This window comes from Pomacea canaliculata, linkage group LG8, assembly GCF_003073045.1.
Source record: "Pomacea canaliculata isolate SZHN2017 linkage group LG8, ASM307304v1, whole genome shotgun sequence".
NCBI classification, from domain to species: domain Eukaryota; kingdom Metazoa; phylum Mollusca; class Gastropoda; order Architaenioglossa; family Ampullariidae; genus Pomacea; species Pomacea canaliculata.
Genome location: NC_037597.1, coordinates 28,210,938 through 28,330,084, shown reverse-complemented (window position 1 = coordinate 28,330,084; position 119,147 = coordinate 28,210,938). Strand labels below are relative to the sequence as shown.

Genomic DNA, 119,147 nt, shown 5'->3' with positions numbered 1-119,147 from the left:
ACACTCTCTAACATACATAAAGTCACACACATTAACAGAAAGTCACACACCTTGACACAAAGTCACACACATTAACATAAAGTCACACACACTAACACAAAGTCACACACTAACACAAAGTCACACATCCCAGCTTACAGCACGAGCTGGTGAAGACAAGCCTCATCAATCCTGTTGACAGCTGATGTACTGAACACAACATCAACAACTTACATTTAACCAGCGACGTACTTAAACCACGTGACCAGTTCTAGCGACAGTTGATGTTTTCAAGATCACGTGACACAATTGGTGTTTGAAAGACGACGTGTCCAATCCCACTGACACTCAATGCACCAACATCGTCTTCACGCAGCAAAGATATTTCCGTGAGTTTAGACGATGACGATGACGAGATCCACGATGTCTTTCCTGGACATCCTCCTTCCTTCTCTGTACTTGTTACACGCACACACACACACGAACACACGAACACACACACACGCACGTGCACCGTAGGTAAGCAGACTGTCACGCGCGCACGGCTGAGCTGTGAATCCATGGATTTCCACTCCATCAGCTGGACATGGCGGGAGGCAGGGGGACTCCTGAGATGCTGTGCAGCATGCCGCTGCTGCTGTGGCGGGGTCTGGGTGGGGTCAGGGCGGGGTCAGGGGGAGGGGGCGGGTCAGATTCTTTATTGCCACAGCGGGAGAAGAGGGAGGAGATCGGGAGGGAGGGCCGAGGGAAGGGGAGGAAGGGGAGGTCTTGTCAATTACCAAGGGCTTAGGATTAATGGAAAAGGTTACAAACACCGAGACGCACACAAGAACATTGTCGCGACGGAGGTAGTCGCTCAATTATGCGCGTGCTCGCTCACACTGTCTCTCTCTCTTACACACACAAAGAGAGAAACCAGAGAGAGTGAGGAACAAAAAATGAGTGAGCGAAGAAAGAAAGCCGACCTTCTGTAGATATTCTCTCGGTGGCCCTTCGTCAACTTGCAGAAGGTTTTATTAGCAGACACACGTCACGTGTCGACCCCTGTCGTGCTTCAGCTTGACCTTTTGTAGGCTAGTTGTTGTTACACAAGATGGAGAGGTAGACGGTGTTGTTGTATGGGCACAAAGCGAGAGACAGTTGTATTATTGCCTGGAATTATTGTATAGTCCAGTGTTGTAAGACTGTAGCTTTGTCAGGTATTATAGTCAGTGTTGTAGTAGTGTGACATTGTCAGACATTATAGTGTAGTAGTGTGATATTGTAAGACATTATAGTGTAGTCAGTGTTGTAGTAGTGTGACATTGTCAGACATTATAGTATAGTAGTGTGATATCGTCAGACATTATAGTCTAGTCAGTATTATACTAGTGTAGTATAGTCAGATATTATAGTGTAGTAGTGTGATATCGTCAGACATTATATTGCAGTCAGTATTATACTAGTGTAGTATAGTCAGATATTATAGTATATTAGTGTGACATTGTCAGACATTATAGTGTAGTCAGTGTTGTACTAGTGTAGTATAGTCAGATATTACATGTATAGTGTAGTCAGTATTATACTAGTGTAGTATAGTCAGACATTATAGTGTAGTAGTGTGATATTGTAAGACATTATAGTGTAGTCAGTGTTGTAGTAGTGTGATATTGTCAGATATTATAGTATAGTAGTGTGACATTGTCAGACATTATAGTCTAGTCAGTATTATACTAGTGTAGTATAGTCAGATATTATAGTGTAGTAGTGTAATATTGTCAGACATTATAGTATAGTAGTGTGACATTGTCAGACATTATAGTGTAGTCAGTGTTGTAGTAGTGTGATATTGTCAGATATTATAGTATAGTAGTGTGACATTGTCAGACATTATAGTCTAGTCAGTGTTATACTAGTGTAGTATAGTCAGATATTATAGTGTAGTAGTGTAATATTGTCAGACATTATAGTATAGCCAGAATTATACTAGTGTAGTATAGTCAGACATTATAGTGTAGTAGTGTGACATTGTCAGACATTATATTGCAGTCAGTGTTGTAGTATAGTCAGACATTCTTAGTGAAACCGCTGTTCAAAAAGCCTGCCGTCGACATCAACGTATTGAACAACTACCATCCAGTCTCCAACCTGCACGACCAGGCCTGACGAGAGGGGGGGACAGGGGGTCTGGTGTCGCTATTTTGCCTGTCATAATTCACTTTATGTCACCCTTCACAGTATTTAAAAGTTGTACAATTAGCCCCCAGAACAAGTTTCATAGCTGTCAAAGAGTGAAGCGGAGGTTGGCTTAGAAGGGAAGTGTGCAAGGTCGCTGACGTCACGCTTCCGAAGGCTTCCGAAGTTCCGAAGGCTTCCGAAGCTGCTTCACTGTTCAAGAAAAAAAGATACGCGTCCCGGGGCCCGGACTGGCTCTCGGCGGCCCTGTGCACGACACCCTGTCGAAGACTGTCCTTCAAGGTACCCTGGAGGGTAGTGGACACCGGGTGGTCAGAGGAAGAACTGTCTGACGAAGGTCAAAGACTGGACTGGTCGTCGTGTACAGCACCTGCTGACTGTCGCCCACAGGTGAATACAAGAGATGGTGACCTGTCAGCTGCCCCGTCTACCCATATGATCCCCCCAACCACAGGCAGCGGTCAGGGGACGACTGACTGACTGGAGATCAACTTCAGTAGCCGCACGTTCATCAGGTCACGGCGTAGAATGGCAGGTGCTGTCCCACCCCGTTACCCGTGCTTCACCCACCCAGTGTTCGTCGCCACTGACGAGGACCATGCCATGGGTTGGGGGCACTCTGTGATGGGCTTTGACAGGATGTGGTGGTGGTGGTGGTGGTGGTGGTGGTGGTGGTGGTGGTGGTGGCACGCAGTGCTGTATACCATCCTGTGTCTTGAGGACAACAATCATGAAGACCTGGACACACTCTGATGATGGTGGAAGTAACTTTCGCATACTTTTCCGTCTGCTCTGAAAATTGTTTTTAATGACCGATCTCTGTTGAATAAGTAGCAATCATTCAGTGGGAGGCAGAAGGAAGGGAACGACCTGAGCTTGTGAAGCCCTCCTGGTCACTAGAGATGCAGAATAGTATGAGACGAGCACCGCCATTGATGTTGACACATCAGTCAAAGTAGGACCCACACAGTAGTCCCGCAGGAAACAGCAGGAAACAGAAGCCAACAAAAGAAGAAAAGGAAAGAAAACTTCCACGAATGGAGAGATCTCGCTTCTGGATTCCAGAGAAACGAGAGATGACGAGAGATGGCGCCATTTGGTCGTCAGATCCTTAGGGAGCCTCATGGTCAAGAAGACCAGGGGAACTTTGCTGGTTGACTGTCAAATAGACTGGTGTCATCAGCACACCACAGGACATGTCATTGAAAATAGTTATGTGTGACAATATTATGACAATGTCACAGTATGAAATGACATTACACATTATGACATGACATGACACAGTATGACATGACACATTATGACATGACATGACACATTATGACATGACAATACCACACAGTCATCGTTGTACACCTGCCAGCCACTCTGGCATGTTCCCGAGACAGAAGACTGACACCACGTGACACCAGCATCCTTGTCCCCCGTGAGAGTGTTTTGGTGATCATTACACATTCTCTCAGCTGAGGCGAGCAGGAACATCCGGGACAGTGCTGCCCTGGACCCCAGGGGTGCGTCCCCCCACCCATCCCTGCTGTTAAAGGGTTCAACCCCCACCTCACCCACCCCACCACCCCCCAAAGAGGCGATCGCATGTTAACCCCTGACACCGCCTGCTCTGCGGCGAAGTGTGGTGGTGGGCGGCGGGATGTGTGGCTGGCTGGCTCCCAGTCTCAAGAAAAGCTAAGCAACAGTTGTAGTGGCGGCCGAGGACAGCGAGGCCCAGCACCACTGTGTCTGGCAGTATGTGTGGCCGGCCCAGTGGAGCGCTTCTTCACCACCTCACAGGATAACACTCCGCCAGTAAAGGTAGGAAGACTGTTGTCACACTTCACTTCACAAACATCTGCCCTCCCTTCCTCCCTCCATCCATCCCTGTTTTAAAAAACCAGCTTCTGTTGTCTGTCTGTACAACAGAGGGAGGAGGGAGGCATTGTGTCAGGGTAGATGGATAACTGGAGGAAGGAATGTGAAGACGGATGTGTCTGTCCATCTCTCTTTCTGTCCCTTCCATCGTGTACTTTACTTCTGTCAAGAAATAAATAATGTTTGTGATTCTTGTTTCTTGAGGTGGTTGTGCTGCGGGCACAAACCTTTCTTTGCCCTCCCCTCTCTCTTCTCAGTGGGGCCTGCAGGGAGGGGTGAGCTTTAAACGAATGCCAGCTTCTGTATCTTCTGCTCGCAGCGCCTCCTGTCTTGAAATGACTCCGGGGACTTTCAGGAAATTGCAGCAGTAAGGGACAGTAAGGGACAGTAAGGGACAGGACCAAAGATCTCTCAATGAGGGAGCCGTGTGTAACGGAGACGGAGCCCCATCTCGTGCTCCACATTTTAGCAGAATTCATTGAAACTAAATTACATTTTAATAGGTTTTAGTTTCACCACAGAAAGCTTACAGTGGGACCTCTGGAGCATAGCAATGTTCACAAGTCATTAAAACTCAAGGCAGCCCTGGAACTGTTCCTTGATGTACCCCTTGAAAGGTCACAGTTATGGTCAGCTGTGTCACAGACCAGAGACTAGCACATTGGTATAGCAGACTAGCTACAGACTAGCTCATTAGTCTTTGTTACAGACTAGCAGACTAGCTACAGACTAGCACTTTGGTCTTTGTTACAGACCAGGAGACTAGCCTGTTACGGACTAGCACATTAGTCTCTGTTACACACTAGCAGACAAGTCTGTTACAATGTCCATGGCAGCCATCGACGAGTGTAACAAACTCAGATGTAATGATACCAACTCACTGTGGTGAACTGTGGTGTTGTACAAATGAGTCTGTGATGATTTGTGCGAAGCTGAGTTCTCCTAGTATATATACAAGGCGCACTCATCATGATGATGATTGTTGAAGAGGTCGGTGTCTTTGCTCAGGTTAGATTATTTATTTCTTTATTGACGGTCCTGCCTGCTGCCCAAACTTATAGAACCAAGAGACAGGCTGCCTTAGTGTCTTGGGGGAAGTAGGTAGCTGAACCTGCTTGAGCTCACCTTCTTCCACACAGACCCTTCAGACAGACCTTTCACATCGACCTTTCACACCGACCTTTCACACAGACCCTTCACACAGACCCTTCACACCGACCTTTCACACCGACCTTTCACACAGACCTTTCACACAGACCTTTCACACAGACCTTTCACACAGACCTTTCACACAGACCTTTCACACAGACCCTTCACACAGACCTTTCTCTTGTGAGCGCCTCCCGACTGTCTCCAAATGGCCGGCGCTCGTGTTCCTCGTGACACGCTTTTCTCACTTCGGTCATTTGTAGAAGAAACCGAGAAAGAGTTAGGGTGATGTCCTTCCCCTGACAGGTGAAAGTTCGCTTGCAGACAACATGACAGAGCATGACACCATGTTTAGTGAAGGAGAGATAAACGTACGGATAGCTCGCCCTCTTTCTCTCTCTCTCTCTCACAGAAGACAACGCGCACACAGAGTACATCCTCTTAGACACCATTGTCTACATTGCTCTGCAAAGTGGACTTTTAAACTTTGGAGGCCTAAGTATCGTCAACCGACATCAAATATTAAAATAAAGATACTTTGGCGCGAAGTCCAGGAACCAAGAAAAGTCCAAAGCTCACTATAGACATCAGGCGGACGTCTGCAACATGTAGTTTGGATGCAACAAACAGCTTTGGTGTAGCTGTACAGTGTTCTAACACACACACACACGCACACACACACACGCACACACACACGCACACACACACACGCGTGTGAGGACCACACAGGAGAGTTGTCGCCACCTATACTCGCAAAACTGCCACACACACTTGCAAGCACACACACATGACGCACCGCGTAGCCACTCACAACAAATCACACTAGCATCACAATCGTCAGCGCTGTTTAGACAGTGGAACACGCATGCACACACACGCACACACAGACGCATGCACCACACCTGCTTATAGGACGGACACTCGCCCGACAAGACTTTAACTGTGGAGGACGACACAGTCTTATTTGGGAGGGAATGAGGGCGACATGAGCTGTGCCCCTGTATTGTAACATGACTAGTGATGTAGACATTTACACTTCACACTGCAGTCTCTTGTTGAAGTCTGGACTTGACGACAGTTGTCAGATGGCGCTGCAGTGTCAGGAACACGCTAGACACGTGACCATCGCCGCCTTGAAGACGCGCAGCGGCAGCGTGTTTGACCTTTGCACCCTACAACAGACACGGGGGGAGGATGAGGGATGTCGCCATCAACATCTGCGATGCAAAGCACGTGCGGGCTGTTCCGTGAAAAACAATTATCGATCTCTGCTCCGCGCTCCAATCAGCGCCGCTCTGTGTTCACGTCACGTGACATGTTTGCATTACAGCCAGACTTTCTAAAGTGTACAAAAGCCTAGTCCTGCAAGAGATTTTGTAAAAAGCTGAATTGAATCTTTCTTGCTGTGGGTTGTGACAGCTGCACCAGCTCACCCAGTGATGACAGACAGCTTTCTTCCAGCTGCAGGCGGCCGTCTGGCCCCCGACGACAGTGCGCATGTCTTCAATGCTTTGCCATACACTGGGGGAGAATAACTGTCTTTCTTTTTGCCACAGGGTCGTCAGTGTGACTGCAGAGGGAGGTAACAGACCGGAAATGCTGACTTTACACTGTGTCATCGTTTTTATTTTGGTTGGCTGCTCCTGGCCATGTTGTGACCCCTTGGCTATCAGCCCTGACTCCTCTCAGTCTTCCATGGATCCCTCCTCCGGCTTCACGTCAAGAGTGACGGAAGTGACGACAGAGATGCGATCCGTTAATGTCAGCAAGATGGCGGACAGTGTAACAGAGAGACAAAGGGCTGGAGCCAGCAGTGGGACTCCGCCAGTTCCAGACAAGCCGTGTGCAAAGACTGCGTCCAGTGACAACTGCTCTTCTGCCAGGAGAGAAGTCCCCGATGGACTGGTGGAACCTACTGCCATAAGCATTGTTTCCGAGCAAATGAGCAGCGACAGTTTCCAAGACGAGAACGAAGATAACAACAGTGAAAAACATAGGTCCATGGGGACAAACGCCGCATCCATGACTACTGAATGGTTCCTTCCCAAGACCGCGGTCAGAGCAAGTTTGTCGTCGCAGTGGTCGTTGCTGACCTCAAAGCTTCTAGAAATGGACGCAGCAGCAGCAGCAGCAACAACAAAACAACAACAACAACAACAACAACAACAACAACACAAGGGAACGTCCCCGACAGTGAGAACCACATTCAGATCTGAAACACCAGCAGTCGGCGGCAAGAGAAAGGCAAAGGGGAGCAAACCACAAAGGCCCAAAGCAGCAGGGGAGGCGAGCGGTACGAGGACCAAACAACTGAGCGGAAAACAGATGGAGTACCTGGCCAGACACTTCACAGGCTTTGTTCAGAACGTCTGGCTGGCAAACCCCACTCCCAGAGCTCCAGGTGAGACAGAATGAGAGAAAAAAGGGGAAAGAATGCGAGAGAAAGAGAAAGAAGGATTAATGAACAGTGAAGGCAAGAGTGAGAGAAAAAGCAAAGGAGGGAATGTGAGAGTGAGCAGGAACAGAAAGGATGCGTGAAGGAATGAACAAATGATGTGCGTGCGTGTGGGCGTGCCTGTGAGTGCGTGTGTGTGAGTGTGTGTGTGAGACTGTGTATGTGAGAGAGTGTGTGTGAGAGAGTGTGTGCATATGAGAGAGAGAGTGTGAGAGTATGTGAGAGAGTGTGAGTGCGTGTGAGAGAGAGTGTGAGTGTGCTTTGTCTGTGAGAGGGAATGAGTAGATCAGTGGAAGAATGAAGTGTGTGTGACAGAAGGAGAGAGGAAGCGAGAGAAGAATATGTGTAAATAGTACATGTATGTGTATTTAGGTTTGTACACACAGTAGTCGTTATCTACACAGCCAGGGACAAACACACTGGCCACACCGCTTAAAGCACTTCTGCAATCGCTAAAAGTCTTTATTTTATTTCTTCATTCCTTCAAACTTGTGATAAAAGCTTTTGTATCTAGCGACAATTAAACTTCATCAAGGCTGACTGTGAGTTTGTGGAAGACTGGTTCCCGCTCTGCTTGTGCAGCTTTCAACTGGCGCCATTCCAGTCCCGCTCTGTGGACCCTCCTCCCCCGCCTCTCGTGTACAAAAACTAAATTAAATTTCCCCTGAACACTATTTCTCGCCCAGTTTACCATACCCCACCCCACCCACCCCGCTGGTGTAAGGAATGTCATTAACGGCAACATGGAGGCTGAGAGTTGTCCGAGCTCCGCATCCCCCCGTATCCCCTCCCCCGTCTCCTGCAGCCCTGCGGACAGCCGCGCCTTGTAGTCAGTCAGAGTGCAGTGGCATCCCTCCTGACGAGCACATGTCACAGTAGGTCTGCATGTCTGTATGTGTCGTGCTTGTGTCTGTGTGTCGGTGTCTGTGTGTCTGTGTCTGTTTTTCTGTGTGTCTGTGTGTCTGTGTGTCGTGTGTGCGTCTTCGTACTCGTAAGCAGAACGACAAGAAATGAACGGATAAATCAAAAGCCAGCAGAAAGCAGGATGACAAACCGGGAGGAAGGGTTCTGATTGGATTGTGGGGGTACAGGGGACCAGCACCCCACAGAACACTCGTAGGTAGTCAGGTGACTGAATCCTATGAAGCTCAAGGTAAGCAGTTCTGCGGACATGACAAATATCTTGATGGAAGGCCAAACTCTGATGGAGAATGACACCCGAACTGCAGACTGAGGTGGAGGAAGGAATAGTTGAGTTATTTATAGACAGAGAGTGAAGGAGAGAAGGATTACAAGTAAACAGCAGTTCAGCCTTATCTTTATTCAGGACTTTACATCATGTATACATGCCTGTGTCCGTGTCAGTAGTCCAGAGAGTTCAGTGAGTGGAGCTGACTGTTAAACTGACATGTCATGGCATGGCGTGACGTCACATCAGACAGAGGGGAGGTAAATGACACAAGAAGCATTGGACCCAGAGACAGAAGCTTGTGAGTAAACATCGTGACACACGGAGTCTGGACTCAGTCCATCAAGGTTCTGCGACTGAGGCGAGTAGGTGGTAGGAGCCATGACCGAGGCCGACACCTGCACATTGTGGAGCAAACCTCGACCACCAGGTGAGCATGAGTTCAAACGACAGACACTGAAGTCCGTCTCTCATCCACACGTGCAGTTGCCTGGTGCACGTGTGTGACGTGCGTTGTTTCCTAACAAACCAGCTGCTGGCCTCTGACCCCGAGGTTGTGACAGAACGCAGGAGGCTTGTGTCACCCACATTCTTACATCCCTGGGGCGGCTTGCATACCAATCTGGAAAATAAATTTTAAATCGCCGGTCTCACGAGCAAGTGGACTGCGCTGTGTGGTGTGAACATGGACTGCACTGTGTTGTGTGATGTGAACAGTGGACTGCACTGTGTGGTGTGAACAGTGGACTGCGCTGTGTGATGTGAACAGTGGACTGCGCTGTGTGATGTGAACAGTGGACTGCACTGTGTGTGTGTGAACAGTGGACTGCGCTGTGTGATGTGAACAGTGGACTGCACTGTGTGGTGTGAACAGTGGACTGCGCTGTGTGATGTGAACAGTGGATTGCACTGTGTGGTGTGAACACTCAGCTTTCCACTTAAGTCCGGCAACCTAAACTTATGTTCGTGACCGTGCATGCACAGCCTAACGGCAGTTTATTCAAGCAAAGCATGTGGGTCCGAGGCAAATGAACAACTGACGTGACACCCAGACACCCGGACACCCGGCCCTACCCTGTCCTAGAGAACAGGTTGAGGTTGAAGTCAGTCTCTCTCTCGACAAGCAGCATCAGTCTCTCCTCCATGGCAATAACAAACATTTGTCACTTCAACAAAAACAGTATCTGGTGCTGCGTTGCTGGGTCAATATTGTCTCGTTCTGACCACATGCTGGGCAATAAAGGAAAACAACAACAACAACAACTTTGGGGGGGGGGGCGCCACCTCATGCAAGCTGACGATTTATTGCATTTGGACATCGCTTCCGTCCCTGTTAACAGTTGATGAAGTTAGTTGGAATCGTCTGCTTGTCTGGCCTGCAGGCTTTCCTTCATCTGGCGGCCCACATCCCATCATCAAGTTCTCCTCCCCCTCGTCCATCAGTCCCACCCCCTTGATGTTTGTCTCCTCCTAGTTGGAGCGATGGGCTTACAAGGTTTTGCCCAGAGTCGCAAAGCTCACAACTCTTGCAGAGTTGTCTGCCCCCGCAGCCTCATGCTGTCCACTTGTTTAATATGGAGACCAGGAGACGGACGGCGAACTGCTGACCGTCTGGGAAATCGTTCCTAACTTATTTACCCGCCCTCTCTATCTGTTGCCATAGTTATCCGCTCCTGAAACGGATTGATTATCTCCCGTTGGGCGTCCAGTAGTGCCTTGGCGTCCGCGTCGTTCGACCACTTCCGGCACGCATGCGCGCGCGTTTAGCACCCGGTGAAGATCGGTGCTAACACTGTTTGGTGGCTGCCCCTCACTTCCCCGGCCCCTGCTGGTCGCTATCGGTGACCATGGTGACCAGCGAGCTCCAACGGGAATGGATTTAGGCGCCAGCGAGTCAAGGGTGGAGTGGTGAGCAGCTGACGGCAACATACCCAGACCTTCTTCACACCCTCCGTCCACCCTAACCCCAAGCAGGCCGCGACCTGGTATAGTAATGTCGACAAAGCAATCCATCATGTTTACACAGACAGGAAGCCAAAGTCACAGTCTGTTTACTGCCCTCTCCAAACTGCCAGTGTTACACGTGTCAAACATTTCTTTTGTCCTGTCTGTGTCCCCATCTCTGCAGCAGAAATAATCAGACGGGAACAGTGAACTTTGACTTTTGTAACGATGCCGTGGGTTCAGTGAGGAACACGTGGCATCATTCTTCACCACCTGATGAAGATGGAAAATGTCGACCTCATTCTTGCAGTGACACCAAGTGGCTTGTCATCACTGACATGCTGCGAGAAAACCGAGAGGTCAGTCAGCATCGGTGTGGGAGAATAAATGTCTCACAGCTTAGTGGCAAGGTGTGACATCTTAGTGGCAAGATATCACAGCTTAGTGGCAAGGTGTGACATCTTAGTGGCAAGATATCACAACTTAGTGGCAAGGTGTGACAACTTAGTGGCAAGACATCACAACTTAGTGGCAGGGTCTCATAGTGATGTAAGTCACCTTGTGTTCCAATGGCTGGCCGCAGTGAGCTGTGAGAATACAACGATGTTGTTGTGTTGCTGTGTGATTATCCAACCATAACAAAGCCTTCTTAAGATTTATATCGCGCATAACAACAAAGACCCTCGCTGCTCTGTGCCAAGGAATCTTGCAATAACACAAAAGATGAAGGCAGTCACTAGTGATGTCCCTTCCAAACAAATGAAACTGTGAACATCGCCGATGCTAAGAATCGTCAGTTCCATCAGACACAAGCTCCTCTCTTCTTGCAACAGCGAAGCAGCGCGTGGCCCAGTTTGGTCACGTGACCCGGCCCAACACTTTGTCTACAACCATTCTTCACAGGATCTGGGAAAGGTGCTGGACGTAGAGGGAGAGAGAAGAAGTACTGGGTAGCAACCTGTTAGTCGGGTGGCAAGGTGGTCGTCACGTGCAGCACCTGCTCGCAGCATCCAAGGTTCCCAGGGATCAGGGATGGTGCCAAGTAAGGACTTTATAAGGACCTTATAAGGACCTTTCATGCATTCATAAGGACCTAAGTGACAGTCATCAATGCTTAAGTTTTTCTCTTGTGTGGTCGGAAATATGTATTATTTATGAAATCTGTGGTCTTCTCTATGTTCTCAAATACATGTATTTCTAGTAATAAATAATCAAAGAGTTAATTTTGATGCCTGTCTGCCATATTTAGATTAGATAACTTAAAAAGTGTCCTTAGCGCGCTGATAACATACACCGTTAATGTTCCAAGTTTTCTAGAAATCTAAGTAATAATAATTGCAAAACCTGAAAGCCATTCTTTGGTGTAATACAAAAGTCAGTTCATGTCTCTCTCTCGCACACACTCTGACGGGAAGAGAGAGAGAAATAGAGCTATGCACAGTAGTACTAGAAGATCAAGGTTCAAGAAAGAGTAAGTTTCTAAAGACCTTTTGAAAAAAGAGTGTTTTTTGCGAATACGGAAGGGCAGCTAGTGTTGTACAGATGTGTAGACCAAACATTTTCTTGTGACTACAAGGAATACCAAGGCTTGGAGGATCAGATGAGGAATGAAAAGAGTGTGATCCTAATGCTAAACCAAAGATGGAATGAGTCGAAACTGTCAAGCATTACAGACCATTTATTTTTGTTAACCTTGAGATATTATTTAAGCATTCTCATTATACATACATGTAACACATACAAACATATACTTATACATAAACAGCACGATATACTAATACACATAAGATTAAGATTACAAAATGACAAAGCAATCCATCTACTATAAGCAAAAGTTTCATTGACGAAGTTCAATTCTTTGTCACCTCTACAGCTTTACCAATAGTAAACAATACAATTTCTTTACATAACCTAATTTCCTCTTAATAGTTCTGGTTTTTTTTAACATATTCCATTGCATACATGTACAGAATTGTGCAGGCTTATTTAAAACTGAAATAAACATTAATTCTGAATGTCACAATTCAACACCTTTTAATTTCTTCCTGTAATCTATCAATGTCTGACTGAATCTTTGTTATCTCCTTCTTCTTGTCTTTGGCTAACAAACGCATGTTGTTAGATCTTTCAATAAGTGAAAAACTTTTTTGCTCTTCAGCCTGGAGACTATGTCTGTCAGCCAGTTCCAGCAGGTGTCGTTCTTCGGCACTGGTGGTCTTTAGCCTTTTTGTGAGTATTACCAGCTCATCTCCTAATCTCTTTCTGTGGACCTGCTTTTCTTCTGTTTCCTTCTGCTGCTTCTGCTCAGAGAGGTAACGTTCATACCTGCCATAGGCACTAGAAGCGGATATTATCAGTGGTTTGGAGATCTCAACATTTTTCCACCCTCCCACACTGTGAATATGATCAAGAATTACTCTGCGTGCTTTTAGTGCAGTCTGGCTAAGATTGTCAGCTACTGTTTCTTTGTTGAATGAAAATCCTCTTTCCACTGTAGCTTGACCATGAGAGAGTAGGAGTAACTGTCTGACAACAGACCACAACACCTGAAACTCTGCTTTTCCAGCAAGGGCATCATAAAACCAACTATCCAGTCTTTGTGTCATAGGGTCAAAAGCCTTACTACCACACTCACCTGCAGAACTGTCAAAAAAATTACGAAACTCTGACAATACCTTGTCACAAGTCACATCATCAAACCTTTTCACACCTTGGCAATACAACAAAACCTTTTTCATTTTTTGTATTGATTTGTCTTTTTCCCCCATGGTCTTTGGGTTTAAGAAAGTTATGTTTTTCACTAGGGTGTACTTCAGTGGAGATTTATCCTGCAATTTTAGAACAACTGCTTTCAAAAAATCTCGGCATTCAGCTCTGACGGCCATGACAGTTCCATCAGTTACTGATGACTGTTTCTTAGCTACAGCCAGTAGTCTATCAACCCTGAAGCCAAGTTCTATCATGCTCAGATTGACATGTTAGAACTGTTGCATGTATCAACCTGCACAAGTTGGAGGGCAGTTTCACATTTATTAAGTACATTTGACTTGACAAATTTGTGCATCAGATTTTTCATAATCTCATGTAAGTCTAAACAAAGGAAAGGAAGAAGAGGCTGATCAGCTTGGTATTTTCTCAAAAAAGGTTCAAGTATACTGGCAATTAAACTAAAGAAAGCCAGACGACATGAAAGCAAAGGGGTAGATAAGACTCCAGGTTTTACAATATCAAAAGATTTGTTCTTTGGCAATGTTATTTTTTTCTCTATTGCAGCTTTGACAAATGTTTCCAAGTCTGGAAGCATAACAATTGCTTTTTCAGGAACAGAATTGTTTTCAAGCCATCGGTGAGCACAGAACTTGGCTGGAAAAGATGTGGAACCAGTTACTTTTATATAATCTTCTCTTCTGGCTGGGCTGTCTCTGAACAAGATATAAGCAGATGTAAGAAATGACTCAAGCTCCCATTGAGAAGCCTCGCATCCACGCCTAAATGCATTGTGCATAACATGGAGTCCACAGCTGCCCACATTTAACAAACCAACATTGTGATTGGTAATCATGTCGTTATTAATTTTCTCAAGAAGGTTCAGGTTTACAGAAGGTCCATCCATCGAAATTTGAAGTAAATTAGCTTGCTTGAAGTTTGATTCGCTAATTACCTTACTGAACTTTTGTTGAAGGTCTATGGACGCGGAATGACCCCAAAATTCCGAGGTCAGGTAATGAGTCGTTACAGCATTGTCACTCCAGTAACGAACATGGAAATCCAGCTGTTTAGTTTGAGTCTTATGGTTAGAAGATTCATCAAACAAAAGAACATACTCAGGCGACGAATTTACACAGTCCAGAAGCAATTTCGAAAAGTGAGGAGCAAGCCCAAATAAAGTTAGATAACTGGCTTTTGTTGGACCGCACTTAAATTCTGCAGCTACTTGGCTGTCTGGAAACATAAGTCGAAACAGTTCAGCAGACTTTTCAGCAGATCTGAAACTGTAGTGTGATTCCACAATCTTGAGAGTCCACAGGATCTCTGCCTTCAATCGTTCATTGCTCATCACAAAACCTATTCAAAGAAAACATTTGTTACCATTATGTTTGTAAACATTATGTTCTGTCTGAATAAAAGACAGGTTTCAAAAAGCAATAATTAATGACATGATAATATAAATAATAGTAAACTAAGTTAAAGTATAAAGATGGCAGCATAGTTGAAAATGAAAGTTTGATTTAGCTTTAATGTTAGATTGTTTGATTTTAAAAATCCAAAAAATAATGTATTTTCTGGTAAAATAGGATAATAAGCATACATTATGAATTATACTTTCTTTTTAATCTTTCCTGATCAGATGCCAAAAATTTTTAGTCATCAGATCAATTTTCTGCAGCAAAGCTGTAGTAAGATTCGTGATTGCATAAAACTCTATTTGTAGTTCGAATCGTGAGAAAATGAAAATCTCAACTTTTTAAATTAAATAATTCTTTGCTATTTACTGATCTTTAAGCTATTGGCTTTACCGTAAATTAGACGATAGGCTTAATAAAGTGTGGAAAAAACCGCAAAATGTTATGCACGCTTTAATTTAATGTGTTTTTCTAAGTACCCACATCGTTAACTAAATGAATCGCTAAAGATAAATAATTGTAACTTACTGGACACACTTGCAGAGCTGGTCGGTGCCGTCTGATTTTGAGCGGGCTGTGGATGTTCTCGATGACGAAAGTAATCAGTTACACAAAAGCGCGCATCTTTCAAAAATACTTTTAGTTGCCTTTGGTGTCTTTCGGTAACCATGTGCTTTTTCAGAACACTTTCGCCCATTGATGAAAGATTCAGAGATAGTTTGCAGGCAGCACATTGTGCCAAATGTTTATCGCTCGAGTCTTTTATTAACCAATCTTTATACTTGTCTTCCTTTAGCCACTTCTCCTGAAAAAGAGCACTTCCCCGGCATCTTTCAAATTGTTAAGCAAAGAAATGTGGTCGACACGACGAGAGTGAACTCGTGAAAGGCCGAAACGGACGTTCCCGCCACGAGCGAGACTGGGTAGTCATGTGATTAAAATAGCAATGCGGCGAAAAATCGTCGGTATTTTGTCGACTCCGAAAATAAATTTGTGGTAATATTTTATCGATATAAGGACTTGTAAGGGCCACAGAGAAAATGTAAGGACCTGTGTGCGAATTTGTAAGGACCGCATGGTAAATATAAGGACTTATAAGGCCTTACGGCGAAAATTCAATATGTAAGGACTTGTAAGGACCTTGTAAGGACCTGGGAACCCTGAGCATCTGAAGACAGGTGTAAACTGTGACCCTAGTCAGCCGCTGTATCTTACCTTGTCCTCCTCCCTGCCGACCGTAAAGGATCAGCTGGTATCAATCAAGGATTGAATGAAGGACTGAATGAAGGATTGAATGAGTTCAGTATCGCTGTTACTAGTGTTACACGTGCATTGTTTTCTGGCTGCTTCATTACTAATGGACAGATGCTGGGTGGCTCTCTGTACCCGACTACCCGCCATATCGGTACAATACCAACAGATCATAGAAACCTGTGGACGATACTATTTCAGTATTATAAAGTCCTGCCACTGTATTTTTCTATTTTCATAAGCCATCAACATTGCGTTTTTGTGAACTGCTTTAGTTCCGTGATTTCAAAGCTGCGCAGGCTGGTTTCAGTCTGTTCACGGTTGGTGTTTGTTTTTACAACACAAGGAACAGCAATCATAAGATGGCGGTGTGGTCGTTACAAGTTCTGTTACAGCTCGCAGTTATCCTTGATACGATGAGCTGTGCACATGTGTACATGTGTACATGTCTACTGTCTACATGTCTACATGTCTATGTCTATGTCTCTCTAGCCGGCTATGGACCATATAGTCAAGGTAGATAGCATTGTATCTTGCAGTCGTGGTGTCCTGCCAAGCTCAGTGAACTCGTCTCTCAGTGCAACTATTTTCTCTCTGTCCACACAAAAAGCCTGTGGACCATGGGTAATCTCGCTTTCTCACCCAGCAGCTTAATGTATGTTGTGGCCGCCATTTTATAGTCTTGCAGGGAACAGTCGATGTCGTAAACAAAAATCAATTCTTAATTTAGCAAGTGCAGATATGAGCTCCCCCGCCATCTTAGTCCAGAGAGGATCTGTAGCGCCATCTAGCGGCTGATGTGCACCAACCAACCACTCACTCACACTTGTTGTCTCCGCGTGCACCCCTCGGCGTGTGACAGCAGGGTACAAAGTGTATCCCCAGTGAGACATGTCCCACGTCCACACACTGTAAGTCACTCCACACTTCCTGTGAGTTTCACTCGTTAGACTTGTCCTGCACTTCACCTTTAGAAACACGTCAGCAGACAGCGACACCAGCATGGAGGCAACTAGTAGCTGAACTCTTGTCACACAGAACGAAGCACGTGCAGCACCAACAGACCGCAGCACAGCACGTGTAGCGGCAAGACGCGGGAAATAAAGACCTGGTGGGTACAATGAGGCTCCAACATCAGGCTGTCATCCCACCCCGTCATCCCGCCAACATCACCCTGTCATCCCGCCAACATCACCCTGTCATCCCGCCAACATCACCCTGTCATCCTACCCCGTCATCCCGCCATCTCGTGCCCGACAGACAGCTCTGTAAATATTTCTGGAAGCTTTTCTTTCTCTACCCCATCCCACCCAGAAATCCATAAGAACGAGTACCTCGGGATGGCTGCCTGTGGAATTGTCTCGTTAGGTGGCGCTGTTGTGTCACATGACATCCCCAGGTGACAAAAAACAAGCCAAGACTGGTGTGTGTGTCTGTCGGACTCAAATGAATCAAAAGTTTGGGAAATATAAGTCAACAGATAATTCTCCAGACTGGAAGGGTGAGGGTCATGTCAGTCATGCCGGTGTAGGGTGGAACTCATTTCCAGAGAAAAACCTGCAGCCAGGGAACCTCTCGGCTTCGTGATCAAGAACAAGCGACATCTCGGATAGACCACCACGGTCTTTCTAACTAAACGGACGGACGGACAGACAGACGGGCAAGACGGTCTACAACAAGAAACCTACAGAAGATTCCAGAAGTCCGGAGTGTTTGCCAATAAATCCGATTGTAATGATGGCGACGTCCGAGCCTTTCTCCCAGACTACCAGCAACACCGCTATGGCGCCTTATCTTCCCGTCATCTCCACAAATTGTCTGATTTAGCTTTTTATTCGCGCATGTGCAGCATCACATCTCAACTGCCAAACACTCATAACCGATTGCTTCCCCTTCCCCCAACCCCTCCTCGTGTTTCTTCTTGTTTCCATCGCTACGTCTACTTCTCTCCCCTTCCTTCTTTCTCCCTACCCATTTCTCTTCTCTTCATCCACATCTCTTCTTTTCCTCCTCCGCTGTTCGGCCCTCTCTTACACTCTAACGTTTTTCCTTTCCCACAAGATGGTGCACATAACATGGATGAAGATGTATGAGTGCGGCGACCTCACAAACAACATCGACGACTAACCCTCCTGTAACCTCCCCTGCGACTTCTACATCCCTGCGTGATCGCCCCTCCCCTCCCACACACTCCCCCCACCCCACTCACACACCCCACCACTACATTCCTGTCGCTTACCAGGACTTGTCAAAGTCTATTTGCAGCGTCCACAACAATGATAACCTGTGCTGGACACCGCCGCCGCTGTGATGAGTTGCAGTAGAGAAACTTGTCGAGCGACGTCAGACGGCCTTTGCTGACCTTTGACCTACTACAGCAGGAAGGTGGCGCAGAAGACAAAATAGTAGCAACAAGCAGCAGCTGATAACATAATGGGGAGCAACAGAGGACATGTCCGCGCCAAGAATGTGGTCGTAGATGATTGTTCCTCAATCACTTCTCTGTGTGAAGAAGGTCATACTTTGTCATGTTCTCGACAAGCACATCTCAGGACTTCTGTGATTTGTGGCTTTCTGAGTGGCTTGTCCAAGTTGAAAGTTCAGACATGCACGTGACTTTACAGTCGCAGACGTCGCCGGTGTCACAACAACAACGACACCGAAAGTCGATTTTTTTCTTGAGTACAAAGCCAGCTGCCATCGTGTTCGACGTCTGTGCAAGCAACCGTCATCCTCATCATCAACAGTCTGCCGAGCTCCTTAGTCAGCCGTCCGTCCACCAAGAAATCTTACAGGGCCGCATCCCGGCCTGAGAAACCGAAAATTTTACAGAAAAGCTGCGTTGACAGCAAGTCACGTTGTGGGGACAAAATCATTTTGGTTTGAACTGCAGCCTCATTCAAGGCGCCATGATGGAACACGTGACAACGAGACTTGGCCGTGAAATGGACGCCATGATGGAACACGTGACAACGAGACTTGGCCGTGAAATGGACGATTGCCTTTGGGACCACTCACTTCAGTGTGTTTGGGAGAAGTGTCAAGAGGTCGGTCAACAGCAAGACAGAGAGGTCGTCGTAGACAAACAACTGTCAAATCCATTCATCAACATGTTGTGACGTCGACGTTAGAAATGAGGAAAGAATAGATGCAGCTGTGCTCATCAAAATATAGTGGATACTCTCCCTTGCACAGAATGCCGTGGATTCTCCCTCCCATTTCGGAGGGGTTGTTGGGATCCGCGGTTGTTTTTATTTTCCCTGTGGCAGCTTTTCTTACATCAGGTGCGGTAACTCTGTAATGGGGCTGACAACTCTCGCGGACAACTCACAGAGGGGCAGGAGGGATGTTTGATGACAGTTTGATGACAGTTGGTGGACGTTAGTCACACATCTCATGCCGACACATCGCGCTAATGCAGGCTGGACATGCACGTGTGTTTGTGTCTGTAGCCACACTCTGTGTCTGTGTGTGCGCATGCGTGTACACTTGCTTACGTGTGAGAGTGAGTGCATGATCCTCCTCATCTAGAGCATGGCAGGGCTAATTTGGATGCCAAATAATTCATTTTAATTCATGTCAATGTGCATCGGCAAACATAACAGACATCTTGCCTCCGTCTCTGGAGGCGACAGGAGGGGGGTTCACTGCTCGTAACGCAGGTCATTGCACCCTCCTCCACTGATAGCTGTGCACCCCACCCATCCCCCCATTCCCCCAATCGCCAGTCCACCTCGCTACACCATCGTATAGACTGGTAATGCAAGTAAACTAACCTACAGCCTTGTAAACACTAATAATCCAAATGAGCTCAGAACTCACATCCATGAGTGTGTACCACGTGTCTAGGGGAGGTGCGACTTGTCTGCTCGTGTAACTGGAGCTCACTGGCTCACTGGCTCAGTAACTCAGCCATATTTAGCACTGAGTAATATCTGTCTGTATATATACATCACTAGTCTTGCTTTGTACCTGCCACAAACACGGACTGCCCAGCAAACTGTTGTGTTCGTGGACTAGTGAGCACTACTCACTGCACGTGTCCTGTCCGTGTCGTGTTTGTTGTGAGTGGTGCAGTCCTACATGTCACCAAAGGTCAGTCTATACACCAGTCTTTCCGTGTCTGTATGCTATGTAACAAGATGTAGAAAAATAAAATATAATTTATTATCACATGTTGGCATGTCTTGCAGGTCCCATAGATGATGGTCCTTTCGGGAGCATTCTTTGGCAGGTAAGCAGGTGTTCGCTCGTCTCAGGTAAGTTGTATTGGCAGCTGTTGATGCTCGGACAATTCATTGTAAGTCTAGCAGGTAACTTAGCTGATGTCATTTCGTGGAAAGTTACCTTGCCTTTGTTGGCTCTGAAGGAACTAGTTTGTCATGTTGTGTTTGCCTGATTGAAGTACCTGAGTGGCTTTACTTACTTTACTTACAGATCACAGACTTTCTGTTTGTCTGTCTGCACTCCTACAGAAAGCCCTCATTGTTTGTTACGGTGTTAGTCATCACTTTACAGCATGACATTAGTTGAGCATGGCCTGCGTGCTTGAGATGCCGGACCTCCGGGGTACAACCTCATTGTTCTGTGTGTGTCGGGTGGATGTGTTGGTAGGACTGAGTGTGTGTGTGTCGGGTGGACGTGTTGGTAGGACTGAGTGTGTGTCGGGTGGACGTGTTGGTAGGACTGAGTGTGTGTCGGGTGACGTGTTGGTAGGACTGAGTGTGTGTCGGGTGGACGTGTTGGTAGGACTGAGTGTGTGTCGGGTGGATGTGTTGGTAGGACTGTGTGTGTGTCGGGTGGACGTGTTGGTAGGACTGTGTGTGTGTGTCGGGTGGATGTGTTGGTAGGACTGAGTGTGTGTGTGTCGGGTGGATGTGTTGGTAGGACTGTGTGTGTGTGTCGGGTGGACGTGTTGGTAGGACTGAGTGTGTCTGTGGGTGGGTGTTGGGTGAGCGCGGTGGGAGGACTGCTTATATCCCGAAAACTATCAACTTTGATAGCCCTGTAGATTCGAAGCCCGTGTCGTTCAAACTTTCTCTCTCTCTTAAAAGCCAAGGCATAAAACCAAACGTCCTTCATTTCATGATTGGTTGCTTCCTTCGCTAAACAGTTCAAGTCTATCAACTTTCATGTGACAGTGTCCAGGTTAGTCGTGATTTTCTTTTCTTTTGATTTATTTCTTATAGTTTTTGAGGTGACCGATTGTGGTGGAGGTTCTCTTCGGCTCTTGTCTCTGTGCTGTCGGGTGGTGCAGCGTCCTTTAGGTCTGCTGTCACCGTCTTCTTTCCTACGGTTTGTTTATTGTTACTGCTGTAAACAACATCTTTCCTGGCGCTCGTCTTCACTTTGGTACTGTGGCCAAAGTCTTCCTTGGCATTAGTGTTCACGTTGGTGCCGCCGAATATAGTTCTCCTGGTGTCAGAGCCGCTGCTCTCTTGTCCTGAGAAATGAAGGGAGGAGGAGAGCAGCTGTTCCTCCTATCGGACGCCTGCAGCTTCCGATGGTTGGCGAGGCTACATATCCTTCCGCACTGCAAGAAACACAATATGCCCCAGCTTAACGGGTAATATAGTGCGGACATGCGCAGCAACTGCTAATGGTCTCATTATCGCCTCCCTCTCAGGCCCCGCTACTTCTACACAACAGTTTTAAAAAGGCTTGTTATCTGCCCTTGTCACTTGAGCTCTCCTTGCAATACCCGGCAATACCCGGCAATACCCATTCGCCACAACCGGCCCCAAGTGAACATTCTAAATTATTCAGCTCTCGGGGAATTTTTTTTTTCTGTCGTGCACTTGAGCCTCAGTCTTGAGAGGTCGAGGAAACAGTGGGTGGGGGTAGCACGGGGTGGCGGGGTAGGGGGCGATTTTCATTCCAGCAAACTCGGAGCAGATGAGCTTCCGCTGCAGACAAATTATATCGATGTTTAAACCGCCTGACAGCAGCTGCAAGTCTTCTGCTCCTGGAACTGGAATCAGATGAGGGGCCAGGACCTGTTGGTCTGAGCATCCTACACTAGTAGCAGCCACTTCACAGCCACTTCACAACCACTTCACACACACTTCTTGTGATACAACATCACAGGCTGATCCTCTCCTTGTGTGAACACGCCTCACTGTCACTCTTCTGCGCACAGTCAGCTGCCTCCTCCTTACAAAGCCCCCAACACGAGTTTTTGTGACAGACCACTGGCTGTGTGCTCTTCACCTTTGTGCCACGTTGTGTTGTATTGTGCTGTCAGTGACATACCCTGACATACACGGGTCTGACAGTGTCACGTAGACTGGTGTGTGCATTCTTGTGAGGCATTGAGACGTTAGGGTGTAATACCCGGGTATTATCAGGTACAACGACTCTAAGACAGGGTGTAATATCGGGGTATTATCACGTGCTAGACTGACACGTTAGGGTGTAATACCCGGGTATTATCAGGTACAACGACTCTAAGACAGGGTGTAATATCCGGGTATTATGACGTATAGACTCTGTGCCTCACACAGCATCGTCATGGAGACGGGTGCAATAGCCAACCGCACATCTACCCGCCTTGCTCACCACGTGTTACAGGACAAGAAGTATCTGCTCAGCGTCCTCATCCCCATCGCGGTGGGCTTTGCAGGCGCCATGCTCATCATCGTCATGGCCTACGTCTCGCGCGCATACCGGAAGCGGAAGGACAGAACCATCATCACCGGCGCACCGCGCTCCTTCCTCGAAGTAAGTTGGTCTTGTGTGCGTGTGCGTGTGTACGTACGTGTGTACGCACACTGTTATAATTATTTTCCGATGCAGCAAATGTGCGCAGCGTGCTGTCGGCGGCAGGACAGGGAGGGTGAGGACAGGGTGGGGTGTGTTTAAAGGTTTGGGTCGTCACGTTTCTCCTCCCATCATGTCCCATAATTCCTCGCGGCACGAGCTCCTCATCAATCGATGGACGCCGAGGACGAGTTTTTACAGCTCTGTTTGAGAGGGATGGAGGCTAGCTTGAGACAAGGGGGAGGGTGTGTGTGTGGTTGAGGGACAACAGTATAACACCGCTGACAGGTGGAAACTTCTGAGTCCTGCCTCTTGTGGCTTCTAGCTTCCAGGCAATTAGCAGATTGGCCGCAGCTTTGGTAGATGGGTGTCTCTGTCATCACCACCAGCGGACCTTTGCGGAGCTTCTCAGTTTGATCCACGCTGTATTCAGAAAAGAAAAAAATGGTTTAAAATGGAAATTATTGGTCCTTCTCTAAGTGGCCGTGTGGGTTTTGAACTAAAGTGGCTCACTGTCTCTACAGTACACATGCAGAGAAGCAACCCTGTTACCTCTTCCCCCGATCAATGAGGTTCTAACTGGCTGGCAATGAGACTTCTTTTGTCGGTGATCAGAGCGCGAGTTCGAACCCCATGTTCCAAAGCTGAGCTCACTTGCCACAGGGAAACAGCCACGAGCAAAGACTAACCGGAGAGAGAGAGAAAGAGAGAAAAGATGAAAAGCTACTCCCTAGGGGTGTGCATCTCACGAACGAGTGTCGGGTGGACAAGCCAGTGTGTGGGTCCCTATCGCCCCCTCACCAACACCTAAACTACAGACTTTTCTCCCGTAGTATTAAAATAGCTACAGTTAATGTGTTTGTTTGTTTGTTATTCACGGAAACCATGGCTACATGAATCTCTACATTAAATCAGGAGAAAATAAGGCTAGCACTCCATGAGTTTTAGTGTTTACCCATATGGCTACGAAATACTGTAATAATGCTGACCAAGGTCTCGAGATCCTCCTAGCGCAGCCATGTAGTGGCAATGTACGTCACGTAGGTCACGTAGGTGACATAGGTCAGGTAGGTGACGTAGGTCAGGTAGGTGACATAGGTCAGGTAGGTGACGTAGGTCATGTAGGTGACGTAGGTCAGGTAGGTCACATAGGTCATGTATGTGACGTAGGTCACGTAGGTCACGTAGGTGACGTAGGTCAGTCTTGACTGGTCGCTCCATCCAAGCATTGCTCTCACCCAGGAAGTCTTTCAACAGCTCGTTGGACGGAGGAGAGATGGTAATCGTCTACAACTGTTTCTCTTGCTGGGCTTCGTTGAAGGAGACATCACAACCACCGAGAGCAGTTTCTGTGTGGAGGGTTTCATGGCGATTCATTGTCTGAAGCTAATTCTTTAGTGATAGGATGTAGCTCTCAGGCTTCACACAGATGGACTACATGTTATTTGTGGACCGGGCTGACCGTCATCAACAACCGGAAGCGACTCCTCTAAGAGACAGATGGGGTACTCCGCTTTCTTTTTCTTGTGAACATTTTCCACTTGTATTACTACGTGCACCACTTATAAAGATGCCTGTCTCCTCGGTGTCAATGGTCACCTGCAAATCTTCACGCTTCTCGTTTCCATTGTCAGAATTGTTGTTCTCCTGTTTACATTGTCAGATGGAATTGTTGTTCTCTCCTGTTTACGCCACGTGATGACTGCTGAGGACAGCCTATGGTCCTCTAACCAGTTTCAAGAAAACGATCTTTGTCACAGTGTCAGCAGGTCTGTCCTCGCATGCACTACAGATCTTGTACATCGCATGCGCACATCCAGAAAATGAGCCGATCAAAGCCTGGGGAAGAATTTTGCGCGGATGCTTTTCTCAGCCACTTAGCCCCTTAACATTTGTGTAATGCAAATTTTAAGAAATTTATGAAAAAAAACACTACACATTAAAAAGAAATTCATGTTAAACTGGTGAAAAGTGCGATATGCTTTTTGTTAGTCTGATAAAATGTTTTTGTTGATGTCACCTTCGCAAACTCCAGAAAGTACAGAAGTCTGCTGCATGGCCGGTGCTTAGGGCCAGGACACGTGACCTCGCCACCCACTCCTTCGTTTTTACACTGGCTTCCCACCCGTTGTGACATCCAGTACAGACTGTCCGTGCTGAGCTGCTCTTTCCTTACATCCCAGCTAGACATCCATACTCCTCGTCTGATGATGGTCTCCTGACTCTTACTGTCACCACAACAACACGTGACCACAGGATGTTTAGTTATTGTGCAGCCAGACAATGGAACTCTCTACCTCTCCATACCCGTCACCTACCCGCTACTTGAATCCTTTACACGTGCACTGAACACACATCTCTTCTGTAAACATGACTGCTAACACCCTATCCCATAATACTCGTCCTTTGTCACACTCTCCTCCCTTTTCCTCTTTTTGCTACTTTCCTACTCGTCTTCCTGTACAGGATCACCATATTCTCAGTTCTTGTCACTCGGTGCCTCTGTGTGTTTTTTTATATTTGCTGTGTGTACTGTTGTTTATTTGTCCGTCCCTGTGCGGTGTCCACGCTGTCCGTGTCATTCCTGTTGTAAGCGCTACGAGTTCCGTAGGCGTGTGCGCATGCGCTATACAAATCTCAATTTGTTATCATCAGTATAAACCTGTTGTAAACTGCATCCTTTTCCCACTACAGAGTGCCGATGTTTTTGTTGTGAAGTGTAATGCTTACCCTGTTCCCTTACGCCACCAGGCAGCAACCTCAAAGGCAGACGACATGGCGCCTCTCCAGGAGTCCTCGGACGACGAGTTCTGACTTCCGACTAAGGGTCACGTGCCGGACGCCGCCCGTGACCTTCTGGTGATACAGTGCAGCCGCCTCCTTCCTAGACGTAGCAGCACCTCGTCTTTCTTCTCCTTCTCCACCATTTGAGTGCAGGGAGGCGGCGTGTAGTTGGCAGCACCGAGGGTGTGATGTGCGAGTGTATGTTGAGGTGACTACTGGTGACAGGACTTGGCCAAGCTCGCCCTACGTCAAGTTCTAACTTCATTTGAAAACCAAACAGGCTTGCTTGCTGTCACTGTACTAGAACTTTGAAACATTAACTAGCATTCCTGTCACTGGATTTGGTTGTTTATCTCTAGACTTGATAACCAGTCCAGCGCTGTAAGTCACTGACTAGTCTCGGCAGGGAGGGGATGGGAGGGGAAAGGAGAGGAAAGGACGGAGGGAATCGCTGGGGTGGTGTCACCAGACTTCTTCTGGTGTCGCGTGACAAACGGAAGGACACCCAAGCGACTGATGCCCGTCACCAAACCACTGGATCGGAAAACAGCAACCGCAGTGGCAATGGTGTAACCAAAACAGGATGCTCGTGCATCCTCCACTCATGGCTGTAACATCAACCCTTCACTCATGATGTGTTCTCGAGCCGCGGTCAGGGGAAGACGGTGCTGGACCCTCAGCCTCTCAAAGGGCGCACATACAGCTGTGCCAGAAGTTTATGACCAAAGGGGGGGGGGGGAAAGAGGTGGACCTTACCACCCAACTGTGGGCGAAAGGAAACGACCTCCGCCCCCGCTGCCTGCTTGTGGTCCCTCAGCAAGAGGATCCCACCACAGACGTGGCGCCATGTTTGGTACACGGGCTAACCCTGCCAGCCATTTATGTCCACGCCTTCCTGTCAGGACTACTTCTCTTTTATGTTCAAAAGTCATTGTAAATAATATGAGGCATACAATTAGTAAATAGTTCATTTTGTGTGCTTGCTGTAGAGCAGACATTTGTGTAGCTATCTGTGCAGTTGCAAAGTTGTTCAACATCAGTTACAAAGATTTCTGTTTACTTAAAAGTGGAAGTGGAACCGAAAGATATGTGCGTTTGATATGTCAAATCACAATTCTCTATACATCCACAGAATGTGATGGTCTGGCCAAACATTTCCCAAACTCTTGACGATTGGGTTTAAAGCTTTTGAAACTGCAGATGACCAGAGGTAACATTTTTGAATTCCCGATGGTGAGGTCCAACATTTCCACTCTCCTGATGCCAAAAGACTTCTCAGCAAACAGGTGGGAATCCATCTCCCACCCCCCGAATCTGCTTCTGATTTTTATATCAAGATAAAAAGCAAATACATTCTTCAGATATTAACTTCACTATCAACACACCCATCATGCTTTAAACTATATCTTTTTATTGTCATAATCAGTCATAACACAGACATTCTTCATATAATAGAAGTTTAACTGTGGTCATGTAAACATTGTATTCCTTGGTAAATAAACCATAGGAAACTTTTGTCAGATTTCTTTTGTGAAAATCGAATCTCCGGCCATCAGGATTGCCACGAACGTGTAGAGGTGGACTGCTGTCTGCCGAGACCAACGCTTAACCTCTTGTTAAGTCTCGGCGAGCCGTAACAATGAACGTGACTAAACCGGAAGCTTTGCAGTAACATGCCTCGTTTTAGTAGTTAATCTGAAATGTGACTAAACCGGAAGTTTTGTAGTCTCAAGCCTCGTTTTAGTACTTAACTGAAAAAAAAATCGTCTGCCAGCAGTCCAGTAATGCAGGTCCGTCGGATAACTGTGCAACTGTCTCACAAAACCTTAAGGAACCTTCTTCCAGTATGAAATGCTGTGGTCACCGATGGAAGACAGCTTGGTCTGACAGCCATTCCCTTGCTCTCACAATATTTTAACATCATATACCGCAGATACTTTTACATTTAATGTTTCTTCCTCACAATCTTATTTGGAAGGTCTTATAACCTTAATATTATTGTACAGGCAGGTGCTGGCTGGTCAGTTTGAGTCTCATCTGCATGCACTCATACACCAGTTATTGCAGCTAAACAATAAATAACAAACACCTGCCTTGTATTAGTTTGCCACATTTATTTCTCCACAAAAACTGACAAGTTTTTATTTTTGTGAACATATCCCCACTTGCATTAAAAAAACATGAGTGCTGGACTATTACTTTACACTTGCACCCACAACTTGCATCCATACGTACATGCATCCACACAACCTACATGCATGCAAAAACATCTCCATTCACATGTGCGCGCACACACACACATAGCAATGCTTATTTCACAATCGCATATCCACAAACATGTAATGAATTCAAACTTCATCAATAGATTAAAGAACACTATGAACAATGTTTTCTTGTGGTGTCACTACAACCATGTAAAAATCCATCCTAAAAGATTGGCATAGAGCCTTGCAATGACGTCCCAGTGTGGAGAAACCAAGGACCTCACCGCATATGGTCATCTTGAAAACCACACAACTGCTGAGTGCAGCAAGCCATATACCAGCGCACAGCAGACCTGCAAGAACCACCTCCAGCATGGCTAACACCTCAAACTGACTTGTCTAGCTTTGTCCACAACCATTTTCCTATCTTCAATGTTTTGCGTAAAAATGATATTAAGGCTGATTTTGTGATTGACAATTTTTGCCCTTTCTCTTTGAATCGCATGACAATTTGCAGTCCTGTGTCCCGCCTGCATGTCTTGTCTAGTACCAAAGCTAATCTAAAATATAAGTGTCATCACTTGTCTTGTTATCCACCTGCTACAGAAGTAATGTTATAATAACTTGCTTTTACGTGACAGACCTGTGGCAAATGCTACAAAGCCCTGGCTAATTAATGCAGAACAAAGTGTGACTTACATCAGGAAGATATTAAATGTATAACAGCCAAAAATAGATGATTGCTGGAATATTTAAGCGAAGAATCATTCAAGGAAGCCTCACTAACAAATACATTTTGCTTTGTATTAATGTCTTTATTTTCTCACCTCAACAAATAAGGAAACATAATCACATTACAAAGCCAGCACAGAAGTATACAACTACAAAAACACAGGCCCAGGAATAAGTCTCAGTTCCAGGTGCAACAGCAACCATTACTTCCCCACATCATGTACAAGTGTATCAAACAAAACTGCCACTGGCTGACTAACTAGATAAATCCTTGTTAAAATCCCCCATTTAGTGCAAAATAAATCTCTTCAACGAGAAGATAAAACGGCACTGGGGATTCCCAAGAAGAGAAAGCTGGAGTGTTCATTCAGCACGCCAGCAAGGTGAAACCCAAGGGCGCCAAGAGAAGGGAAAGGTCAACGGTGATCGGGTAGATGGTCCTTGCCATGGATCTCTGGCTGATAGGTCATCAGAACAATCATCACCCACAGATGAAGCAAGGCCTGCAGATAAGATGTTTGAGAATGTTTAGCCAAGATGCATCTCTCTAAAGCATGCACACCACCTCTCCTCCCAAAAAAGGACCATAAGAAATGTTCAGCAAAGTATGATGTTGATTGTTGAGAGTTACTTACCATATACACAATGACAAATACTCGCGCTATTGGGTATCGCCTCAGGAACACGCCCAGTCGAATGCTGCAAATAATGACAAACACTTTAGACAACCCTTCAATTATGAACTCCTGAATTTTTGTTCCTCGCAAGCTAATAATAATAATTATCATAATAACAGAGAGGTTACAAAGAAGATATCCCAGGTAAACTCTCTCTATATATCTACATGTAAGACGATAAACCTGTGGAGCTATCCACAATGAGCCATATGCTCAACACAGAGTTTATCTAGACACAATGCACTAAACATGTCAACAAAAGATGCCACGAGGAAAAGTGGCCGGCATAGGAAGTGGTCCACACAGATGTCTTAAAATGGAAACGTAGATTAATCTAGTACTTTATCCATCTTTGCAATGTTGTAAATGGTCTAACTATTCTTGAGATAGGTTTGCATAAGACCATAAGCTAACATTTTGATGCCCTGATTGGCTAGTTAAAGACCATGTGACTACCTTAAAAGACCACGTGCTCGCCGCAACCGCCATTTTTCCATCTGCTGACAAGAGCGGTCGACACAGAGCTTCAGCTCGCTTGGGGACCATCACCGTTTTTGCACTACAATCTTAGCCAAGGGAAAATGGCGCCACTGCCTCGAGGGAAATCTTGGGAAAGATAAAGGCTCCTTCTGAAAATCTTGATGCTAACACGGCATCAGCGGGCAAAAACTTTCCATGATGAACGCAGCGGCCAGGACCCAGCGCCTACGTGTTCGCGACCAGGCCGACTACCGCCTGTGTTAGGAGTTGGAGAGGAGTTGGGCGCTACAAGGTGTATGATGCTCAGTTTTAGGAGTTGGAGAGGAGTTGAGTGCTACAAGGTGTATGATGCTCAGTTTTAGGAGTTGGAGAGGAGTTGAGTGCTACAAGGTGTATGATGCTCAGTTTTAGGAGTTGGAGAGGAGTTGGGCGCTACAAGGTGTATGATGCTCAGTGTTAGGAGTTGGGCGCTACAAGGTGTATGATGCTCAGTGTTAGGAGTTGGAGAGGAGTTGGGCGCTACAAGGTGTATAATGCTCAGTGTAAGGTCCATGGATACACGCCAGAGAGACAACATGCCAGATAACTTGAGGCAGCCAGGATCAACAACGACCGCGCTCCCTATAGGCCGGCTCCATCCTGGGGTCAGCGAGAAGTGTGCTACTGGAGACAAAACAAAAACCAAAGCAGAAATCAAGCTGAGAGAGGGAACATCTATTGGCACGTTGAATGTACGCACATTATACCAGTGCGGCAAAGTTCAACAACTCACCCACGAGCTAAAATTATACCAGTGGGACTTGGGGAGGTCAGATGATAGGATTCGGGGAAACAACAACGGACGACGGCCACATCCTATGGTACAGTGGAGAGGACGCCAAACATGAGTACGGCGTGGGCTTCCACGTGCATAGAAGGTGGCTGGAGATGTCATCAGCTGTACACCCGTATCCAGCAGATTATCTCCATACGTGTCAGCTAAGCCCCACAATGTCGCCATTGTCCAAGTATACGCCCCAACCTCCACCCATGGAGACAACAAAGTGGAGGAGTTTTAACAACAACTACATAAGGTCATGAAGGCAGTCCCGAAAAAGGACATCCACTTTGTACTCAGTGACAGGAACGCTACGGTCACCACAGACGCCCACCAGCAATGGGCAGGAAAGGGGCGAATTGGCCTCGGCGAAACCAACGACAAGGGCATCGGACTGATCGAGATTGCGCAAAGCGAGTGTCTCATCTTAGCGAACACCTTACATCACCATAAGAAATCAAAGACGGCCAAGTAGTACTCACCAGACGGATTGATACATAATCTAATCGACTATATCCTGCTGCCGAGATGTTTCAAATCACAGATCAGCACAAGACCTCAGACATTGAAGACAGCAATGGTTATTTTCTCACAGAAAGCAAAACTGTACTCAACAGATGGACTGAGCACAAGACCTCTACAATTACCAGCTGAAGACATCCGCCAACATAACCAGGCCAGAGACAGTAAACCTGCAGACCTACCAGTCCTACAAGAAGAGGTCGAAAGAGCTGTACATAGTCTGAAGGAGGGGGGGGGATTGGTGTTTTACGCCGTGTCAGCAACTGAATATATCACGGCAAGGCAGCCAGCCCTGTAAACAGATGCCACGTGCAGAGAAAGTACAGCGTGCCCGAGACGAGAAATGAACTCTGGGCAGCCAACCTTCACTGTATTGGTGACAGGCGCTAACCGTTGCGCCACCGGACCGCTGCTGCATAGTCTGAAGGAAGGAAAGTCGCCAGGTGTTGGTAATGTTGATACTCAAGCAGCGTGGGAAAGAAACTACAAAGGCCCTGACTGTACTGTGCCAAAGAGTCTGGGAACGCAAGCAATGGCCCAAAGAATAAACACAGTTACTAATCACACCCACCCCCAAAAAAGAAACAGCAAACAGAACTACAAAACCATAACCTTATCAGCCATCCAAGAAAAGTCAAGCCGAATTTAATACAGAACCGCATCAGAACCACTGCAGAAGAGCTGTTAGTAGAAGAACCGGCTGGCTTCAGATCATGAGCAGATCTTCAACTGTCACATTCTCATAGAAAAGCATCTTCAGCATCAGCGGAACTTCTACCACAACTTCATCGACTTTACAACGGCATTGGACAGAGTATGGTACAAGGGGTTATGGCATGTGATGCGAAAATTCAACATCAAAGAAGACTTCGTTTAAGCCATCAAAGCCATACAGCAGTTCAATGAGTACAGTACTACTTGATAATCAAATAGAAACTTACTTTCGCACCACAGTCGGGGTACGTCAAGGATGTAACCTATCACCAGTGCGGTTTAATATGTTCTTGGAGAACATCATGCTCGAAGCTCTCCACGACCATCATACTTCATCTCAATTAGATGAAGAACGATCTACATCATACGCTTCGCAGACGACAGAGACCTGTTAAAGCAAAGTTATGGTCAATGACAGCGGCAAAGCAGAGATCTCTATGAACGGGGTACAGCTCCAAGAGGTCAGCAACTTCAAATACTTGGTGGCCACCCTCTCCAAGGACGGCAGCTCCTCGCCAGATATATACATCAGGATCGCGACGGCAACAGTGACAATGGCTGGACTGGATAGGATCTGGCATAGCCACAACATAAGGTTCACTACCAACTACAAGCTGTACAAATCCCTGGTAGCGCCCATCCTGCTCTACGGATGTGACATGTGGACTCTGCTCACCGACACGGAAAGGAGAATTCAGGCATCGGAGAACAAGTGTCTGATGGGGCTGCTCCAGACCTCGTAAAGAGAACATAGAACCAACAAAACAAGATGGCCACAGTCGTAGAACACCAGGAACATCTACTTTCAACAGTCAAGTAACTTAAGCTGCTCTGTTTTGGTCACGTGACCTGGCACGACACCCTGTCAAAGACTGTCCTTCAATACACCCTAGAAGGTAGTTGATGCCGCAGTGACCAGAGGAAGAACTGACTTGCGAACGTCAAAGATTGGACTGGTTGTCCAGAACACAACCTGCTTACTATCGCCCACAATAGACATGAGTAGCGGGCCCTGTCTCTCCATCTGATCCCCCAGCCACAGGTGCCAGTTAAGGGACGACTGACTGCATGATCAGTGATGTGTTTGTATTTCTGCTGAAGCTCTAAGTATGAAGTTCTGTATAAAAATCTTGAAAGCAGATTCAAAGTCAGTAAGAGCTTAAACATTAGTTCTGAAACCAAGAACAATAGATACAAAAGTTCAACCAAAAGAAAGAAAACAAGAAATTTCAAGTGGAGAGAAAAAGGAAAATAAAAGCTATGACAACATGAAAGAAAGGCATAATAAATAATATGAAAAAAATACATGAAAGACGCTGATAAATTTGGGTTAGGGAATGGTTTTAGTTTTTGCCAAAATGTCATGCAGCTCTGTGCCATAATTAAGCAAGTGAGAACAAATAAGACAGTAAGCGTGAGTAAGCCTCTGAGATATTTACATACATCAACATGAATGTAACAGGATTGTCACTTAATCTTTAACATATGCAATACAGACTAAAATAATCCAAAGCTCTGGATAATGTAACGGATATCTGTGCGATGGTGAGTGTCAGAGGATGAAAGCAACACAGAGTATCGGTCACTGACAAGCTGTCGGAGGAAAGGCAAGACACCTAACTTGTCAATGCTGTTAAGTATAAAAGGAAAGGTAAGGTACCTGAATTTGTCAATGGTGTTGACATAATGCTTCATTCTCCTGGTCACTTCTGTGTCTGCTGCTCCTTCACGCATGAATGTCGGCAACCGCTGTCGAACTGCATAATGTAAAGCACGCACACACACACAAGGATATACATCGAGTATACCTATCTTAAATATAAACAGCCATACTCATGATCCCTTATTTATACTAGAGAATAAACTAACAACAATAGTGACACCATCACATGCGTCTGCAATGTGAATTTAACACAGGAATAGGGTGGATCATGATACTTAGTTTAACACTGAATGAAATAAATCTACCAGATAAGCCATGCCAATAAGCAGTCAAAACAAAACCCACCCATGTGTGTGTGGACTGTGTACAAGTGTGTTTGTGTATGAAGAGTTGTGCTCTCTCGACTAACAGAATGTTATGTGACGGTCCTCTGCTTTTCTGTCTGGTACTGTGTGCACCTGTGTGTACCTATGTCTAGCGCTTTGATCCTGGCTGGTGCTGGACAAGGCGCTAAATGCCCATTATTATTTTTTTTATGACAGGGAAATGCTTCTGAAGAGTTCTGGCTCACCGTCATCATCATGGTCTGTGTTGACAGATGCAATGGTTGACCGCATCAGTGAATTCTCCACATCACGGTATTGTTGCTGCGGACAAAAAAATAATCCTCTCTTCTTATTCACAAAAAATAAAGAGAAATGATGTGATAAAAGCATTAATATTCTTTGAACAAGTGGACTTGACAGACATGCAGTATAAGTCGTTATTTCACCAAATGAAATGGCTGTAAAACCTGGTGTAAGCAAGAAACAGAAAATTCTCAGACTACACACACTGCTTCTGAAAAAAGAAAGATCAGAAACTTAAAAAAAAGAAAGGTCAACGTTCACAGCTTTTACAAATTAGCCCTTTTAACCCTGCCAAGAAGAAAACAAAGCTGCTGTATCACCTGGGTTTACAGGTTTTGTGTATCTAAAGCTTGTCTTCCTTACCCCAAGTCTCTCCAGCTGTAAAATCAGTGAGTTTTTTTCTGTGCTGAGGGCCTCCAGGATGGTCTGTTTCTGTATCAGGCTTTCTGTCAGAGCACGCACTCGGGACTCAAGCTCACTCTCTGATGTGGAACTGATACTTTTTGTTGTCAGCTGAGACCAGATAATACACATCAAATTTATTTCCTCTTCCTGTTTCAGAATATTTATCATCAATAAAGTATTTATTGAAAATGAAATCTACCTCAAATGAAACTATTCTGTATAGTGTATACAATAGGAAGAATTTATTTTGGCTTGAAAAGGGTGAATCTGGAAAGCACCGAAAGTGTGGTAATGGTGTGTAGTAGCACGAAATCCCTCTTCTTTCTTTTTTTTTTAAACAATAGTATTAGGGTTAGACCAATGCACCAGGCCATCAGCAGGCCTGATACTAAACAAGATGCCTAAAAATGTCTTGTGTCAAGTTACTTCACAAGAGACAACTTCAAACACAAACACACTTCACACCTGGTTCCTGAGCCTCTCAATCTCTGCCTCTCTATCTGAGATGCGGGTCTGGAAAGCCACCTTGTGTCGATGCAGCTCATCTATAGCATACTGCAGCTCCTGTAACGGCAACACTGCATTGTACATAGCACTACCTGAATCATCCTTTTATCAGCACTAACACAAGCACACAAAACTCTTGTCAAACTGGTTTTTATTTAGCTGTTTCAAGCAAGTGCTTCACTAGTATCAAGGTGAACCGTCACCATCCTATGACACACGCCATTATTCGACATCTCAATATTAAAAGACATGTAAACATTTGACACTGTCATAATAAGATCTACGTGTAAACCTATATGTAAACGTTAAACACACTAACCTGCTTTTGACTCAAAAGCTCCTGCTCCACATCCTGCCGTCTGTGTTTCTCCTCAGCCAGGCTGGTCTCTAGCGATCGGATTGTGTCTTGCGCTGTATCACTCTCTTGCTGAAGCTGCACCTCCAGATCCTAAGGATTGAGCAAAATATGCTCTCACTAGATTACAGGGAACATAAGCTCAGTGAGAATTACAGGGGACACAAGCTCTCTGTGGATTACAGGGAACATAAGATGTCTGTGGATGACAGGGTAACACATGCCATAGGCCTTTTTGTGGTGTTCTGTGCTGGTGCTACTAAAAGGTTATGGAGGGGATAAGAAGCAAACAAGACAATTTTTCTCAGGTTAAATAACAGCCCCTGACTTATGGAAAATAACTTTTAAAAAAAACTTCAAGAATAGTGGTCCAACTAGGAGTCATGTTACTCAATTATCAGTCTTCTGTCCACTGTATTCTTCTCCACCATGTAGCAGAAAATAAGCCACAGATCTTTACCTATCAAATCATTTCTCCAGTTCCTCTTACCTGGATCTCCATCCGAAGGTGATCTAGCGTCATCTTGGACTGCTGCAACTCCTCGCGCATCATGTCCCGCTCCTGCTTCATTGAGTCATACTCAAGACTTGAAACTCCCTCTGTGATGCCAGATACTCCAGAGCCCTCACGTAGACTTGCAATAAGTCGTTCTTTTGACTGTGACACAAAATGGCTTCCTCCCATTATTGCATTGATATATTGCACTCATAACATGTATTTAAAACATCCACAACCAAATCACCCAAACACAGTGGCCAGCCCAATAACAACCTAAAATCTCCCACCTGCAGTATACGAGAGGCCTTCTCTTTATATTCAGCCATCTCCAGCCGTGTGGCGTCCAGCGTGGCTTTGACTGTCTTTAACTGACTGTAGGCCTCTGATGCTTTGCCTGAAACACAAGGAGACACAGTGTTACTTGGTACCCGCACATGAAAGACTTGCACCTGACATTGTATAACACCTTCCATAAACATTACTCCTGACAACCTTTCCCATAATGCTAGTCCTTTTTCCCACCTTTCTTTTTGCAATATCATGTTACTCTCAGCTCTTGTTGTTGTTATTTGGTTCCTCTTTGTGTTTTCTGTATTTGATTTTATTCTTCGTTTAGTACGGATGTTTATTCTTTTATAGCTCATATGCTATTTGTTTATTTTCCTGTCCGTCGTATGTTGTCCATGTTTTGTTCTTGTTCTTAAGCGCTAAGAGCATGGTCCTTAGGAGTGTGAGTATGTGCTTTACACATTTTACATGCATTATTATTATCACAGTGTACCAGCCTGTGACACTTCTCTTTGACATCAAATAACATTACTCATACACTTTCACAATGACCTGACGGCGCATAATCTCCCTGCCTTACTTTAGAGCCTGTTTCAATGTGCTAGCATTTTATCCTTGCACTGGCAGATTGCCTCACCTTGCTATAGCACCTCACAAAGCACATGATACTGAAAAGTTTTGCATCCTGACTGTTGAGACTGCTGAACATATTTCCAAGTTCTGTGAAGGAAATCTGATATAAATTTACCAGATCTCTATTTAAAAGTATCAGAGGCTTTTAGCTGTATTCTAGGATACTACCTCTGATGCTGAGTTTGGTTAAACTGATACGTGGAGAGTGATGTCCCTTCAATTAACTGGATAGAGGGTGAACGCTCTCCCTCACTTTCATATTTGCCCGTTGATCTGCATGAAGTTTTCATCAGTTTATCTGTTATATTTGCTGCATTCCTGTGTGGATTCTATGTCTGCACCCCTTTTGTTCTTTTTCTGGGTCATATTATTTCTACTGCCACATTTGCGCCATCTTGCCATTACTTAGATTTTAGATGTACACATAGGCAGTGTCGACTTCAAGCTGTGATTACCTCCCTGCAGCTGCTTCAGAAAGTTTTGATGTCGATCTGTCACAGCAAGCTTTTCATGCAGTATAGACAAGTCTGCAATGACTGACATCGGGCATCTCCAGGAAGTTCAGCTTACAATGACCATTAGCATGTTGTTCTCACAAGTGTTATGTTAATGGAATGATATTTTGTATCTGCGAAAGTTGGGCCAATGCACTGAAGATTGCGAGATGAGCTTCCCTACAAATGTCATAATAACTTTCAGATATTTTTGGATGCAGAACTTTACTGACTTATCAAAGATTCTGTATAATGGCAAGGCTGCATTCACCGCATCTGTTCAGAGTGTTTAACCATCCATTGTCTTCCTTTTATTATTACTGGTCAGCGCAGAAGCAGAGAGTGCAACCAATCTTGGCCATAATGCTCCATGTGACAAGTGAGTATTTTTTAATTCCTTACTTTTTTATTCCTAGCTCAGAGACATCACAGTCCTCTCAAAGCAAAGCTGACCATTCAACTTACTCCACAAGACTGGATCTTATGTATGAACATTGAAAGCTCAGCTGCTTATATGCAGTTGTTTTCTTAGCTTTATTTGCACACAGCTAATTTAAAACAATATTGCACTAAAACAATGTAAAGCAATTTCTAATGAGAGACTGCAATAATGATAATGTCATTCCTGATATCACTGACTGTCATGACATGGCAAACTGCAAAAGCTAGAACACAGTAGCAGTGATATCTACAGCACAATGACACTGATTCTCCATGACAGACTTCTGCAAAAAGGGTACTCAGGACATTAAATACTCCTCACATCAATGATTTGAGATCAGAAATTTCTTATTTAACCTGTAGATACAAAGTTAACAACTGCTTGACTGAAAGGATAAAAAGCCGAATGTGTGATCTACCTTTTTCTTCTGCAAGTTTTTTTTCTGCTGATGTCAGAGCATCAGCTAGTGCCATCTGTTCCTGCTCCAGGCGGCCCTGTCGTTCACTAGTTTCTTGCTGCAAGAGAGATAAGTTATGACTTGCCCTGCTTTCACATTAAAGTGGGTTGAACAGACATTTTCTACAGTACATGTTATGTTTGAGAATTAGTAAACTATTCCCCAGCAAAAATCACTTTCTGAAATTATCAAGACTTGTCAACTCTGCCTAACGTACAGTCATCCACCTTGTTTATTTGGCCAAAACTACATTCCTTTGTGCTCACTTCAGCACTTGTTCATCTAGTCGGAGCATGTTCAGAACCTGCAACCAGCCACAAAAACAGGCCACAACTGCCCAAAGTCATTGCACCTGCTTTACTGCCTGAAGCCTTCAGCGAGTTTTTTGTCCATAAGATTCTTGACATCCAGCTAAACTTGATCAACTGCCTGTGCACCCTTCAGCTCTTGCTAACCACGTTGACGATCTGGCAAGACCAATGTCCTCCTTTTCTTCCTTTCAGCTAATCTTGGAAAGTGAGCTTGGGACCATCATACTCCAGTCAAAACCCACAACTTGTCCACCTGACCCAGTTCCCAACCTACTACTGGTTAACTATCTCCCTCCCCTCACAAAAATAGTAAATGATAGCTTGTCCTCTAGCAACTTCCCATCTACATTCAAAGCAGCCTTAGCAAAACAGCTGTTAAAAATCCCTATCCTTGACATCAACGAGTTAAACAATTATCACCCAGTCTCAAACTTGCCATTCCTTTCCAAAATCCTTTAGAAAGTAGGTATCAAGCAACTTCTATCTTAACTTTGAAAATTTAATTTCTCCATCATAGTCTGCTTATTGCCCTGTTCATAGCACTGAGACTGCCCTGCTTAAGGTGACAAACGACATTTTGTCTACTCTGCAAAACGGTGACATCTCATTTCTCACCATGTTAGACCTGTCTACTACCTTTGATACTATAGACCACACTACTCTCATTCATAGACTCAGTACTCTCTGTGGCATCTCAGGCTCCTCACTCAGCTGGTTTCAGTCATATCTCTCAAACAGGACTCAGTTATAGTGGATGGCAACATGTCTCCACCAGTCTCTATTCACTCAAGAGTCCCCCATCCTCTTCATCGTGTACATGAAGCTACTTACTACTCTAATTCAATCTCACTCTATATCTGATCAATCCTTTGTTGACAACTCTCAGCTGTATACCAGCTGTTCTCCTCAGGCACACACTGCTATTGAGAGAATCCAAGAATTATTTCTAGTATTAGACTATGGATGGCTCACAAAAAGTTAAAACTAAACAAAAAAAAGTTTTCAAAGAGGAAAGCCAGAGTGTACCCTTCACTGCCTGTCTCTCTTCTGGCAGGCAATGCCGATGTTGTTTTAACATGTGACTTACGCTACATAATGTCTGCTGACATGTCTCTTGATAAGCATGTTTCTCACATCTGACATTCTGCATACTATGAGCTATAATACTATCAGTTCCATTCGCCATGCTCTGGACCATCTCAACCACCAACATTCTCATCTGCTCATTTGTTCTGTCTAAACTAGACTACTGCAACTCTTCTTGCTGGCTGTCACAGGACCTCACTGATAAGCTTCAGAAAGTCCAGAAACTCAGTGCTCGTCTCATTTTCCAAACTCACAAATGTGAACATGTCACACCACTTCTTCACTCTCTTCATTGGCCACCAGTTAAAGCTACAATAGACTACAAGGTCTCGAGTCTATGCTATGGATTCTTTGAAGGGTCTTCCCCCTCCCCCACTATTTTGCTGAAATCTTGTCTGTCCACACCCCTGGCCAAAACCTTTACACATCAGACTTGCACATTCTATCTTCCCTTCCACAAAGACAGACACATATGGACAACGGACGTCCTCTCTGTGTGCTGCTAAGCAGCAGAATTTTCTTCCCCATCACATTCGCCACTCGGACTACAAGGCTACATTTAAATGCTCTATGAAAACACATCTGTTCAGAAAGTATTATCCCTGAACTTCTCAAATCCTTAACTCCCTTGTAATACTGTCTGTCATGTAAACCATTAAGTACAGCTCCAACTGTTTACTACCTTACTACTGTTACTTCCTTACTACCTTCATTTATTGCTGTATGTTCTGCACATGTGCATATCTCACCATCCACTATCTGTTCATTTATCACTGCTGGTCTGCACAGTGAGTGCGATCTATCTTGGTCATGGTGCTGAGCTTTATAAATAGCCATTATTATTATTGTCAAAGATAAGCAGAAAATATACAGAGGAAAGCACTAACCTGGTATTTTTTATGGGTTTGCTGCTCACGAGTTCGAGCATTTTCCATTTCCAACAATTTGTGCCGCATTGTATCCAATGTTTGGCTGTGCATCCCACTAACACTGGACTGGTCCTTCAATATTCTACAAACAATTATACCACTGACACTAGAATGGCTGTTCAATGTTCTACACATAATAATGCCATTGACTTTCAATTAACATTCAATCCTCATTTTAATGATCATGAGGTCAGAAAGGTCATGAACATTCCTCAACCTTTCTCTATCCCCCAACCTCATCCACTCCACCCACCCACTCTACTCATCCATCCCCCTCATCCATGCTGCTCATTTGCAGCACTCACACATCACAAAACCCTTGTCCACCCACTACATGCCCCATCAAACACTTTTTCACCCATTACATGCACCCATTAAAACCACTTCCACACACAGTGCCAGTAATCATTTCTGTCTCTTTTTTCTCCAACTATACCACCCATCCACCTGAATGATGAGACCTGTCAAACACCATACATCATCAAATGACCGCTGCCATCCACTAACCACACATGACCATATGGCCAATACCTGTCCCTCTCTGTCTGCAAGTTCTCAGTTTCTCGCTTGTGCTCTGTAATGACTCTGTCTGATTCTTCAAGTCTCACTCTCAGCACTGCCAGCTGTGAGTCCTTGGCTCTCAATGCCTCTTGCAAGTCTGTTTCCCTTGCCTGAAGCTCTCGTACCAACTGATCATGCAGAGATGCTGAATTCATATACTCTGCCATCTTTTCTTTGGTTTTAACCAGTTCTATGGTGGACAAGACAAAAGTCACAAAGAAAGAAGCAAGCATAGGTGGTCACACATTATTACAGTCTAAAAATAAATATGGTCATTGAATGACATATAGATAACAATGTACATGTATCCACCACATAAATGCTCAGTCATATAATAATCTTTTACTATGAGTGGAACCAACTTCCAACAATTTTTTTCCCCCAACAGTTACAACATCTTTCCCTTTAGAAAAAAATGCAAATCCATGACACCACAAAAGGATACATCTAAATTCCAGTTAGTATAAAAATTATACTTTCATCACAGGGACTTCTATTTTGTTTGTGCTTAGGTAATTTTTTCCAAATGTGTGCACCTACCTGTTGTGGCACTTTCAGAGAACTTCAGGTTTTTACAAATATTTCTGAACCATGTTAAAATTTCTCTTGGCCAAAAGTTGTATGTCTACTTTTGTAGACTGTACTTTTGACCATCTTATTTCTGACTACATATATGTAGCACCTTACAGTGCTTATCTAAGAGTAAGACCAGCTGGACAGAACAGAGGTCTTCAATTGTCTTCTTTGGGACTTTGATCCTTAGATATTAATTATATCCCATATCTTTATGATGCAATGTTGACTAGCCATTTTAGACATGCTTGTGATCAAATGCTTTGCTCACTGGAAGATACACAATAACATGCCTAAGACATGATGCTCGGAAATAAGCCTACATTTATTACATTTATCTGACTTTAAAGACCAACCTGAATGGTTTGTACTGTTTCAGATATTAGTAGATATAGGTGATGATAAAATAACCTGTAAATTTCAGCCTCCAAAACCAATCCGTTAATTAATTAGCAGTTACGATTCACACCTGCAATCAACGAGTGCCGCTAACAGTGTACTATGTCATGTTGGTACACCATTCGCAATATTGCCAGCAGTCAACACCAATCAGAGAGAGAGAGAATGAGCAACTGTTCCGATTATTTGGATGCTGACAATCTGCATTTCTCGTGGGTCTGAAAAACTGCTACTTTAGCACGAGAAATGCAGACTTTCAAATCATCAATAAATGGACGACACCATGGCAACATAAACAAAGTATGACATAACATGATATGGAACTTTGCAAGAGAATCACTAATCCAGCCTAACTCAACACTGGCTAAATAAACAGCACTAACTACCCAGTGTACACAGCCTGGTCTCAACAATTAAGTGATTCTGAACACACATCATCTATACTATATGGACATTTATCAACAGAAGTATCAACCTGTTTGTGAATCTTTTGCTCGTTGTATCACAGACGCCATTTCTTGATTAAGGGAGGCAATTTCATTGCGAAGCAGTCTATTTTCCAGCTCAAGGGAGGAGAGACGTGTGTCACTACTCTCGTGAATGTCTGCTTCATGGCCATTGTCGTCACTGGCAACTGGACTTTCTTGCATGGCATCAGCTAGTGCCTCAAGATCTGCAGAGGCATTAGAATTGGTGGGGCTCTCTCGCTGACAGTCAGCTGCACTTCTACATCTGACAACAATTGAAAACTTCTCTATCAGAAAAAAAGGTTTAATCAAAACTTGAATTACACCTAACACTAATAGTAGCATTAAGAAAAGTTAAGATTGCTAACCAGTCTCCTCTCACTCTATCTCCTACTCCCCTCCCAAAGAAAATCCTCCTGTTATTTTTGTAATCATGAAAAAAAAAATCCTCTTGTTTATCATCGCTAGAATTTGTTATAAAATCATCTGTTTAGTGACATTTTGCACTTATTTTATAAATAATTTGCCTCCCTTACAGTAACTTGCTACAAAACTATCATCATCAAAGGCATGCACCTACCTGTTGTGGAATTTTCAGAGAACTTCAGGTTTTCTAGGTTTCCTGTAGCATTACTGCCTACATCAGAGGAGACTTCTGGGGCCTTTGCTGCTCCTCCACGAAGTGATGATGTACTTGACTGGCGAGAATGCTGCCTGCTGCTCACTGGTGTTCCAAGCTTCTTCCTTTCTTCTGCTGGTGATTTGCTGTTGAGGAAGTTGAACAGCGCCTCATCTGAATCTGATTTCTTGGGGTTAACAGGTTTATTTGTAGTTATGCTGCTCTGGTGACCTCCTTTGGGAGCTACAACCCCACCAGATTTTCCCAGTCCCTTAGTAGGCCTGTCAGCCTGTGCTTGAAGCTCCACGAGCCGTGATGGTACACTTTGTGATGGAGGCAACTGGCCTCTAGCATCACGACTGATGAAAAGCTGCTCTTTGCTGGTCTGAGGCTGTGACACAGACACTGGACTGCCTCCAGTCTCATGTTCTACATGAAATGCCTCTGCTGCCGACCGGTCAAGTTTGTTAAGGAAGTCTTCAGCTTTACCTGTAACTGCTGACAGCCAAGACATTGTGCTTGCTGCCAGAAACACCAGCTGAAAATCAAGGATTTTCAATGAGAAACAAATCATCATTGGTACTCCTTACCACAAAAAATAAATAAATAAAAATCCTAGATAAACTTCATGTACTGGTAAAGGCTCTCTGACATCAGTGTGTGTAATACTTCAAACTTTTCTCTCTACCTTTGCTTATTCTATAGCGACTTTAAAAAAGTAATCCGTCAATGATAACTTTGAAAAAACACGTCTTGTATGTAAAAAGTGATAGTGTTGGTTGTCACAAAAGACTAAATGATTTATAAATGTCCCTAAATTACTGAAGGACCATATTATTAGATAAATTTGACAGAACTCATTTAAGTCTGGTCTTTCCTTCTTCTGCTTCTTACCGATCCAGAAAAATTGTTGAACGCACACACTGTAAGTTCTGTTGCGACTTAATCCCCCAGACACGTTAACTAATCAATTCTAACTAATCAAAAGATGTACCTCAGGTCAGAGTTGTGAAGATTCCCACATCAAGGAAACAAACATCAACTCCACCAAAACAACTTGACGTGGATTCACTCACTGCGCATGTCCGTCAACACCACCGTCGCTTCCTTCCGGTCTCAAGTCAACATCGCGCACGTGGGCGTGTACACTTGAACACACAACATGAAGACTGTTGCTTTGATAAGGCAAGACAATACACATTATATACACTACTGGTATTGCTGCTGGATTACCCTCAAGGCTTTCCGACTGAAAGTGTCTTAATTATGTCGTTGAATGCGTGAAGGGGAGGGACGCAACTATGCAAGACGCAGTTGTGTAGGTGTAAAACACTTTTATTCGTAGTCCTGGGCAGTTAATGTGACTTGTTTGTAGTTATGCTGCTCTGGTGACCTCCTTTGGGAGCTACAACCCCACCAGATTTTCCCAGTCCCTTATCAAATCTTAATTATGTCGTTGAATGCGTGAAGGGGATGGACGCAACTATGCAAGACGCAGTTGTTTAGGTGTAAAACACTTTCATTCGAGGCTGTTAATGTGACTCGCTAGACTGAGTTAGCAAATGAAGCCTAAGAAGGCTAAAACTACAGTCAGTATATTAAATTTCATCTATGACCTGAACACTTAGCGGAAGTCATTAGCATGCGTTCTTGCTGACCGACACAATACCAGCGTTTCCTTGCTTGAGAGAGAGAGAGCTGAACTGTTCATTTGCTGTGTCAGCAACCCTTTAAAGAAGGGTGATATGAGTGAAATACAGTTTCGTCATCAGTGATCATGATCAAAACTTGGAATATCCTTTGGCTTAATGATTAGCGCCTGTCACCAAATGCAGTAAAGTTTGGCTGTCCTGGGTTTCGATCTTGTCTCGGGCACCTAGCTGTTCTTTCTCTGTGTGGCATCTGTTTACAGGGCTGACTGCCTTGCTGGGATCCTTGGTTGCTGGCTCAGCGTAAAACACCAATTTTCCCCCAATTACAAGACAGAATAAGATGAATATAAACATTCATATCATTTCCACCACTTATATATGCTCTCACTAGAGAGAGAAAGAATTAGCAAGACTGTTGATATGGATAGAAGTGGTACCTATTCTGGGGTTCTGGGCTGGCTTGACCAACTGTTTTTATGGTGATTGAAATGGTCACAAATTTGTTAAAAAGGAATGAGCCATTGGCCGTGGGCACATATTTCTATAGAAAAGGAGCTACAAATGGCTGTGCACTCAAACCAAAGTACAAGAAAACTAAATGATCTCCCACCATTATTTCAGAGAAAAGGCTTTTGTTTACAGTCACAGTTTTGACCACTGCATGTTAGTATAAAAACCCCACCACTGCTATAATCAGGGAGAAATCTGGTTGATCAGGTTGCTTTAATCTGTTGTCTGGATGTTTTCATCGATCAGGTCACTTTTGTCTGCTTTTCAAATACAGGCTTACATATAATGTCCACTAACAGCTTACATGGATTTTACAGGCAGTCCTGCTGTTACTTTATCTTTTATGCCTATTAAAAACAGGCCCTTTTATGTTGTTTCTAAAGTTATTTGTTACTAAACATAACTTTCCATACAAGTATATTAGTCTGAATGTTGTTTCTGATCACCCAGCATTAATTAACTTCCAGAGGGGCATCAGTTTCATTAATGCAGTAAATCAAACAGTGATATCTGTCAGATAAATAACTATGATATGTGTCAGATATAGTAACTATGAAAACACAACTATTAATTTCCTGAACTGTTGTATTTGTACAGTGGTGGTAAGGACAGTTGTTTCAACATGATGAAATGTGTAGCAGAGGGTCACCAGATTGTTGCCCTTGCCAACCTAAAACCACTTGACCAAGGTGAGTCCTGATCTCACTTAAACCTTCAAGCCATTGTTTAAGTGGTTCCCACCATTGTAAACTGCTAGGGTCTGGTTAGCGATTTTGAAAAACCAAGTTTTACCCATGTCAACCAGGCACTAGCCTAATCACTGTTTTACCAGTGTGTCTTAGCATTCGGATTCAAACTTATTTACTTTCAGCCAGATTACATTTGCTGAGGTGTGACAGATGTTTTTTTCAAAAATTGGCATGTATATTATAAAATTCTGCAGTTCAGCACTTTATCAGCTTTGACAAGGGCTCACAATGCAGGAAGATGAAAAGTATGCAGTTTCTTGATCATGAGATTCTCTTCACAGATGAACTTGACAGTTACATGTACCAGACTGTTGGACACCAAGCCATTGATCTTTATGCTGAAGCCATGGGTTTACCACTCTTCCGACAAACCATCAAAGGGACAGCCCTGGGCATTGGTCGAGATTATCTACCCCAGGAAGCAGATGAAGTTGAGGATCTTTATGAACTGCTGCAAAGGGTGAAGGTTAGAATGTTTTTTCCAAGAGTGAAAGCTTTATCTAATCAAAGGCCACTTTTAACCTTTACAGCACAATGAGTCTTGATCATGACTTTGTTGGGGAAGCACAGGGAAGGTGATTTTCATTGCTTTTATTGCAAAGTCAAGTTTTCTCCTTTCCAAAAATGTATGTGTTTCTTTGTATAATGTTTACCTAAAAGCAACAATAATAAAAAAAACAAACTGACCCACTGTCATCTTCACAATCTTCAGTTATTAGCCAGTCTTTGTAATACTCTTATGTTGTTCTCAGAGGGTCAAAAAAGCGTTAATGAGAGGTAAGTAACAGCTCGCAAAAATGGGGTAGTCACGTTTTATTTTGTGATGAGAAAAGGGTAGATGATGATGAGGGAAGAAATGGATGATCTAAATAACTCATTTCTAAACATAAAGTGTAGACCATGGTTTGTTTTGAGCATGTATGTTGATTATATTTATGTATGCTGATTATACATGCATATTCTGAAGGTTTTCAGTATTTCAGAATGAATTGGAGATCGAGGCTGTAGCAGTTGGGGCCATTCTGTCAGACTATCAGAGAGTTCGTGTAGAGAACGTGTAAGTACTGGACATCCTCTGCCTCTTTTCTTGTACCAGGAGAATTTTAAAGTTTGACATTTAAAGGACAACACAAGTCCTCTGTGAAAATCGCTGGAAATAGAGCGTAAAGTATCACAAAAACATGCTCTCTGAAAACATATCTCTTCACAAAGTACTATCCCTAAATTACTGTTATTAACTCCCTTGTAATACTGTCATACTAACCATCATGTAGTGATGTTTATAGTATCTACATCCCTTCAAACCTTCATCCATTGCTTTATTCTACTCTTGTACCTCATCTTTATGTTGTTTTAGTGTGTCTATAGTACCTCACTGTCTACTAGCTGTTATCTTTCGTTTATCATTATTGGCCTGTGCAGAGTGCAATCTTGGTTGTGATACTTTGCATTATAAGTTCCCATTATTAGTATCATTATTGTGGTATTTTGTGACAAAGAGGCATGAGAGATTTTATATTAATATTTTTCTTTTAAGCATACCTGGGTTTGTTGGAAAAACAGGAAGTAATGAAAAGAAGTATTTCTAAAAATAGCATAATCTGCATGAGCTGAATTTGAAGAGAAAAGATGTAATCTTTGGTAAAAGAAAACTGACCATGACATAGTGTGCTGTCACTGAATGTTCTTTTCTACACTCAGATGGAGTTTGTACTCATTTAGGAAATCCTAAAGATAATGGCTACAAATGCCAGTGGATTAACTTTGTTCAGAGATCTGTATATCTATATTTATCTATAGATAAATATCTATATCTGTATATCTATATACAGATCTCTGCTTTGTTAAAACGTGCCGAACGAACTTTGTTCCCACACCACACTCATGAATTTGCCCAAAACATATTCAAATCAATCAATTGTTATCCAAGCACACTATACAAGCAAGTTTTGGACTTTCAGTAAAATGAAGAGATCTTCCTACAGCAGTGCCAATGATACAAAAGCACAAAGTGTTAAAACCTATTGAGTCCTTTAAAATTTAAATGGGTATTAAAAATACATCTTTTCAGTGAGTACATCTGCTACTAGCTTCTTCGTCCTCCCCCCCCCTCCCCAAACACCACCCCTTTTATATATCTGTCCTGTCCTTTGTTAATTACTTTTCGTCATTATAAAAGGTGTCTCAGACTTGGCATAACACCACTGGCCTACTTATGGCGGTGTCAGCAGGCACCATTGCTGCAGGAGATGGTGGATTGTGGGGTGGAGGCCATTATCATCAAGGTGGCAGCTCTAGGTAAGGCTTCTGTTGGTATACTGGCTTCACCAGGCAATAGTATTGTGTGGATTTGAAACATATTTGATTATTACTGATTTACATATGTCATGCTCAACAAGTGTTCTGACAAGTGGTTTAGCATGTTGAGAAAGTTTAAGGCAATCTTCAGATGTTGGTTTCTGATATTTCTGACATAAATATTTTTCAGGCTTGAACCCAGATCATCTTGGTCTGACTCTGAGGGAGATTTTACCTCATATGCAGCACATGGTAAGTGGGTCAATATTTTCTGAGGATTTTCCAGATGGCAGGTGAGGAAGAAGTATTTCTTGGTAAATTTTTAGACAATTATTATAATCTTCAGACATCATGCAGTAAGAACTCTTTTTGGCTTTATTATATGTTTACCTTGACATTCTGTGACTTTGCTTTCAGGAAAGAAAATATGGCCTTAATGTATGTGGAGAAGGGGGAGAATATGAAACATTCACACTGGACTGTCCTCTCTTCTACAACAAGATTGTCATGTGAGAACACGATTAGCATGTGTATCATGTGAAAACAAGATCGTTGTGTGAGAACAGGATTATTCCTGAACCAACAGCAAAGCCTCACTCACACACTCAGATATGTTGGCTAGCCATGCACTTCAACTAAAATTGAATCTGATGTTAAAGTTTTGTCTACGTTGACATTGCTGTGTTGATTTGTGCAGAGATGAAAAAGAGATTGTGATTCACTCTGCTGACGCATTTGCTCCAGTGGGTTACCTTCGCTTCCACAAATTTCATCTTGTGGATAAGGTATGTAGCAGTTCAGTTTCAACCCATGAAGACTTTCATTGCTGCACACAGATGCTTTTATTTGCTTAAAAACAAGAGAAATTATTCGAGAAATATATGCTGATTTCATCTAAATAAGTGTTTAGCTCACTAAAATCACAAAATCTTTGATTTCTTTTCATATAATTGCAGTATCAGGAAGTTTTATTTATTGTACTTGATGATCTGATTGTCTTAGAGTGATCATCGCTCTCAGGCAGAAAGGGTTCAAGGCCTTTCCCTGACCACCAGCCAGACATTGCTGACCAGACTAAAGCAAGAACAAAAGGATGCATGTCTAGATGATGATACTTACCTGTCTGAACCAGCACTTCCAACTTCATCTGTTATAGGTAGGACCTGAAGTTGAAGCTTATGGAACAAAGACACAGTCGATTCTTCAGAAGTCTGCTTACAATATTTTATTCACCAAACATGCAGCTGCAGGCCTGACAAGGAGAAGGAGCAGTGGGAGGGGGCTGCTGTACCTGACCTAATGAGAGGGGTGGAGTGGGGGTCCTGTACCAGTAAAGACCTCCGTCTGCGGATTTTTTTTTTTCAGGCACATTGTAAAATTCCCTGCAAATGTGTCTTTAAACTATCAAAGCGTTACACTTGGAGATTCAAGTTTCAAGACAGTAGTGTACGATTTCCAGGCCTGGCGGAAGGGGTGAGAATGAATGAAATGGCAGACTGGTGCTAAGGAGACCTAGGCAGTGCTATCAAGTCATGCTGGATGTGCTTGTTGTCAGAATGCCACATGACACCAATTGTTTAGGACAGCGGTTCTCAAACGATGGGGCGCGCCCCCCTAGGGGGGCACGATGTGCTTACAAGTGGGACGCGAAGATGGTCATTTTTTTAAAGTTTCTTATACCGGTATTAGTGAAATTAGCTTACATTGCTGGCTAAGGGGGGCGCGCGGACGTATCTTTGTTCATCAGGGGGGGCGTCACAAGTAAAAGGTTGAGAACCGCTGGTTTAGGACATATATATATATAGGGTCTGAAAGAAGGTCCATTCAGTATGGCATGACAGCCACGCCTGTCTATATCTAGGGTAGCCTGCATGCAAGTCAAGGAAGATGGGGGGAGCAGGGGGAGGGGATTACAGTAGAGGAAAGTATGGCTTCGGCGTGGGCCATGACACGTTATTAACACAAGTTAAACAAACTTACAGGACTTTAACAGTTAACAAATAGACCTACAAAATACATTAGCTCAAACTTAATGGACCTACAAGATACATTATTAACACAAAATAAACAGACCTACAACACATATTGTCTCCTCTCATTTCGCCATCAAACAGCTACACAGCAGATCCTTGTGAATGAAACAGTATGATGGCAATAGGTTACTGCAGCCAACAAAACAACCTTTAACAGGTGCAAAGAACTAGTTGTTACATATTTGTGTAGAAGGGCTTGCAGTCACGTTGAACATGTATAAAGGCTGGATTTCTCAACTGATGGACAGCCAGGCAGATTGGTCAGAGAGGTTATTATTTATTACTCTCTTATGGGTGATCATGGGCCAGCCGCAACCAGGGGAGGATGTTATTTAATTAACACCAGGTTGGTCAGTTCACCCGTTCACCTAGCAGTGTAAGTGTGTCTTGCATGAATTTAGTCAAAATGTTGGAGTTTTAGACAGAAGAGGAAAGGACATTTCAGGTTTTTGTCCACATCAGTGTGTCTGGCACTTGGCACCTCTCTAAAACCATTTAAGTGAGAGTTCAGATTTCAATATTCTGGGGTAGGTGTGCGCAGTGTGTGTGTGTGTGTGTGCGCACACTTGTATATGTGTGTGAGCTGATCTTTTACTAAAATTGAAACAGTAGGGACTTTTGAGTGTTGTTGCACATTGATTGACTTGTTTATTTGATGTTTTTGTCATTCCAGTTGCTGGCTATTTGCACTCTGATTACTGGCCTTTCATATGTAGTAACTCTCTTTGCACAGAAAATAGCAAGAAAAACAAGATTTTAATCTTAAATTTGAATACCTGAACAAACCCATTTTTAGGGAAAGAGGCTCAGTATGTCTTTAGCCTACCATGAAAAGTAGTCCGTCACCAGCCCTGCCGCTGATTTTCTATTTTACTGAAAGAAGAAAAAAAATGAAACCGAAGAGCCTGTGCTCATTGCCTCATGGTTGATTCATTTTCTTTTTTAATTGGTGAAAGGAACAATTGATGTACTTTGAGGATGGCTGTGACAGATTTGAACCTTAGTATTATAGTTTGAATTCTTAATAGATAACTAAGACAGCAAAGGTACTCATATAGGCACCAGCTTTAAATTCATTTGTGTCGATTGTTTCTGTTTATTTTTATTAAGCAAGGAATGTTTGCAATGCATGTATTGATGTTGACACTTTATTGTACTTTATCGTTCAGTTCACTAACATTATTGCATTATTAAATATCGTTAATGACAGTTGATTTATATACATATTACTAGAGTTTTACAAAAGCTAATTTTACAATCACAATTTAATCCAAGAGTTCCAGATAGGTCATCTCATTAGTTTGTCCAAGGGCCCATGTTCACTCTGGACGGCTGGGATTTCAGTGTAGTTTCACCTCACCTTTATTTCACAGTCCTTTAATTTTCTTTATGTGAAATTATTTGCAGATTTGTTGTCTGATACAGAAAGCTTACAACACTGTGTTGCTGATACTGGCACCTATTTTTGCCTTGGCTGCATTACTGCGTACACTGATCTTAGTCTTGCAGAGAGTGCTGGCCGAGCACTGGATGTGCTGAGAGGTGAGATCATTGGTGGCATTATTGTACACACGGATGTCAGTCTAGCAGATAAATCTTATAAGATGTTTGATGAGATGTGAGGTCAGATGAGCTTAGGACCACAGTGGTACTGCTGATAACAGCATTTAGAGAGTTAAAAAAAAAAAAAAAAACACATGAGAAAGCGAGATCAATAGAACATAAGAAAAGGCAGTTTCTCCACTGCCTTTCCAGTCTTCTTGGGAGCAGTTTGGTGTTGAATACAAGGGGGCTGAATGTTGATATTTCAGATGAGGTTGAGAAGTTGGGTGCCCAGCTGTCAGATGTGTTTTCAGTGTGCTTGCATGTCAAGAAAATGTCTGATTTTGCTGCCATTAATGCTGTGTACAAGACCTACTTTAGCATCAACCCACCTGTCAGGTAATTATGACTATTGTGATATTAATTTGCTAACTTTGCATGGTAACACTACTTCAGTTGGTATCGACAGCCTTTTTTTTAAAAAAATTTTTCAGAACCTTGTTTACATGTAATATTAGCACAGATATCCATGTAATGTTTGCACACTCTGGGTATCAGGGCACATGACCAGTTATCTTTTGGTGTTTGTGGTATTTTTGTCGTTTTCTTCATTGCTGACAGCTGCACATATGTGAATACTGATAGGCATTAACTGGTGTCGGTTCCATCTTTCTTGTCTGCAGCGTGTGTGTGTGTGAACTGAGTTCATTGCTGTCTGTCTTATCTGCAGGAAGCATAAGCTCTGTGGCATCTCTCTCATCTGGTGTGTGTGAGTGCCGCTCAGTGCTGTCTCTCTTGTCTGCAGGGTGTGTGTACAGGCATGTCTCCCAGACAACGTTCTCTTTCAGCTGGACTGCCAAGGGCAGAAAATGTCAGCACAAGTTCGGCGAACAATGCATGTACAGGGTGTATCTCATTGGGCGCCAGCAAACATTGGGCCTTACAGTCAGGCCACTGTGGTCAGTAAGCTTTGGTATTTCTCACATAACAGATATGCTACATTTATAGATTTATTACTTTCTTTTCTGATCTTTATATCAATCTATCTGTCCAGTATGTACATGAAATGTGCTCTATATATCTCTTTCTCCTTAGTGGGCAAATAGATACCCATGGTGTAGCTTTGGATAAATTTATTGCCTGATGTGATGACAATTTCTTAGAATTTAATGTAAGACCAGAGACATGGTCTTTGATTTCTCTTGGAATTCTCCACAAAGTCGTGTAAATGTCATCCACGACAAGAAGATGGACATTGTTCCTGCCTTTAAATAACTGGTGACCATCTTCGATAGGCAACTTTGCTGGGATGTCAACACTGAAACTGTCATGAAGAAGGCTCAACAGCACCTCATCCCTCTCCGAAAGCTGGTCTTTCTCTGTCTCCCATCGATTTTATAGATCGCTCAGAGAGCATGCTGTCCTTCTCGTTTGTCTGTTTCTACAACAGTTTATCGGTGAAGGACAAGAGCAGCTCACAACATGTTGTATCCACCTGACCCAAAGTCATTGGGACAGCCCAGGGTGCTCTTCAGACCTTATATGACAGACACTTTGGAAAGTGTCTGCGATCCTTTGTGATGACAGGCATGTCCTGTGGAAAGAATTCTTCCAACTCCCATCAGGCCGCCGATTTTGTATACCTGCATGCAGGACCAACAGACATGCTGACCTTTGTTTTGGCTGTTTCTTTTGAATGGTACTCAGCGTGAATGAATGAAACATGAATGCGAAAATCTGTTTGGTGCATATGAATGTGTTGTGATGTTATTTTTATAGAGCTACCCCTGAATTGCCATGTGGTAAAAATAAATTGTTCTTTTATCTTACTATGTACATATAAGCTTTGTACATCCATAGATCTGTCTCAGTCTGTACATGTGCATCTCTTGACAGGTGGATGGCAAGGTCTATGTGGCTGGTCAGATCCCTCTGGTCGCAGGTTCCATGACCTTGGCCACTGGTGGCATCAGGATGCAGTCCTGTCTTTCTCTACAACATGTCAGCAGCATTCTGGATGCCATGTGCCCTGGGACAACTGTTCTAAATGTTTTGCTGGCAGTGTGTTATGTTGTGCATCATGATTTCATTGCTGCTGCCAAACAACAATGGCAGCTTGTATGCACCATGAAGGTTGGTAAACACATTCACTATCTGGATGTTTACTATCTCATATTGGCAAACGTGTTCTTACTATCTGAATATTTACCGTCTCATGTACACTTATTTCTGTCAACAAGCATTTGGATGTCTGATTATAGCACGAGTTGTTATTGTTTTAATGAGGTGGGAAATTGAGCCTATTTTTTTTCATTACCTCAAACTTTAGTTGGTAAAATGATACTATGTACAGGCTGAGTTGCAAAGAGCTAAGCTTGGTACATGTGAAGAATACCGGCCTCTGATGCAGTATGTTGTGCTGCCTGCGCTGCCCAGAGATGCCAGCATTGAGTGGCAGGTTTATAGCACCAGTTCACCTGTTAGCATCACAGGTGATGGTTCTCCTAGAATGCTTTCCATTTTAGTAGAGGAATTAACAAATTTCACATTAAAACTTCTTTATATAAAGAAAACAAGAAACATGATGTGTAAATTCCTTTAAATATTTTGCTAAAAATGTACAGTTTGCTTGATGTTCAGAGATACATGGATTGCATTTCTTTGGGCTTTTTCCCTATTGTTAAAGGGACAAACTTTTCTTGTTAAAAACTGACATTCTTGTGGACTTATTCTTGGACTTGCAGAAACAGAAGAAGAAATAAGACAAGATGGTGTATGGGTACAGTCTAGAGGGCTCACCTCTACCGATAACCCAAATGTATTTTCTGCTGAGACAAATGTGTGTGAGTAGTCTTTTCAGACATGGAAGAAATTGATAAACTTTTTTCTGTCTGTATTTCATGTTTGGTACATCAAGATGATACTTATGATAAATTTCCTAGCTTCATAATTAAAAGTGGTCTCAACTGAGCTGAAGAGACTGGCTGTAAAAACAGCTTCTCATGTGTAGCAGGTGAGGGCTTATTCACCCACACCTTGAGCCCAGCTTGCTGAAAAAGAATATTAGAACAGAACATGTGTAAGATCATTGGAAGGTTTGAACAATCAGTGGGATAAAATCTCTCGTCATGCTGTATAACAGAAGCTTCTGGAGAGTGAGCTTGAACTTTTTTGTCCACAGTTCTCCAATCCAAACATGAAAATCTTGACTGCTCAAAAGTTGTGTCAGCCTGCCTAAGATGTTACAGAACCCTGATGACCAGGCTGAGAAAAGACTGGAGTGATGTCCCTTTACTTCGGGTCTTTTTCTGTGTGGATATTTTCTCATATCAGCATGTTTACAATGGTAAGTACATGATGGTTAGAATTGTGTTTGTTATGGTGAGGCCATATCAGTGCAGGAGTAAGCAGAGTTACGTATCACGAAATGGCTAGTGTTTGTGATGGGCAGCAGTCTGGTGGAATAGTCATTGGAACCGGAAAACAGCGAGCAAGATAGAAATTTTATCCTTTATACACATGAAGGTTGGCGCCACTGATGCTCTGCATAATTGTCGGTGTTGCCTAGTGTTGTTTGTTGGCTCAGCCTAGTGAATTAGCCAATTCAAAAATAAATCTTGATGGCAAAGTAATTTTCATTGCATTGGTAAATGTTGGTGATTGGTGAGATTATTTATTTCAGGTAACAACTTGTGTTGCTTAGTGATGTTAACTATTATTTGGAAAACATCAGTAGATCTTCAACATGTTTTTTGTGGTCTTATCTTCAGCGTTCCAAAAAGAGTTGCAAGATTCTGGATCCTTCTCTGCATTTTCGTTGGTACCAGCACTCAGACTTGCAGATCCAAGTCAGTGTCTTGCACTCTGTCACTGAAAGGCTTATTTTCCATGCAGCAAACAAGTTTTAAAAAAAAAAAGCTGAAAGTGAAATTACACCAGTTTTGTTTTATTATTTTGATAGCATTCCTTGGCAGCATGTACGTGCTACACATTTTATGGTAAAATAAAACTAAAGTTTTGTAAATGATCTGCTACACACTGCCTCTGGTTGAGGACTACAAAGCTGCTGCAGGTTTTCCTGCTGAACAATGATAGCTGATGGAACACCAGTTTACACACAGGCAGGCAGTAATATTTTTTTTTGATATGGAAGTCAACCTAAAGACAGTACCCAACTTTCCTTGTGAGAAAAACAGCTGTTGTGTGTCCTGTCCTTGTGCATGCTTTGCATGATTCAGCTGTGGAATGATGGGATTGTTAAGCCTCAAGAACAGATAACATCATGAGGGAAGAAATGTCAGTTCCTTTTAGGTATGTTTGCTCCCAGTGTCCCCCTCAACATCTATTTACTTTCATCTTGTAGCATATTTTTGCTTGTGAGCGTGCGCGCACACACACATATGCGTGCAGACTACAACAATGAACAAAACAAGCCATATGGGAAAAAAACTGGTTTACTTATGTTTTGCTATATACAGACATGTACAGAGATGATGCTAGAAAACTGTTGTGTACAACAAATGTAAAGAAAACATTGCAGTTACATAATGCTTTTGAATAGCTTGTGTACAAATGCCACATACACCATGTCCCCATAATATTGAAACCCTATAAACCATGTGGTATTGCGGTCAAAGTTGGGCAAGAGGTTGGGGGTTAAGACCAATATCATCTACCCAAGCAGAAAGAATGACAAAAAAATTTTTTTTTAAATGAAACTACAAACTTTCAGTTACCAGAAGCAGCCTGTGAGATGGCACACATTCTGAATGATGAAACATTTCTAATCTATTGTCCGCAAACCACAATCAACTGGTAGCAATACCAAAACTCAACTTATTGCCTAATATCAGTCTCATGGCATGGATGCCACCAGTAGCTCCAGTATTTAAATATCAAAACATTATTTAAAAACTGCAACGAAATTCAAGGGAAAAAAAGAGTACTTGAAACTCTGGTGACAAATGTGACAGAACCTAAAGCAATTCAGGACAGCAGCAAAGGTATAAATTGTGTTGCTACAAATGTTTTTGTTACTGGTCTAAACATTTCCTCTATTGCACAGAAATTGTGAACACAGAGTTATTTGCACTTGGCACACACTGTGTGAAGCACATTGACCACCATCCCTCCCTTTTTTATTTTGGCCAGCTGTTTAACATAAATCAATTCCTCTTAAGAACTGAAAGAAGCTGTGTAAGAATAGTGAAAAGAGCAGCTATCAACACCTGCATAAGGCAGTGAAAAGAAAATAGCAGGTACATACTATATGACAGCTCTTGTCTACAATCAACATGGTCAATTATTTTACCAAACCTGTAAATGACTGGAATGTCAACTGCAATTAGAATTATACAAGAGGCAGTGTCAGAGGCTGACATTATAATGTTCAAGTTTTCATAATAGGGTTTTTAAAACAATCTGATTGCACATCATTATTAAAGTGCCACTTATAAGTTATACAAAGCAACAATAAAGTTAATTAATCAACACATAAACTGACTTTTGTGATGCTTAACTATTTTATTCTGTCAAAATCTGGCACAAGCTTAAGAAGAATGAGAGGGCACGGGGATGATGGAACCAGAGATCTGCGATTATCCAAAAGCACCTGGAAAGCAATTAATGGTAAAACTCATTCAACAGTTTGAGCAAGATTCAGACTGCACCCAACCATATGACATAAAAATGGAGCCAACAAATTAGCAATGCTGGTCTCATCTGGACCAGGCTCTAAAACTGTTACCTGGGGCCCTGACATCATGTAACAATTTAGAACAAATGTCTTATAAACACTTAACAAGAAGTTGCAAAATGAAGATGTAAAAAGGCAGTTTCTCATAACATCATAAAAATACATCAGTAATAGGGATTAGTTTGGTATTGGGGAGGAGGTCTCTTTAGTGCACGCAGCCCTGAACATTAGTAAGAGGGATAGCTTGTATGGGGGTCACTGTAGAGCACACAGCCCTGAACACATCAGTGAATAGCTATTGACTTGCACCAGTTGCTGACATGATTACAGGCTTGTCTTGTTAATGTGGTGTCAACATTAGAGTCCACATCACAGCACAAAACTACTGCTACCGGAACTATTTCTAAGTTACAAATCTCTAGATGCAGTCTTGTCATGGCGAATGTACAGATGTGTGACACCGGCATCTATAAAGCAGCGTAGTCTATTCAAGTATCATGGGATGTAAAAAAAAAAAAAGGCTGTTTATATGTATCAAAAGTCAATCTCTGTACCATCAATTTCAAAAGTGGTCTTAAGACAAAAAAAATATTTTGGCTGTTCTCATTAACAATTCTAAACTTATTGCTTTACTAAAATGATCTGCAATGAGAAGTTTAAGACTTTTAATTTCTTACAAATCCTTGGTTTCCAATAGCAGTGATGCTATTTTGTCAATATTAAAACCTAAGTATCTATTCTAAAAACAAAAATTGTTCATCCAAGGGCAAGCTAGACAGTATTCTTGTCATCTTACTGGAAGTTCTTGTATGGCTCTATCTGAAACTAGCTACCTCAAGCGGAAAGTGGACAAAGTTGAAAACGTCTCAGGAACAGGACATTCACAAGGAAGACATCTGGTGATCTTTAGAGAGCTGTCTGTTCTTACAAGGCAGAAAGAGCATCAATGGCAGTGCAAAATCAGCTGGTCCAACAGCAACAGACCTGTTTAGATAACCCAACCCTGCTACATCTAGTGGAGGAAAGACCACAACTGAGAGTCCTGTCAATGATTCCAGTGATTCTCTGATGACCACATGTCAAAGGGAGGAGACTTAATTGCTTCTACCAATGGCAGAAACGTCAGTCATCTTGGAAAAAAAAAAAAAACTAATTTATGCGACTGCACCATTCCTGCTATAGCAAGTCAAACACTAAGCTCATAGTCAGCAGGTGGAAAGAGAAGCCCTCTTCAAGATAACTAGAGCCACCCATAAGAAGGACCTGTCTCCAGTAACAGCTGCAGCTAGGGGATGGAGGAGAAGGAACAAAGGAAAACATCTGTGTAAACAGTTAACAGTCTGTTTTTGTATTATCAGGTAAAAGTTAGGTATGTATATGATATATGCTGGACAGAACAGAGGGCTCATGTTTAAATTAAAAATTAAGTGTTGTAATACAGTCATGATGCAAAACCCTAAAGAGGATTTGTGAATAGTGGGACAGAAATGGGAAACAGCAGGTAAAGGGAAAAAGATGTTGTGGTCACCATTCTTAAATTGGTAAAATAATTTGAAAAATTGATCCAGCACTGGTTAGAATACCCACTGCTCTAGATTTCTTACCGAAAAAAAAAACAAAATATTAAAATGAGCGACTGCCCATCCCCTCTCCCCCAAAAAGTCAAACCATTTGATTTCATGTAAACTGCTGAACACAGCACTAGTGGTACTCGACAATAAGACTAGGTGCTGATGGGTATCTGATTCAAGACTATACAGAAAAGGATGACCCCAGCTTACATATACAATCCCATTAATAAAAACACTAATTAAAACAAAACAAAAATTAAAAACAGATGAAAATCTATGTGATGATGAAAGCTTTATGACAACCTACACTGGAATAAAGATCATGCAAACATGTGAGCACCTGTTGCTATACATATATCTGTATATACAGTGACGTGTGGCGGAAGACAAGAACAGTATTTCACGCTTTGTTTTCCTTGAATCATCAATCTGCTGCTGTTAAAAAGAGACTGAAAAAGGCTACCCATCAAACTGTGGGCAACTGACACTGATAAGCATACCACTCTCCATCTTAAAACACAAGCACCCATCTTCATGCTGCTACAGTATCTCAAGCATGACAAAGACCAAAAGCTATCTCTGTCTTGGAGCACACAAGTTCACCATAGCTTTTTTGTGATCTTGCAGCTGAAATCAAGTCGTTCACCAGCTCTTTTTTTTTTTTTATGACAAGGTCATGTCAGTTAATCTGTCATCACGGAAGTAATCTCATCATTGCTAAAATGTTTTGTTTCTTGAAACTCTCACAAGACCATGATGATGAGGTCAAACAGGTCACCAGTTCATTAATCAAAATACCATGGACTGAACTAAGCAACTTTCAGATTCAAAAGAAAGATACAAATGGAAAAAATTGACACAAGAAACAATGGAGCATTAATACTACAACCGCATTATCAATTTAACATTTTCAAACTGTTCTGAATATGGCTATACACCAACTACAGTTATATGCCCTTGAATTTCTAACATTTAGCTCCCGATCCAAAGTAGCACCTTTTCACAAAACATGCATTTATAAACACTAGTAGTCTCCAGTACTTCTACCACGCAGGCCACTAAACTGCCTGGCCTTTCTTTCAATCATTGAAAAGTGTCTTTTGTTTTACAAACATATGATAACTGATTCATGTTTTAAAATAATGGACAATATACAAAGGATCTCTAACAAGTTTGTGCTCACTATTATAATACAAGAATATTGGGACAAAAATTAAGCTCTCGTGGTAATACAGTCTCACTCCAGTCACCTCCATGTGCACTGACCTACATAACATAAATGAACTGCTTTCTCTACTCTATTACTAAACAATCATCAAGATGCTGTATACAAAGTAACCTGTATTATGTACAACATGCTGCAAAGATATGGTACATGGACCATTAACAACTAGAATTACAGAAAACAGATTTAGAAGGAACACAAGTTGGATCGTACAGAACTCTCTCAACCTGAGGACCACTGGTTGCTGGCCTGTAAGCGTACCTAGGTATCAGCTTTAAGAATCTGCATCTGTTAACAATTGTATTAAAGGCAACATATCTAGCCCTGCTATAATATCAATGCTGGTTACATGGTTCATCCGTGCATACAGTGATCACGTAGACCAACAATATCAAATTCATTCAGCATTGTCGACATTTGGTTATACTGCCTTATTATTGCATGTTTCCTGGAACACCTGTTTTAAACTATGTTATGACAACTTAGGGATGTCTGTAAAACAAGAATGCGAATCACTGCTATTCAACTATATAGATCAGAGGAATCATACACTTAAGCCACGGCAGACTAAGCAAAATTAAAAATGCAAACAAGGTCCAAAAAGTGTCCCTAACACTCAACTCTATTAACTTGATCTGAAACCTTTACAAAACTAAAATGCTAGTAAAAAATCATTAACATAGAAGCCATCCCAGATATTTTTTCCGTGATTTCATTGATCCTCTCGTTAGGCAAGCTTTGGTCAAGAGATTACCTCCCTTGAAGCTGGGCCACCATTAAAAAATTCTTACCAGCATGCACCCTGCCAAACTACCACACATGCAATTGTAAACATGAATCCATACATCTGTGCACATATAGACCTTCCCCAAAAGAATTTATCTTTTTGTTGCAGTCTACCTATGCTGATCTTAGGTGTGTTAAGATCAGAGGTTGAGCAGCAGGCAAACCCTGAAAGGTCAAGATGAAACCCAGACAAGAACAAGATGCCACCTACTCTTGAAGTCTTCTTGTAATTAAATCATATTTCTGTTATTTATTCCAAGTCCTACATTTTAATTTAGCTTAATCACTAAATTTCTTTAAAAATTGAAAATAAAAATCAGCCATTCCCGATTACAAGTTGAAATATAAATGTCCAAGAAATTCACATGAATGCTCTCCAATTAAGAACCATTATATTGTCACATCCGTGTCTGAAACTGTTTTAAGCACTTATCACCTCTGAAGATCCCTGGAGAAACCAAGTGTCCCAAAATTCCAGAAACATGCTAGCCACAAGAGGCAAGTGTTTCTGTAATGATAAGCACACAAGACGACAGAGTGGTGGAAGACTTGATGTACTCCTGATGCTGACAGGGAGCTGTTGTACACCTGCTGCCATTTATTGCATGTCATGTCAGCACCAGCTGTCATGACGTCTGGTGCACACACACCTCTCCCAAAAGTCGTTATGTTGCTGCCTGCATTTAGGCAACAACCACACAAAATCTCATCGGGGAAGTCTGACCCACAGGCAGATTACAGCATGTAGCCATGTCGGTGGAAACAGCACAAATGCATTTTTATTTTCTTTCTTATACTTTCCACAAAAATAGCTAGAAAATGTCGAGGTCTCAAGTTTGCGTTGTCAGTGCAGGAATAACAGCAGTAGGTAGCAGTGCAAGGAGCTGAAGCTGCGTCTACTCCTCGCAAGGTGGAACCAAGATGGTCACTGTTAAGAAAAGCTCAACTTTTTGCCACGAGTGGAGACGCCGGGGGCGGCCGCTAGTGCTGCGGCTTCTGCTGCTGCCTTGCCACGCCTTGTCATTATTGTCAGTGATGAAGGTTTGGTTACTGTTGACAAAGATGATGACACAGATGATCCTGACTTCAATAATGCCTTGGATGAAGATGATTTCACTGATTTGGATGACAGAAGCCTGGCTGGAGATGACGACGACAAAGCTGCTGATGTCGAAGATTGCTTTGACGATGACAAAAGCCGGCCTGGAGATGATGAAGACAAAGCTCTTGAAGATAAGGACTGCTTCGACGATGAACGTCTTGCTTTGGACGCAGTTGTTACAGTCTTTGATGATGAGAAAGTCATCTTTGGCACAGACTTTGGTGAAGATTTTGGAGTGCTGGGTTTGGTCTCTGGTTCAGATGAAATCATCCTGATGCCAGCAAGGTTTAGTAAAGCTTTCGCTCCTTCTTCATCTTTTTTCTTCTCCTCCTCTTCATCTAGTTTGCTGCTGCTTTCATCCTTCCTGGCTTTAAGGTCAATCTTGAGTCGCTTGCGGGGCACAAATGCAACATCACCATCAACCTCGTCCGTTCCAGAACCGCAGTCCCAATCAGAAGGACATTCTGAAGGTTCAGAGATGTCATCATCATCTTCTTCTTCATCCCCTGAACCAAAATCATACTCGTTGTCAATCGAAGATGTCCCAGATGCCTCATCCTCTTCAAGAACCCGTGTTGCAGAATAAGTGTGATCTTCGCTGGGATTCAACGTGCATACAATGGGACCCTTGTGTCGTTTATGTCCATGGCTGGAAACAAATCATTCATAAAAGTGAATGAGCAAAACGGGCCCATTAAAGCTGCATTATGCATTAAAAAATAAATAAAGATCTGCCATAATATAGTTGTTACCCATCATCCAAAGTGGTCCCCACCAATTTTTATGAGGTTGGCCAAACTCTCAGGTAATACTCAAAAAGGCCATTATTTGATATGGAAATGGACACAGGTGTTTCACAAACCTTTTTGCTTTATAATCAATCAGATAGTAGATGGGAATGAAAAAGACAGATGGCAAGTGATCTCTGTGGGTCTGATGACGGCCGCTTTTTCTTTGATGTCTTGGCATCATTGAGTGGTACACATTGTGAAAAATAGGGTTAAGACCAAGAGTTATTTTTGCTGCCGCCTGTTTTTGCATACTCTCCCCCGTGACTGGGTCAGTGAACCTGCTATGTTGGCCTGACCAGACTCGTTAGAAGAATGTACTTTATTCACTTAAACTCAAAACTTTTCCTAACTAAATCTTTTTGAGTGTAAGTTTTTGACTGAATGTAAATTATTAATTGAGGAATATTTGATTAGCAGTACTTCAAATTTAAGACTAATAATTATTAGATTTAAAGGACTAGTTTCTGTGCAGGATTTTCTCTTTTGTATCCTTTATGGACTGGTACAGCAGATCATGCTGGGCAGCATTCAGAAAGACAGTTTTTTCTGTGATCTTTTGAACTTGAGCTCTGAATCAATGGCAGAAGTATCAAAAAGAACTTTCTACCAAAGTGACTGTAATGAAAGAATTTTATTTTTAGGGTGCGGGGCATATAATTTTAATGTCTGTAAAATATGTTAACCATTTTGTCTGTAGAATAATTATATTACTTATTCATCTTCTTAGTGCTTTTTTAGCTCATCTAAAAGTAACTGTAGAGCTGTACATGACAACCCTAACCCTATTGTATCATGTCACTGGCGCCAGACAACCCAAATGCCTATAGATTTAGAATGCCAACTTCATCGAGCAAATTCAATAATTTTTCAATAAAAACTGCGAAAACCTTTCCACCTTCCCAAAAGAAAGTATTTTCATAATAAAATTAACAATTACATGTAGAAACATGATTTTAAAAATGTGGTAATTAAATAAAACAGATTTGTGATCAACAATTGTTGAAGACAAACCTGAACAGTTTGCGGTTTTTTTTTCCGATATCAGTAGATATAGGTGATATAAACTTAACCTGCAAATTTCAGAATCCAAAACCCATCCGTCAATTATCCGCTACGATTCGCACCTGCGATCCACGAGCGCTGATGACAGTGTACTACATTATGCCAGTAAACCGTTTACAAGGTTGCCAGTAGTCAACACCAATGAGAGAGAGAGAGAAAAAACAAGTAACAGTTCAGATTATTCGGACGCTGACAGTCTGCATTTCTCATGGTTCTGAAAAGCTGCTAGTTTAGCTCGAGAAATACAGACTTTCAACGTCCAAATAACCCGAACTGTTGCTCTGTTTGATGTTGATGACTAGTGTGAATGGTGTACAAACATGATGTACTACACTGTTAAAGGTTCTCGTTGATTGGAGGTGTGAATTGCATACTTTGCTAGCGGATAATTAACGGATGGGTTTTGTAGGCTGTAATTTCCAGGTTAGGTTTATTTCACACATATCTACCGATATGTGCAAAAGACGAAAACCATTCAGGTTGGCCTTTAAGATTTTTTGACAATATTCTAAGAACGTCTTAGAAAAAAAAAAATACAATTTGACAGGACTAGTACACACCCAAATTTGCGCTTAAACATGGACCTGGCGCTTGTGGGACCACTAGCATCTGATCCATCTGAAGACATCCCTGAAGAATCTGCACACAAGATCTTGATTTTTCAAAACTGTTTCACTTGATTTTAATGCTAACACTAATGTGTACTTTGAGTTACGCATACTGTCTACTCAATAGTCAAAAAGTTCCTACCACTGAATCTTGATACTATCTTTATATAAAAAAAAATTTTCACAGCATTGCAGTTTGGACAGAAATACCCACAAACACACAGACACACACGCTTGCCCCCACTACTTTCTCAGATACGAACTTTTGCTGCTGAAGCCTTTCATTGCCACTAGAGTGTTTGCCACATCCTGCATTTCACTGTCTGCAACACAAAAACAAACATTCTTAAAATCTTTTTCTTACCAATACATCTGTCCATGAGCATTCATTATCTGTTATCATGATGTCACACTGCTAAGTAAAGGCAAACCATCTTAGACCAAAGCTAGACAGTCGACAACAGCAACATGATGTAGCTGTCATGATTTACAGCAGTTTGTTGAGAAAAATGCAAAGATTGAAAAATACCACACAAGGAAAAAAGGCCAAAGTTACAGGATTGACAATAGTTTCCTAAAAAGTAAAACCACATGAGGCTCTAAGGCAGGTTTGATGATACCCAGCAAAAAACAAGGGACTAGCTTATTTCTCCACTCTGCCCTTCCTGTACCACCTATACCTCCGTATATTTCATAAATACAAGACAACCAAGCTACACACAAATGTCTGGAACATTTTATAATACATCATACTTCTTAACTTATATCTGAAAACTAATCATGATTTACTTATATGCAGTGGAGTTCTTTCACACATTTAATAGTGTGCCAGCCTTTAAACAGCTTTTACAAAGCCAACCACAAGCTTAGAATTCAACTGACTTTTTTTTCTCAAAATTCTTTTTAAGCATATTGGCTACTACTCTATCATGTCTTTGACCACAACACCACAGGAGTCATTGCCATGAAGCAGACATTTACTCCAGAGGTAGCCATGGATCCAGGCACTGTGGGATCTGGTAACTGGAATGGATTTGGAATTTCAGCTTAAAATCTAGGGGTTTAGATAATGTGGTATGGATTTCTTAGCTCTGGTTACACAGGCTTTGCCAGTGCCTGTAGGCAATGAGTGGACTGGTAGGATTATCCATTTTCTACCTACTGTTTCTGGGCTCTGGAAAAAAAAAGTAAGAAAATGGGACCACAAATTAGCAGCACTAGAGGGCAAGATTCAACCTTAAGTCTTCAGTCCAATACTGTGTTTTCTAGGAACTGTCTTGCCAAGGTTTGAGGGAAAAAGAAGTGTTCCTGGGGTTGGGGGAGTCTCTACCTACCAGGATGGTCTCTGTTGCTGAGGCCACTCCATTCACCTCACTTGCAAACACACACACTTATTCAGAGAAGATATTTCTAAGGCTGACACACACATACACTTATTTAGACTGTGATCCACAGCTTGGCGACAGCCTCCCTTTCTCACATGAGTAACTCTAGGGTTGCCCTGCATTGTCTCCCCGAGCCTTCACCTGTCATTCCAATGTCAGCCAGGAGATTCTTCATCCCAGGACAAGTGACTAGCATGCCACCACTTACATGTCCTCTTCCAATCCCAGCTCCATTTACTTCGCTTTTTGGCTGTGGGAACCCCACACCAGCATTAGGGTCTGCTGTATGAAAATATGGGGGTACCTTTTACCAGAAACCTTAATGTACACCTCAGTGGTGAGATAACCTAGACACACATCCAAGAACATGCACAGAGAGGGGAGAGTGAGGTGCACCTTTACAACTGCTCTCTGGGACACTGGCAGCCCCTTGAGCATTTTCAGTCAAGACTGAACACAGCAGGTAAAGTTAAGAGAGAATGCAAAATGGACAAAAGTTTTTCCTGAAAAAAAAAAAAACCTGCACAGAATGTTGGTTTCTGAGAAAATGTGGGAAGGGAAAGGTGTTGGTAGGGAAGGGGGAGTAATGTGGGCGTGCCACTGACCTTGACACTCAGCTTGTTCTATCACCACACCCTGCTTTCTAGCATGCATCAGCCCAACACTACACACCAGGTAAGTGGCGTTGCCATGGCAGCCTGACAACAAGTCGCTAGGGTACCTTGGTAACCAATACACAAACCATGGCGCCACAACTTGCACCAGTCAGGGAGTGTCTAAGCTCCTGCACATGCACACAGAGTCCTGCCACGCCTTGCCCACACCCCCACCTACCTCTTAGTCGGCCAGGGAAAGGGGAGAAGTGATGGGGGGGATGGGAAAGTGATGGGACAAGAGAAAGCAGAATACAGTAGAGAAGGAAATGTTTTTAAAATGTTTGTCTCACCAAGACCTCCTTATAAGCCATCTATGAATATGAGTTGACACACAATTCCTGAAAAACATGCTGTTTTGAGACCCACCAGCCATGCACCTCTTTACAAATGCAAAGACCTTCGATACCGCAGGAGCTAAAAACACCGCAGCCCTCCTGTCAGCAGATGCTGCAGCTCTGACAGACCCTGAACTTCCTCACATGCTGCTTGAGCACACATGTATTAAAAACTCCAACTTTCACACACACACAAATGTGCATTAACAACCCATAAACTTACATTAAACCTGCTTCACATTCTTCCAGATGTTTATAATATCACAAGCATATGATCAGAGCGCTTTCAAACAGCGCTACATCATCAGGAAGATAAAAAGTATTTATTACAGATGTTTATGAACAAATGCAATTTAAGTGCCTGAAGGCACTATGGAGTATCTGGCTGCTGTAAACCCAGGTTACATGTTCTAAACTACAACCAGGCACAAACTGCCCCTTTCTGTACTAAAAAAAACTGTGCTCTGGCTTCAGACTACCTGGCCAAGTTGAAGCCAATTATTCCCATCTAAAAGATGATATGCAGTGGCAGCACCAGGACAAAATATGTGGACTGCAGGAGAAACACGTATTTTGACAAAGGCTTCCCTATGACCTCCATAATCTTTTCATTACACCTTTGCTTTCAGGAATACCATCCAAGATATTACCAATCCAGATCTCTCTGGAAGTCTGCACTGTGTATAAAAACATAATAAATGAGGATAACATTTATAGGACATACAACCAATACCCAAAACTCGCCAATAACAGCACAATCAACCATCTCAAACTCACCAATAACACAGGGCGTCTGTGCCAGCCGTCTGCTCAGGAACGGGAAGAGATCTAGGACAAAGTGTTCATGTTCTTGTTAGCATGTGTACACAATATCTACCTGCACCCTCAAGCTTCTTGTACAAATCTTAATCAGTAAAAGCAGTGCAGTCTAGTAAAATGTGAAAACAAAAATGTGTAAATATGCACATGCAAAGACTTTGGACACATTGAGTTAAAAATGACAATGGATGATGACCATGGTTTTCAGCAATGTAATATAGATCAACAAATGTGAATAGCAAATTCTGTTACATCTCACACATTTATTTATTTTCTATTTATGATTTATTTTTGGGACAGGTGCTCAACCGCTCTGGACTATACGATCATATAATGAGTATTTGTACTATATACTCATATAGTATTTATACCAAGTATGTGCATCAGCATTCACAATGTAACAGTATTTATGTCAGTGAGAGAAAGGGATTGTGAGTGTGGTTCAGACTTACGTGGTGACACAGTATTGGGCACTGGTCGCTGTGCCAGAGGCATAGGCCGCACGCCCCTGAAAGAAAGACAACCCATAGCAATCAACCTGCTAGACTTCTGATGCAAGACACGATTGATGGAATTAACAGCTGACACACTAGGGATATGGAATGAACTTCAGTGTTTGCATGAAACAGGAGGGGAGGGCACAAACACAGAAATTAAGGTAAGCCTGGGAACTTTTTATAACTACAGGCTCAGCTGAGTGTAGACATTAGTAAAAGCTGTCAACATTTAACATCCAACAAAAAAAATAAATAACTCCAATACACCAGAAATAGAAAAAAATTTGGTCAGCTAGCCAATGCCTTCCCCCACCCTGTCGCCATGAAGAGTTTCTAATTCCCGCCACCCTCTGCCAACCCTTCCCAAGACTACAGCTGTATGTTAACAAAAGCTGTTTATTTAACCCAAAGGGCTGAAGATAGCGCTGCAAAGCAAACCTAGTCTTGAGCCGACTTTGACTAAATTGTAAACAAGCAACACTGCTAGAGTGTGGGGCAGTGCTCTGTGTTCTGTCATGTCAAACTGCACCATCTCCTTACCAAAGACCCTGTCACAGGCCAGGTCTCAGGAAAATAAAGCAGTCAGGATGGAGGAACAGGACAGGACAGACAGGAGCCCTCTGCAGGGAGGGTAGGGGGATGTGCCATTGCCACTCTCACCCTGGTTGTCTGCATTCCCCCCTCCCCCCCGAAGGACCTTTAAGCGGGGTAGGTTACCATAGCAGCGGCCTGCTCAAAGCCCGCACCCCAGCTTCTTGCACTCTGGCTAAACTTCTTACTTGTTGCTGTTCCTGACCCCTACTCTTGTATCTCCCAACTATTTTTAAGTTGTATTTATATATTATCATAATAACATCATGACTCACCAAACAAATCTGGGCAGCAAACCATAAAGGGAAAATAAATGATCATCCCCCTTGTATGGGTGGGCACAGAGTGCTACAAATGCCTAGTACTCACCCTGGTAATCCCTGAAGGTGTGTCAGGTGGGTGCTCTGAGGCAAGGTGGACATCATCTGAAGCTGGTGATAGGGATGATAAGGAGTTTTGCGCAGAGCCTGCAGTAAGTTGGGCCTGTAATCTGGGTCTATGCACCATAATGATCCCTTTCCAATGCTCTATACACACAGAAGTAAAAGGGTCATAAGGCTACAATAAAGACATGACCACGAGAATGGTGTGGAGTGCCCATGCATGCACACACACAAAAGAGAATGCAAAAAACAGAACATTATATTTATGTAACAGAAAAGGAGATAACATATACCAGCACACATCAATATACTCATTCAAGAAAATTGCACAGAGCAGGTTTTCCCACAAACAACTAAAATAAATGTGCTTAGAACAGTTCAGTGTGTACTTATAAGGCTACACAAAGAACCAAAAGCTGGTACTGTTCAAATAGAAAAACAACCATTAAACCTCTGACACCAATCTTTCTAGAAACTGGAGGACTAACTACAGAAAGAACAAGGTGCATGCCTAAATGGTGGTTGAGTGCGGGGCTCCCACCATTGCTCCCTTAAACATTAGATTAGAATTAGTGGCTGAGGTCGTTCCCTTAATCTCCTAACCTGCTGTAGATCATCTGTCTTCAGCTGCTCAAAGTTGGCCGCAGATGGGGGTGAGGGTCTTACAAGAGGTCAACCACCCCCCCTGACATTAGAGACTTGCAGGTAAATCTCTGGGGTTACTCTGGAGGAGATGGCTGACATAAAACTTGGGGTTGGGGTGTCTTGCCTCCTGTCCTTGGCAGAAGGGGGACCGGTTGACCGCACACCTCCTTCAGAGGACAAGCCCCACCCACCACACCAGGCCACAAAGATGTTAGCCCTTGGCCTCGCCTTCAGTCACGCAATTGATGGCATGGCAAGGACTCAAGCAGCCAAGTAAATGCAAAGAACCAGAGAGAGAGATTTCTGCCGACACCCCAAGACCCTGACAAAACAAGGCCTCCATGGGCCTCCTTTTCTGTCCCTCTGACAGGAAGGAGTAGTCTTCTCTCCTTTCCTAGACCTCCCTCCCCATACCCACCCACCACCACCACCATTCCCCACAACAAGCCTGCAGTTGCCAGCCTGAATCAATGACACAGATGTCGCGAGACCTAGGGCTCCTAGCCTCCCACTCCTCCTCCCGGCCCTGCCACGTAGTAAGGAACTTCTAAAGCGGGACCACCGCAAACGGTTCCCATGGCAACCATCAAGCTGGCGTCCCATTGGCCACATCTGCTGTGATGCTCTCTCTCTCTTGCTCACTTTGTTAACCTAACTTCACTCTCAAGGGGCGCAGAGGTGTCATGTGATCACATGTGGTATCTAACTAAACTCTTCTGGCCCGCACCCTGCCCCCTCAAATCTCAATAATGCTACTTGCCTTTTCCTCAAGATCTTGTTAAGGCAAACTTGTCCCAGTGCTGACAAGACAATGTCCAATCAAAAAGGTAAAAAGTTTCAAGCTGTCCCTAAAACAGCTACACACCTAATGGCGCGGTACCTCTATGTATAGATAACCCACAATCCCCTCCAAAAAAATTTGTGTGTGTAAGGTGTGGGGGGGGTTGGGGTGGGAACAGCTAAAAATATCTATAATGCAAAATCCCGCCCCACCAGGCACTTGTCTGATGTAATCTGTGAAGTTAACCTGAAACGTGTTCATCACAGAACACAGTGACCCTCTCTCCTGCCTACTCACTCCCCACTACATGCACAGAGGGCTGGAGAAGTGAGTGTCTGATGACACTCGGGGTATGAGTCCCTGTGTCACATAACATCAACCCATCAGTCCCTGTCACATAACATCAACCCATCAGTCCCTGTGTCACACAAAGGTGTAAAGCATAACATCAACCCCCTCAGCACCGGGTAGGAAGAGTGAGAGAGTACAGCAGTTAACCACTGCCGCCATCTGATGGCCGAGAGTTTGAGAGGACAATGGCAAGAAGGGCGGGGGATGAGAGCCCATCACTGCACGCTGCACCTCAACCAGACATCTGGACATGTTTAGACATGCACAACATTTTTTAATGGTTTTAATCTCTCGCTCTTAAACATGTACAGACACTGTAACCCTAGATATTTCAAGTGACTGTAGAGTGGATAACAAACACAGTCCCCCAGCTTGCAACGTCACGTTTTCATCTATAACTGAAAGCATACAATGTGGCAGGCACACATTTCTGGAAATTGTCCCGTTTTAACCTTTAGTCAATCTTCCTTTGAACTGTGCAAAATATTGGGGAAAGGCTTCCAAGAGTCAGTGTTTAGATATCACACTGAGAAGCAGCTAGAACAACAATGAACTGTTTCACCAAAAGATAATCTGCAGAAAACTTGGTGGAAAAAAAGGACGTATGATGTACTGCTCGTGTTAGTACACTCTTGATTTACTAACAGCAGTTCTTCAAGTAATCACTTCTATTTTGTATGTGTGTTGTGGTAGGTGGGGGAAGTGGGTAGGAGCGCAAATGGAGGGTTTTTTTAAAAGTTGGGTCATATAATCACACTGACAAGATAAAGTGTGTAACATGCCCAGATAACACAAGGAAATGGCAAAGATTCCTTGTGTTAATAGACAATTCGCCTTACCCCAGAGACACAAACTTTAAGTGTGAACGTAGAAAATAGGGCACATAATCTTGACTGACTGAATACTCTATTTGTCTCCTCTTCAAATTTTTATTTTCTGCATTATAACCAATGAATTACTTACACAAGAGGACCCAAAACAGTCCTCTCCAACATCTAGCACTCCATAAGTAACACTCAACACTTGGTATTCATCATTTAACACTTAACATTCAACACTTGTGAAGTTGCAAGGAAAATGCACACTGCACTGACAATGCTTCACACTACAGTGACAATGCCTGGGCAAAGAGGAGGCAAACCAAGCAAATCATGGTTTCCTCACAAAGTTATGACACAAAGGCAGACTAGGAAACCATGCACTAAATGCTCACAACACTCATGATCTGGATCCTATCATCTGATAATTTTTATTATCAAAGCAGCAAGAGTTTATTCAATTACTACTGACCAACAATAACCCTTGAATATTCAACTTTTTTGGAATCACACTGTACGCTTCTATACAGGTTTCTCAACCACTACTGAATTTTTGTTTCATTTTAACAAACTGAGAAATTACTCATAAACATGTTTTAATAAACACTTCTAAGTGGAGAGAGGTGAGAAAAGAACAAACAAATATATTGCAAATTATAGTTACAGTATAGCTGCCAAGAATTCTTACAAATCTTTCAAAAGGTAAAGTTTAGCACCCTCCCCACGTTTACTGGAACACAAAGATCAATATCACCTCTCACTTCACAGCTCAAGTTAACTGGCATGGTGTCCTCAAACCTATAAAACTTTCCTACAGACATAAAGTGTGCAAAAGATAGGATGCTAGTAACTTAAACAATATCGACATGAACTGGTTATCGCAATGCTCAGACCTACAAGCAATGAAGATAAGCATTTGCCACAGGCTTACAAAAGAAGACAGAATGAAAGAAGTCCAATTACTGAACTAGAACATGACAGCCAATTAGAGCTTGATGATGACCAATCCAACATTAAAGCAAAGAATGCAATGTGCATGCTTCTGGATGAATGAAATACAAAATGTATGTTTAACAGCTGCATGCTGAGGCAAACAAATTTTTGCTGCAATGCATATCTTACCTGTCCTTTGTCCTTCTCCACCTTCTTGAAGCATTTGTTGAGAGACAAGTTATGTCGCACTGAGTTCTTCCATCCAGTTGGAGCATTTTGAAAGTAAGGGAAGTGAGTAAGGATCCAGTTGTAAATGTCCTTCACTGGCAGCTTTTTCTGGGGCGAGTCCTCGATGGCCATGAAGATGAGGCAGCTAAAGGAGTATGGAGGCTTAGAGTTAATGTGTTTCAGAGGGTTGTAGGGTACATGGGGTGGGTGGGTCTGTGGCACAAAGCTGCCAGCTCCTGCACCATCTCCATTTTTGCGTCCATCGTCATTTTCCTTCTGCCCATCCTCCTCACTGATGTCACTGTCCTCGCCTGCATTGATATTTTTCAGCAGGTCCGAGTCTTGCAGCCATGTGAGAGATGTGAGCTCATCATCATCCATCTCCCCCTTGTCCAGGCGTATCTCAGCAAAACAGCTGGAACTTAGTTTGTCTGGTGAGGCAAGATCTTCATCATCGGAGTCCAGAGGCATGGTGTCCATGGAATGCAGCACACGCGAGAGAGCACTACCTGGAAAGCTCTGACTTAGACTGGTGAAGAGTCGCTTGCGCATGCTGGCATCGCTTTCAACCTCCAGCCGCCAGCTCACATCACTCGTGCTGCTGATGCTACTGCTGCTGCTGTCGTCTGGTTCCAATTTAACCTGTATGGTGCTCTCGATGGCACTGGATGTTGCAAGAGTAGCACTGTCTGTTGTAGGGTCATCTGTGGCAGTGGTATTTTCTGATTTGGTAGATACAACAGTGGTACCTGAGGTAGAGTCCACAACTTCTGGAGTGTCCCCTTCAACAGTTTCATCTTTCTCTGTTAACCCGCCCCCACCATTAGGGTCTGCAGCTTCTCTGGCATGCATCTTTGGCACAATGTAGAGTTATCCTGTTGACAATCAAAACCAATCACATTAAGAGACTTGTGCTTACATCAACTTCACCACAATCATTTTTCAATTAGGCAACAATCAAAATTTAAAAAGTTATTAAAGAAAAAAACAATCTGCAATCTGTATAAATAAGCCCAAGTCGCTCAGCCAACAACTGCTGACAAATTCATGTGGTTGTATGTTGAAAACGTCAAGTAGATATTTATATTCTGATAAGCATTTTCTCCTGTTACAAGGCCACTAATAGCGGCATGTTTATCTATTAATGATCTTGTGCATTTATACAAAAATAAAATGCACATAAAAACTTACGATTAGTAAGTAGATGATACTCTTGCTACAAGTTGTTACTAGCAAGGACTAGTGACCGACCTAGTCCCTAAAGCACCAAGTACTTTGCTTAGTCACCGAAGCAAGGCCTTAGTGAGCTATCAGTAGGGCATCTTTCTACTGTCCACCTAACACCACCTGTGGTCCGGAAGGTTTGTGCACCTTTCATAATTCACAAACCTGCTTTGCACCAGCAATCTCATCCTTACTCTGTACATAATGTGTTTTCCCAGTTGGAAGTTGAACAAGCTGGCATTGTCCAATGAACTCATCCTAGGCTGAAACTTTTACTTTTTACCTTGTTAACCCTTTACGATGTGAATGTGCCTGCTGCCTAGCTCAGATGCAGGTACGGTATAACAAATGTTCACAAGGTCAGGTATATAGGTTGTAAGAAGACAATCATTTTAAATGAATTAGAGAGAGACACTGCTGAAATACTCAACTGTTCAACTGTGGGTCAAATGGTTGCTGACCAAGTTCATCTGACAGTCATTTGACCATTCTCAATATAGGGTGTAAAGATTATGTGGGTCAGTGATATATTCATCCAGAAGAGTTCAGGGGCCTTTACTACAAAGCTAACTGTCATTAGTGCAATTAATACGCACAGCCTGTGCCCTTGAGTGGTACTGGACCACTGCCAATGCTGTCTTCGTCTCAAAAGAAATGAAATCTATCCTTTGAAAGAAGAAGACTCCCTTGGCAATAATTGTGATTATAGAGACACAGGAGGAAAGGCAGGATTTCAACACTACATGTACACTTTAGTGAGATGAAGATGACCAAGAAATGCAGGTGTGGTGACCACAGCTTATGACAGTGTTACACTGTTGGTGGCGAGACAGGAATTCATCCACCTTACATGTTATTCTGATAAACAGACTTCAGGATTTAAAGATCATAGAACATCATGTGAAAAATTTGTTGTGTTGCTGTCTTCTGAATTCAACAGCAGCCAAACAAATTTAAGCCACTACCATGAGCTCTCAATCACTTCACCTTTCTCACATCATAAAGTACTCAGGTGCCCTGGGAGACATCAAGTGACCCAGCAACCCCACCACAACCCACTGTTATAGCCTTGTGGCAGTCAAACCCCAGGGTCTGTTATAGCCTTGTGACAGGCAAGCATCACAGCCTGTCAGGCAGCAAAGGTGGAGATCATTGGGATCTGGTAGTTATATTGTTCACTGATCTAGTTAATAAAACACAGCATGGCTTCTTCGGCAATGTGTCCTTAGCCACATGTCCACACAAAGTTTAACAGACCTAGTTACCTGCATCCTTCCCTGATACTCCTGTATCACAAATGACCAAAGGTAGCTAAGAGGTATTATGGTTGAAGAAAGGAAATAAACTCCATTTATTTCTGCACCTTGTCCAGACACTTCATCAGCAATGCATAGATATAACATCACGTAGTGTAACATCACTAGCAGGGCAGAGGCTATGCTGTATACACACAGAGTGGGTGTGGCATGTGGTACAACACTGTTATTATCCTTGCTTCAAATTTAATGCTCCGAGTGACTCATTTAAAGTGATTACGCTCTTGTTATGCCATCTTATTTAACAGCACAGTATGTTTTCTCTCAATTCAGACATCAGAAAAACATGTCACCAAAGGCCCTGCCTTGCTCTTGTGAATTAAAAACAACATAATAAAAGCAAGAAGAATGAGAAAGTATTGGTTTCAAATGAGGTACTTAGCTGTCAAAAAACTGAGGTTATTCTGCAATTGTGTGTCAAGAAATCTGTTGTCAATATTCGATGCTATACAATCCAGTCAATTTGAGAACAGGCACATATAAGCTGGATAAGTCAACAGAGCTCGGGAAATGGGTTAGCAAAGGTTAAAGGCCACCAGCAATAGACCATATGGTAGACATAATAGCTAAGCCCTGCTGTGTAAAGACCATATGGTAGACAAAACAAATAGCTGAACCCTACTGTGCATCAAAAAAAAACAACAACTGAACTTTGCAAATCAGTTTACACAAAATTAACAATGTTGTCTACATAGGGGGAACTGATATTAAGTGCTAACAGCCGAGTGTTTATACAGAAAGCAGCAGCAACTTTCTCCCTAAGCACGTACAGCAGAAATGATTGTTACTAAATATTGCACCTCAACAGACTATTGCTAAATGTATAAACTGTTAGAAACTGTGTAAACAAATGTTCCAACACCATCACAACAACCACTTGAAAACATGTGCACACAAACATGTCACCCATCTGTTCATTTGTGCACCTGGATCAAACAGTATACAATAAGACAGGAAAAACTCACAAAGTTTTTGTTATAAAATCTCTTCTGAAGAAAGGAAAGTTCACTTCTCCTGCAATATGAGCATCACACATTTATGTTTTTTCCCAATCCTTTACTCATGTTTAAAGGCGCAGATTCCAAGGAAGGAGAAAACAAGGATACTCATCACAACAGTACTTCAGTGGAGGATTCCAAGGACAGAAAGCAAACAACAGTCGACAAGAAAAGCGAGGACGTGCCTAAGGAGGGTAGAGGAGAGAGCAGAGCCTCCTGTGCTGTAGCCGCCATGGTGTCAAAGAGAGGAGATGGCCATACAAGCATCTTACCCTGTGTACACACACATCCCTACCAGATGGTTCTCCTACCTGAATATCTCAACACCACATCCCCAGTTCCCTGCCTGTAAATACATCGCCCAACATCTATGTGCTAGTCGAACATCATAAACAACCATCTTGTCCGCCACCCAACTGCACCAACTGTAAGTTTTAAACTTTCTTCGCCATTTTCTTGGCGACTTCTGGCCACATCCACGGACATGCAAGGTGCGTCACTGGTACTGTCCGCGCCTCCCAACCTCCTGTAGTTCAAAGCCAGAGCCACCAAGTTTGTGGATGAGAGACTAAGCCCAGAGAAGAAGAGTATAATCAGACCTTGCTGACCCCAACTTTTTCTGACATACCTGTTGCGTGTTGAGAGGCTGACAAGTTGCTCGTCGGTCCAAAGTCTCGACGCTACAGATGTTCACATTCTTTCCGCGAATACAACACAAAACACAAGTGTCTCTGCTTCTCTCTCTCCTCCTCCTCAATGAGTGGCTCCGTCAATCCATCCACACGCTTGGCTTACTGGGGTGGGGTGGGGGAGATAAAACTCGCCACAAAGCTGCCTGCCACCCCAACAGCTAGCGGCCCCCGTAAAGATGGAGGCTCCAACCTCGCCACGCCATCAGCCGCACCGCCACACAGACACACGCCATCAGCCACACACACACACAGAGGTGTGCTCGGCCTCTGCACACGCCGCACACACACACAACAGCCACACACGCCGCACAGCCGCACGCACACACCCACCGCTCACCGCCGCACGCACTACACGCGGCCTGGGAAGATGACAGTAGCTGCTGTTGCCTAAAAGTGTCACGTGACACCGCCCTGACCCTGTCACACACACACACGCCGTGTACTGCAGGCCGAGGACACGAGACAAGACAGACGCCCTGACGTTAGCTCGTACCACGCGCTCCACATTTGATACTCGGCGTAACGAGTGTTATCATCATCATTATCATCATCATCATCCTTGTGACCACAGTGGCCACAAGACGGTCCAAACACCTCGCACACTGCCAGCTGTCTGCTCTACACCCTAGGGCCTGATGTCTTACTACTTGTGAAGAAAACATAAACTTCTGGGTCAAAGTGCACAAAAACATGTCCACGACAAAAATATCGTGTACAACTTCTCTCTCCTCCACCCGCTTGTCATTGTTACAGCTGAAATGGTGTCTGCAAGTCTGTACACAAGACCCTGGGGCTGCACTGTTTTAGCGGGTACATCTTCTACCAAAATAAAGTTGGCAGAGTCAAAACAACAAACTGCAACCGCTAGCCTTCATGAAAACTACAGCACAAACTGTGGCTGCCAGGTATTCCACCCCAATAACTGCTCACACAATGTTGATGTAAGGCAGAACAGTCTGCTGAAAATGATTTTTAAACATATTTCTAGTCATCTGCCACTCCTACCCAATGCATCTAGCGGCAATTTGGCTGTTTACTGTTCACTAGCTATGTCCTTCTTGACCCCATACTTTCCCATGGGTGTGTCTACTACTATGAAGGCAGGCAAGTGCATAGGTATTATTATCTGGGAATGAACAAAAACTGATATGTTTTTAGAATTACTCAGTAACCCTCAGAATGAATGTTAAAAAAGTTACTTTACAATAACAGCACCAAATTACCTTATAAACATTTTAATTGCCAACTGCAAGGAAAGAAGTGTCACAGTGTGAATATTTCCTAATGTACAGAAATTCTTGTAAAGCTGTGGTAAGAAATATGCAGCTCATAAGCACATTACCTTCAACCTTCAACCAGCAGATGAAGATGAATGTGTAACAGCTGTGCCTTTTATGGTACTAACCAATGCTGTGAAACATCACTAATGCTGTGATACATCACTGATGCTGGTACATCCCTAAGTAATGATGTGGCACATCACTAACCAATGATAAGGTAATGCCAGACCACACTTACTAGTCACTACATGTAAATGACCGTCTGAGAACCAGAGTGAATGGGAAGGGGGATATGTTTCCTAGTCATCTTCACCACTATAAATCACAGACCCTAAAATAATCTTTTAACCAGTTTGCTGTCGCGGGACGATTTCGCTCAGTCTTCCCACACTAATGAATCTCGTGCGTCTTGTCTGGTATGTTTTGATGTCTACGCTAATGTTCTGTTCACATCTGATCTCAACAGCTACCAACCCCACAAACGTCCACTTGAGGCATCTGGGGGAGTGTGGAGGAGGGGGCAGCACGCTTACATCAACATATACCTCCTACCGCCATTCACCTCTCCCTGGTGCTCTATGCGAGGTCCGCAAGGACAGGTTCCCACTTCCCACAGCCCACGAGCGTCATTGCGTGTTTAGCGCGTGCATCACGCCCCTCCACAGGCTCCTGGCTAGACCCTGTCGCGTGCAAGCCGACAGCTTTCCTCCCGAGATCCCCCCACACATACACACTCGCGTTTTCGCCTCTGGCGTGGACCCCTCCTCACTCCAGCCTCCCTGCTCTGCACGTTTATCCCACCAGCACGCGCTCCGCATCACGCCGTCATGGCAACGGATGCGAAGCAGGGTTGCCATGTCAACAAGGCAACCGATTCGGTAGTTTTCCTTCTTGAGGAGAGAGAGAGAGAGCAGTGCGGTCTGGCCACCCCCACGTCAATCGCCGGGCCCTGGTGAGAACCTGCAACTCGGCGGGAGGCGGGTACCCTGCAGAGGGGTGAACGTCGACTACCCCCCTCCCCTTTTAACAGTCGACATCCTCCCGCCTCTGACACAGCAAGACGAGCAACGTGGACAACACAGCCACCATCGACAATCTACCACTTTGGCCGTCTTCACTACAAGATGTACACCCTGGACAAAACATCATCAGTTGTTAATTGTTTAAAGCTAGAGCAGGCGTGGAGTTCCTGCCTCGCCATCTCCACACCTCGCTCAGCACAATTAGAGGCTGATGTTCATATTCAATCACGCATTAGTCAAAATATTCCAATCTAATCACGTACTGGAATGAGTTCAAAGGTCAACATGAAGCCGTTTCCGCAATTAACTGCAAGTCTCGGTGGAAAATACCCCGTGTGCACTCCACCCGAGGACTATCAATTTGAAAATCGTGCCAATCGACCAAATGTTTACAGACCGCTCTACGCAGTCGTCTTCCCTCACAAGCTCGCCGGCATGAACGAAATAAAGATGATCAGGGTGGGCGATCATCTTCGGTAACAGGTTTGCTCCTGTTGTAAAGAATCGTAAGTATTACACACATGTAGACCCCAGTGTGTACATATTGTAGGTCACTACAATAGTAGTCAAGAAGCCAAGAGTGTAAGACTGTGACCATGGCAGGAGCACGGGAAGACAATGTGGGGTCATCGCTTTGTTGTTGAGGCCATCGACCTCGGCGCGAGAAATCATTTACATCAATAGCTCCATCTTGCTCATGCCCCGTGAACCGCCCTGTGACACTCTCACTCTCATCAGCCCCGATGTCTGTTACAGGTCAGCAGCTTTGATTGCTGTGGATGGTAGCGGGAGGTGTGTAGGTGACGACGGATGACAGTAAAGTACCCGCGCGAACAGACAAAACTCAAGGGAATGAATGGTGGACATTAACCGGGGATGGACAGTTGGGGTGGTGGTGGTGGTGGTGGTAAAGATAAGACCCAAGCGACCACACTCTTACAATGTACCTCACCCCACGCACTCAGCACCATACAACGTCTTATGGAATACCAAATATTTCATAAATAAAATGACTAGTGCTTTGTTACGGACCCTAGCCCTCGGGGGTCTTTGTACGCCCCAGACCCTACATCAGCCCCGGAGTGTCAGAAATCTGCCAGCAGCCCTCTCTCCTCCCTCAGTCTGACCCCTGTCTCTGACGAAGCCACGCGAGAACACAAGAATTGCGCCGGATAGATGGAAACGCGCGATCGTCGATATGCCACCCCAACCCCCGACCCCCGACCGTGTGTGCCGACAGGTGTCGCTCACGTGTCACACCAGTGTTGCGCAAGCTGCAGGCGATCCTCGCCTTCTTTTCTCACGCCGCCCAGCGGAAAGGTTACCATGGTAACTATACACAATAAACTGGGGTGGATAAACGGGTCACGAGCCCACGGGGCGTGCCGGGACAGGCCGCCACACAAGCCGCTTCTGATGACGAGGGTCGATAAGACAACGACAATGAAGTGCATGCAAGTGATGGCACGGACAGGTGCGCCAACATGGACTGGGCGGCCATCAGTCCCTCTCGTCCCCTGTGTCCGGCGGGGCCGTAACCTGCACGTGCCATCACCCAACCTCCACCAAGCTCTCTGTCGCCATGCAATTGATCCATGTGTGTTCTTGATCGACCCTTTCACATAGCCACACTAGCCGACAATCAACATTTTGTTTGAGGTAAGCAGCAAACATGTGCATCCGCTCACCGGTGCCCCCACTTCGTGTGACGTCTCTGGCGACCTCGCTACTTTGTGACGTCAGAGGACCGGCAGCTGCGTCTGACCTCATGACCTTGCATAAACTACTGCACTCTCCCAGCTCTAAGATACGGGCAGCTGTGGAACAAACCCTCTAGCCACTAGCTACACCAAAGGCATAGGAGCTAAGGGTAGTGTGGGTAGTAGACCTATTTACACCACGACTACCGGAAAGGGATTAGGGGCTGCCCTCGGCATGGAGGCCCATCACAAGGCCGCTGGCGAAGGACGGTTGTCTGGAACTCAGTAAAAAAGACTGCGAAGCTCAGGGTTAGAATACCGCATGACTCGCCTTACCCCTTACTGTCTTCACCTCATAAACAATTACAACATGTGGCCACAGCGACACGTGGGCTGAGAATGATTGCACCAACATGTGGGGCTCGTGCTAGAAAGTGGTCATTACATGTCCCCATTACTCCCCCGTTTAATGAGCTTACAGCAAGATAATAGGTGGACAAATCGCTGTTATTAGTAATGGTTGCATATGCTGACTTGCCATCACTGTCGAGGTATCGCCAGTCCACGAGGTGCAGCATAGTACAACGGGGTGCCACTGTGTGTCCCATCCCGCGGCCCTGAAACTTATAATGGGGTGCCACACCGTGACCTGGCGCCTCTGACCTTTATACACGCAGGTGCATAAGTAGCTCTCGACCGTCAGCAAACTTTCTGCCTGCAGCTTCTGCATCCACCGTTGCTGTGACAACAAATAAATACTTCCGCGACATACACCTGCGTGTACTTCTGAGGTGCGAGTCTGACAGGTGGGTGCAAGGTAGAGACGAGCTTTGCTAAGTCTTACTGGAACGGTTGAGGTGACTAGTTTAAGAAGCGAATCTTGCGGGAAACGAACTTCTCTAAATCTTGACGAGTTATCTTTGCTAAATTGTGAAGAGCTAGTTATGCTAAATCTTGACGGGGTAGACTGGATGAGGCTACATATGATAGCTCTAGTTACCACGGACTGTTTTGCTAAATCTTTGCTAAAGTTTGACAATCGACTCTTACTCTTGAAGAAACTGGTACGGCTGAATCTTGGAGGACTAAGTCAATCTTGAGACACTAGTTTGGGTGAAAACTGAAGGGTCAGCAGTGCTAAAAATATCCAGTTTCAATAAATCTTAGGAAAGAGCGGGCGGTTAACTATGTTAAATCTAGAGACGACTATACAGTAACCCTGAAGGACTAGCTATACTGTTTCACTGCAACCGACCAACAGTTTATACTTGTTTTGTGTCACACACACAAGACACAACGAGACACATGTGTACCCAGCGGCATCCACACAGATATCGCCACACAGCAAACTATCCCTTCCCTCCCGAGTGACTGGCCCACGGGTCCGAGTTGCTACAAGAAGATAGTTGTGTTTATTCCAACTCGTTTAAATACTGACTTCGCTTAAACATGGAAATGTGCAACATGGCGCCCTGGCAGACAAGGTGACGACAGGTGTTGGTGCACAAGGTGCCGGCAGCGCGCGCCACGCATGTGCAGGTGGAAGTTGACGAAGGCTCATACACGAGACACAAGACGAAACAGCAAAGAAGGGGGGTAGTTGGAGGCACAGTGGCTAATGTGTCTGTTACGGGTACGACAGTGAGAATCGGGTGCCATTGATCTGTTTTCCCCCCTCCCTCTGGATGTGACACCCAGAGGGCTCAGTGGTTTTCTCCAGATACTCGGGTTCCCCCCTTTCACTGTGTGTGTTTTGTCGGTTAATGTTAATGAAGATGTAGATGATGCTCACCCTAAAGGGCGTGTGATGCACGCGGTTGTATATAAAGCGCTCACAGTCTGACTGGTGTGGGAGAGATGCTAATACCCATTATGATGATAATTATTATTACTATAAGCAGTAGGCACAAGATGAGCAACTCTTCCTCATGAAGATGTGCATGACGGTCATTAAAGTACTTTAAACACAGTTATGCGGGTCCGCACCCACCTCCACATGTCAGACACTACAGACCAACAGGGTATCCCCCACACACACACACGTCAGCAATGTAAGTCTACAGACCTCTATATCATCCACACAGGAGACATGGTGACGACAGCGGCAACTCCTATCGTCTAATGTTTTATCCCAAAGACAATATTCTGCGTGCACTGACTGGTGTGCCGCAGGACAAAAGACATGTCCCCCACTCGCATCATCTCAACTTACCCTAAACGCTGCGTCCGCCATACTGACATCATCATGTCATGTCCCGCTTGTGACCAGGTGCAGCCAGCAGCACCAGCAAGACGGTGACCACGGCAGTGACAGTGACCGCTACAGCTGCGGCACATCACCTGCAGATACCCGCTCAGCCGGTGCCGCCCTATTACAGAGCCCCCAGTACAGACTGCCACTAGCTAGGACACCAGGCGGTAGTTTCAAGCTTGCTTCTGCTCAAATCGCTCGTCTCCATCTTGTCTTCGTGTGCAGCTGTAACACAGTACCCGCACAGTGAACTGCATCCACAAGACAGCCGTACCCGTGTTGTGAAGCATCAACGGTTCCACACGACTTTGTCATCAAAGCCTTCTTATAACACCCCCACCCCAGAATTTGCTGACCTGACAACTGACATGACGCGGGTGGTTGGGTCTGATGTGGGTATGACTACAGCAACCAACCTTACCGCCACTGGCTCTTGGCTCCAACTCCAGATGCTATACTCAGGAAAGGCAACTACGACAGATAAGAAAGCAATGCCGCAAATCTGCACGCATTAGGTACTGCAGGGTGGGGAAGGACGGTGAAAGTGCATGGGGCACCCCATGAGCGGGTCATCATCGGTCCCTGCTCTGTCCGTCAGGCTTCGGACACACGGGAAAACGCACAACCAGATTCTTCACAAACATCTCTTTTTCCCGCTTAACATAACCTACCCTCAAACTTTTTTCGAAACAATCCGGCGAACCTGTCCGGCTCGTGTTTACTGTAACATTTCGCGTGGGGTTTCGGTTTTTCAACATGGCTGCCATTCGCTTCAGTCATGAAGTACAGGTCCAGCAAATTGTTTGTTTGTTTTTTAAAAGCGCGAGTGTGTGTGTGTGTTGGGGGGGGGGGGGTGTGAGGTACGTGTTAGAGGCTAGGGGTCCGCTCGGCAGGCAGTGATTGGCCGCTTGCTTCTGAGATTGCGGCGATATTTTGTTCAGTGTAAGACAGGTTTGTTTTGAGGAGAGAAACTGAAGGATTTATCCTACTGATAAATACGACGACGTTGAACTGTTGTGCAAGTTAGATTTTAGCCGACATCCATTCTCAGCCTCAAGGATGTATCAACAACCAGCCTGTACATCCAAACCACCTCCAGTGTGCTCCTTGTTTGCTTATTGAGGTTTTGTGCCACAGATCATAGAATTTCTCCCGTACTTCGTCGCTGGTGCGTGTTGCGGCTCCCCTGACAACACTTTCTGTGCAATCAACTTCCAAATCTTGGTTTTGTCCTTACTGGACAAATGTTAACATATCGGACATAATTATTTTTCTATTCTCGAGAATCACCACCTCGCGGTGAGAAAAATTTACTTTTCGCATTTGTAAAATCTGCTTTGACGCTTTGTAAGTCCTCATATGACCCGTTAACGCATGCGCAGTGACAGGGACACCCCGAGTGTAACCCAGCATACTTTCTTGCTCATGAATAGGCCACTAGCTTTACTGTCGGTTAGCCTTTGAGTAGACTGTTCTAATACATACAGCACTGCTCCGACTTTAGCATGTTAGTATTATATTGGGAATTAGTAAACACAGCGGACTAATTAGCAAAAAAAAAATTCGACCACACTGCCGTCAGCTACATCTTTCTTTTCTATTTTCAGTATATATTGACGTGGCGGCCCTGTGCAGGTGCCCAGTTTACACATGCCTAAGGTCGCCCCCTGCCCTAACAAACGGTCGTTAACTTTAGCGTGGGTTACTTGACCGACGTCCATGAATATAACGGTGAGGACTGGCTGGTCTGGGTTCAGATCTTGTATCTGGCACGCTGTTCTTTCTTTTGCACGTGGGATCTCTTTATAGTGCTTTGCTCTGTCGTAATAGACCCTTAGGTGGGCTCGGCGCAAAACACCAATTCCCCATCCCATCCAACATAGGAATGAATAAGGGGCCTCTACTGTCGTGCACAGTGTTTCTTGTAGTGTTTCCAGCAGTATTTACACGTTCGCCAGCGTGTCTAGTGAAACAGTTGGCATGTGGAATTGTCGAACCGTTGTTTTCGAAAACCACGTTAGGAAAATGGTTATGTTTGTCGTGTGCTCGAAGCTTTACACAGACGAGGAACGCGCTGAATCACAGTCTGCGCCAGGAACGACAATCAGGCCACAAAGCAAATGAAATTATTCAAATGGCCAGAGCGGAATTCAATCAAAGTGTATTTTACCAATAATACTGCCGCTTATCACCACTCAACGGAAGCCTCCAAGCCTGGCAAAAGGGGGAGGGGGTGACAGAGAGAGAGAGGGGGGGCATCTCCGGACAATGGGCGGCTGATACCACATGATGCCCCCTGTAGTCCGCACGCATTGCCCCCACCCTGCTCTCCACACCTTACTAGCACATGATGCAGGTGCGCAAATCAAGAACGGGAACCAATGCTCCTAGCACACACACAACTGATGTGCTCGCGTACGGCAACACGAGGAAGCATTTTATATACACTACACAATAATGCACAATCCTCCAGTTCCGAGTGTTTGACGCTGCTACCGGAAGAACTTGTGACAGGAGTGAGGCAGTGTGACTGGCAACAACCCGCCATTACTGAAGTATTAACTGACAGATGCTTGCGGTCACACAAACAAACGCACTCAGATAAGACGCAGGTATCCCTCCCCAGACCTTGCCTGTACACCTCACCTGCCGACACGGGGAGGCCCTGCCCCGTGCATTCCCACGCTCGCTTACAGACACGCTTCATGACTGTGTGCAATGAGTAGGTGTAAAATAGTTGACATGACAACACAACAATATATCTCCACCTTACCCACCACACCACCACCTATCTGTGGCCCCCGCACTGACTTGTTACATTAATCTCACGTTAACACCACAACAATGTCCGCCCCGCCACCTGTTGCCGCCAAGGGTACGCACAGGTCACGTGACCAACCCTCTCACCCAATGAGTGTACAGCAAACTGTCGTCATGGCAACGCTTCCCCCTTTCTGAACCTAGGCGCCCCCAAGCTGTTGCTAGTGGAAACAGCCATGCCGGGACACGGGGCGGTGGGGTGCGAGATGTGGGGCGCTAGGGTGGGGGGCTGAGCGCAAAGCATTTTCCTCTGACGAGTTGTTTCCGCGCTGAAAATAGTGCGGAGCTGGCGGAGCGATGGTTAGCGCCAGTCTCTAGCACTTGTTTGCTCGCGCCGCGCCATGACCGGGGGTTGACGAGCATCCTTGTGGCAGACCACCAGCAGCAGCAGCACACAGTTCACGTGCCATTACATGCACGCACCGCCGGAATCACAGAAACTTACCGACAACTGCGCGGAACAGACGGGCATTTCGTGATCACCAACTTGGGAACGTGCGCGCGTGCAGTTACATGCGTGCACACAGCGTTTTATGGTCAGAGACAGTTACACCACCGCCATTAATACAACACTCTTGATCTCTACTGCTTGCATCACACAGTAACATGAAGAGATACCCCTGTAGTGACCTTTGGCCTGCTGCTGGAGTGTAAGGGTGCACGCCGTCAATGAGTGCAGTAACGACCCGGACTACACCAAAAACCCTCTGAGCACGAGCCGTAAAAAATCCCGTAGGATCAAAATGGCGTTTACCCTTCCTCAAATGTCGCGATGACGCCAGTCCAGGGAGATACACTGCGCTCCAATCACAGGTGGCCCACCATGACCTCAGTAGGTACAAGAGGGTGGTAAAAGACAAAAGGAGCAACAAAAGGCGCCGTCCACAAGGGCGGCAGACGGACCGCAAGGTGTAAGGGTTGCAGAGGAGGGCGGGGGCGGGATGCTAGGAAGAGAAGGCTGGGCACGTGGTGACGTCACAGCTCATTACACTGCACAGCGCGTGCAGACTGCACACAGCCCCCAGCGCCACGCTCGCAGGTGACGTCACCGGAAGGCCGGCCAGACCATCACCACTCGGCCCGCCTGGCGACCCGCACGTCACAGGCCGGAAAACGTTTGCAACGCGACGCGCGCGGAGGTCGCCATGCTTGTGCGTCTCATCACCGCCACCAGCACCACGCAACACTGCACAAGGGTCAACGCCTGCCTGGGCCACTCACACCCCTCACCCGATACACACCACCGCGTCTCCCCCACCCCATCCTTCCACCCTCGCCATGGCTCCTTTCGCTCAAGCTATCGTAGGCGCGGGAGACAAAATGTCGTTGCAATTAATCAACAGCTTGCATGACTTCTGTAACCTGAGACGACGAAATCGATTCTTGCGTCACGAAGATGAGACGCCAGGCAAAAAGTGAGCGACCTGCCCCAGGACACACACACACACGCGTGTACAGCGCTCACTCCCACTTTCTGACAGCGCGAGCTGCCCAACACCCAGCCAGCCTTTGTTGGCCGTTGCCATGCCGACGCAACCAGTCAGGTTGCCTAGCAACTTATTTCTAGTTTTGGTGGCAGGCAAGCCGCCTCTCTGGACCCCACAACCTCCCTTATTCAGGCCTTCGCTGCGAGGAGAGATTCTGTGGCCTCGCTAATCAGCCTGCGGCTGGTCAGGGCCCACACTCTTTCGGTGAATGGGGTGGAATGGTAGCAGTTCATATCCATCTCAACCCATGATTGTGGTACACGAAGTTCTGATGCCAAAGGACAAACAATCTAAGCTTATCCTCTCGTCTTTCAATGGAGATAAAAGCGCCCACTCTGCCTGTCTGTGAAACTATCTTTCCTATCTTCGACCTCCATACAATGTGAGAGCTGATACATGAGCTTCATCTCCCTATCCAATTCCTGTGTAAGACATCCTCGGTTACTTAGCGACTGTTAAACTTACAAGGTGCACAATCACAACACCAGTTCCTTTTTAAATAGTTATTTGTGTATATACAGTTTGAGATTTAATAGTATTTAAATGTACATAGCAAAGATATTAAAATATTTATTTTGTATTATGCACTTAACTAAGGAGTAAGATATATTTTACTGCCCAGCCAACTTATCTATTTTCTGATTTTTATACCATTTCTCTGGTCTCTATAGGTGCATGTCAATAACACAAAAGGAAAATCTGTTATCACAAATCTTCAAAAGGTCAATTACAATAGGTTAAATAATGAGACAAGCCAAGTGAAGAATACACTCTAAAATGCATAGTCTGGATGTCACCTTATTGCAATAGCAGTGAAGCATCTAGAAAGACAAAATCAACAACTTCATGACTGACAAATAGAAGTATGCATATGCTTCCAAAATCTCAAATTGTTTGTGTTTTATGCTGTGCAAGTAACTAAGGCTATATCACAGCAAGAAAAAGTAATGACACATTAAAAGATTATCTATTTGTGAGAGAAGCTATACTAAAAAAAGCAATAAACTGACTGGATCTGAGCTAATTACTGTATAATTGTGACTCCAATGGTTCCATGGAGTGACTAAATCCTGCATGATGTGACTAGAGCTGTCTTATTAAGGCCTATCTCTAGGCTTGGGGCCAGTCATACTGTCCCAACACAAACCATACTGTCCCAACACAGAGAGAAGAATTCCAAAAGACAAATCAATCACTTATCACACAAGTTATATTAACCAGATATTACCAAAAAGAGCCATAAGTTGTTTTAACACATGCAAGCTCAGCTGCCTATTTTAAATAATGTCATGCAAGTAAGCTTGACCACCATTTCACTAGACAAAAATGGCTCTTGCCAATTGGTACACAATTGGGATTTTCTCTTTAAACAATTTTCAAATTTAAGATTTTGTCATCATTTTGACTTTTTACTTAATGCATCTATTATGCAGTTGAGAATGCAGCTATTATGCAGAAAAAAGTAATAAATGATGCTAATAGCTACTAGTGTCATTTCTCCTTTGAGCCTGGGATGATTCTGCTTTTGGTGTAGGGATGGTATGGACAAGGCTGGAACAATACTGTCTTGGGCTGAAATGACCGGGGCTCAAATCAAGAACTAAGAACTATGAGTACAAATAATAACCATCACCTGCACAATGATAACATCGACATGTTCAACAAGGTTAAACACAAGCTAAAAACAGAATTATTTAAATTTATATTAAATTATTTATATATAGTTATAGGTTTTGCTATATCTGAAAACAATGTTTGATATTGACAATTCACACATTCTATGAAAACCATGACAGAACTTCATAAACAAAACTGCTACAAAGTTTTTTAACAAGGTTTCTTTCTGCTAACAGAGTACCGAAAAAATTGCTAACTCCTGTAGTTAATGATAAGGCATAATAAGGGTGCTTTTGTTTTAAACAAAACTGAAACAGAAGCCAAATAATTGTATCAGATATCAAGTTAACTTTAGTGCAACCAAACGGAGAAGATAAGATAGAATTACCATTGTTAAAATTACTTTAATGATTCGTTTTCATTTTCTGAAAGCTTTTTCCTGTATTTCAATCTCATGGAATCTCAGTAAACGATTAGGCCCCATATATTGATGGGAGCCCCTGATGCCAACTGCATTCTAATAAATTACTGGGTTTTGATACATACTGCTTTGGTTACTAGTTATGCATGAAGGCAATTTTTATTTCTTTCAAATGGAGGAAAAAAAATTCAAAGGTTTATTCAAAAGCAAGTTGTTTTAAAAAGTTTATTCTACTGAAACAGGTATTTAACCGTTACTATCTTACCTCCAATGTAAAATCAAAACTGAAGTATGGATTAAATTTGTATGTATTAAAATGTACTAATTTTGTTCAATTCCTCTAACATATGTGGTTAAAATGGATGTCCGTATCATATAATTTAGAAATACGTAGATAAACTCTAAGTTCTGGAGAAGATTTATCTTTTATTCCACAACAATTCTCTGAATTTATAAAGGTATCTTTTTTTTTATTGCAACTGAATTACATTTCTAATAATATTTCTCCTGTATATTACTCACTGAGCAAGACAGAAGTCGCACACACAAACGTCAACAAAGAACAACGTTGTTTCGATCTCGTCTTCGTTTCTCCACGTGCAAGAGCATAAACAATATAGATCGAATGTTTCCTTACTCAATTAGCCACAAGTCATAGAAAACATTCGCATTAACTAATAAATCTTTAAGAAACTGAATGCTAATAGTCTCTGAAACACTTTCCACACAAGCGAAGTTGTCTCCAGCTACGAGCGTCATCGGAGACGCCATCACGAGGAAGTGCCCCTTTCATTTCGCGCGAACAAGGGAAAGCCATTTTTAAAGGTCGCCGAAGTGGTAAAATAAGCGATGTCTCCGAATTCATCTACTGTATTGTAAGGTATTTAGTTTACAAGCAAGTTTGATAATGTTAAAGAGACAAAACATGATTAAAATGCCGTCTTACCAACCACGATGCTGTGTGAGTGGCTGAGTGATGCCCGATGCTCTATTCAACGGAAGTGAATCCTCACGTGACCACGCCAGCAGACAAGACACTGGCTCTTCCAGCAGCCGTCATCAACACAGCAGCAGTCAAACTTCGCTTGTGATTTACAACAACAAGGGTCATGAACTTGTATTTTGAATGCCACCTAGTATTTTGTGTGTTTTCTAAAGAGAAAATTGTTGGTAGGGAACTCGTATCTTCAAATTCCCAAATTAATTTTGTCAATGAGGTATGAACACACGACAGATGAAGCAGCCTGGATGCTGTTGGTACAACATTACGATGCTGAGATGTGACCCGTCCTTGTATTTCGCGCAGAGCATTATCCGCGTGAAGCAATCACTAGGGAAAATGATTCTCATCTGGAGATCTATTTCCCCATGTAGAGCATCTCGAGAGTTATGTTGCCCTGTAGTTAATTAGACTGGTTGCTGAGACACACGTTATGACTGCTTGTTATTCGTACACATCTTTAACATTTTTAATTAAATTATAAAAAACAAAGCAGTTAATATAATTATTTCCTTTCTGATAGGAACAGTTTTTGGCTATTCTATAGCCGTAGGCCAATGTACGTGATAGCATTAGCAGCATCTTAGAGCTACGGGACATAACTGTTAAATAGACGTGGACATGTCTGTACAAGTAGCCTCCCTTGTTTATCCGTGTCCCCGAGCATCAACACCTCAGAGCTTCAGTGATTCTAATTGTACGAGCTTGCGCATCCAGTCATCGTATCCTTAGTTTCTGTCACCACCTTTTTCCCCCTACACACATACATTAAAAAACTCTTGTGACTGCATGATTCTCAGTTTTACCCCTTATTCTCATTTATCTGATCACGAAAGAAATGTGACAGCTCGATCGTTTGTGCTCAAAAAAATAATTGACCCGTATAACAATTTATTTGCGTTCTTGCACTTTTAATCATTTTATCAGAGTTTATCAGAGGCCATTCAAGTTTGATGATTTTGTTTCTCTCTAAACTACTAGTGGCATTCATTAAGATATAAATTTCACCGCAAAGGTAATTTTGTTCGAGGACCTAGTTACAAGAGCATTTCAGAGCAGCCATTTCGTCTTTAATATAGAAACACCCGTACATCCAGTTTATGTCCAGTTATATTTTTATGTAGAAACAACCTGATCGCTCATCCATTTTGTTGAACTGACACAATTTGAATCCTTTGCTTTACTTCCTGTGGTCACATTACCGTAAATTCCGGTCTATTGAGCGCACCTGTGTATAAGCCGCACCCACTAAATGTTTTTAAAATCCCTACTTTTTTTCAAAAATAAGCCGCACATGTTTATAAGACCCAAATATAAGCACATTTTAATGGTATGATGCTTGTCGCGTTGCAGGATAGGTTGGTAGGTCAGCCAGAAACGCAACACATTTTTATCTTACTTTAATTTGTTTATTTTTTATTGCGCATTTATACAGCGCCTTTTCCCAGCACCAGCAGGACTTGCGTGCGTACAAGTGCACAAGAACACACCTTTCACAGGTAGGTATCAAATACACCTTCATGAACACGTACGTACGCGCACGCACATATCCCCCCTCCCTCTTCTCACTCACACACAGAATACAAACACGTATAGTTCATTTTGTTAGGGTTAGGTGGAGGGGGGGGGGGGGCTCATTCAAAAATATTAGTATACAACATATTACAGGTTTATTAGTACATATTAGACAATAGATGAAGAATATCTTTAGTGTAGAGTAGAATTTCTTTTCTTTCTCGCTAAATATAAAAACTTTGGCAAGGTTACACAGTATCCTTTCGCGTTTTATTTATTTATTTATTTATTTATTTATTTATTTGACATCAATAGTTTGAAGTTATTCGGTCTAATGTCCTACATTTTCGTAATGAAAGTCTTTCGTAGTTCTATCAGACATGGACAAATTAGTTCGTGATTCTTACATCGCAGCTCAAACAATTAGCAACTTCAGCATTTATCAAACTAATATATTCGAAATTTATTAGCTTCTAAGTCATTTAAGTATGGATCGATCTCATCAACTCCCATTTAAGTGAGTTAATAATTCACTTCCTGATAATTAAAGCAGTCAAACTGAGTATGGTCTCACAACGAGGCACTTGAGGAAAATCTACATCTGACGACATGTGACACTGTTGCCAAATGTTGCCAAATGGCCAAATGGGGCTTTTTTCTGGAGTAGTAATCTGAGGTAAGGATTTTATTTACTTTCTCTCACTCACACACACACACAAGCACGTGTGTCACTGTGTGAAGACAAGGGGAGGTTACTCCCGTGGCAGCATGCTCTCCACCCATGAAGACAACAACGTGAGTTGCTCCGCGCTCAGCTCGTGGCCTTGATTGAGGATCACGTGGTACTCGCCATTCACGCCAAGTTCTCGCAGTCTCGCGAAGGTCTGAGACGCCGACTCCTCCTTCACGGTGATGTCATTGGCGCCATGGGCTTGGAACAAGGCCGGCAACCTCGCTGCGTCCAGCCCTTTGATGACCTGTGAACAGAGATGTCATCCGTCACTGTTCTCGTCTGTCATCATCGACTCTCGTTAATCGTCAACCACCACCACCACCGCCACCGCCGCCGCCGCCGCCTTCATGGAGCTGCTTAAACGTCGAAAGGCTGTGTTCATGGAGGGGTGGTACGTCGTTACCCATGGGGTAAAATGGCGACGGAAAAACTTCTCGTCCTCTTGGTCACGACGGACTGTCTAGCCCCTGCCAATACGGACTGTCTAGCCAATATCGACTGATGTTACTTTAACCCAGGAAAGTTTGCCTCTAGTTTGTAAGTGCAGTGCCAGGGAGAAGGCAACCTGCGGAGTGTGGAGGTGTGGAGGTCGCTGTATCACTACGCACACAAAACACTTGCCTGTGGTTTATCGGGGACAAGGACTTAAAATCCTTCCTAAATACAGTTTTTGGTGAAAAAACTTCTTGTTTGTTTGTTTTGTGTTTTGCATTAACGTGAGTTTGTGTGAGTTAAATGTGTATGTAGAACTAACTTTCTGGTTTAGCTAGTCGACACCACGAACACACCAGGCGGCGCAGTAGAAGGAAATGCTACAAAATATCTGACGATTCAGGAAGTTTCGCATGTTTGACCTCAACTTGTGACCCAGTGACACACTTTGTTACGGTAAAGTTGTGCTTATGTGTGTAAAGCCTCAGTCTAAGGAATAAATAGAATCACAAACACCCCCAGTATCATGTACTGTTATAAATACCACAGTATCACAGTCTGACACCCCGTGGGTTCCAGTCTGGCACCCAGGGAATCGTGTCGCCCCCAGTCTGATACAATGTAGTTTCAGATTGTAGCGACACAAACATCAAAGCCCTCGTTTACCAGAGGAAAATATTGCTTATGATTGGGGTCAGACAAGATGGCAGCTGAGTTTTAATGGCAGGTCAGAGGTCACAAAGGTGGACGTTGTGCAAACAAACAAAAAGATGATCAGCTCGACACCTTTCGAGCGAAATTCAATCAGATTTTGGATGCAGGTTCACAAACGTTTACCTTCAGCTGCTAAGCGCCTGACCCGTGTCTGTAGATGGTAAAAGTATGTCCGCCATTCCGATATTTGTAGCAGCACTATTTTTCTAAACAGAAATTAAGGATTCTCTGGAGACCTGGATGCACATCAGTCATGGATGATGTCGATAAGCAATTGGCAGAGATTTGCAAATTGATGTATTTGTCTCAAAATATTACGGACTGTGGTTTGCAGTCTGGTTACATCCCGTTTTCTTAGTCGCCATCCTGTTGTATCCGGTCTTATTCATCCCCCCTGCCCCTACCCCTACCCCTACCCCTACACAACTATGGCAACTAGTGGAGGTTAAGGAACCGAATTCAATAGAAATTGCTTTTAGCCAAACGGAAATTTAATACATTTATTTTGTTAAAGCCAATTTCAAACTTTTTTTTAATATAAAAAATATCTTGGTTTTGCTTAGGAGGCCAAACTGTAAGGGGTCCCTGTTCTTCGCCCAACTTTGAATGGGACCCCATCGACGAAAATTGAAGGGGTCCTCCGAACTTTTAATGCGTACTGTACTCAATTTTTTGCGTAAGCAGAAGCCCTGCCACTGCTGTATACTGACACGTGATGTCACCGCCTGCTGTGAGTGAGTGAGGCCGTGAGTAATGAGCTGTTGCTGTATGAACGTATGAGTGAGTGATGGCCGTACGTTGCATTGAGTTAGTGAGTTTCCTTTTCCCCCACTGCAAGAATGTATCATGGTAGACACTGAAACAACAAGTTACCGACAGTTACCTGACAACTAATGTATCGGGTACCTGACAAATAAAGTATCGTGTACCCGACAGTCGCCTGACAAATAACTTTGATGGAGCCACTGATGCGTCAGGTGAAATGATGTTCATCTGCAAGTTTTCTTCAATGAGTGGAGTTTCTGTGCATAATAATGAACACTAACTGCCTGATTTCCCCACTGTGCTCGCTGTCAGCACAAAGTTTGCTGTAAGATGACAAAAAGTCTCGATATTCAGGAAGTTTCGCATCGCTAATTAATCTCCAGCTCGTCCCACGATACACTGACACACTTATTTTCAAAGTCTAATTGCAGTTAGTGTGCACCCGGCTGTAGGCTTTTGAACCCCAGTTTTTGGGATGTAATTAGAAACTAAGCTACCCAGACGATGGCCTGTAAACTGAGAAGCTACACATTTTAGCAGAGATGACATCAAGACGACAGTTGCCTCGTGGGTATTCATGACACATCCCTCGTCTACATTTCACACTTCATGTAGGATTGTGTTCGGCTCCAGGGGATATGTCTGACGTGTGAAACATGCAGTGATGAACACCACACAGATCAGCCCACATCTAGTTGTACTAAGCAGTAAATGATGGTGAGCATCATCTTCAGCGTCATCAGCGATGACCAGGGCGTGGACAAACTGTGAGTCAAGCTCATGCGGTGGCAGGAAAATACTGTAATTTGCAGCTACACAAGGAAAAATATCGAGGAAATTTTTTCAGCGTAAAACCCAAAAGAATATTTTCGAACTTCTGCCTCCAGTCCAGATGTGATCAGTTGTGAAAGCCCGGTGATAGTTTCTCTGTCGGACCGTCGCTTCGTGTGACCTTTGACTCCAAGACAATGCCACCGGCATCTGCAGCATGGAGACCACAGTTCTACGACTCATTCTATGTGCTGTGTCTGGATTTATACTTCACTTCAGGACGTCCACGTCTCCAAGGCCATACAACAAGGAGGTAAGTCTTCTCAAGTCTCTTATTGCGGTTTTGGTGTCTCACAAATTCATCTTCTCGGGCTGTCGTCTGATTCTTGCAATAACATCACAGATGGCATTTCGATCACAATGCGTTTCAAAGAAAAAAACTATTTCAATCAATCTATTTCTTAAGTTCGATATTGATGTGAGTGTGTCACTGACCATTTGTGTCGTGAAGACCGGTCGAGGTCAAATGCCACCGTGACCGTTGGCTGGCCACACCCAGCAGAAGGTCGTGTAGATGTTAACAAGCAGCATCTCTTCATGGTGGGTTCAAAGAGGTCGAACAGATGTTAACAAGCGGTCATGTCTGCAGGTTGTGTTCAAAGATGCTAAGATTCTACAAGCAAACCAACGTTTTTCATTTTATCACTAGCCCCGTCTGAAAGCTACGGAGAGTTGTCTCCCATTCCCGCACAGACACGTCACAAGTTGTCGCCCTTAGTTCCCGTCAATAACCTTGTACATGAGCTGACCCCGGGGGTCATGTCCTGAGCCCATGAGATATTGTGAGTCAAGAAGCGGCGTCCATGATGAATCACGTGACCATTGTGTACACGCGAGGCTCGGTTCCTCGCCTGGGGACGAGTTGGAAAATTCGGTTTGGTACTTGTCGTCTGCCGACATTAGTCACAACAGCAGCGCCATCTTTAACTCTCATTTAGAAACAAACTTGGTTTAGGGGAAAGCGGGGGAGAGGGGCAGTATCTCTGGAACTCAACTTGTGTGCCATGTCATGTCACGTGTGACTGCTCAGTCAGTTTGACAACCACTGCTCTTACTCAGTGAGCTGTTGGAAAATACCTCCGGACACTTCCAGAATAAATACTCTCACCGCACTTTACTCCAAAATAAATCCTTCAGGAGGCAACACATCTCTCCAAGAACACAACAACTTCTATCCACTTCATCTTGGACAGGAGCAGACTTTGTCTTATCTGCTGAGTGTAGCACAAGCTCGCCCACTGTTGTGACTGCTGGTCCTCTACATCATGCTACAGACACGAAGGATGCATTAGTGTGGATACTGTGTATGTTTGTGGTTTGTGTAGTCATGTAGACAGTCACAATTATTCTACAAAGGTAAGTCATTATTCTACTTATTTACCTCTCACTAATCGTGTCGCGATGTTTGTCTTTATCACAAGTCACCTCTCACTTACAGTTCAGGTAGGAAACACTTTTATGTTGCCTCAATGATTATTTGGAAATGTCTCTTGGAAGAAATTGAACCGGTCTGTGAGACTGACTGGTCACACGGTGGTGTTGTGTTGTTGTTGCTGTGGTGCTGTGTTGCTGATGTCGTGCCGTGCTGTTGCTGCTGCCACCCAAGGAATGCAGGAAGACAAGAATGCTCCACGGTGAGTAAAGCAACCTCGTGTACACACTGTGGAGCAGGAGGCCAAGTGTCGTACGAAGTCACCTCCATGTACCCAGTGATGCTCCAGTCAACTCCTGTCGCAGAGTCTGCAGCCCGCGGCGCGTGCGTGTGAAGATGTCGTCGTCGTCCATCTGTCGCACGTGGAGGAGCATGAACACTGAACATGCAATGAACTCTTCTCAAACGACAGTTTCCTTTGCTTGCAACTTGTGCACTTTGAAAAGTTGTGAGTGGGTTACACTGAGGTGACACCAGGCTACACTGGGCAGGGTTACAGTGTTACACTGTACACAAAGGTCAAGGCCAAACATGTGTCGTCACGGAAGTGGAATGTCGGGCCGTTAACCCCTTCACTGTGTCCGTGTCCTGCCACACAGTCACAGAATGAACTGCTTCATGTACTGAGGTGAAGACATGACACGAGTGTTTTATTTGTATGACACTCCAGCAGGTCTTTGTCTGACTTCACGGACAGACCTGGGCAAAGGCCGGCCCGCCTCCTGTCTGTGACCGGCCCGCCCGCTGGCCCGCCCGCCAGTATATATACTATGTATACAGTATTGGGTAAAACTGAGTTAACTATATTAGTCCGGCCCTCTAAAACATCCCAATTTCTCATGCGGCCCCTTGGGAAAATTAATTGCCCACCCTGTTCAAGGACGATAGTTCTTAAACCTGACAGTTGTTGTCTGACAGTGGGTGTCTGACAGTGGGTGTCTGACAGTTGTTGTCTGGCAGTTGTTGTCTGGCAGTGACAACAAATATTTCAGGACATGCGATTGTTGGTGAGGTGAACTTTGGCTTTTCACTGATCGAGTGCCGTCGTGTACGTCGCTATGACAACTGAAACAGCAGACGTTCGTTGACTTATGTTTTATTTTTAGCTGTCAGTTCTGTCACCTGTCACTCGATGTATCTGTTTTTCCTTCTTCCTTTCGTGAGCTTACGTTCCGCGGCCAGTCTCAGCTCATTCCGGTTACACCTGCCCTGACATCACGTGACCTGTGGACGTTGTTATTATTTGGTATCGTCAACACTCCATTCTTGTTCGCCATGGATGTCTTCTGTCCTCTAGTTTGGTGAACTGATGGCCGTGACTACATTGTGAAGTCTTCATGAGGTCATCACGCAGGGCTGGTGAGGAGGAGGGTGATAGATGGGAGGCTGCCTACGACAGGTGACAGGTGACAGCAACCACTACCTGCCTTACTTGCTGTATCAACAACTACAGGATAAGGAGACGCCAGGCCTGCACATTTCACGTGCATTCTCTAAACACGGTGAACCACTTACAGTGTCACTGCAGCCATTATGTACGAGTGTTTTATCTTCGCTGAGAGCGACAGTGTGTACGGTGTGATTGACACTGTGCGGGTAGACTACAGTCACTACACTGTTGTACACTGTGTACAGCAGTGTACAGTATGACATACTGTGCGGGTAGACTACACTGCTGTACAGTGGGTAGTGCACGCCGCAATATTTAAACACAGTTCAGTGATGTTGAATGCACAGTGCACAGTGTACAGTGTACACCAGACCTCCACATAGTGTATGTGTACATAAAGTGTCTCAAGCCAGGCATGCCGTGTACACATCGCATCTTAACAACAAATGTTGCCCGCGCTGACAGTGAAATCAAATGATTTGACTACAACGTAGGCGGCGACACAATGTTGTTATGTGACACCGTGTAGTCACGTGACATGATATTATGTGACAGCCTGTGATGACGTGACAGTGTTATTGTGTGACACCGTACAGTCATGCCACACAGTGTTGCTATGTGACACCGTCACACGGTGAAATTTGCTTACCTCGTAGACAGGTGAGGTGCTCGACAGGTAGCCGCCCAGACAGAAGACTCCAGCCAGCGCCCTCTGGAATCGGTAGGCAACGTGCAGAGCCATGGTGCCACCCATGGAAAATCCTCCTACACAAACAGTCATTGTCGCCCGTTACAATCACCCGAGTATTTGTCCACCCGCCATGGGATGACGGCCACCCACTGCTGTGTGATCCCTCCATCGACTTCACAGCCACAGTCTGATCCAATAACAATGATGATGATGATGATGATGATGATGATGATGATGATGATGATGATGATGATACAACTTTGAACAATGCTGCGTTCAGTGGTTACAACTTTATGATCACAGCAATAAAAATTGTCACCACCACCATCCCAGCCAAGACTTTATGACTGTAGATACAAAGATACTCCGTCCTGCCCACACCTCACCTGTCACTTCTCTCCGTCACCTCCCCCTGTGTTACGTCTGTCAACTGTCTCCGTCACCTCACCGTGTCATTGTGACGTCACCTGTGCCTCTCACCGATAAGAATGCGATGACGTGGGATTCCATGACGCACTTCCGCCTCCATGACCTTTGCCAGCTGTAGGAGGGTCACGTGGGAAGACTCGAGAATCTCGCGGAAGGCGGGGTTGTCGACATCTCGATGCAGCCACTCGTGTCGGACCTGACCCACAACGATGTCGGACCTGAAACACAAGTCGTGTCTGTCTGAGCCACGATGACACATAGCAGGGATGACGGACCGGAAACACAGTGATGGCGGGCCTGAACCACCAATAGTGCTGGACCTCAAATGAAGGACTTTACACCGGAAAGGAAGATGTGTTTACAGCCTTCAGTCTACTCCAGACCTACCCAGTGTGTAACCACCGTGGCCACCCGACCTGCTGGCCTGGGTGGCTAACTCCAGGGCTTTCTTTATATCGGACTCAGGTTAACACTTGGTCTCCGCACCGTGACCAGCGAACAGGTTAATGTTTGCTGAGTGTACAGAGGGCGCTTCTGTGTTTCTTTCCTCTCCAGCAGTTTCTGTTTCGGGTGGAAAACAATCGGAGAGCGAGCGGGACGCCAACAAGTCGGTGAGCAGGAAGCCATTGTGTGTGTTGAGCCTCAGTGAAGGTCCGCTGGCACTGTTCTGACACTTGTCTTCAAGGACTATATGGCCGCTCCCTGCAGCCACAGGTAGAAGGTTTGCACCTTTGTGTTTGAACTGCCACGTCTAGCATGTCACATGTTGACACCGACCCGTCAGGGCTGCTGCAACTAAAGATGTAGCACCACAGCTGACCTCACAGTTGACCTCCACAGCTGACCTCACAGTTGACCTCCACAGCTGACCTCCACAGCTGACCCAGGGAACATTTCTCATTTCACACTAGAAGTCTGCAGCTTTACACCTAAAGACAACAAGTGAAATAGTTTCTGTAAACAACATGTTGTTTAACATTGTTGTTTAAGCCGAACTGTCATTCCTCTCAGCGCTCGCTAATGGCGGCGTCCGTGCAAAAGCAGCAAAAGAAGAAGTTGCCACACAGTGAGAGCAAAACTGCTGAAAGGATTGTTTACTCGTCAAATATAAGAATATCACAACAAATAAAGCTACGGTGTGTTACAACAATGATTTAGCACAACAAATAAACTACGGTGTGTTACAACATAACGACTGCTACTACCACAGTAGGCGGAGCCTGCAGATACTCTGGTGTCACTCGCCATCTGTCGTCTGCTGCCCCGAGTCGAGACCTTTGTTAAAGGTTTTTCATTGTGTTTAATTGGAGAGAATGAAATATGAGAGACACGTTGAGCCACTAGTCCCACAACCTTTGTGTCCTGTCAATAAACATCGCAGGGTGGCGGGCGTTGGTTGTCCTTCTGACCCCGACACGTGCACACGTTGGTGAGTCTCATCCCTTGGCCGCAAGACTGTTATACAGTCAAATCTCGCTACTATGCCACTTCTGTGTGACTGTTAAAAAGCACAAGTTGTGAAATTCCGCGCAGTGCTCGATTACTATACTGTATGGTAGTGTGGGACATCGCTGTTAGGTGGATGGAACATAGCACGCACACAGGGAGGGTGGAGGGTGGCGATGGGGGTAGGTCGCTGGCCGGGTGAGGGGGAGAATGACAGGAGACAGCTAGCGCCAGCCGACTATTCTTGAGAACTTTGGACTGACGGGTAACTTGAGCAAATAAAGCCGTTTTTACGAACCCTCGCTACTATGCCACTCTCGCTACTATGCCACTTTTGCTTGGTCCCGGTAGGTGGCATAGTAGGGAGATTTGACTGTATATACTGTCTGTGGGACGGTCATAGACTGGCTGACTGTGTCATAGACTGGCTGTGTCATAGACTGGCTGGTTAGTGTCTGTCGTTCCATTTCTGTTTGTCGTGTTTATTTTCTCCGTTCTAGATGTGGCTGGTAGCTCAAAATGACAGGAAAAAACTACGACGCACAGCATACCTCTGCCCTGCAGCACAAACTTGAACATCGTCCTTTGAATTTGACAGACAGACAGACAGACAGACAGACAGACAGACAATCTGTCAAATTCCTGATTGTCATGTGTGCGCGCATGCGTGCAGAATCTGTCAGGTGCTCAGTCACGTGCTGCCCGCTGTTTACCTGTCTTCCGCTGTAGGGTAGACAACTCTGACGTGAGGAAAAGCCCACTCTCGTCCTAACACGCTTCTGATGGTCTCCCGGACACTTCCTCCAGTCTGACCTACAAACATCCAGTGCTATAAATACACGTCACACCTGCAGTCTACATACGTACATGTATATCATGATATCTGTAAGTTAACATAAGTTATATACATCAGCACAAACAAAAGTCCACCCAGTAAGATATATAAACATTCATGTTGCAGTCAGTAGCTACCCTTTCTCCCATCACACGCACACACGCACTCACACACAACACCGAGGCATCAATGGCAGCTGAAGTCCCACGTCACGTGACGGACATCACGTGACCCTATTGTCAGCGCTGCCAGAGCGGGGGAGATGAGGGAGTCGGGTTCACTGTAGGTCGCTGGTCAGCTAAACTGCTGGTCACGTGCTCAGAGCTTAGCGGATTGTTAGACACGGTGAGTGGCACATCGTGCTCCCCTTCCCTGTGACCTCGACTGACCTCTCCTTACCTGACTTTCCCCTTTCCAGTCTCGTACGTGGGGAGGGGGAGGGGGGTAACTAATGTTCAGAGGGCACTCAGGGTCAAGGTAGGTAACCCGAGCAGGCTGCTGCTCCCCACCTCTCCCCCACATTGAGAAAGACCTGCTCGCCAAACATCAGGGAGGCAATCACAAGAGGTGAGGACAGCACTGTCACCCCCTTGATAAGGTCACATTGAAAAGTCGTAAACACACCTGGGCAGGTGACAGGTAACGAGTACTACCACACACACATTCTCTCGTTCTCTTACCTAATAACCACAACACACGCAGCAACACAACTACTAACTGCTCTCACACACACACACAAACACAGAAAACAAACAGCAGAGACTTGGGGTGGAGAGGTCAAACTCTTGGGTGGACAGTGTCACGCTCGAGTGGACAAACACAGGAGGTGGCAGCAGTCAGGTGGCAGGTACTGAGGTCGCTGACCGAGGACTGCTGGAGTTCTGGTCACTTATTGTCTTACAAGGCGCTGACCTGAGGGTGGGCAGTTCCATTCCCGCCTGGTTTCGTGCCAAGCTCTTGACTGGCGTCCCGCCATCTTTTTGTCGGTTACAGACGCAGCGAGACTTTCGCTCAAAGTCAGGTTGTACCTGTCTCCCCCACTACCCCGTGTACCACCTCCACAGAGAACCAGCCTGTTGTTGTTGCTGTGGATGGCTAAGAGTGCAACTTACAATACTTCTCGTCTTGTTTACCGAGATACAAACTACATCCGCTACCGCTACTGCCTCCCCTTCGACCCTCCCCAGCTCCGAGGTGAAGGTCACTGACCTTAGTCTGTGCGTGTGTCGGCGTGTGCGCGTGCTACAGCTCTACGACAATGACAATGACAATGACAATTCTTTATTAACGAGGGGTAAAATAAGCAACTGACGCTTTTTTCCATTTAGCCCTCGCCCTTTTCAGGGAAGGAAATTAACTATATAAATGAATTAATTAAGCATTAAATATAAAAAGATAATAAGCACAGAGAAGGTGCTTCCCACCCCCCTCTACTCCTACCTGCTATCCCAGCAGCATCCTCGGCTCGCGCCACCACTGTGACGTAATTTATCGGTCAAGGACAGTGAAGAGCACGACCACATCTCGGTCAAGATGAAGGAGACCTTGCGGCTCGGCTCGACCCCCTAATCGGCCTTGAACTCTCAGGCGGGGTCGCCCACCGATTAAAGTACATGTCAACAAATAACTGCCGTAACATAAACAATGAGCATCAACAGACTACCGAGTGAAAACAAGGCCAGCCTCCTGCCCTCTCCTACTACTAGGCAAGTGCAGAGGTCAGAGGCACTTGACGTGACCCGGATTGTGACGAGGGTTGTGACGGTGCAGCGACCGGTCACACTGCACTACGCACACGTCACTGCGGTCAGCACGTGCATGTGAACAGGGAGGGGGGAGACAGGGAGGGGGGCTTCACTAAGCATGCGCACTTTGTGTTTTCTGTTTCATCCTTTCATCTAATTTGATCTGGTGACCTGATTACAGCGCCTGACAACACGAGAGAAATATTTGTGTTTAGCGAGAAGTCTGAGAGAAGAATCTCGCTGTGGGGACAAACAGCGGCGATGAAGGTGAGCAGCCACGTTAAGAAGTGCACGAAAGTCTCGACAGTTCTAATGACAGCAGTTACATCCTGCAGACTCTCACCTGGCACCTGCCGTGTGTCACCACTGACTCGCTACCTGTGACATGTCAAGAGACACATACCTTCGCCGTGCAAGAAAATGACAGAGCCGCTGCAGGAGCCTTTGGTGTGGTGCACGATGTGGGTGGACAGCTTGGCGATCTTGGGTGCAGCCATGTTGTGTCACCAGTCAAAGTCCAGACACCGCGGTCCGTGCTATCTAACGGTCCGGTCGCCGTGCGGTCCTTCTCCACCTGTCGCCCTACTTACCGCGACAAGATTAGGTAAGAGTCGCGTCACACACGCACAGGACAGGGGACAGCACCCACAGGTTGTCGCTCCAAGGGCTGGTAACTGCTGTCTGACCGTTAGCGACACCCAGGGTCTTGAGATGTTTTGTGAGCAGCAAGAGTCGGGGTGCAGTGGCTGGCCACGTGACGTGTGCTCTCGGCGGACAAATTACAAGTGTCACAGCTGCTGACGTCACCAACTCCTACATTGAAGACACATGTGACAAGATTCCAGACATCTTTGGCCACGTTGACATTTCTGTGACTGATGCTGGCACTGACACACACACACACACATATTGACACTATGTTTGTAAGGTATTGTCACACGCACACACGCACACTCACATGCACAGACGTGTGGACACACACACACGCACACACTCCTGGAAGCTGTGACAGTGGCTGGAGCTGTGACTAATGGACTGCAGCTGACGGGAATGACGGCTGGAACTTTAAAAGGAACCCTGACAGCCACTGGGAAAGATTCCACCATCGTGAAGGTTCCAGCAGCAGACCCAGTGTCTGATATGACGTCACTTCCGGGCCTAAGGCGCTCTGTCAGGCATGCGCGATGAAGAAGTACACTTATGGATAAGTACAGATGTCGACAAATACAGAAATGTGGATAGGCACCGCGTGTGGATGAGTACAAAATGTGAATAAGCATGAATATGGATAAGTACAAATGTGGATAAGTACAAATGTGGATAAGTACAAATGTGGATAAGTACAAATGTGGACAGCACAAACACAAGTAGAAGGAAAGCTGCACTAACTTCACTCGCTGTCAAGTGATATTTCAACTCACATCGACTGGTTCCAACCCACAAATGATGATGACGGTCCGTTGTAGTAGTCCTCAGAAAAATAATGTAAAAAATCAGTCAAAATAATGTGCTTTATCTATTCTGAAGTCAAGTCTTCTCATGAATGACTGTATTCTGTACGTGAATAAACTGCAGGCGGACACGTTGACGGTTATAACACGTGAAGAGGCGGTAACATTCACATCATGTTTCTCCGGGCCTTGTCTTCTTCATTCACCTTTTCCTCTGTCGATGGTAGCTCAGTCCCTCGTCTTCATTCATTTAATTAGCGCGGTATAATGTCTTCCGTGTTTTCTGGATGAGACTTTATTTATCTCAGCAGAACTGAGAGGATTCTGATGTTTGTCAACATGTAAATCCACAAGTTTGTTTTTTCTAAGGGGAGGAGCAGGGAAATAGTGTTTGCACGTGTCGACTGTTTTCATCGTGTCACCAGCGGCCAGACGACAATGCACGAGTTGCTTCCCTTCCACCGTGCGACGCCGACAACCTCAGGAGAGCGCGGTAGCTCAGCGGTACTGCCGGTGACCACGGCCCGCCTGTCGGTTGTCTCCCTTCCACCATCTCTCGAGCTTGTCTCCTCCCCTCCCCCCTCCCCCAGGTCACAAGGTCCGCCGTAGCAGCAGGACGACCACGTGACCAGGCGTCACCATTGTTAGCCTCGCTGTGACACTTGTTGGTGTCGCTGCCTTGTCGTCGTCTACTTTGTGTTTAGTTGACCTTCGCTGTTACCTGCCCTCGCGTCGTCCCTACACCCCCAACATACCCCCCCCCCTTACTGGAGTTGTGGGTGGGGGGCAGGGCATTAAAAAAAACTAAGTCCCTCCCTCCCTCCCTCCCTCCATAACCCCACCCACGACCACCACTACTACCTCCACCACTGTGTTGACGTGTGTGTCGCACCCCAACAAAGGCCGTCGTCGTCAAAGGTTGTCACTCAAGCGACTCACTGCGCGAGGTCGGCCCCGCCCCCCCCCGCCCCCTGTGTTTCACTAGTTTCTGTAATTAAGCCGCTGACATCATGGCTGCCTTGGCCAGCGTCCAACACCTGAGTGAGGGCCGGCCACCTGCCACCGCCACCAGCCAGCCGTGCGTGTGTGTGTGTGTGTGTGTGTGTGTGTGTGCGTGTATGTATGTGTGTGCGTGTGTGTGTGTATGTGTGTGTGCGTGTGTGTGTGTGCGTGTATGTATGTGTGTGTGTGCGTGTGTGTGTGTGCGCGTGCACCCTCATCACCTTGAGCGCCAAGTAGCGAAAAGGAATAAATCTTGTGTTTCCAGTCGTCGCCGAGGTGACAAGTGACGACCGTCTACTATGGGTGGGGAGGAGAGGGGAAGGGTAGAGGACCCTAATGCCAGATGATGTAAAAGGGGAGGTAAGTGAGCGATGAACTAAGAGGGGAGGGTGGGTACACGAGGGTGTGGGGGGAGGGAGGAGAGGTGAGACCAGCTCTGTATTTAGCAGTTAGCCTTGTAAGTGCCTGTTCACTGCGCGCTCGCAAGTCCGGCGGTCGTCTCTGGCTGTCGGGATGGTGTGTGGGGGTGGTGGTGGTGGTGGGATCACCTGTCTCTCTGTTGTCTTACTGCAAGTGTGTGGAAGGGGGCAGGGGGCAGGGAGGTGTTTCTTGGTGGTGGAAGTGGTTGCAAGAGAATAGTTTGAAATGTCGTGGCTTTACTGCCGCGTCTTGACAATGACAATGGCAATGACGATGACAATGACAAGATGACTGGTGTCATCACTGAGTATCACAAACTGTTTTCGTACTTTAGAGACACTTTAACGAAACAGAGTGAGTCTACAGCTGGAATGAACACTTGACAAGCTTTTCTTCTCAACATAAAGTCTTCATCTTCAGACCTTTATTTCCCCACATCCTGTGTGTCGGAGAGACAACAAGTCTCAGGACAGGGCAGGGTTGTTTTCTTCTGCAGTTAGTGGTCGTGTCAGCTGTCAGGCACCATGTCACACAGGACGATGACAAACAACACTCTTTAATGATCAAAGTGCCAGACCAGTGCCAGTGCCAGTGCCAGTGCCAGTGCCAGTGCCAGTGTAGCGGAATCCATACCATAATTATGGCATCACACATTCCAGGGAAACAAGTTATAATAAAAAGCAAGGTTAAATCGATAAACAAACAAACAACAACAAACCACAACAAAATATCAACTATTTTGTATTTGCTGGAGACATTAGAACAGCAGGACTGGGGTCCGTGAAGATTTCTTGTTTCCTTCCGTACATTAAAGTGACCATAATTTTCAGATGGAAAAAATATTATCCGGACACTTTTACGAATGAAATAAAGAGACCTCATGGTGAAGTCAGTGTATACACGCCACGACACAGTTCCCGTCATGCCTCAGATCACGTGCTGTGTCAGGGCCACCAGGATCGTATCCTGTGTCGTCATCACGTGCACAGGTCATGCATCATCATCGCCTGCAGGGCACTGGAAAATATTTCCAGACACCGTGAGTCTCTCTGTGTCATCGCGCGCGTTGTGTCTGTGTGTCATCAGGTGCCATTGTGTCTCTGTGTGTCAGGCGTATCATCATCATCATTATCATCATCATCATCATTCCCTTCTCACACGTCAACATCCGGGTATTTGATTTTGTCCTTTACTGTCCTGCCTTCGACTTGATGGCGGAAGTCGACATTTTCACACCAACAGTGCGTGGTGCTGCACCAGGGAGAAATGAATGAGAAAAGAATGAATGAATGTGACCGGTGATGTTGATACTCACAACAGCCAGACAAGTTAAAAATAGATGTTGTTGTGCACAAATAACGGTGACGTCAGCAGGTGCAGGGGTAGGGGGAGGGGTGGATGCTGGTGTCACATGCAGACGGAGGTCAGAGAGCACAGGTGGATGATGGCGGGCTGGAGTGAGGCCCATGTCAGCTCAACACCAGCCCCACATCGTGGCCCGGAGGTGTTCAGGTGTCAAGACAGTGACTCAAAGGTGCAGGAGGTGAATTCACATTGAATAATCGTTTGCCCCCGAGCTCACTTCCTACCTTTAGACATCGGCCACGCAACGCACCTGGATGTAAACATTACCTGTTGCTAAAATTGATATTTCGGTCAACAGTCCATCACAAAAAAGGTGAACTTTTGATTTCCCTGCATCGTGAAAATATGTTGTTACATTTTTATGAACAGAAGTTTAAGGAGATGATAGCTAGGGGAGAGAACTCTGTTTGCAGCGGTTGTCCTCCCCATCTCCATGGTGCAGTACACGCGTTCTGCCTGAGTGGTTACAGGGTCAGCAGGGGTCACTCACATTTCTTCTGTGTCTTGGCTAACACTTGATAGAAATGCTTTAAATGTGGCTCACGTGTACAACAGAGACGGCGCTACCTTGGCAGGTGTGAATGTGCAATTCTTGTCGGACTTGATTTTGTAGACTAAAAGGACACAAGTATAAACTGCCAAAATATATTAGCACTAATATACAGTATATGTTTTGAAATAAATTCATCTCGACAGCCTTGTATTAGATTGCACTGTAACAGTGTAGTGTAAACAAACAAACAAACACAAACATTTCAGCATGCTAACCTTCAGTCTAAGAAAATGGAGGCATGGACACAGGTCAGTCAAAAGTCCGTCGGTGCAGGTCAAACAAAGGATGGGAGTAGGAAGTATGGCCTTGGTTACCTCGCCTGAAACGTTTATTGTAACAGTTAGTTGAGGGTAGCGCCCTCACCCCACACACTGGCATGCAGGTACCCGTCTCTTCCCTCCAGCATCCGGTGATGCTTTGCTGACACAAAGAAAACAGCTTTCAGTAAAACCATCTTTCCACTTCTCTGATGGTCGTGAGGTGTGGTGACCAGCGGTCAGTGGTCTGTCAGTGAAGCTTGGATTATACAGAGTACCTGTAATACCCGGATATAGACAGTGATACTTGGATTATACAGAGTAATACATAGATTATACAGAGTACCTGTAACACCCGGATATAGACAGTGATACTTGGATTGACTGAGGGACACTGCTGACGTCATGTCGTCACAGGGACAGACACGCTGACGTCATGTCGTCACAGGGACAGACACGCTGACGTCATGTCGTCACAGGGACAGACACGCTGACGTCATGTCGTCACAGGGACAGACACGCTGACGTCATGTCGTCACAGGGACAGACACGCTGACCGACATTTGGTCACAATATTCAAGGCACTGTGCTTGGGACAGAACAACATAAGAGGACATTTTGTTGGACAGGAGACATGACCGAGCACTGACATTGTCACTGGGGTCACGACATGAGGCTGACACTTGACTGTGAGGACAGAAGACACGAGGTTGTCATGACTACTGGTGGCTGAGACAGGGAGAGGGACATAAAGATAGTGAGAAGAGCGAGAGATGAATAGTTGATGTGCGACTGTACTGTTAATGTAACCTTCATTATCATTTATTCTCAGACATGTGTGAATATAGTCACGTGGTGGTGTGACATGAGTGTGACATGATGACATCAGTGATGTAGGAAGATGTTCACCTCTGGGTGTCAAACTCCCCAATGGCGTTCACACTCTGGCCTCCTCAGTTACTTTGTCTGGGGAGGCTTTCCCCCTACGTCACTGCACGTGTGATGTTTGGTTGTGTGTTGTGCTGTCTGGTAATGTGTGAATGTGACATCACTTGTTGTTAGTCACGTGGCATGTGTCAATATCATAACGCCATTAACAGTAACGTGTGATGTTTGATTGAAGTCACGTGGTCATGTGTGAGTGTAGTGACGTGTGACAGGTCAGTGCTAAGTGTGACGCGCCTAGACACGTGTCCTGCTCGCCGTTGACCCGACAAGTGGCGCCGCCACTGGGAAAGGTCACGTGACGTCACATGGCTCACCTCGTCTCGGCTGTCAGCGCCCCCTGGCCGTTGTCACACAAGCGCCATTCATTTCCCGAACGTGCATGTTGGCGGGTCCTCATCAGGGTAGCAAACCTCGCCGTGACTGCTTTCTAAGACCTACTCTCACAGGTGTGTGTGTGTGAGGGAGGGGGACTACGCCTGCCCCTCCACCCTGCACCCCGCACCCCTGGCCGGCCTGACTGTGTCCTGTGTGCAGGTAGTTTACAGGTGCGCGATGCAACAGGTGACCTCCTGTTAACCCTGGCGCACTTCAGCCCAGTGTCAACTCTCTGCTTTCTGTGGCCTGACTCACCTGTTGTCACCCCGGGTAAAGCTCGGTGAGCAGTAGTTCACCTGCAGTTAGCGGGATGCCCACAACTCACTGGCACACGAGACAGACTGACGAACACACGTCTCCACACTATATCACACAGTGTCTCGTGGCCATAGCGTCCAGCTCGGGTAGCTCGGGTACATTGTCAGATGGATGGAGGATGTCATTGTCACACAGTGGACTCTGACTGCTCGCCGGTGTACTGGGAATTGCAAGACTGGGGTTGCGGGGAACTGGTGAACTGGGAGGTTAAAATGTTGCTAGGCAACGGGCCGGTGTACAACGAACTCAACTTTGATGATGATTAGGACAAGCAGCGCAGGTGTAGTGATGTATGATCATAGTGTACACACAGACACACACACTTACATACACACACAAACACGCACACACACACACAAACACACAAACACACCGATCAACCGTGAGTCAGCGAGTGTGAAACTGTGAGCGAGGTAGTCTACACAGAACTGTCTACGCGCACAGATAAAAACATGTCTGTTCTGTTGACAGTAACAAATACACAAAGATTCCAGTCAGAAGCTAGATGCACTCTGTTGACCCCAAACAAAGCTTGATGAAAGAGAAGAGGAAATGAGTAGAGAGGTGAATAAGAAGTAATTAATGCGCTGTGGTCACGTGATGAGGTGTGCGTGATGCCGGTGTGAAAGATGATCACGTGCAGGATGTAGAGGATGTAGAGTGTAGAGGACAATATATATAGGATAATATAGAGGACATGGAGGATGGCGCACAGGGCAGTCAGTCACCTGCACAGGATGTGATCGATGATGATGTAGATAAGACGAAGACGACATTCGAGCGATGAGATGTAGATGACATGGTGTAGGTGTCAGTGAGTGGCGGGTAGCAGACTGTGACACGTGCAGGGGAGGAGCAGCAGAGGTCTACAGCAAATGAACACAAACAAACAAACAAACAAACAAACAGAGGACACGGAAGACAAGAATCAGCCAATCACAGAGAAGACAAGTTAGCTCTAGTGCTGCCCCCTACAGACACAGGAGGCCATAAGGGCAGCAAACTCTTGTTTGGTCTGTTGGCTGGTTGCCTACTCGTCCTCTTTTACTCCTGAGTTCGTGTTACCCGACTGGCTCTTGTCTTTTCTGTGTTTGTCTTTTGTTAGTCATCAGTCCTGTTGGTTATCCTCCGTCTCTCCGATGTTGTCCTCTTCTCTCTGGCTCACGCATGCTCCTTGAGTGTGTGAGTGCTATAGAAATCACGCCTTCATATTTATTATTAAACAAATTAAAAGAAGGAAGGGTAAACGAGACAACGACACAGACGAGGCGATGTTGTAACAGAGATAGGGTGGCGCTGGTGGAGGTAGAGACGTGGCTGCTGTTTCATCTCGCTCCCTTGCTTTGCGTTTGCAATGTTTGCTTCCTGCCCGGCCAGACATCCTCCCTCCCCTTCCACACACAGACACACAGACAGAGAGAGACACACACAGAGAGACACACACACACGTACACACACACAGAGAGACACACACACGTACACACACACGCGTACACACACACAGACCTTTTTTTACTTTAAACTGTCTTCACACGCACCAGTCGTCTGAAGGCTGTCATCGTCTGAGCTTTATGAAGCCTCTTCTTGGGGCTGGCTGTTTGTTTGTGTCCCCCATCCCTACCTTCCCCCTTCCCCACAGACGGCCCGCTCCGCACCCTGCAGGTGAGAGGAGGTGCAGTGAGCCGAGTGCCTGCAAACACACCAACACAAAGTCGACAGGTGTACACAGCCACCACAACTGCAAGTGTCGGGGTTCGACACCGGCTTGTGCCACACGGTGTTTGTTGTTATCTAGCAATGCTCATCCTCCTCTACCCCTTCACAGCTGAACTCGTGATTACGGAGGATTGTCAGCAATCAATATTAATTAATGCCAACGCTTTGAAAGTCTCCAGTCATGTCACGTGACACGAAGTGTGTGGTGATGGTGACGTCATGTATGAGGCTGTAAGAGTGCTTCAACATGGCGGCAGGCAGATGACATGATGTACAAACATCCACGTGCATAAACCCGTACCCGTCCCACTCACCCTCCTACCACCAACCCCCCATCTCCTTCTGTCCGGACTGAAGAGCAGCGTTCACTGACAGTCTCCCAGAAGTCCTGGCTGCGGGTGGAGGTTCAGGGGAGGGAGAGAAAGTGGAGGGAGAGGGTTCATCCTGCCGCCTGCTACAACCTTACGACGGCACAGATTATCTGCCCTTTGAGGGGAAGGAAAGTCAGAGCTGAAAATAGCCGCCTGCACCATTATGTCATGGCTATAAATAGCTCGTCTCTGTTCCTGCACGTCCTTCCGCCGCTTAGACAGGTCAGAGGTCAGGAACGGGACCTCGGTACGTGTGTGTGTGTGTGAGAGAGGGTGTGTATGTACGTGTGTGTGAGAGAGAGAGAGACTGTGGAACTGTTTTCCGTTGACCTTTGACAGCTAGCAGGCTGCAGGGGTCACAGAGGGAGAGGAGGGCGCCACTGTGTCAGGGGCACAGGGCACAGGCAGCGGCTTGGGGAAAGAGAAACAAAGTATCCCACAGGATAAAAAGTCGTGACCCCGTGAGGGGCACAACCACATTGACTGTAGAGTGCAACTGTGGGCACCCGGGGTAGAGCTTCCTTCAGACAAAAGCTTGATGATACAATCATGCACTGAATGAAGAAGAGAACAAACAATCTCATCAACGTCTGAAGTGATAAGATGTCCGATGTCACAGCAGTCAGTGTCTAGTGGTACAGACATGGACAAATCCAAATACAGACAAGATATCATCATCTATCATCATTAATTATTAATGACTAATGAAGAAAAGAGGCTAAAGCCACCCAGTAGTTGAAAGGTCGTCACCTGTGTATTGCGCGCTGTGATCACGAGCTGGTGGTACTACCTGTAGGTGTTCTACACTACCTGTGGGTGTTCTACACTACCTGTAGGTGTACTACACTACCTGTAGGTGTACTACACTACCTGTAGGTGTTCTACACTACCTGTGGGTGTTCTACACTACCTGTGGGTGTTCTACACTACCTGTGGATGTACTACACTACCTGTAGGTGTTCTACACTACCTGTAGGTGTACTACACTACCTGTAGGTGTTCTACACTACCTGTAGGTGTTCTACACTACCTGTGGGTGTTCTACACTACCTGTGGATGTACTACACTACCTGTAGGTGTTCTACACTACCTGTAGGTGTTCTACACTACCTGTAGGTGTACTACACTACCTGTAGGTAGCACCACCATTAGACTGACCAGCCTGTCCACTTCTCTTCACCAATAATTAATGTGACCTCGCCACCCGTCTTCTATTTATGGAAGTCAATAGAAAGTGCTGTGTAATTATTGATGTCACCCAGACAGCTTCGTGCTATTCGTGTACTCAGGGTATTATCAACAATGCAGGTGGGAGGGACTAGTTCAGGTGTGTCTGGACAAGAGAGTCATTGACCCTGTTCACTTCTGTGAAAGGTCAAGGCAAAGGTCGTGTCCTCACCTTGTGGGAGGGAAAGAGTTGGAGACCAAGCTTTTCTCGGGGCCTGCTTTGCCCTCGCCAGTCCTCCAAGGTGTCGGGTAGACAAGGTATAAGTCCTCATATCATCTCAATGTTTTTCCATACATAAAATTGCCCACAAATGTAGAGACTAAGAGAGTGATGTCAACTTGATGAGACCACCCCACGGCTCATGCGCCAGCAGCACGAGGCAGGAGACGTTTCCGGGGTGTGCAGCTCGCGCTCATTGTACTCGGTGCATCAGCACTCGCTGGTGTCCAGACCTACATTGCGCTGCGCTTCACGTTTCTCGTGGGGAGGGGGAGAGGAGCATCAGCAGACCTAGAAGAATGAGGAGGAGAAAGTTCAGGAGAAAGCAGTCACGTGTCGGTGATACTAATGTTGGCGGGTGGTTAGTCAGTCTGCACGCCTCTCCCCATCTCTGACACTTACATCACCACAAACACCACTCCACAGGCTACCTTCTCCCCCTCCAGGTGTCCTAACCACTGAAGCTTAGGGAGGACGGCACCCTCATCACAACCCTCACTAACGCTCACTAACCGCTTACACACCCCTTGAGACGCAGGTTACCTCCCTCAGCTCCCACCCCTCAGGTGGACCTCCCTGTGAACTGAACACCTGACTGTAGAGGCTTCGAGAAGGTCGAGCAGTGACAATGTACACTAACAGACACTGTGCACTAACAGTGTGTCTGTGTGTCTGCCTGTGTGTCTGTCTGTGTGTCTGTCTGTGTGTCTGTCTGTCTGTGTGTCCAGCTGTACTGTACTGCATGCTGGCTTCACTCACAGACAAACGTGTCCTCGCTCTTCACATCCACGTGTGTGTGTGTCAGTGTGTTTGTCTGTGTGCTTGGAGCGAGTCCCACCTGGCAGCAGCCGTGTGCACGGGGTGGAGAGGGGAAGGAAGGGGGAGGAGAGGGGGGCGCTGCGGTCTGCCACTGTGATGGAAGCCGAGCAAACATCTTATGTTCACCTGGTGACCGGTCAGTGGCAAGGTCAGGGTCGTGTGTGTCATGACACTTGAGGTTCCTGGTCAGGATGAGCAGTGTTCACAACTCACTCCAGTCCAGGTCGTAGTTAGTGTGCTGACAGACCAGACGTTTCCTCCCTGGTGTGGGGTCTGAACATTTGATGAAGGGGTCTGGTGCCAGGTGCACTGTCCGGTCTCCACACTGACTGTGCACCTGCCTGTCGTCTTGCCGCTCTCACCCATTGTTACTTGTTATTTGTTTGTATAGCAAGCTTGGTTCTACGTCATTCTGAGACCCTGCTTCTTGGCGGTTTGTCCTTGACACGATGAGCCACTTTCATTCATTGCCCTTATGGCCACATGTCGCAGGTGTTGCCCTTCTCTGCCATCTGGTCACGTGACAGCTTGCCTGACTTTCCTTGTGAGCCACGCCTTCCACACCAGCTTCTTTCTTTTCTGTCTGAATATGTCTGAGGGAACGTGTTTAATAAGTTTAACACATGTTTGAGGGGAAACTGTTAAATAAATGTGATAGGCTAAAGGTTAAAAAGCGGCTTTAGCAAGATGGCCATGTCCAAGACTCCAAGGGACACAACTAATACCAAATATTTTAGGAGAGATGTAAATTCGACAATTGTAGCCATTTTTGTAATCAAGCAAGTGCTCGACAGTAAACTTCAGGCGTGTGTAAACACGATAGTTCCTCTGCTTCAAAAGTTTAAACCCCCGGAAAAACAATGAATGAAGCGAACACGTGACACAGACCCGCTCCTGCCGCTGCTCACAGGACGCTGGCGGAAGTGACGTCAGTGACGGAGAAGCACGAGCTTGGTGCTGTAAGACTAACGGGTGGGAGAGAGAGAGAGTGCAGCTCTACTGACCCACTTGCAGGGGTGGGTCTGTCATGTGATCGGACTGCATTCTGACCTCGGCAATGACAGGACAATGTTCAGTAAAAATAAAAATACAACTCGCGGCCTGAGAGGAAAAAATAAAATAAATTATAATTAAATGAATGGAAAGCATCTTATTAGTACCCCTCACTTGATTAGTACAAACTAAGGCTGACCACTGCCATCGACAACCATTGTCCAGCGCTATGGTGACAGTGTCATTGTGCCAAGTGTCAGTCATTGACAGGACTGTCATGTTCAGAAAATTCTGGACGAACAACAGTCCATCACCCGAGGACATGGGTACCCACGTGTGTACGATGTCTTGTCACGGAGCGAGGCAGTGTGTGCTCATGGGTAGGGCTAAGCCAATGGGCGCTACTTCCGGTCACATGACCTACAGGAGGCTTTGTCAGGAGTGATTTCTGCTCAGTGGCTGAAAGCATTTTCCTACCTCTGATCGCTAGAAAGAGATTTCCACCATACACATCACGTGACCACCATCACCTCGAGCGTCACTGTCGTACACCCGCTTGAGTTCACTGGTCTGTTGAGCCCGACACGGCCACACCGCCTGCCAGAGGCGCACAGGTGAGCGCCTGTCCCCCACCACCACCACAACCACCACCACTACCACCACCACTACCACTACCACCACCACCACCACACTGGGTCGTCTGCGTCGCTCGTATTGATCTCTAACTTGAAGTGTCCGTCTGGGTCGTTCCACCACGGCGACCGTCTACCCCACATCCCATACCCCACTTTATCTCGCACAGTTACATCCCCCTCCACCCCTCTGTTGCCCCTCACCACCACCACCATCAGCTAGGGGCCTGTCGGCCCAGTGCAGGTCTGGCGGGTGTGTGTGGGGGGCAACCATCGGCACCTCGGCGCCTGCAGAGTTTGTCGCGTGGCACAGCCTGACACTTTGGCTCCGCGCCAACCGGGGGCAACCGTCCTCCGCACCCGCCGCCGCCTTCAGACTAATCCTCCTCCTCCTGGGACCCGCTGCACGACACAGGCTTAGTTTCAAACACTTGCAGGCCTCATACCTAGTCCGATCATCTACAGCCACATCTTTAGAACTGTTTGCAGCCCAACACTGCCATAAACAAGACAAAACCGACTTTGGTTGCAGTCAGCACCGGGTGTGGGTGGAGTGGGTGCTACACAGGGCGCGGGTACCTCCATGGCGAGTTTTGCTAAGTTTAGAAACATTGTGCAGGTAGGCCCTGGCCGGCCTGTCTGCTGACAGGGGGCTGACAGCAGGCTCTGACCCCCCCCACTGTCCACGGGGAGGCAGGTCCACCCCACTGGAACTCACCACAGACCTCCGTGGTCATGTACCACGTGACAAAACCTGCCCAGTGGCGCGAGACTCGGTGGGTAGAGGAGGAGGGTGTGTCCAGACTTGGGGCCCTCCTCCGATCTGTTTTGTCATTCGGGTTATTTTTTATTCAGTTGTCGTTTTTTGTTGTTGTTTGTTGTTGTTGTTGTTGTTAAAGTAGTTTACACACTTTCAAAAAATAAATCGCTGTTTTATATGAGAAACGATATAAAAGCATTAGGGTTAAAGGTCACAGTCTAGAAGCCGCAGGGATCGTGAACTGTAAGTGGCTCACCGTGTCTAGGCCATAGATTGTGGGATACACACGCAGGTATTTATGAAATGATTGTAAGAAGGAGTCAGTGATACACAAAATTAGTTTTTCAAAATAAATTAGCTGCCAGAAGCCGATATGTGTGTGATAGTGTATGTAAAGGTAGAAGTGTGTGAACATTACGTACATAGTCTGAATTCTCAATATCCCTTACACTTACAGGATGACAGATTTATAAACAATCTTGAGTTCTCTCTGTCCGCCGCTTTTGACTTTCTGACGGGTGGGCAGCAGGGGAGATCACCGGTCACAGGTTGAGTTAAGACCGCATCAGTAGACAGTTTGGTCGGCATCCTCTTGACTGGTGTCTGTCCTGGAGACTGACAATTGGTAGACAGCTGATAGCATCGAGGCCTAGCTGCTCCCAGGCTACACACCCGTCTTCAGGAGCGAGGCCCGGGTGACACCAAGGGAGAGAATGACATGGAGATGGAGGGAGTTGTGTGAGACAAAGGTGAGATGAGGATGATGACACTATGCACAATACACTCTTTGTTCGGGGAAAGATGTGCTTCCAAAGTATAACTGAATTTTTCAGTTTATTTTCCATGATTTTCCTGCGTTTTAAGCGACTGGGGAGTGGCCAGAAGAGCTGAAAAAGGGGTAGGGGGGTAGGTGTAGTTCAGGTGTAGTTCAGGTGTAGTTCAGGTGTAGTTCAGGTGTAGCTCAGGTGTAGTTCAGCCAGTCTTCAATGTCTGGCACTGACAAGGTCCGGCAACTAAAGGTCGTTCGTATGTCTTGTAACAACAGATGAGATCCCGAGGCACTGCATGTGCTGTGAGACTAACCATTGTCAGGTTGTTTCTCATTTAATATTGAGAATTCGTGAGGCTGAAATCATTTGATAGAAATCCGTTTTGTTGTAGTCAGTGGATCAAGTGTTGCAGCTAGAAATCGTCTTATGTTCAGCGAGGTACAAAATTATCTGAATGTTCAGTGAGATAACAAAGTTATCTAAATGCTCAGTGAGATAACAACACTGCCGAAGTGTTTGATCCTGGCTCATCACCCTTGACAACCACAAGACGCTGGAGCTTGTTGTTCAAAAGACGATGTTGACCTGCTAGTGATGTAACAACGGCCTCCAGCTTTTCAAGACACACTTCCTCCCCCACCCCCGGTCATGCTCCCCCATCACGTGACTGCCCCTCCCCTTCCCCCGTTGCCCCCGGGGCCCGGCTGTCGCCTGATCGGATTTTCTGCTTCCGAGACACGTGTCGTCTGCTGTTTGTGGCTGGCTGCCAGTTGGGCTGTGTCCACCCTCCTCCTCCCCATCCTTCACACACACACACATCTCCTTCTAATGGCTACTTTGTTTTCCGCTCCTTCCTTCTTTCCTTCCTGAGAGAGATGAAAAGCAGCGTGCATGTGAAAGAAGAGTGTGAGAGTTGCCTCGCTTCGTTCTGTCTTCCTACATGTTATCAACACAGGAAGTCTTTATCTGAGAACAGTCTT

At 44.9% G+C, this 119,147-nt stretch overlaps 5 protein-coding genes across 10 annotated transcripts; 2 read left to right on the top strand and 3 right to left on the bottom strand.

Annotated features, from left to right (window-relative positions):
• The first annotated feature begins 3,797 nt into the window (after positions 1-3,797).
• Positions 3,798-27,190, top strand: LOC112571018. 2 transcript variants are annotated; one of them, XM_025249797.1, is made up of 5 exons: positions 3,798-3,963; positions 6,726-7,570; positions 20,326-20,366; positions 22,703-22,852; positions 25,643-27,190. In XM_025249797.1, the coding sequence occupies exons 2-5, from the start codon at positions 6,766-6,768 to the stop codon at positions 25,703-25,705; spliced, it is 1,059 nt and encodes a 352-aa protein (XP_025105582.1). In that variant the 5' UTR covers positions 3,798-3,963; positions 6,726-6,765; the 3' UTR covers positions 25,706-27,190. The 2 variants fall into 2 exon arrangements, with proteins under 2 accessions (XP_025105582.1, XP_025105581.1); XM_025249796.1 differs by lacking the exon at positions 3,798-3,963 and having other exon boundaries at positions 6,370-7,570.
• A 579-nt stretch (positions 27,191-27,769) lies between these two features.
• LOC112571355 (golgin subfamily A member 5-like) lies at positions 27,770-44,241 on the bottom strand. Its single transcript, XM_025250308.1, has 15 exons — positions 44,133-44,241; positions 43,100-43,676; positions 42,528-42,784; positions 41,051-41,270; positions 40,478-40,601; positions 38,155-38,251; positions 36,167-36,273; positions 35,871-36,038; positions 35,345-35,473; positions 34,984-35,082; positions 34,477-34,626; positions 34,056-34,131; positions 33,482-33,578; positions 29,247-29,310; positions 27,770-29,114 (listed from the first exon to the last, which is right to left on the bottom strand). The coding sequence occupies exons 3-15, from the start codon at positions 42,700-42,702 to the stop codon at positions 29,028-29,030; spliced, it is 1,593 nt and encodes a 530-aa protein (XP_025106093.1). The 5' UTR covers positions 42,703-42,784; positions 43,100-43,676; positions 44,133-44,241; the 3' UTR covers positions 27,770-29,027.
• LOC112571353 (diphthine--ammonia ligase-like) lies at positions 44,207-58,136 on the top strand. Of its 3 annotated transcripts, none has more exons than XM_025250306.1 (17): positions 44,207-44,323; positions 45,898-45,989; positions 46,331-46,515; positions 47,033-47,106; positions 48,229-48,347; positions 48,538-48,599; positions 48,765-48,856; positions 49,045-49,132; positions 49,350-49,503; positions 51,806-51,922; positions 52,192-52,321; positions 52,728-52,881; positions 53,819-54,055; positions 54,276-54,414; positions 54,667-54,765; positions 55,104-55,268; positions 55,693-58,136. In XM_025250306.1, exons 1-17 carry the CDS (start codon positions 44,301-44,303, stop codon positions 55,794-55,796), a joined length of 2,034 nt encoding a protein of 677 aa, XP_025106091.1. In that variant the 5' UTR covers positions 44,207-44,300; the 3' UTR covers positions 55,797-58,136. The 3 variants fall into 3 exon arrangements, with proteins under 3 accessions (XP_025106091.1, XP_025106090.1, XP_025106092.1); XM_025250305.1 differs by having other exon boundaries at positions 51,788-51,922; XM_025250307.1 differs by lacking the exon at positions 45,898-45,989 and having other exon boundaries at positions 44,242-44,323; positions 51,788-51,922.
• On the bottom strand, positions 56,361-91,023 carry LOC112571352 (forkhead box protein N3-like). Of its 3 annotated transcripts, none has more exons than XM_025250303.1 (8): positions 90,959-91,023; positions 73,146-74,059; positions 69,415-69,572; positions 68,410-68,465; positions 67,916-67,966; positions 65,026-65,085; positions 64,715-64,793; positions 56,361-62,950 (listed from the first exon to the last, which is right to left on the bottom strand). In XM_025250303.1, exons 2-8 carry the CDS (start codon positions 74,034-74,036, stop codon positions 62,131-62,133), a joined length of 2,115 nt encoding a protein of 704 aa, XP_025106088.1. In that variant the 5' UTR covers positions 74,037-74,059; positions 90,959-91,023; the 3' UTR covers positions 56,361-62,130. The 3 variants fall into 3 exon arrangements, with proteins under 3 accessions (XP_025106088.1, XP_025106087.1, XP_025106089.1); XM_025250302.1 differs by lacking the exon at positions 90,959-91,023 and adding an exon at positions 77,351-77,678; XM_025250304.1 differs by lacking the exon at positions 90,959-91,023 and adding an exon at positions 76,690-76,712.
• A 1,382-nt stretch (positions 91,024-92,405) lies between these two features.
• Positions 92,406-104,678, bottom strand: LOC112570934 (lysophospholipase-like protein 1). Its single transcript, XM_025249665.1, has 5 exons — positions 104,374-104,678; positions 102,104-102,203; positions 99,996-100,162; positions 99,474-99,589; positions 92,406-93,504 (listed from the first exon to the last, which is right to left on the bottom strand). Exons 1-5 carry the CDS (start codon positions 104,465-104,467, stop codon positions 93,280-93,282), a joined length of 702 nt encoding a protein of 233 aa, XP_025105450.1. The 5' UTR covers positions 104,468-104,678; the 3' UTR covers positions 92,406-93,279.
• Between the last annotated feature and the right edge of the window lie 14,469 nt (positions 104,679-119,147).

Bases quoted from the DNA above. Each gene is read 5' to 3' on its own strand.
- LOC112571018 (XM_025249796.1), top strand. From the start codon at position 6,667: ATGTCTTCAATGCTTTGCCATACACTGGGGGAGAATAACTGTCTTTCT. The intron at 7,571-20,325 runs GTGAGACAGAAT...CATGTCTTGCAG, and splicing joins CCCCACTCCCAGAGCTCCAG to GTCCCATAGATGATGGTCCT. The intron at 22,853-25,642 runs GTAAGTTGGTCT...TTACGCCACCAG, and splicing joins CACCGCGCTCCTTCCTCGAA to GCAGCAACCTCAAAGGCAGA.
- LOC112571355 (XM_025250308.1), bottom strand. From the start codon at position 42,702: ATGCAAGAAAGTCCAGTTGCCAGTGACGACAATGGCCATGAAGCAGAC. The intron at 38,252-40,477 runs GTTAGTGCTTTC...TCTCTCTTGCAG, and splicing joins AAACCCATAAAAAATACCAG to CAAGAAACTAGTGAACGACA. The intron at 36,274-38,154 runs GTAGATCACACA...CTTGTGTTTCAG, and splicing joins AAAACTTGCAGAAGAAAAAG to GCAAAGCATCAGAGGCCTAC.
- LOC112571353 (XM_025250305.1), top strand. From the start codon at position 44,301: ATGAAGACTGTTGCTTTGATAAG. The intron at 48,857-49,044 runs GTGAGAACACGA...TGATTTGTGCAG, and splicing joins TTCTACAACAAGATTGTCAT to AGATGAAAAAGAGATTGTGA. The intron at 49,504-51,787 runs GTAGGACCTGAA...AATTATTTGCAG, and splicing joins TCCAACTTCATCTGTTATAG to ATTTGTTGTCTGATACAGAA.
- LOC112571352 (XM_025250303.1), bottom strand. From the start codon at position 74,036: ATGCATGCCAGAGAAGCTGCAGACCCTAATGGTGGGGGCGGGTTAACA. The intron at 67,967-68,409 runs GTAAGTCTGAAC...ACTTTGTCCTAG, and splicing joins GCCCAATACTGTGTCACCAC to ATCTCTTCCCGTTCCTGAGC. The intron at 65,086-67,915 runs GTGAGTTTGAGA...TTTGTGTTGCAG, and splicing joins ACAGACGCCCTGTGTTATTG to ACAGTGAAATGCAGGATGTG.
- LOC112570934 (XM_025249665.1), bottom strand. From the start codon at position 104,467: ATGGCTGCACCCAAGATCGCCAAGCTGTCCACCCACATCGTGCACCAC. The intron at 99,590-99,995 runs GTGAGAGGCACA...CTGTTTGTGTAG, and splicing joins ACGTCATCGCATTCTTATCG to GAGGATTTTCCATGGGTGGC. The intron at 93,505-99,473 runs GTAAGCAAATTT...CTCTGTTCACAG, and splicing joins GCACCTCACCTGTCTACGAG to GTCATCAAAGGGCTGGACGC.